The sequence below is a fragment of the Meriones unguiculatus genome, chromosome 6 (genome assembly GCF_030254825.1).
Source record: "Meriones unguiculatus strain TT.TT164.6M chromosome 6, Bangor_MerUng_6.1, whole genome shotgun sequence".
In the NCBI taxonomy this organism is placed as follows: Eukaryota; Metazoa; Chordata; class Mammalia; order Rodentia; family Muridae; genus Meriones; species Meriones unguiculatus.
In genome coordinates, this window is record NC_083354.1 from 73,781,068 (window position 1) to 73,925,246 (window position 144,179).

Genomic DNA, 144,179 nt, shown 5'->3' on the forward strand with positions numbered 1-144,179 from the left:
GGGAGAGCTTCCCATTTTCTGATATCCTCTTCAATTTCTTTCTTCAGAGACTTGAAGTTTTTTTTCAGACAGGTCTTTCACTTGCTTGGTTAGAGTCACACCGAGGCACTTTATGTCCTTTGTAGCTATTGTGAAGGGTGTTGTTTCCCTAATTTCTTTCTCAGTCCTTTTATCTTTGGTATACAGGCGACCTTCTTCGTTTTTTGAGTTAATTTTGTATCCAGCCCTTTGCTGAAGGTGTTTATCAGCTGTAGGAGTTCTCTGGTTGAATTTTTGGGGTCACTCATGTATACTATCATATCATCTGTGAATAGTGATATTTTGACTTCTTCCTTTCTAATTTATTCCCTTGATATCCTTTAGTTGTCTTATTGCTCTAGCTAGGACTTCAAGTACAATAGTGAACAGATGTGGAAAGACTGGGCAGCCTTGCCTTGTCCCTGATTTCAATGGATTGATTTAAGTTTCTCTTCATTTATTTTGATGTTGGCTATAGGCTTGCTGTATATTGCCTTTACTATGTTTAAGTATGTGCCTTTTTTTTAACTTATTGTTTGAGGGTGTCAAGTATATATACATTTGATTAAAGATATGTCATATATTTTTATATATGCTAAATACATATATATTTTAATTTTTCCAAAATTTATTGACTACATATTCTGTGAGTTTGTCAGTTAAAATTCTTTGGCTATTTTCATTAAAGCTTTTAAAATTTATTCTTTTAGATTTCATACATGCATGTAATGTGTCTGGATCATACACACCGTGAAGCTTGCTCACACATCCCACACAGGTCCCTTTCTCATCCTCATTTTCTTCCATTTCTCTATATTTTTCTCTTTCTCTCTTTCTTTCTTTCTTTCTTTCTTTCTTTCTTTCTTTCTTTCTTTCTTTCTTCCCTTCCTTCCTTCTTTTTTTTTAACATAATTAACTGAATTCAACCAGTGCTGTCTGTATGGGTGGGGGCCATCCTCTGTATCATGGAGAACCTACAACTGTCCACATCTCAGGGAGAATAAAAAAAAAAGACTCTGTCCCAAAGCACCCATAAACTGCCAATGTGCTATTCATTTGGGGTGGGACCTTCTGAGGTCCTACAACTTTGTGCTACAATGTTGACTGGCTTAATCCTATAAGGTCTTATGCAATTTACTACAGGTGCTGTTGAGTTCATGAGTTCAATGTCCACGTCATTAAAAACAACATTTTCAGCTTCTTTCTCATTCTCTAGCTCTTACGTTCTTTCTGCCCTCTCATTTATGATGTTCTCTAAGCCTCATGGGGTGAGGTTGATATGGACATCCCATTTAGGGCTAATCATTCAAGAGTTACATATTCTGAGCACTTTGACCAGATATGAATCTATACATTGATAGGTATATGTATATTATATGAATCTATAATTTTCTGTTCACTGCAAGAGGAACTTCTTTGACAAAGACTGAGAGCAGATTTAATCCATGGGAACAAATATTAATACTCAGACAGCAGTTTGGTGTTACCTAAAGTAAAACATCAGTGATGGGTCGCTGCCCTGGTTGGCGTTGGAGGTCACCTTGACACAGTCTAGAATTTTTCTAAGTGGCTTTTGGCTTTTGGTCATGGTATTTATCACACTGTCATAGAAGAAAAGCAATTAGAGCAGTTTCTCCCTAGGGTCTATGACCTCCCAGCTCCAGGCATTTTAAAAAGATTTATTTTTACAGAGGCTATCACTCTGCAGCCTTAGCTGGCTTGGAACTTGCTATGTAGACTAGGCTTACCTCCTGCCTCTGCCTTCTGTGTGCTGGGATTAAAGACAGGTGATGCTGCACACAGTTTAACCAAAGGCTTTTAGCTTGGTTCACAGTACCAGGTGTGAATTTCTCCCAGGTGGAGAAGGCCTCAAATCTAATGAGAAAGCCATTCACTACCCCTGTAACAGTCATGCCACTTTGTCACAACTGTGCCTCTCTCACTAGAGATTCTTTGGAGAAATATAAAGGCAGTGGAAACCGTCTTGCGTACTGCTACAAACTGTTGATGAAAAGTGTCCATGTGATTCAACTGGGAAACACAGCCTCATTGCAGGAAGGAATCAGGTTGAACTGAAAGTTCTAGTTCATCAGCTAACCAGTAGGAGGGCCTGGTTGGCTGAGATAAACAGGGCTTCACAAATGGGAAAAAATTTTATTTGGGTTACTCTAAAAAACCCAATTTTCAGAATTATTTTACTAGATACAAGATGGAGATAAGATAGACCAAAAATTGGCTTTGTTTCCTGATTGCTGGAGAAATCACATATCATGTTTGAAATTTTTTGCAAACCTCTATTTTCAAAGTTACTGGGGTTGGCTTGGGTGGGTGTTTGGAGTAAACTTTATATGTGGCTTTGAAGAACAGGAGGTTCTTTGGGAACTTGAAGTAGCCACTGACCAATAGATTATGATGGAACCACACAAGCTCAGTTTCACTTACTTATGGCCACACGTGGAGCCCATGCCTGTCCCCCAGGATGGCCACTGGGGTGCTGGACTTGGACGTCACTGAGACTCCTGACCAGGCTTTTCCCTTGGGAAATCAGTTTTTGGTTTGTAAGCAGACTTTAATTTCTGTTACAGAGAGACATGGAATTCTGATATGTGAAACCCCATTGCAGGAAACCACCTGAGAAGAAGCAGGACCGTGACCTTACTGAAGGTAAAAGGAGCCCAGATGACCATTAGCAAAGCCAGTGCCTGACAGACACCCAAACCCTTAAGAGGATGCATGTGTTTGACTCAGCAATTCTTATTTCAGGAATTTACTCTGAGAAAATGTTTAAACTTGAGGAAAGGTTTTGTTTTTAGCATCTTGAACCCATCTTTGTCTATGAAGAGAAAATGGCAGTGGCATAAATGCTCCATTGTAGGGGAGTGATTAGCCATTCAGAAGTCAATGAACTAAACAACACACAATCAAGAAAGCCCAAAGCAGTGCAGGTAAAAGACATTGCCTTGCAAGCCTGAGTTCAATCCCTGTGTTCCACTGTGGAGGGAAAAACCAGCCTCACAGACACACTGGGACCAGGGACTCCCACATTCACAAATCACAAACACTCACACACAACCTATTAGGGGGAAATCAAGGTTCCCTTCTTGGGTTCTTGTTCTTGTTAATTAAAAAAAAAAGTAGAGAATCAGAAGGAAGCTCAGGGATGATTTTATTAGAGTTTCAGAGAAAAATGATGAGGCAAGTAAGGTATAAATTACAGCAGCTTCCAGAAGAAGAGACATGGAGAAGAGGAGAGAAAGTTACACCTTTGAGTTAGGACCCAAGGACACAGGCAAATTCAGCAGTGGAGTTCAACAAGCAATGTGTGGGTTGGGAGTGGAGGTCTTCAGAGAAATGGAGTCTAGTGGTCTATTGTGTCAGGAGCCCACGCTTAGGCTTTTGGTCAGTATCCAAAAAAAAAAAAAAGAAAAGAAAAACTGAGAAAAGGAAAAGTTTCAGGCTTAAAGCATTTTATTTATTCATCATTTATTTTGGGTGTAGGTGTGTTTTGTTTGCATGCATGTCTGTGCAACAAGGTGCATGCCTTGAACCCATGGAGGCCAGAAGAGGGCGCTAGATCACCCTGAAACTGGAGTAGACACCATTGTGAGCTGGGACTTGGGTTTACTGGGAATGGAATCCAGGTTCTCTGGAAGAGCATCCAGTGTTTGTAACCCTCGACCCCCTAAGCTACAGTTTCCCTGTTAAAACTAAGAAAATGGGGCAGGTTTAGCAGTGCTGAGGGGTGAAAGCTCTGTAAATACAAACATTATCTTCTGAGGAAATAATTATGCCTCCCAACTTCTGGTGAGTCAGATTCCCTGTGGAATGGTCTCTTGGCTGGGTGACTGGCAAGGGACATTATCTGTAATGTTCTAATCCTTGGAGCAGATCAGAAAGTCTACAGGGGCAGGAAGTGCAAAAGGAAGAACTCAGATAAGGGGATGAAAATCCTGTTTGCTCAAGCCCTGACTGCAGGGCTCTCTATTAGCTAGCAAAGCAAAAAATACAAAGTGGGAAAATGAGAATCATTTACTCTTGCAGGAAACCCAAAGACTTGTGTCTCTGTCTACTATTACCCTGCCATGTCCCTGTACTACCCATGGCTGTGCTGGCTGAGGCAGCTCAGAGGTGGGGTACTTTCCTAGTATGCAAAAGGTCCTGGGCTCAGTGCTTTACACCTACCCTGGACTACTGAAGGGACTAAGGGCTTGGTTAGTCCAAGCCTGTTAGGCAAAATAGAGGACCCAGGCTCGATCCCTAACAGCCACGCCAGTACATTGCAGGTATATGTACATTTATGCGTATGTCTATGTCTGTCTATATCTATGTCTATGTCTCTGTCTATGTCTATATCTATGTCTCTGTCTCTATGTCTGTATCTATGTCTATGTCTTTGTATGTCCATGTCTATATCTATATAGGCTAATGGGACAATGCAACATTTTAACTTAGAGAAAAATAATTGATAAGATAAATTCTGTAGCAACTATAATGATAATTATGTTCTACTAATATAATAATAGAATAGGGAATAGTGTAGAGGAGGAGGTTCCAGAGATTAATACGAAAGACAGCAACAGTGGAAGACTGGAAGCTCTTCCTGACCTGGGCTTCATTTCAACCAAAGGAGCATGCTGCAGAAGAGCTAGCTTTGTGAGAACACTGGGAGAGGCAAATATTGTGTGAAGTGTCATGCAGAGCTGTCCCTTTCCTCTCTTGGGTCTGGGTCACAGTCCAGGCAGCATTCTTAGCTGATTAGAATGTCTCCTTAATAAACTATCTCCTTGCCTGTAAGCATCCCTGTGCTTCATACAACCCACTGTAAAGAGGTATAAGATCTTGGGAAGCTCAGTGGCTGCCTGCCAGACTCAAATCCTCCCCTGCATCTGGAGTTTGTAAGCAAGGGAGACTAAAACCACTGAACTGGACCGCCCATGGGTAAAAAAAAGTTTGTTTAGGAAATTAAAGTGCCAGGTGTTCACTTGGAGGCCAGGGAACAGTAGCACAGAAAAAGCCTTGTCAATCTTAAGGGAAAAGGGAGGAGAGTTGTGGCTCAAAACAGCCTGGAAGTTAGTGCAGGCTTTTGCTGTTCGGGTAACAGGAACTAGATGTCCATGCCCCAGGTAGTTGACTGTTAGGGACATCTGGATAAAGGAAGTGGTGATTTTCCTGGTAAACAGAAAGGTGCCTTTGAGGTTCCTGAGGGATGCTGAATTTACCCTCTGGTTTACTCAATAAACTTCTGTTTTCCTGGCCAGAGTCCTGCCTGAGATAGGACATGGTTATTGGCACCACCATTGTGGGGCCCCTGTGGACCTAACACAGCTTACACACAGAGCACTAATCCTGACAAGTGAACGGAAGAGAAGGGTTTAAAGAACAGGGTGATTTTACCACATTTTCTCTACGAGGCTATGGGATTTCGTGTACATTTTTCTCTAACATGCATGGCAAATATGTGCCCACATCACAACAATGGGGCCATTATTCACATTTGGAACATGTCTTGGTGATACAAACTGTGTAGCATCCTGTAGGCTGATGTGGTCTGTCTGTTTTCAAGCTCTTGGCCTTTAATTCACACAACTGAAAACAAAGGCTCTAAGATTTTCAAAAGAAGCTAAATTAGTTTATGTGGAGCAAAGTGAAGCTACAGATTAGAGCAGGATACACTGTCAAGATGCACAAATGGCTGTGTGAATGAGAGTTCTGACACACCCTGATTATTGCTTGGGCTTTCACTCATGGGGTTGAGGAAATGGAGGGATCAAGTTACAAGAAAGGAGACAGGTTCTTTGTTTTGTCTGACAGGCTGAATTTAAGCCTTTAGTCCCTGAGCATGTCCTTCACATAACACATCTGACTTTCTTCATATGCATAAGTAATTATGTGAAAGATAAGATGCTCAATAGGGAACTTTCCATAAATGTGAGAAAGTAGTTTTACTTTCCTGCATATGCACCACAAACTAGTGAGCAGGTGAGATCAGCCTGTCCATTCTCCCTTCCTAATGAATTGGTGCCACACTTTAATAGAGACTGCCTACCCTTGACTGTCACCAAAGAGAAAAGAAAAAAATCCAAAAGCCCAGAAAGTGGCCCAATGAAAGTGGCAGGGTGTCTGTGGTATATGTAGGTTATTACAAGAGGGAGATGTACACAACTCAAACCAAAGAGGGTCCCAGGGTAAACACCTTCCTGTGGTGCCTGCCTGGGCCACAAGTTCTAGACCAGCATGGAATACATAGCATAACTCTATCTCAGAATAACAAACAAAGAAACAAAAGGTGGGCAGAGCCTTTATGGATGGAAACAGGCCTATTTGTCTTGTTCATAGCTGGTCCTCATGGCCTAGTCCACTTGCTTGAGATACAAGTTAACACAGCAATTATTTCTTTTAGTCCCTTTGTTTTGACATATGGGGCAGGGGTATGAGTGTGTGTATTCCCATGTCCATGTGGAAGTCAGACGACAACTTGTGGGTGTCAGTTCTCTTCTTTCCATGTCCTGGGTTTAGCTGCAAGTGTTTTTACCCTCTGAGCCACCTCATGGGACCGAAATTCATGTTCTTTATAGCAAAGCATTGCTATCACCATTATCTGTTTTCCTTTCTCTTTTAGAAGATGGCCGAGCATGGGGAGGCCTCTGAGGAGCCAGTTACTGAGTTTGGTTATGATCATCTCCATGAGCTCTCTGCTCTTCTCGGTGTGGATGCAGTGCAGCTGGCCAAGAGCCATGAAGAAGAGCACAAAGAGCGAATGAAAATGAAGAAAGGTTTTAACTCACATTTGCGCAGTGAAGCCAGGAGATTAAAGACTTTTGTGACCTATGACCCATATAGCTCATGGACGCCTCAGGACATGGCAGCTGCTGGGTTTTACCTTACTGGGGTGAAACTTGGGGTGCAGTGCTTTTGCTGTAGCTTAATCCTCTTTCACACCAGCCTCAGGAAAGTTCCCATAGAAATCCACAAGAAATTTCATCCAGAATGTGAGTTCCTGTTGGGCAAAGATGTCGGTAACATTGGCAAGTATGACATAAGGGTAAAGAGTCCAGAGAAGACGCTGAGAGGTGGCAAAGCACAGTATCAAGAAGAGGAGGCCAGGCTGGAGTCCTTTGAGAAGTGGCCTTTTTATGCCCATGGGACCTCGTCATGTGTACTCTCCACAGCCGGCTTTCTCTTTACAGGTAACTAACTGGGCCCCATTTTGTGAGGTTTTCTGTGGTGGTTAAGGGTTAGGTTCCATTTTGTGGGCAGTATTTTGCTAATGAACTGTGTTACATTAGACATAATCTGTATTTCATTACATTTCAACTTTGCTTCTGCTTTAGTGCACATTTAATGAAACATTATTGGTTTGCTATAGATATGTATGTATAAGCATACACACATGCACACACATATGTGTGTAAAGTAAAATGTTGCTTTTCTTTACATATAGACCTTAAGAATACCGACTGTGGGCTGAGTGTGTAGCTGAGTGCTAGATCACCTACGTAGGACCTCCAAAGCCCTGGGCTGTGTCTATGGAGGATGGCCATGACTGGGATGGGAGGTCCAGAGCTCAGAAGGGGGTCATTTAGGGCAGTGGGACTGTGGCCAGGGATTCTGCCAGAGGGGACATGGAAGAGCAAGCATGCTGGGGTCTGTGTTGCTCTGGTTCAGTATGATCAGCTCCAAGACACACCTGGTGCCATCACTTCCCTGCATCTGTAGGTGAAAGGGACACTGTGCAGTGCTTCTACTGCGGTGGATGCCTGGGAAACTGGGAAGAGGGAGACGATCCCTGGAAGGAGCATGCCAAGTGGTTCCCCAAGTAAGTGGATCGTATTTCATGAGTAAACTTTTTAATGTTTTACAGAGCAAAATAAACCTAGAGATAAAAGCCACATTGTTGGGGTATTCCCTTGAGTTCTGATCTTCCTCCTATCCTATACGGGGTCACCCCAGAACTTTTTAAGTGGTCACATAGTGATAAATTTGAATCACACAAACTTAGCTTTTTTTTCTATTTTTAAAGTTTTTTTTTGTTTTGTTTTGTTTTTTGCTGTATTATTGAGTGATTTTATTGGCTTGATCCATAAAGGATATTTTTAATACATTCTTAGTTTTTTTTTAATCAATCTTGTAACCACTACTTTTCTTTTTTTTAGCCTTTCTTTGTCTAATTTTTATTTTTTATATTAATTAGTTTATTTACTTTGTATCCCCGCTGTAGCCCCCTTCCTTATACCCTCCCATGCCCACTCTCCCTCCCTCCTTTCCTCCCTGTCCCTCTCTAAGTCCATGATAGGGAGGTCCTCCTCCCCTTCCATCTGACCCTAGCTTATCAGGTCTCATCAGGACTGGCTGCAATGTCCTCCTCTGTGGCCTAACAAAGCTGCTCCTCCCTGGGTGGGTGGGTGGGGTTGTCAAAGAGCCAGCCATTGAGTTCATTTCAGAGACAATCCCTGTTCTCCTTACTAGGGAAATCCACTTGGATGCTAAGCTGCCATAGGCTACGTCTGAGCAGGAGTTCTAGGTTATATCCATGAATGGTCCTTGGTTGGAGAATCAGTCTCAGACAAGATTCCTGTGTCTATATATATTTGGTCCTTGTGGTGCTTCCATCCTCTCCAGGTCATACTAACTCCCTCTTCTTAAATATGATTCCCTGGACTCTGCCCAAGGTTCAGTTATGAGTCTCAGCATCTGCTTTGATATACTGCTAGGTAGAGTCTTTCAGAGCTCCTCTATAGTATGCTTCTGTCCGTGTTTCTTGTTTCTCCTACTTCCAATGTCCATCCCATTTGTCTTTCTAAGTGAGGTTTGATCATCTTACCCTGGAATGTCCTTCTTGTGTAGCTTCTTTAGGTGTACAGATTTTAGTATGTTTGTCCTGTCTTAGGCTTAGTATCCACTTATAAGTGAGTATATACCATTTGTGTCTTTCTGCTTCTGGGATACCTAACTCAGGATGATCTTTTCTAGATCACTATTTGCCTGCAAATTTCATGATTTCCTTGTTTTTAATTGCTGAGTAGTATTCCATTGTGTAAATGTACCACAATTTCTGTATCCGTTCCTCCGTTGAGGGACATCTGGGTTGTTTCTAGGTTCTGTCTATTATGAATAAAGCTGCTACAAACATGGTTGAGCAAATGTCCTTGTTGTGTACTTGAGCATCTTTGGATATATGCCTAGGAGTGGTATAGCTGAATCTTGAGGAAGCACTATTCCTAATTGTCTGAGAAAGCACCAGACTGATTTCTGAAGTGGTTGCACAAGTTACATTTCCACCAGCAATGGAGAAGGGTTCCTCTTTCTCCACATCCTCTCTACCATGTGTTGTCACTTGAGATTTTGATCTTAGCCATTCTGATTGGTGTTAGGTGAAATCTCAGGGTCATTTTGATTTGCATATCCCTGATGGCCAAGGAAGTTGAGTGTTACTTTAGGTGTTTCTCTGCCATTCTATAGTCCTCTACACGGAATTCTCTCTTTAGCTCCTTTTAGTTTACTTGATTTGTTGCTTTTTAACTTCTTTATTTCTTTATATATTCTGGATATTGGTCCTCTGTCAGATATAGGGATGGTGAAGATCCTTTACCAGTCTGTAGGCTATCCTTTTTTTTCTGATGACGGTGTCCTTTGCTCTACAGAAGCTTTTTAGTTTGATGAGATCCCATTTATTGATTGTTGCTCTTAGAGCCTGCGCTGTTGATGTTCTGTTCAGGATATCTGCATTCTGTGCCAATGAATTCTAGGCTCTTCCCCACTTTTTCTTCTAACCAATTTAGTGTGTCGGTTTTATGTTGAGGTCTTTGATCCACTTGGACTTTAGTGTTGTTCAGGGTGATAAACATGGATCTATTTTAATTTTTCTGCATGTAGACATCCAGTTGGACCAGCATCAATTGTTGAAGATGCTGTATTTTTTCCACTGAATGGTTTTGGCTTCTTTGTCAAAAATCAAGTATCCATAAATGTATGGATTTATTTCTGGGTCTTCTATTTGGTTCCATTGATCCACCATTCTGTTTCTATGGCAATACCATGCAGTTTTTATTACTATTGCTCTGTAGTACAGCTTGAGATCAGGGATGGAGATACCTCCATATGATCTGTTGTACAGGATCATTTTGGATATTCTGGGTTTTTTATTTTTCCATATGAAGTGGAGAATTTTTCTTTCAACGTCTGTAAAGAATTATGTTGGTATTTGGATAGGAATTGCATTGAATCTGTATATTGCTTTTGGCAGGATGGCCATTTTCACTATGTTAATCCTACCGATCCATGAGCATGCGAGATCTTTCCATCTTCTGATATCCTCTTCAATTTCTTTCTTCAGAGACTTGAAGTTTTTTTCAGACAGGTCTTTCACTTGCTTGGTTAGAATCACACTGAGGAACTTTTATGTTTTTAGTGGCTATTGTTAAGGATGTAGTTTCCCTAGTTTCTTTCTCGGCTGTTTTATCTTTTTATCCTGTTTTATACAGGAGGGCTTCTGAGTTTTTGAGTTAATTTTATATCCAGCCATTTTGCTGAAGGTGTTTGTCAGTTGAAGGAATTCTCTGGTTCAATTTTTAGGGTGATTCATGTATACTATCATATCATCTGTGAATAGTAATACTTTGATTTCTTCCTTTCTGATTTGTATTCCTTTGATCTCCTTTAGTTGTCTTATTGCTCTAGCTAGGACTTCAAGTATAATGTTGAAGCGATATGTAGAGAGTGGGCAGCCTTGCCTTGGCCCTGATTTCAGTGGGATTGATTTAAGTTTCTCTCTGTTTAGTTTGATGTTGGCTGTAGGCTTGCTCTATATTGCCTTTATTATGTTTAAGTATGTACCTTGTATCCCTGGTCTCTCCAAGACTTTAATCATGAATGGGTTTTGGATTTTGTCAAATGCTTTTTCAACATCTAAGGACATTATCATGTGGTTTTTCTCATTCAATTTGTTTATATTGTGGATTACACTGATGGATTTCTGTATATTGAACCACCCTTGCATGCCTGGGATGAAACCTACTTGGTCATGGTGGATGAATTTTTTTTTTTTTTTTGTGTTCTTGGATTCAGTTTGCAAGTATTTTATTGAGTAGTTTTACATCAATGTTCACAAGAGAGACAGGTCTAAAATTCTCTTTTTTTGTTGGTTCTTTGTGTGGTTTAGGTATCAAGGTGACTGTGGCTTCATAGAATGAGTTTGGTAATGTTCCTTCTGTTTCTATTTTGTCAAATAGTTTGAAGAGAATTGGAGTTAGCTCTTCCCTGAAGGTCTGGTAGAATTCTGCACTGAAACCATCTGGCCCTGGCTTTTTTTTTAGAAGGGAGACTGTTGATTACTGCTTCTGTTTCCTTGGGGCATAGAGGACTTTTCAATCTTTCTGCCTGATCTCTATTTTGATTTTGGTAAGTGCAATCTATGAAGAAAATTGTCCATTTCATTTAGATTTTCAAATTTTGTTGCATATAGGCTTTTGTCGTCAGACCTAATGATTGTTTGGATTTCTTCAGTGCCTGTTGTCATGTCCCTCTTTTAGGTTCTCTCTTCCTTTTAGTTAGCTTGGCTAACAGTTTGTCGATCTTGTTGATTTTCTTAAAGAATCAGCTCTTGGTTTCATTGATTCTTTGAAATGTTTTATTTGTTTCTAATATATTGATTTCTGACCTGAGGTTGAATATTTCCAGGTGTCTACTGGTGTGTTTGCTTCTCTTTTTTTTTCCCTAGGGCTTTCAGGTAAGCTATTAAGTTGCTTGTATAGGATGTTTCAAATTTCTTCTTGCAGGCACTTAGTGCTATGAACTTTCCTTTCGGCACTGCTTTCATTGTGTCCCATAAGTTTGGATATGTTGTACCTTCATTTTCATTGAATTCTAGGAAGTATTTAATTTCTTTCTTCATTTCTTCCCTGACCCAGCTGTCATTGAGTAGGGAGTTGTTCAGTTTTCATGAATGTGTAGGCTTTTTGCTATTTATGTTGTTGTTGAAGTCCAGCTTTATTCCATGGTGATCAGACGGGATACAAGGGATTATTTCAATCTTCTTGTATCTGTTGAGGCTTGCTTTGTGACCAACTATATGGTCTATTTTGGAGAAGTTTCCATGAGGTGCTCAAAGAAGGTATACTGTTTTGAATTTGGGTGAAAAGTTCTGTAGACATCTGTTAGGTCCATTTGATTTAGGAACTCTGTAAGTGCCCTTATTTCCCTGTTTAGCTTCTGTCTGGATGATCTGTCCCTTGGTGAGAGTGGAGTGTTGAAGTCTCCCACTATTAAGGTGTTGGGATGGATGAATTATTTTAGCTTTAATAATGTTTCTTTTACAAATGTAGGTGGTCTTGTATTTGGGGCATAGATGTTCAAAATCGTGATGTCCTCCTGGTGGATTTTTCCTTTGATGAGAATGAAGTGCCCCTCCTCATCTTTTTTGATTAATTTTGGTTGAAAGTCTATTTTATTAGATATTAGGATATTAGTTACCCCCAGCTTGTTTTCTGGGTCCATTTGCTTGAAAAACATTTTTCTAGCCCCTTACTCTGAGGTAGTGTTTATCTCTGTTGCAGAGGTGTGTTTCTTGGATACAGCAGAATGTTGTATCCTGTTTCTGCAACCATCCTGTTTGTCTGTGTCTTTTTAGTGAAGATTTGAGTCCATTGATGTTGATGGATAATAGTGCCCAATGACTGTTAGTTCCTTTTATTGTGGAATTGGTGGACTTACTGTGATTCATTGATTGTTTTCTTGTAATTTCTGTTGGGGAATTATCTGTATCCTATGTTTTCTTGAGTGTAGTGTTTTCATTGGATTGGAGTTTTCCTTCTATTATCTCCTATAGGGCTAGCTTCCTGTGTAGATATTGCTTAAATTTTGTTTTGTCATGGAATGGTTTGTTTTCTCCGTCTATGTTGATTGAAATCTTTGCTGGGTACAGTACTCTGGGTTGGCATCTGTGGTCCCATGAAGTCTGCATGACATCTGCCCAGGCCCTTCTGGCTTTCATAGTTTCTGATAAGAAGTCTTGTGTGTTTCTGATAGGTCTACCTTTATAGGTTACTTGGCTTTTTTCCCTTGCTGCTTTTAATATATTTTCTTTGTTCTGTAGATTCAGTGTTCTGACTATGATGTGACATGAGGAATTTCTTTTCTGGTCTAGTCTATTTGGTGTTCTATATGCCTCTTATATGTTTATGGACATCTCTTTTTTTAAGTTGGGAAATTTTTCTTCTTTGATTTTCTTGAAGATATTTTCTGGAACTTGGACCCTGGCATGGATTTTTTGGTCTATTCTTATTATTCTTTGAATTCGCCCCTCTTTACAAGCAAATCATAACAATCAAAAAACTAGTATGACCAAAAAAACAAAAACAAAAACAAAAACAAAAACAAAAAAAAAACGGAGTGTGTTTTGTGTTGGCAAGTATTCCTGGGCATAGGCCTGCCCTGAAGTGTGTGATTATACCCAGTGACACTCCACTGGAGACCGATTGTCCCCTCATCAGCAGGGATCAGTTGGAAATACCTTCTTGGTTAGGGTCCTTGTGTCCACTTCCCTGCTCAGTGCTGGGTCTCCATCTGGTTGGGACCTACTCAGGTCTTGTGTTTGCAAGTATTTTTCCTGACAGTGTTAGTAATGTATAAAGTCCAATAATTTGAGAGGTTTTATTAAACGGTCTTTGCAGTGTAGAACATCTCTGTTTATAGAGTTTTTTAATAAAGAAAATTTTCTTTTATTTAAATTCATTTGCATTACATCATAAGGGTGACCCTTCCCTCCTCTCCTCCCAATCTCCTCTCCCCCTTCTACCTTCCCCCCCCTCTCCCTTTCCTTCCAGAAAATAAGAGTCCTCTTCCCTTTTATCAGCCCTACCCAAGACATCAAGTCACATCAGGACTGAGCATATCCTCATCCACCGAGGCCAGGAAACGCAGTCCTGCCATGGGGAGCTGATCCAAACCAGGCAATAGAGTCCATGTTAGAAGTTTTCTGTGTGTGTGTGTGTGTGTGTGTGTGTGTGTGTGTTTTATTGATTCTTATTTTGTTTTTATGCCTTGCACCATTTCCTTCATCTTTTTGAAGGTAGATTCCTGTCTCTGTATGATGGCCTCAATTTTTTTGGTTCGTTTCCTCTCTCTATTCCAGTAATTGTGCCTCTACTTGTGCCTCTTTTTGTTTGGCTATATTTGACTGTGTTTCTTTGAGAGCTTTGTTCATTTCCTCTTTATTTGACTCCACTTGTGTGGCCAATTCTTTGAGACATGTGTTCATTTCCTCTTTAACTGTCTCTATTTGTATGGTATTTCTCTGAGAGATCTGTTTGTTTCCTCTTTATGTGCCTCTAATAACTGGATAAGCATAGCTTTACAGTCATTTTCCTGTTTCAGATGGATTGGATAGCCATTGATTTGGGGGGTTGCTGGTGAAGCCATAATGTCCTGATTTTTGTTGGATGAGTTCTTTCACCGACCTCTGGCCATTTGCTTATCTGTAACCTTCACTGTTTCTTCCTGGATTCTGCAGTTCAGACTGTATGGTCTTTCTCTGGAGTCTGGAGAATTCTTCAGGAAGATGAGAGAGGTCCAGTGGTTTCAGCATGTGCATTGGTGTTTCAGCTGTACCTGTGGGAGGAAAGTCCCAGGGCACAGCAGGACAAGTTCGGGCAAGGGTGTGTGTTTGCACATGGCCGGAATTGTACCTTAAGGAGACAGGGGGGTAGATAATGTAGAAGCCTTGAGTGTGTGGGAGGGGTGCTGCCTTGCAGGCACCAAAGGGGTTGCAGGCACTGAAAGTGTCACACAGGCTGGTGATAATTGCTTATGAAAATTCCCCGAGTACCTCAGTGTCCTACAGGCTACTGGTATCTGACTCTGTCTGAGCTCCAGATGTTATTTGCCTGAACTCCACTGGTGGACCCCGCAGAGCAGGGGCTTCAATGTCCCAAGAATCCCTCTGTTTCCCACAGTGGATGTGTGGATGGGAGGGATCTGATGACCAGCTGCTATCTTAGAAGGACCATGGATCTGGGGCTCTGCAGGGAATTGAGGGCACACTCTCTCTCTAGCAGGTCAAATCGGCAACTACCTTGGTACCCCTGCTCTCTACTCCCAGGTTTGGACCTGCTGAGTCAAACATGGGAGGATGAGCTCTGTCAGCTCAGTGGTGCTGCAACCACCAAAGTAGGGAGTCCAGCAGTAGCATCAGAATGGGAGGCTGGTTCAGGTGCCTGCTGGGAAGTCCTGGGGGACTACAACATTGGTCCACAGACCTAGGTGACCTGGCGCCTGGTGTACCTGGTTCTTTTGGTGGCTGTACAGCCAGCTGTCCACCACTGAGGGGACATATAGTCACTGGCTAGCAGGCCCTGCAGAGTCTGTACAGCTGCTTGCAGACCCAGGACCTGGGACCAGGAAGGCTGGTACCTTGGATCTGGGACTCAGAAGGTGGGTAAGGCTGGCAGCCACGCAGCTGAGGAGATAGGAGCTCCGCCTCTGCTGTCTCAATCCCTTGGCAGAGAGTTCTGTGCTGAGAATCTCTGGCACTGTGGGCCAACTCCGAGGGAGGCCCGAAAAAGGGAAGTGCAAAGGGTTCAAAAGTTCACTTCTCTCTGTCCCCAGAGAAGTCCTCCGGTGACCTGAATCTAAAGGTCTCAACTCATGTGATGCCCCCTCTTGTTCAGGAAGCCTCATCGATTTTCAGGCTTTAGCTGCCCCTCCACTCACGAATTTTGGAGTTTCAAGTCCTCAGCCTCTCAGATACTATGCCACTGGTCACTGTCATCTTGGATCCCCCTTGGGATGTTGGGTTTTGTCAAAGGCATTTTCACCATCTAATGATATGATCATGAGATTTTTTTTTTCTTCCTTCAGTTTGTTTATATGGTGGATTAGGTTGATGGATTTTTATATGTTGAACCATCCCTGCATTTCTGGGATGAAGTCTGCTTGATCATGGTGGATGATAATTTTGATGTGTTTTTGGATTCAGTTTAAGTATTTTATTGAGTATTTTTGAATCAATGTTCATAAAGGAGATTGATCTGAAATTCTCTGTTGGGTCTTTGTGTGGTTTCAGTATCAGGGTAACTGTGGTCTCATAGAATGAGTTTGGCAATGTTCCTTCTGTTTCTATTTTGTGAAGTAGTTTGAGGAGTGTTGGTACTAGTTCTTTGCAAGTCTGTTAAAATTTAGGCTAAAACCATCTGGTCCACGGCTCTTTTTGGTCGGGAGGCTTTTGATGATTGCTTCTATTTCCTTAGTGGTTATAGGTCTATTTAAATTGTTAACCTGATCTTGATTTTACTTTGGTAAGTATCATCCATTTCATTTAGATTTTCCAATTTTGTGGCATACAGGTTTGGAAGTATGATCTAATGATTCTTTGGATTTCCTTGGTATCTGTTGTTATAGCCCCTTTTTCATTTCTGATTTTATTAATTTGGATACTCTCCCTCTGTCTTTTAGTTAGTTTGGCTAAGGGTTTGTCTATCTTGTTGATTTTCTCAAAGAATCAGCTCTTGTTCTGTTGATTTTCTGTATTGTTCTCTTTGTTTCTAGGTTATTGATTTTATCCCTGAGTTGGATTATTTCCTGATGTCTACTCCTCTTGGGTGTGTTTGCTTCCATTTTTACAGAGCCTTCAAATGAGCTATTAAGTTGCTAGTATAAGCTCTCTACATTTGTTTATGAAGGCACATAGTGCTATAAACTTTCCTCTTAGTACTTCTTTCATTGTGCCCCATAAGTTTAGGTATGTTGTGCTTTCATTTTCATTGAATTCTGGAAAGCTTTTAATTTCTTTATTTCCTCCATGACCCAGTAGTCATTAGCTAGAGAGTTGTTCAAGTTCTGTGAGTTTGTAGGCATTCTACTGTTTCTGTTATTGTTGAAGTCTAGCTTTAATTCATGGTATTCTGATAGAATACAAGTTGTCATTTCAATTTTCTTATATTTGTTGAGGCTTGCTTTTTATCTGAGTATGTGGTCAGTTTTGAAGAAGATTCCAAGAGGTGCTGAGAAGAAGGTATATTCTTTGGTGTTTGAATGAAATGTTCTGTGGATCTCTGTTAGGTCCAATTGACTCATAACATCAATTAGTTTCATTATTTCTCTGTTTAGTTGCTGTCTCGATGATCTGTCTTTGGTGAGAGAGATGTGTTGAAGTCCTCCCACTGTTAACGTGTGGGGTTCAATGTGTGATTTAAGCTTTAGTAATGTTTCTTTTATGACTGTGGGTGCTCTTGCATTTTGGCCATATATGTTCAGAAATGAAATATAATCTTGGTTGATTTTTCCTTGGATGAGTATGAAGTGCCCTCTCTCATCTCTTTTAATTAATTTTGGATGAAAGTCTATTTTGTTAGATATTAGAATAGCCACTCCAGCTTGCTTCTGTGACCATTTACTTGGAAAACCTTTTTCCAGCCCTTTATTCTGAGGTAACGTCTATCACTGTTGCTGAGGTGTGTTTCTTGTTAGCAACTGAATGATGGGTCCTGTTTACACATCCATTCTGTTAGCGTGTGTGTGTGACTGTGTGTGTTTTTAACAGGGAGTTGAGGCCATTGATGTTGAGAGAGATTGATGACCACTGGTTGTTGATTCCCATTATTTTGATGGTGGTGGTGGTGTTTGTGGTGCTGTGTGTGTGTGTGTGTGTGTGTGTGTGTGTGTGTGTGTGTATGTGCCCCTTCCCTGTTTTGGTTTATTGTTGTGGGGTTATTTGTTTCCTGTTTTTTTCTGGGTGTGATTAGCCTGCTGGGGTTGCAGTTTTCCCTCTGTCATTTTCCTTCTGTAGGGTTGGGTTTGTGGTTAGGTATTGTTTAAATTTGTTTTTGTTATAGAATATCTTGCTTTCTCCCTCTATGGTGATTAACATTTTGCTGGACATATTAGTCACAGCTGACATATGTGGTGTCTTAGTGTCTGTAAGATAGCTGCTCAAGCCCTTCTTGCTTTTAGTGTTTCTGGTGAGAAGTCAGATTTAAAGCTGATAGGTCTGCCTTTTAATGTGACTTGGCCTTTTTCCCTTTCAGCTTTCAATATTCTATTTTGTTCTGTACATTTAGTGTTTTGATTATTATGTGATGGGAGGATTTTTTTTTCTGGTCCAGTCTATTTGGTGTTCTGTAGGCTTGTATATTTATAGGCACCTCTTTCTATAGGTAGGCGAAGTTTTCTTCTATGATTTTGTTGGAAATATTTTCTGGGCCTGGGAGCTTAGAGTCTTCTCCTTCAATTTCTATTATTCTTCGGGTTGGTCTTTTGCTATTGTCTCAGATTTCATAGATGTTTTATGTCAGAAATGTTTTATATTTAACATTTTCTTTGGCTGATGAATCGATTTCTTCAATAGTATCTTCTACAGCTGAGAATCTCTCTTCCATCTCTTGTATTTTGTTGGTGATGCTTTTGTCTGTAGTTTCTGTTCTCTTCCCTAGGTTTTCCATCTTCAGGATTGCCTCAGATTGTGTTTTCCTTATGGCTTCTGTTTCCCTTTTTAGGTCTTTGACAGTTTTATTCTTTTCCTTCTCCTATTTGGCTGTTTTTTTTTTTTTTGTTTTTTTTTGTTTTTTTCTGTGTTTCTCTAAGGGATTTATTCAGTTCCTTTACCTGTTTGATTGTATTTTCCTGAATTTCTTTTGAGGGATTTATTTACTTCTTTTAAGGCTTTAATCTTTTGTTTTCACAACATCAGATTTAAGACTGTTTTCTTGTGCTTATGGTGTGATAGTGTCCTCAGGGCTTGCTGTGGTAGGCTAGTTGGGTTTTGGTGATGTCACATGGCCCTGGGATTTGTTGCCTGTGTTCTTGCACTGATTCTGAGTAATTTGGTTGACTTTGGTATTAGCAGGCCTGGTGGTCTCTGATGGTAGCAGGTCTCTGGAGTTACAGGTGGAGTTATAGGAGTTCCTGCAGTTGCTTCCCTTGATGATGGATTCTAACCTGTAAGCCAAAATAAGCCCTCCCAACTCCACGCTTTATGTCATGGTGTATCCCACAAAAACAGAAAGTAAACTAGATGTTGTATAATACTTTCCTCTGACACTAAAGTTGACCTGGACCAGCAGGTCATTTTTTCAGTGCAGAGTCCTAAGGAGAAGGACAGGTGATGAGAAAATAAAGAAAGATTGCAATCAGGAGGTCTTGCACAAGCTAAGGCTCATGGAAACTTAAGTACAGCATCAGGGCATATGTGATGACATACAGTTTTAATCCCAGCACTTGGGAGGCAGAGGCAGAGGGATCTCAGAGTTTGAGGTTAGCCCAGTCTACTTAATGAGGTCCAGGACCCGTGGAACTACACAGACCCTGACTCAAAACAAACAAGCCAGCAAACAAACAAAAACAAGTATAGCATCTTCCAGTTTGTAGAGGAAATGGGACTAAACAGAAAGCAATCATATGGTGGGATGGTCAGCAGGAAGGTAATCAAGAAATGTTTCACAAAGGAAACATGGATTTCTTGTTATGGGGTTCTCTTAGATCCAATGTAACTCAAACACCAGGTCAATACAGGTGACACAAATGTATTGTAATCAAGCTGCTACTGATTGATCAGGGCCACAGAACAGGCTCATGAGCTAAATTGCAACCCTGAGCCAGAATATCAAAGAATACTTAAGCTTGCAAACTACAAGTATTTGTGCCAAATGATTGTTATACTTTCCCACCAATCAGGGTAGGAGGAGTTGGTTCCTGGGCCTGGGTACATGAACTTAGTTTGAACCTGCCAGCAAGATGGAGAAGCTGTCCTTGAGATGGATGTACTCAGACAACTGTCTCCTTATAACAGGAGCTGTTCAGCTATTGGGAGGTCCCCAGTTCCCCTAGGGCCTAGGACCTTGTATACTTTCCAGCCTGCTGAGCTGCCTGCGGGTAGAGGGTGTGCTCTGGGTCTCTAGCTCTGGGGAGCTGTAGCCTGTGCTGCAAAGGGCTTTTGGTGAGTCCTTTCCCCTCCCCCATCTTTCTGTAAGTACCTACATTGAAACTAACTGGCTCGTCAGTTAGACTTTTTAAGCTTAATTTTTAATTATGTGAATGTGTGTGGTCTGTTTGTGGGTTTGTACAAGTGAATTAAGGTGCCCATGGAGGCCAGAGGTATTGAATATTCTGGAGCTGGGGTTATAGGTAGTTGTGAGCTGCCTGATGTGGGAGGTGGGAATGGAACTCCTATCCTCTGCAGGAACAGTCCTCTGTAAGGGCAATAACCACTGTTAACCACTGAGCTATCTCTTCAGCCCTCAATTTTTTTTTTAACTGCATAGATCTGTCTTGCTTGGAACTTACCATGTAGACCTTGACCTCACAGAGATCTACTGCCTCCACCTCCCAAGTGTTGGGATTAAAGGTTTTACCAGCACTCCTGGCCCCAGGTTGGACTTGGGCATTCTGTGATGTGATACCATTCTCGATTGCATTCTGTGGTTGGGTCTCTATTTGGGGTTGGTAGGTGTTCATGTCTCCCTAAGAATAGTGTCACAAAAAAATTAGAACAACCCTAAATGGTTCAAAATGAAATATATAGGACTTACTCTTCTGGGGTCCTGACTAGCCATCTTAGTACAATATAGAGCCTTAACTGGTAGTTTCCATAATTGTGCAATTCGACTTTTACTTCCTCCAGCACTTTCTGGGTTTCTCATTAAAGGGCTTATGTGAGATCCTATACTAAAACAAAAGAACTGCTTGGAAAGATAACCATCCCCCAGATTTGCCTAGCTGAAGGAGAGATCTGATGTTCACCACACTCCTCCACTATGTGGCATGTGTACACCTGACCACAAGCTCATGCAAAATAAATAAAATGCAATAAAACTTTTTTTTTATAAAAGGAAGAGGAGCATAAGGATGGGGTGGGAAAGGAAAGTTAGTAGAGGGTACTGGTTCTTGATTATTATGACATGATTGTAAAATAGTCCTTATAGGCAGCTCATGGGTTTGGCTATTTCTTGTCCAGCTAGAGCCCTTTCAGAAGTTTGTGGAACCTTTAAAAGGTGGAGCCTCCCTGGAGGAAATGAGTACTTGGTTACAGCCTGAAGGGTTTATATCCTGGCCCAACTTCCTAGTTTCTTTCTCTCCTTCTTCTCTGAGAATGAAATGTGACCAGTAACCTCTGCTCATTCTCCCACCCTTTCCCTGCCACGATGGAAGTTAGGACATCAACTGTCTTCATTAAGTTGCTTTTGTCAGGGTAGCTTGTCCCAGCAAAAGGAATGCTGCAGCTTGTGTGGGCAAACATGAAGTAACTAAGCAGAGCTGCCAAGTCATGGCCAGTTCCTTCTGCAGAGGCGTGGAACAGGAAACCAGAATTGGGCAAGTGTGTTTTTTGTCTCATCTTCATTAAGGGGACTTTACGGAGAGGGCATCGGGGGACAACTAAAAAGAACCAAAGAGGTGAGTAGCTGTTTGGTCCTCAGAGGCGTGATTCCTCTGTGATAAGGAGTGATAGGAGTCTTTAAAAAATCTTATTAGGTATTCTTAAATGTGATAATTTCTACATGATGTAACTTTTCATTACCTTCAAGGTCTGCAATTTAGCATGGTGGCTAATGCAGAGAATCCCAACACTCAGGAGACTGAGTCCCCAAAACAAAATAAAAACAGATGGAAGAAATTAAAGCCTTCAGTTTGCTGCAGTTTTTTTTGTAGAAATATGGGTAGTAGAAAAATTTCGAACTGGATGAGATAGATCAAGGTAGAGTGTGTAAAACATGTGATAAGGAAGGTCTGTCCAACTGTAGTTCAAGTGTTAAGCTGGATACTCCTGTGGGATACTGAAATACTGAGAATGCAGACAAGGCTTGAGGATTGGTCTATGTGTATAAAGGGTGGAAGAGGAAGCTGCAGTTGCACAATTGTGTCTTTTGGCTTATGCCTTTGGTTTAAGTAACGATTCATTTTTCAGAAGTTCTCTAAGCAGATGAACTCTACATATGGGTCCAATGTTGGTGGAAGATGAGATAGGCTGTTGTAGGCTAAATTGGTCATTTGGTACAAATTGTGTTGTATGATGATCAGTGAGAATGAAAAGATCTCAGGTCTAGTAAGCCAGATGGTAATGTGCAGGTGAATCCTTAGACATGACATCCAGAAAGGAGGAAAAAAGTGGGGTTACTTCTGAAATTTCAAATGATGTGATAATTTATGCCAATGACTGGCTACAGGGTCTGTTCCACCAACTCCTCCAACTGTCAAAGCACCAGAGTGAATTTCTAATTTATTATAGTCTTACCTTCTGATGACACAAAAGCAGAATTTGCCGTCTCCTTAAAGCAATATGATGGTTGCAAATGGTGGAAAATCCCCATTTTCCCCAGCATTCAGGAAATGGAGGCAGGAGAACTTGTGGATTATATGCTCAGTTCCTGTCTCAAATGTATATATGAAAGAAACAATCAAAGATCTGTTGTGGTTATTTAATATTTATTGTTGATATATCTTTTAGTTAAGTATCAGTTAGTCCTAAACCAAGTGTATACCCAAATCAGCACACAGAGACTGGGATTTATTTAATTAATCTAGAGCACAATGCTGGGCAATAGTTATTCCATTCTAAACCTCCAAGCTGACATAGTTTCCTACTGTTCAGATTTCACCCATTATACTTGCTTTTAGTCATATCTTAGGTGCAGTTCATCTCTCCATGTAGTTTTGAGACCTATCCTGCAGACCTCTCTGCTCCTAGTCCCTGGCTTCCTTTCTTTCCCCTCCGGACCAGGATGTCTCACCCTCTCCTCTCCATTTCACAGCATTGGGGCTGGTTGTTTAATTGACAATATAGAGAACAAATGGTGGCATGTTTACACAAACCTGAGATAGGTAATGCTTAGAATAAACATCACAATGCAATGTCCTAATTGAACCCAGATAGTGGGGTAGAGAAATCAACTTTTGAATGAATGAGGGTAAATTGTATACATTCCAAAAGAACATTATACCAACAAAGATCCCAGTAGGCAGTTCTTCTGTTAATGCCACGCCTGCTGCTGTCTTTGCAGTGTACAAGAAATTTCTTTTCTTTCTAAAATGAAATAAAACAACAAAGAATATAAAATGAAAATGCACTTATAGATTTTAGAGTGAAAATGCCCACACTTGAACATAAGATCTAAAACAATATAATCAAATCAAATTACTTGATAAATATGATTGGAAAAATAAAATATGACGTATATACACAGCAATATAATATTCTTTAACAAGGGAGTAGATGTACAGATGCATGTTGTATAGCATGGATGAATCATGGAAATATTATGCTAAGTGAATATAACCAAATAGGAGGACCACATATTATAGTTTAGTTTTGTGAACTCTCCAGAGTATGCCAATTTAAATAGACAGAGCAAATTAGGTACCTATCACTCTTTGCTTCCTGACTGAAGACACAATTTGACCAGCTACCTCAAGAGTCTGGCACCATGATTTCCATGCTGTAATGACTGTACCCGGGAACGGTATTGTAGTTTCCTGCCTGAATAGTTTATATTCTGGGATGAGGAAGAGTTAAAAATCAGGCTGGTCAGGACAGTTCAGGCTTCTCTGAGACATAACCTGGAAAGTATCTGTTTCTCTAGATGATTCTCCTTAATATATATATATATATATATATATATATATATATATATATAATTATTTTTATTTTTTATATTAATTACAGTTTATTTATTTTGTATCTCAGCTGTAGCCCCTCCCTCATTCCCTCCCAATCTCACCTTCCCTCCCTCCCTCATCTCCTCCCTACCCCTCTCTAAGTCCATGATAGGGGAGGTTCACCTTCCCTTCCATCTGACCCTAGCTTATCTGGTCTCTTCAGGACTGGCTGCAATGTCCTCCTCTGTGGCCTAGCAAGGCTGCTCCCCCCTCGAGGGGGGAAGGTTAAAGAGTGAACCACTGAGTTCATGTCAGAGACAGTCCCTCTTCCCATCACTAGGGAAACCCACTTGGATGCTAAGCTGCTATGGGCTACGTCTGGGCAGGGGTTCTTGGTTATATGCATGCATGGTTCTTGATTGAAGAATCAGTCTCAGACAAGACTCTTGTGTACAGATATATTTGGTCCTTGTGATGCTACCATCATCTCCAGGTCTTCCTAACTCCCCCTTCTTTCATATGATTTCCTGCATTCTGCCCAAGGTTTGGTTATGAGTTTCAGCATCTGCTTTGATACACTGCTAGGTAGAGTCTTTCAGAGGCCCTGTATGGTATGCTCCTGTCCTGTTTCTTGTTTTCTCCTACTTCCAATGCCAATCCCATTTGTCTCTCTAAGTGAGGATTGATCATTTTATCCTGTGTCCTCTTTCTTGTTTAGCTTCTTTTTTTTTTTTTTTTCAATGCAGTTTATTCAGGAACATTGAACAATCCTCGGACCCCGGGGAAAGCCAGCCCACAGCTTAAATAGCCTCTGGGTAGCCAACCCAGGCGTGCCACGGGGGCAATGCAGATAGGTCCACATACATGGAAGCAAGCCAGATCCTAGGCCTTAGCCAAATGTGGAGTTGTTCGTGACAGAGAGCACTCACCATCGGGAAGGTGGAAGGCGGAAACCAGCTCCATCTTTAAGGCATAGCATTCCGCAGCTCTCTACAGTTCCCCCTTTTTGTTTTAGACGCATCAGGCAAGAGTAGAGGTCTGATCTCTGATATTAGAAATAAATTGGGACTTTGTACAGATGTTTATTTAGGTGTCATCCACCCAAAGAGCATCAGACCCGTCTGATACCTTTTTCTCAGAGGCGGGACCTGGGGCATCAACCCGTATGCAATCAGACATGCTCTTCTCTGGGTCCAAAGCGGCTGACCCTGAGTGCAGTGCTTAGCCTCGCATCCTGAGCGTATCATTTTAGCTTTTTATGGTATCCAACCATGCTTGGGGAGAATGTCCTGCTTCAATGGCTGTAAAGGCCTGAATGATCATGGCTGCATCACACTGTTGTGAGACTCTAATCTTGCATATATACCACAGGCAAACCAAGGAGACCAACACCAGAAGGCCTGCTAACACTCCCATGCCCGCCCATTCCTTCAGATGATTCATGGCTGCAGCAATCCATGTTGATAATCCTGTGGCTAGTCCTGCGTCCACTCTGGTAGAATTTACTGTGACAATGGCCACTCTCAGCTGCTCCATCGTAGTATCGAATTCTCCAGTCCAGTTACCTAAAATATAGCTCAACAATTGTTTAGACAGATTTGCAGCACAGGAAAAATTCTCATGTTGTATGCTAGTGACACAAAGTCCAGCATACTTTCATTGACAGCCAGGTTGAGCGATTTGCCATAGGGTATCAATTTGCTCCTGCAAGAGGTCAATCCTCTGATTGAACACCATCAAGCTTCCTTTTAGTTGAGCATTAATTCCTTTATGTACAACTAAGGCATGAGCTACATTGGCTAAATGATTATTCAGGGTCTGAGCAGTCTGCCCAGTATGACTCATGGCTAATGCCCTGGTGGTAGCTCCAACAGCCGTCAATGAGATGGCAGTAACAATGGTGGCTGTAGTTCCAAGATCCCTTTTCTGTCTGAAGAGAGTCATAGCGTGAGGGGCATCAATGGGCACAGGCACCCAGTGAGGCATGCGAGTAACCAGGGCATACCTAAATTTACTAGCATTCCAGCATTGGGCAAAAAAGCAAGTATCATTACCACAATTACTTGGCTCCATCTGGCTAATAATGAATAAAAATGGGGGATATAGACAAATAGGTGTGGGCTTATAGGAAATATTATGAGAAGCCTTAACCCCTCGTTGGAACATCCTGCGTCAGTTCTAGAACTAGCAGTGGTGGTGTCCAAGGTCTGAGTAGGTTCAGGAGACCATTGCCCCCAGGGGCGAGACGTGCTCCATGCCAATTGACTAACTCCATGTTTTCCTCCAATTTTGAAAGTTATTTAAGGTTCTTAAATTATTTTTTTCCCTTTTTTCTTAAATTTTTCATCAATTACACTTTATTCATTCTGCATCCCCCCATAAGCCCCTCCCTCCTCCCCTCCCAATCTCACCCTCCCTCCTCCCTCTGCTTGCATGCCACTCCCCAAGTCCATTAATAGGGGAGGTTCTCCTCTCCTTTCTGATCTTAGTCTGTCAGTTCACATCAAAAGTGGCTGTATTGTCCTCTACTGTGGCCTGGTAAGGCTGCTCCCCCCCCCAGAGGGAGGTGATCAAAGAGCAGGCCAATCAGATTATGTCAGAGGCAGTCCCTCTTCACATTACTATGTAACCCAATTGGACTCTGAACTGCCCTGGGATACATCTGTGCAGGGGTTCTAGGTTTTCTCCATGAATAGTCCTTGGTTGGAGTATGAGTCTCTGAGAAGTTCCCTATGTTCAAATTTTCTTGTTCTGTTGCTCTCCTTGTGGAGACCCTGTCCTCTCCAGCTCTTACTATTTCCCAGTTCTTACCTAAAATTCCGTTCACCTGCCCAACAGTTGCCCATCAGGCTCAGCATCTGCTTTGATAGTCTGAAGGGCAGAGACTTTCAGAGGCCCTCTGTGGTAGGTTCCTAGGTTGTTTCCTGTTTTCTTCTTCTTCTGATGTCCATCCTCTTTGCCTTTCTGGATGGGGATTGGACGTTTTAGTTAGGGTCCTCTCTCTTGCTTAGTTTCTTTAGATGCACAGGTTTTAGTGGGTTTGTGCTATGTTGTATGTCCATATGAGTGAGTAGATACCATGTGTGTCTTTTTGCTTCTGGGACAACTCACTCAGGATGATCCTTTCCAGATCCCACCATTTACCTGCAAATTTCATGATTTCCTTATTTTTCATTGCTGAGTAATATTCCATTGTGTAGATGTACCATAATTTCTGCATCCATTCTTCAGTTGAGGGGCATCTGGGTTGTTTCCAGCTTCTGGCTATTACAAATAAAGCTGCTACAAACATGGTTGAGCAAATGTCCTTTTTGTGTACTTGAGCCTCTTTTGGATATATGCCCAGTAGTGGTATGGCTGAATCTTGAGGAAGCGCTATTCCTAGTTGTCTGAGAAAGCGCCAGATTGATTTCCAGAGTGGTTGTACAAGTTTACATTCCCACCAGCAGTGGAGAAGGGTTCCCCTTTCTCCACAACCTCTCCAGCATGTGTTTTCACTTGAGTTTTTGATCTTGGCCATTCTGATGGGTGTAAGGTGAAATCTCAGGGTTGTTTTGATTTGCATTTCCCTAATGGCTAGTGAGGTTGAGCATTTCTTTAAGTGCTTCTCTGCCATTCGGTATTCCTCTACAGAGAATTCTCTGTTTAGCTCTGTTCCCCATTTTTTAAGTGGATTACTTGGTTTGCTGCTTTTCAGCTTCTTTAGTTCTTTATATATACTGGATATGAGTCCTCTGTCAGATAAAGGGTTGGTGAAGATTCTTTACCAATCTGTAGGTGGTCGCTTTGTTTTGATGACGGTGTCCTTTGCTTTACAGAAACTTTTCAGTTTCATGAGGTCCCATTTATTGGTTGTTGCTCTTAGAGCCTGTGCTGTTGGTGTTCTGTTCAGGAAGTTTTCCCCTGTACCAATGAGTTCTAGGGTATTTCCCACTTTTTTTTCAAGCCGATTTAATGTGTCTGGTTTTATGTTGAGGTCTTTGATCCACTTGGACTTCAGTTTTGTGCAGGGTGACAAGTATGGATCTATTTTCATTTTTCTACATGTCGACATCCAGTTAGACCAGCACCATTTGTTGAAGATGCTATCTTTTTTCCATTGTATGGTTTTGGCATCTTTGTCAAAGATCAGGTGTCCATAAGTGTGTGGGTTTATTTCTGGGTCCTCTGTTCGGTTCCATTGATCCACCATTCTGTTTCTATGCCAGTACCATGCAGTTTTTAAAACTGTTGCTCTATAGTACACTTAAGATCAGGGATGGACATTATCATGTGGTTTTTCTCATTCAATTTGTTTATATTGTGGATTACACTGATGGATTTCTGTATATTGAACCACCCTTGCATGCCTGGGATGAAACCTACTTGGTCATGGTGGATGATTTTTTTTTGTGTTCTTGGATTCAGTTTGCATGTATTTTATTGAGTAGTTTTACATCAATGTTCACAAGAGAGACAGGTCTAAAATTCTCTTTTTTTGTTGGTTCTTTGTGTGGTTTAGGTATCAAGGTGACTGTGGCTTCATAGAATGAGTTTGGTAATGTTCCTTCTGTTTCTATTTTGTCAAATAGTTTGAAGAGAATTGGAGTTAGCTCTTCCCTGAAGGTCTGGTAGAATTCTGCACTGAAACCATCTGGCCCTGGCTTTTTTTTTTAGAAGGGAGACTGTTGATTACTGCTTCTGTTTCCTTGGGGCATAGAGGACTTTTCAATCTTTCTTCCTGATCTCTATTTTGATTTTGGTAAGTGCAATCTATGAAGAAAATTGTCCATTTCATTTAGATTTTCAAATTTTGTTGCATATAGGCTTTTGTAGTCAGACCTAATGATTGTTTGGATTTCTTCAGTGCCTGTTGTCATGTCCCTCTTTTAGGTTCTCTCTTCCTTTTAGTTAGCTTGGCTAACAGTTTGTCGATCTTGTTGATTTTCTTAAAGAATCAGCTCTTGGTTTCATTGATTCTTTGAATTGTTTTATTTGTTTCTAATTTATTGATTTCTGACCTGAGGTTGAATATTTCCAGGTGTCTACTGGTGTGTTTGCTTCTCTTTTTTTTCCCTAGGGCTTTCAGGTAAGCTATTAAGTTGCTTGTATAGGATGTTTCAAATTTCTTCTTGCAGGCACTTAGTGCTATGAACTTTCCTTTCGGCACTGCTTTCATTGTGTCCCATAAGTTTGGATATGTTGTACCTTCATTTTCATTGAATTCTAGGAAGTATTTAATTTAATTTGTTCTGTAAAACAAAGGACACTGTCTTCAGTACAAAATGACAGCCTACAGACTAGGAAACGATCTTCACCAACCCTATATCTGACAGAGGACCAATATCCAGAATATATAAAGAAATAAAGAAGTTAAAGAGCGGGGGAGGGGCAAGATGGTGGCGCCAAGAGGACTCTCATTCTGAACAGCAGCAGCAAGATCAGCACAGTGACCAGTAATCAGAACTCGCAGCCATAAAACACAGTCATTGTGTTTCCCAGGTGAGAGGATACCCCACAGTGATGGATTCAATCAGCTTTTAACTCACCAGGCTACACCGAGGAAGAGATCCCGATTCCGCCAGACGCTTGGCTGCCGGCTGCCAGCCCCAGCCCCAGCCCAGAGCCACAAGCCAGTGTCTCTGGTCACGGTTCCAGACTGAACCGTGCGCACCACACTATCAGAGACTGGAATTTTCAGTCAAGAGATAACCCCAGGGTACAGGAAACAATTGAGACCGGCCTTAAGTCACCCAGACATCCCCTGGAAAAGACTCAGGTTCCACGGTCACCCCAGGACCCAGCCCGGAGCCAGAGCCCGAAACCCAGGCTCCGTCACAGAGCCCTGTCTGCCTGCGAGCCTGATTCGCCGCCTGAGATAGAACTGTGGGCACCAGGGCACCAGCGAATGAGTTTCACTGTCCAGTGCAAACACACAGGGAGGGAAATGGCTGGTCTGATCTCAGAGCACTCAGCCGACACCCCCAGCCTGAAAAGGTCCCCGGAAAATTACCCAGCTTAGGGAGGCACCCAGGATCCCAAAGGCTGCAAAGGCAGACACAGGCAGTTTCTGCGCACCAGACAGCTGGCAGAGACTGAGCCGCCAGCACTCAGCTGTGCTCCAGGCACAGGCAGTTTCTGCGGCCAGCCAGCTGGTGGACACTGAGCAGAGTACACCAGGGCAAAAAAAGACACTGGGAGTCCATGTCTCCAGAGAATCCACAGGGAAGGAAGGAAACTGTACTGACATAAATCACCCAATCCTTCCCTAGAAAAAGTCTAGCAGACTAGTGGGGCCGAGGCGCCATCACTCAGCTGTGCTCCAGACACAGGCACAAACAGTTGCTGCACCTGATGTCCAACTGGGTCACAGCAGCTGATCATTAAATTTACAACAAGAAACCCAGAAACAGGGCAGCTGCCCTCAGGACTTCCCTGTGTGAGAGGAGAACCCCCTCAACTAACAAAGACCACGGTTACCACTCAAGTCTATATCCCTGAGGTGAGCAACTCCTGAAAAAACACCAGCCATCCAGGCACTATACCCAAAAAGCTGAGAAGACATCCTTCAGGAAAAACCAACTTTCTGCAAAGGGGATTCTCTCCACCACAGGATCCCCAGGAACCACCAGAAAATAACCCCAAACACCTAAGATAGCACAATGGGTTGAGGCCAGCGTAAAAGCTCAAGCAACAAAAGACAGAGCAATACGGCATCTCCAGAACCCAGTTACCCAGGGGCAAGTAGCCCTGGACACCCCAGCATAACTGAAACCCAAGAAGATGACCTAACAACTTTGCTCATGAAGATGATAACAGAGGAAACAAATAAGATACATAAAGACATAAAGGAAGATAAACTCAAACAGAATATGGCCATCCGTAAAGAAATAGAGGAAGCTGCAGCCAAACAGTTTATGGCCTTTAGAAAGGAAATGCTTAAAGCACTGAATGAAATGAAAGAAACAGAGCTGAAGGAACTAAAAGAAAAACAGGAAAGTACAATCAGACAGGTGAAGGAAGTAACAAAACAACTCAAGACCTGAAGATAGAATTGGAAAAATTAAAGAAAACACAAATGGAAGAAATAATGGAAAGGAAGAATCTAGGGAAGAAAACAGTAACTACAGAGGTAAGCCTAACCAACAGACTACAAGAGATGGAAGAAAGAATCTCAGGTGTAGAAGATACAATGGAAGAAATCAATGTATCTGTCAAAGAAAATGTTAAATCTGAAAAATTCCTGACACAGACCATCCAAGAAATGCAAGACAATATGAAAAGACAAAACCTAAGAATAATAGGTATAGAAGAAAAAGAAGACTCCCTTCTCCAAGGCCCAGAAAATATTTTCAACAAAATCATTGAAGAAAATGTCCCCAAGTTAAGGAGAGGCCAATAAGAATACATGAAGCCTACAGAACACCCAACAAATTTGACCAGAAAAGAAAATCCTCCCGCCACATAATAATCAAAACAGTAAGTATACAGAACAAAGAAAAAATACTAAAAGCTGCAAGGGAAAAAGGCCAAGTAACATATAATGGCAAACCCATTATAATCACATCTGACTTTTCAACAGAGACTATGAAAGCCAGAAGGGCCTGGACGGATATCATGCAGACCCTAAGAGAACACAGATGTCAGCCCAGGCTACTATACCCCGCAAAACTCTCAGTCCTCATAGATGGAGAAAACAAGATATTCAATGACAAAAACAAATTTCAACAATACCTACAAACAAATCCAGCATTACAGAAGACACTGGAAGGGAAAATACAACCCAAGAAAGCTAGCTACATTCAAGAAAACACAGGAAATAAATAACCTCACTTCAGTAAAACAAAAAGCAACCAAGCACACAACCTGATGACCACAGCCAACATCAAAATCAAGAGATCTAACAGCCACTGGTCATTAATCTCTCTCAACATCAATGGACTCAACTCTCCAATAAAAAGACACAGATTAACAGAATGGATACGTAAACAAAACCCAGCAATCTGTTGCATACAAGAAACACACCTAAGACACAAAGATAGACATTACCTGAGGGTAAAGGGTTGGAAGATGACTTTCCAAGCAAACGGACCCAAGAAGCAAGCAGGAGTAGCCATTCTAATATCTGATAAAATAGACTTTCAACCAAAATTAATCAAAAGAGATGGGGAAGGACACTTCATACTCATCAAGGGAAAATTCCACCAGGAAGACATCACAATCCTGAACATCTATGCCCCAAATACAAGGGCACCCACATTTGTGAAAGAAACATTGATAAAATTTAAAGCACATATAGATCCACACACATTAATAGTGGGAGACTTCAACACCCCACTCTCAACAAAGGACAGGTCAACCAAACAGAAATTAAACAAAGAAACAATGTCTCTGACAGAGGTCATGAATCAAATGGACCTAACAGACATTTACAGAACTTTACACCCAAACACAAAAGAATTTACCTTCTTCTCAGCACCTCATGGAACCTTCTCCAAAATAGACCACATAGTGGGTCACAAAGCGAGCCTCAACAGATACAAGAAGATTGAAATAATCCCATGTATCTTGTCTGATCACCATGGAATAAAGCTGGACCTCAGCAATAACAGAAATAACAAAAAGCCTACACACACATTGAAACTGAACAACTGGTTACTAAATGACAGCTGGGTCAGGGAAGAAATAAAGAAAGAAATTAAAGTCTTTCTTGTTTAGCTTCTTTAGGTGTACAGATTTTAGTATGTTTATCCTATCTTATAGGCTTAGTACCCACTTATAAGTGAGTATATACCATCTATGTCTTTCTGCTTCTGGGATACCTCACTCAGGATGATCTTTTCTAGATCCCACTTTTTTCCTGCAAATTTCATGATTTCCTTGTTTTTACTTGCTGAGTAGTATTCCATTGTGTAAATGTACCACAATTTCTGTATCCATTCCTCCGTTGAGGGATATCTGGGTTGTTTCTAGGTTCTGGCTGTTATGAATAAAACTGCTACAAACATGGTTGAGCAAATGTCCTTTTTGTGTACTTGAGCCTCTTTTGGATATATGCCCAGTAGTGGTATGGCTGGATTTTGAGGAAGCACTATTCCTAGTTTTCTGAGAAAGCGCCAGATTGATTTCTGAAGTGGTTGTCCATTCCCACCAGCAATTGGAGGAGGGTTCCTCTTTCTCCACAACCTCTCCAGCATGTGTTGTCACTTGAGTTTTTGATCTTGGCCATTCTAATCTTGATGTAAGGTGAAATCTCAGGGTCGTTTTGATTGGCATCTCCCTGATGGCTAAAGACATTGAGCAGTTCTTTGGGTGTTTCTCTGCCATTCTATATTCCTCTACAGAGAATTCTTTGTTTACGTCAGTACACCATTTTTTAATTGGATTGCTTGATTTGTTGCTTTTTAACTTCTTTATTTCTTTATATATTCTGGATATTGGTCCTCTGTCAGATATAGGTTTGGTGAAGATACTTTCCCAGTATGTAGGCTGTCGTTTTGTTCTGATGACAGTGTCCTTTGCTCTACAGAAGCTTTTTAGTTTCATGAGGTCCCATTTATTGATTTTTGCTCTTAGAGACTGTGCTGTTGATGTTTTGTTCAGGAAGTTGTCTCCTGTACCAACCAGTTTTAGGCTCTTCCCCACTTTTTCTTCTAACCAATTTAGTGTGTCTGGTTTTATGCTGAGGTCTTTGATCCACTTGGACTTTAGTTTTGTGCAGGGTGATAAATGTGGATCTATTTTCATTTTTCTTCATGTAGATATCCAGTTGGACCAGCACTATTTGTTGAAGATGCTGTCTTTTTTTCCAGTGAATGGTTTTGGCTTCTTTGTCAAAAATCAAGTATCCATAGGTGTGTGGGTTTATTTCTGGGTCTTCTATTCAGTTCCATTGATCCACCATTCTGTTTCTATGCCAATATATGCAGTGTTTATTACTACTGCCCTGTAGTACAGGTTGAGATCAGGGATGGAGATACCTCCAGATGATCTGTTGTTGTACAGGACCGTTTTGGAGATTCTGGGCTTTTTGTTTTTCCTTATGAAATTGAGAATTTTTCTTTTAAGGTCTGTAAAGAATTGTGTTGGTATTTTGATGGGAATTGCATTGAATCTGTATATTGCTTTTGGTAGGATGGTCATTTTCACCATGTTAATCCTACTGATCCATGAGCATGGGAGATCTTTCCATCTTCTGATATCCTCTTCAATGTCTTTCTTTAGAGACTTGAATTTTTTTTTCAAACAGGTCTTTCACTTGCTTGGTTAGAATCACACCGAGTTACTTATGTTTTTTAGTGGCTGTCATGAAGGGTGTTGTTTCCCTAATTTCTTTCTTGGCCCTTTTATCTTTGGTATACAGTAGGGATTGTAATTCTTTTGAGTTAATTTTGTATCCAGCCACTTTGGTGAAGGTGTTTATCAGCTGAAGGAGTTCTCTGGTTGAATTTTTGGGGTCACTTATGTGTACTATCATATCATCTCTGAATAGTGATATTTGACTTCTTCCCTTCTGATTTGTATTCCCTTGATCTCCTTTAGTTGTCTTATTGCTGTAACAAGGACTTCAAGTACAATGTTGAAGCAATATGGAGAGAGTGGGCAGTCTTGCAGTTTAGTTTGTTGTCGGCTATAGGCTTGCTCTATATTGCCTTTACTATGTTTAAGTATGTGCCTTTTTTAACTTAATGTTTGAGAGTCTCAAGTACATATATTTGATTAAAGATATGTCATATCTTTTTATGTATGTTATATACATATATATTTTAATTTTTTCAAAATTTATTGACTATACATTCTGTGAGTTTGCGTGTTAAAAATCTTTGGGTATTTTCTTTAAAGCTTTTAAATTTTATTCTTTGAGATTTCATACATGCATGTAATGTGTCTGAATCATACACACCGTGAGGCTTGCTCACACATCCCACACAGGTCCCTTTCTCATCCTCATTTTCCTCCATCTCTCTTTCTTTCTTTCTCTCTCTCTCTCTCTCTCTTTCTTTCTTTCTTTCTTTCTTTCTTTCTTTCTTTCTTTCTTTCTTTCCTTCTTTCCCTCCTTCCTTCTTTTTTTTTAACATAATCAACTGAGTTCAACTAGTGCCATCTGTATGGGTTTGGGGCCATCCTCTGTACCATAGAGAACCTACAACTGTCCACATCTCAGGGAGAAGAAAAAAGAAAAGACTCTGTCCCAAAGCACCCATAAACTGCCAATATGCTATTCAGTTGGGGCAGGACCTTCTGAGGCCCTCCCTTCTCTGTGCTAGAATGTTGACTGGCTTCATCCTATAACGTCTTATGCAATTAAATACAGGTGCTGTTGAGTTCATGAGTTCAATGTCCATGTCATTAAAAACATTTTCAGCTTCTTCCTCATTCTCTAGCTCTTAGTTTCTTTTTGCCCTCTCATTTATGATGTTCTGTAAGCCTCATGGGGTGAGGTCGATATGGATATCTCATTTAGGGCTAATCATTCAAGAGATACATATTCTGAGCACTTTGACCAGATATGAATCTGTACATTGATATGTATTAGAATATTACATGAATCTATAATCTTCTGTCAGCTGCAAGAGGAACTCTTTTGACCAAGACTGAGAGCAGACCTAATCCATGGGAATAAATATTAATACTCATACAGCAGTTTGATTTACCTAAAGTAAAATATCAGTAACAGTTTGCTGCCCTGGTTGGCTTTGGAGGTCACCTTGACACAGTCTAGAATTTTTCTAAGTGGCTTTTGGCTTTTGGTCATGGTATTTATCACACTGTCATAGAAGAAAAGCAATTAGAGCAGTTTCTCCCTAGGGTCTATGACCTCTCAGCTCCACGTATTTTGAAAAGATTTATTTTTACAAAGGCTGTCACTCTGCAGCCTTTGCTGGCTTGGAACTTGCTATGTAGACTAGGCTTACCTCTAATTCATAGAAATCATCCTGCCTCTGCCTTCTGTGTGCTGGGATGAAAGCCATGTGCTACTTACTACACACAGTTTAACCAAAGGCTTTTAGCTTGGTTCACAATACCAGGTATGAATTTCTCCCAGGTGGAGCAGGCCTCAAATCTAATGAGAAAGCCATTCACTACCCCTGTAACACTCATGCCACTATGCCACCACTGTGCCTCTCTCACCAGAGATTCTATTGGTGGCTACATGGGAACCCAGAGTAAAGTTACTACCACTTACTAAAGATAAATAACCCCTAAAAGCAACATATAGAGAGAGCAATGGAATGGGTTGACATGTAATAAAGGAGAGTTAAGATGCTCCACTGCACAGGTGGACAGAAGGGAGAATGTACAGATTCACAAATGGCCTGAGACAGGGGTTCATGAGAACAGTTTGTTCTGTGACTTGTTTTGACCCAGAGACACTGAGGAAGTAGATGACAAACTGGCCTTTCCCCGCCTCCGTGAGCCGATGGGGTTCACTGTCTCTTTATCTGTCTCATACACATCTGAGATGAAACACCATTCTTGTTTTGTTTTGTTTTTATTTTTATGTTTTTTTTAATATTTTTATTTTTTTACTATTAATTACACTTTATTTATTTTGTATTCCCCCATAAGCCCCTCCCTCCTTCCCTCCCGATTCCACTCTCCCTCCCCCTTCCTCATGCATGCCCCTCCCCAAGTCAACTGATAGGGGAGGTCCTCTTCTCCTTCCTTCTGATCTTAGTCTATCAGATCACCTCAGGAGTGGCTGCATTGTCATCTTCTGTGGCCTGGTAAGGCTGTTCCCCCTTCAGGGAAAGGAAAACACCATTCTTACATAATATCTTTAGATTTTTTTTTCTCACAATTACAGACACTCAATAGATATTCTGCAGACATCAATCACTTTGTTTTCTTTTAGTTTTTTCCTTCTCTGTGTGGTGTGTGGTGCATGTGTGTAAACTATGAGCATACAGAGGCTAGAGGTGAGCCTTGGTGCTATTTCTCAGGGATATCCACCTTGTTCATTCAGGCAGGCCTAAGGGTACTGGTTCATTGCCTTGCCTGTCTGTCCAGACAGACCTAGAAATCTACCTGTTTGTCTTTCTGTACTGCTGGGATCAGAAGCATGCATCACCATGGCTGCTTCCTTTTAGGTGGATTTCAGGGGTTGAACTTGGGTCATCATGTTCTGGAGGCAAGCATTTTTCACCTCCTGAGCCATTTACAAAGCCTAACTTTGTTCTTGCTTTTGTGCTCATGAAAATGTTTCTTTTGTTCAGTGCTCAGTGACATAACCTAGGAGTCCTGAAACTGTAGAAATAATGGTAGGACTCTTAGGTGGCAAAAATGGATTGAAGGGAGCTGTGGATGAGGTGGTTTGGGTGAGAATGACTCATAGGTTTGTGTGTTTGAATACTTGGTCCCCAGTTGGTGGAACTGTTTGTGAAGGGCTAGAAGGTGACTTTGTGTGTCACAAGGATGGCCTTTGAGACTTCAAATCCTAACCATTCTCAGTGCACTCTCTGTTTCTAGCTCTCCTGCCTGTGGTTTCAGATGTGAACTCTAGGCTGTTCCTGCCATTCTGCTTTCACTCCACCATCAAGAACTCTAACCCTCTGGAGCCATGAACCCACTTAAATACTTTCTTCTATAAGTTGTATGCCACTAACTTGTATACCACCAACTACTGGAAGGATTGACTTAGCTGAACACTTTTCTAAGCCATTTAGCAGGGAGAGAGTTAAGGAGCTGCCTGTTACAGACCACAAGAAAGTGGCAGTTATGGCAGCTTCTCTGTGTGGGATAAGAAAAGGAAATGACTCAGCATCTTTCTGATGCTATTGCCAGCCCAAACCATCCCAAGCAGGTGGTGCTAAAGCATGGGTACTCCTTACTCCAGACAGCTGCCGAGTATTTCTCAGAATTAGTCACACCCAGCATTTCAGTCTGTGAGTTCATCAACATAACTGTGTGGATACAAAATTAGTTGTGCACATAGGAAATGCCATGTGGAGGCTCAGTGTGCAGCTACATGAGCACTGATATCCACTGAGGTGAACGTCGGGATCTTTGTTTCTGCCCAAGGACTGTGTCTTGTGCAAGGAGAAACATGGTGTTTTTCTCATGTTGCTGTTTTCAAATAATTGAATGACTGCATTACCTTTTCCTGTAAAACTGAAAATAGAGTGAATTAGAAGTTTTGTAGGGCTAAGGAGATTGAGGAGAAATGGAAAGCCATCGAGTACTAATAGATACTGTTCTTTCTTTTGGGAGTGGTAAGTTGTTTGAAAATCACTGATTGTACTAGTCTGTGAATGTCCTAAAATCTATTAACTGCATTGCAAAGAAGAGAACATATAATGTGTGCATTGTGTCCCAATAACATTGTAATATTAATAGTGAAAATGCTTGAAAGTAGGAATTTATGTGATCAACTGCATGATTGTGTCTTACCTGAACTACTAGAAAGGATGATAAGGTGTCTGAATGGAGAACCTACCCCTGACCCCAGCTCTGAGGAAAGAAAGTTCATGAATATCTACTTTTTGGCTGTTTGCAGGTGCTGGATAGAAACATTTGAATAACTGAGGCCTACTTACATATCTACTTTGAAACACTCTATTGTAGTGGTTCTCAACTTTCTTAATGCTGAGACCCTTTAATACAGCTCCTCCTGTGGTGACCCAGACATAAAGTTATCTTCGTTGCTACTTCACACGTCCAACATTGCTACTGTATGAATCATAATGTAAATATCTGTGTTTTCTGATGGTCTTAGGCAACCCCTGTGAAAGGGACCTTTGACCACAAGGGTTCGAGGCCCACAGGTTGAAACCTATAGGCTCTCTGGGGAATGTCAAGAGATTCAGCCTTCATTGAAGACACAGTATATTTGATAACCATTATGAATCATTTAAAATTCTCTTATGGGGTGTGATAAAGTTGATGATACAGCAAATGAATTGTAGACGATAGTGGATGTACTAAAGTGTAACCTTCTACTTGCTTCATTCTGAACTGATAGGGTTTTTAAGAACGTATTGTCTAGATAGCTCAGCAAGTAAAGGTACCACTGTGGAAGCCTGATAACATGAGTTTACTCCCTGGGATTCACCTGGCAGAAAGAAAGACCTGATATGCACTCTCACACACATACTTTCCAAATGTAATAAAAAGAATTCATTAAGTTACCTTGGATTTGGGAGAGCAAGAACAAGTTCAAGGCTAGCCAAGACTATATAGCAAGAGTGTCATAAGCTTGGGGACACTGGTGCTCTAAGCAGCTGGAAAATGCTTTCATTATTATTAACCCTATTTTAGCAAAAAAGTAAAAATTAAGCCTTGCAAGAGGAGAGGATTTAAGATGCTCTCAGAGGATATTCATTTATTTGTTTATTATTCTCTTTTGGGAGAAGGGAGTTTTTTAGCTCTGGCTGTCCTGGAACTCGCTCTATAGACCAGAATAGCCTGAATCCAGGCTTTTGCTCCTGAGTGATGGCACTTGGGGTGTGTACCACCACACTGGTATTCCAGAGGCAGTGGAAACCCTCTTGCTTACTGCTACAAACTGTTGATGAAAAGTGTCCATTTGATTCAACTGGGATGCATAGCCTCATTGCAGGAAGGAATCAGGTTGAACTGAAAATTCCAGTTCATCAGCTAACCAGTGAGGGAAGGGAGGGCTGGTTAGCTGAGATAAACAGGACTTAACAAATGGGAAATATTTTTATTTGGGTTACTCTAAAAAAAAAAACCCAATTTTCAGAATTATTTTACTAGATACAAGATGGAGATAAGATAGACCAAAAAATGGGCTTTGTTTCTTGATTGCTGGAGAAATCACACATCATGTTTGAAATTTTTTGTAAACCTCTATTTTCAAAGATTTGAAAGGGTTGGCTTGGGTGGGTGTTTGGTGTTAACTTTATATGTGGCTTTGAAGAACAGGAGGTTCTTTGGGAACTTGAAGTAGCCACTGACCAACAGATTATGATGGAACCACACAAGCTCAGTTTCACTTACTTATGGCCATGCGTGGAGCCCATGCCTGTCCCCCAGGATGGCCACTGGGGTGCTGGACATGGACGTCACTGAGACTCCTGACCAGGCTTTTCCCTTGGGAAATCAGTTTTTGGTTTGTAAGCAGACTTTAATTTCTGTTACAGAGAGACATGGAATTCTGATATGTGAATCCCCATTTCAGGAAACCACCTGAGAAGAAGCAGGACCGTGACCTTACTGAAGGTAAAAGGAGCCCAGATGACCATTAGCAAAGCCAGTGCCTGACAGACACCCAAACCCTTAAGAGAATGCATGTGTTTGACTCAGCAATTCTTATTTCAGGAATTTACTCTGAGAAAATGTTTAAACTTGAGGAAAGCTTTTGTTTTTAGCATCTTGAACCCATCTTTGTTTATGAAGAGAAAATGGCAGTGGCATAAATGCTCCATTGTAGGAGAGTGATTAGCCATTCAGAAGTCAATGAACTAAACTACATACAAGCAACGAAAGCCCAAAGCAGTGCAGGTAAAAGAGATTGCCTTGCAAGCCTGAATTCAATCCCTGGGTTCCACTGTGGAGGGAAAAACCAGCCTCACAGACACACTGTGGCCTGGGGCGCCCACACTCACAAATCACAAACACTCACACACAACCTATTAGGGGTTCCCTTCTTGGGTTCTTGGTCTTATTAATTTAAAAAAAAAGTTGAGATCAGAAGGAAGCTCAGGGATGATTTTATTAGAGTTTCAGAGAAAAACGATGAGGCAAGTAAGGTATAAATCACAGCAGCTTCCAGAAGGAGACACATGGGGAAGAGGAGAGAAAGTCACGCTTTTGAGTTAGGACCCAAAGACACAGGCAAATTCAGCAGTGGAGTTCAACAAACAATGTGTGGGTTGGGAGTAAAGGTCTTCAGAAAAATGGAGTCTAGTGTGTCAGGAGCCCATGCTTAGGCTTTTGGTCAGTATTTAAAAAAAAAAAAAAGAAAGAAAGACAGAAAGAAATAGGAAAAAGGGAAAAGTTACAGGCTTAAGGAATTTTATTTGTTCATCATTTATTTTGGGTGTAGGTATGTTTTGTTTGCATGCATGTCTGTGCAACCAAGGTAGATGCCTGGTGCCAGAAGAGGGTGCTAGATCTGGTGCCAGGCCAGAAGAGGGTGGTAGGGTTTACTGGGAATGGAACCCAGGTCCTCTGGAAGAGCATCCAATGTTTGTAACCCTGGACCTCCTAAGCTACAGTTTCCCTGTTAGAACTAAGAAAATTGGGCAGGTTTAGCAGTGCTGAGGGTTGAAAGCTCTGTAATACAAACATTATCCTCTGAGGAAATAATTATGCCTCCCAACTTAGCATGGCTTCTGGTGAGTCAAATTCCCTGTGGAATGGTCTCTTGGCTGGATGAATGGCAAATGACATTATCTGTAACATTCTAATCTTATCTAAGTTCTCAGAACTCAGATAGAAATCCTGTTTGTTCAAGCCTTGACTGCAGGGCTGTCTCTAGTAGCTAGGAAACCAATAAATACACAGTGGGAAAATAAAAATGATTTACTCTTGCAGGAAACCCAGGGTCTTGTGTCTCTGTCTACTATTTCCCTGCTATGTCCATGTACTGCCCATGGCTGTGCTGGCTGAGGCAGCTCAGAGGTGGGGTACTTTCCTAGTATACAAAAGGTCCTGGGCTCAGTGCTTAACACCCACCCTGGACTACTGAAGGGACTAAGGGCTTGGTTAGTCCAAGCCTGTTAGGCAAAATAGAGGACCCAGGCTCGATCCCTAACAGCCACCCCAGCACATTGCAAGTATGTATTTATGTGTATGTGTATGTCTGTCTATATCTATGTCTATGTCTCTGTCTATGTCTATATCTATGTCTCTGTCTCTATGTCTGTATCTATGTCTATGTCTTTGTATGTCCATGTCTATATCTATATAGGCTAATGGGACAATGCAACATTTTAACTTAGAGAAAAATAATTGATAAGATAAATTCTGTAGCAACTATAATAATAATTATGATCTACTAATATAATAATAGAATAGGGAATAGTGTAGAGGAGGAGGTTCCAGAGATTAATACGAAAGACAGCAACAGTGGAAGACTGGAAGCTCTTCCTGACCTGGGCTTCATTTCAACCAAAGGAGCATGCTGCAGAAGAGCTAGCTTTGTAAGAACACTGGGAGAGGCAAATATTGTGTGAAGTGTCATGCAGAGCTGTCCCTTTCCTCTCTTGGGTCTGGGTCACAGTCCAGGCAGCATTCTTAGCTGATTAGAATGTCTCCTTAATAAACTATCTCCTTGCCTGTAAGCATCTCTGTGCTTCATACAACCCACTGTAAAGAGATATAAGATCTTGGGAAGCTCAGTGGCTGCCTGCCAGACTCAAATCCTCCCCTGCATCTGGAGTTTGTAAACAAGGGTGAGTAAAACCACTGAACTGGACCGCCCATGGGTAAAAAAAAGTTTGTTTAGGAAATTAAAGTGCCAGGTGTTCACTTGGAGGCCAGGGAACAGTGGTCATGTCAATCTTAAGGGAATAGGGAGGAGAGGTATGGCTCAAAACAGCCTGGGAGTTAGTGCAGGCTTTTGCTGTTTGGTTAACAGAAACTAGATGTCTGTGCCCCAGGTGACTGTTAGGGACAGCTGGATAAAGGAAGTGGTGATTTTCCTGGTAAACAGAAAGGTGCCTTTGAGGTTCCTGAGGGATGCTGAATTTACCCTCTGGTTTACTCAATAAACTTCTGTTTCCCTGGCCAGAGTCCTGCCTGAGATAGGACATGGTTATTGGCACTACCACTGTGGGGGCCACTGTGGACCTAACACAGCTTACACGCAGAGCACTACCTCTGAAAAGTGAACAGAAGAGAAGGGTTTTAAAGAACAGGGTGATTTTAACATATTTTCTCTACGAGGCTATGAGATTTCTTGTATATTTTTCTCTAACATGCTTGGCAAATATGTGCCCACATCACAACAATGGGGCCATTATTCACATTTGGAAAAGGTCTTGGTGATACAAACTGTGTAGCATCCTGTAGGCTGATGTGGTCTGTCTGTTTTTAAGCTCTTGGCCTTTAATTCAAACAACTGAAAACAAAGGCTCTAAGATTTTCAAAAGAAGCAAATAAGTTCATCTGGAGCAAAGTGAAGCTACAGATTAGAGGAGGATACACTGTCAAGGTGGACAAATGGCTGTGTGAATGAGAGTTCTGACACACCCTGATTATTGCTTGGGCTTTCACTCATGGGGTTGAGGAAATGAGGGTTCGAGTTACAAGAAAGGAGACAGGTTCTTTGTTTTGTCTGACAGGCTGAATTTAACCAAGCCTTTAATACCTGAGCATGTCCTTCACATAACACAACTGACTTTCTTCATATGCATATGTAGTTATGCAAAAGATAAGATGCTCAATAGGGAACTTTCCATAAATGTGAGAAAGTAGTTTTACTTTCCTGCATATGCACCTCAAACCAGTGAGCAGGTGAGATCAGCCTGTCCATTCTCCCTTCCTAATGAATTGGTGCCACACCTGACTAGAGACTGCCTACACTTGACTGTCCAAAAGAGGAAAGAAAAAAATCCAAAAGCCCAGAAAGTGGCCCAATGCAAGTGGCAGGGTATCCTTGGTATATGTAGGTTACTACAAGAGGGAGATGTGCACAACCCAAACCAAAGAGGGTCCCAAGATTAACACCTTCCTGTGGCACCTGCCTCAGCCACAAGTTCTAGACCAGCATGGAATACATAGCATAATTCTATCTCAGAATAACAAACAAAGAAACAAAAGGTGGGCAGAGCCTTTATGGATGGAAACAGGCCTATTTGTCTTGTTCATAGCTGGTCCTCATGGCCTAGTCCACTTGCTTGAGACACAAGTCGACACAGCAATTATTTCTTCTTAGTCCCTTTGTTTTGACATATGGGGCAGGGGCATGAGTGTGTGTATCCCCATGTCCATGTGGATGTGAGAGGACAACTTGTGGGTGTCAGTTCTCTTCTTTCACCATCGTGGGATTAGCTGAAAGTGTTTTTACCCTCTGAGCCACCTCATGGGACCTAAATTCATGTTCTTTATAGCAAAGCATTGCTATCGCCATTGTCTGTTTTCCTTTCTCTTTTAGAAGATGGCCGAGCACGGGGAGGCCTCTGTGGAGCCAGTTACTGAGTTTGATTATGATCATCTCCATGAGCTCTCTGCTCTTCTCGGTGTGGATGCAGTGCAGCTGGCCAAGAGCCAAGATGAAGAAGAGCATAAAGCACGAATGAAAATGAAGAAAGGTTTTAACTCACAGATGCGCAGTGAAGCCAGGAGATTAAAGACTTTTGTGACCTATGACCCATATAGCTCATGGACGCCTCAGGACATGGCAGCTGCTGGGTTTTACCTTACTGAGGTGAAACCTGGGGTGCAATGCTTTTGCTGTAGCTTAATCCTCTTTCACACCAGCCTCAGGAAAGTTCCCATAGAAATCCACAAGAAATTTCGTCCAGAATGTGAGTTCCTGTTGGGCAAAGATGTTGGTAACATTGGCAAGTATGACATAAGGGTGAAGAGTCCAGAGAAGACACTGAGAGGAGGCAAAGCACAGTACCAAGAAGAAGAGGCCAGGCTGGAGTCCTTTGAGAAGTGGCCTTTTTATGCCCATGGGACCTCACCACGTGGACTCTCCGCAGCTGGCTTTGTCTTTACAGGTAACTAACTGGGTCCCATTTTGTGAGGTTTTCTGTGGTGGTTAAGGGTTAGGTTCCATTTTGTGGGCAGTATTTTGCTAATCAACAATTATTGGTGAACTGTATTACATTAGACATAATGTGTATTTCATTACATTTCAACTTTAATAACTTTGCTTCTGCTTTAGTGCACATTTAATGAAGCATTGGTTTGCTATACATATGTATATATATGTACACACACATGCACACACATGTGTGTTTGTATAAAGTAAAATGTTACTTTTCTTTACATATAGACCTTAAGAGTACCGGCAGTGGGCTCAGTGTGTAGCTGAGTGCTAGATCACCTAGTAGGACCCCCAAAGCCCTGGGCTGTGTTTATGGAGGATGGCCATGGCTGGGATGGGAGGTCCAGACTCAGGAGTGGGTCATTTAGGGCAGTGGGGTGTGGCCAGGAATGCTGGGGTCTGTGTTGCTCTGGTTCAGTATGATCAGCTCCAAGACACACCTGGTACCATGGCTTCCCTGCATCTGTAGGTGAAAGGGACACTGTGCAGTGCTTCTCCTGCGGTGGATGCCTGGGAAACTGGGAAGAAGGAGACGATCCCTGGAAGGAGCATGCCAAGTGGTTCCCCAAGTAAGTGGATCACATTTCATGATTAAAATTTTTAATGTTTTACAGAGCAAAATAAAACTAGAGATAAAAGAGCCACATTGTTGGGGTATTCCCTTGAGTTCTGATCTTCCTCCTATCCTATACGGGGTCACCCCAGAACTTTTTAAGTGGTCACATAGTGATAAATTTGAATCACACAAACTTAGCTTTTTCTTCTATTTTTGAAGTTTTTCTTTTTCTTTTTTTCTTTTTGCTGGATTATTGAGTGATTTTATTGGCTTGATCCATAAAGGATATTTTTAATACATTTTTAATCAACCTTGTAACCACTACTTTTCTTTTTTTTAGCCTTTCTTTGTCTAATTTTTAGTTTTTATATTAATTACAGTTTATTTACTTTGTATCCCCACTGTAGCCCCCTTCATCATTCCCTCCAAATATCACCCTCCCTCCTTCCTTTCCTCCCTGCCCCTCTCTAAGTCCATGATAGGGGAGGTCCTCCTCTCCTTCCATCTGACCCTAACTTATCAGGTCTCATCAGGACTGGCTGCAATGTCCTCCTCTGTGGCTTAGAAAGGCTGCTCCTCCCTCGAGGGGTGGGAAGGGTGAAAGAGCCAGCCACCGAGTTCATGTCAGAGACAGTCCCTGTTCTCCTTGCTAGGGAAACACACTTGGATGCTATGGGCTAGAGGTCCTCTTTGGTAGGCTCCCATCCTGTTTCTTATTTTCTCCTACTTCCAGTGTCCATCCCATTTGTCTTTCTAAGTGAGGAGTGATCATTTTATCCTGTGTCCTCTTTCTTGTTTAGCTTCTTTAGGTGTACAGATTTTAATATGTTTATACTATAGGCTTAGTATCCACTTATAAGTGAGTATATACCGTCTGTGTCTTTCTGCTTCTGGGATACCTCACTCAGGATGATCTTTTTTAGATCTCACTGTTTTCCTGCAAATTTCATGATTTTCTTGTTTTTAATTACTAAGTAGTATTCCATTGTGTAAATATACCACAATTTCTGTATCCATTCCTCCATTGAGGGACATTTAGGTTGTTTCTAGGTTCTGGCTATTATGAATAAAACTGCTACAAACATGGTTGAACAAATGTCCTTGATGTGTACTTGAGCATGTTTTAGATATATGCCTAGGAGTGGTATAGCTGTATCTTGAGGAAACACTATTCCTAATTGTCTGAGAAAGCACCAGACTGATTTCCTAAGTGGTTTTACAAGTTACATTTCCACCAGCAATGAAGGAGAGTTCCCCTTTCCCCCAACCTCTCTAGCATGTGTTGTCACTTTAGATTTTGATCGTAGCTATTCTGATGGATGTAAGGTAAAATCTCAGGGTCATTTTGATTTGCATCTCCCTGATGGCTAAGGATGTTGAGTGTTAATTTGGTGTTTCTCTGCCATTCTATAGTCCTCTACAGAGAATTCTCTCTTTAGCTCCTTTTTGTTTACTTGATTTGTTGCTTTTTAACTTCTTTATTTCTTTATATATTCTGGATATTAGTCCAGATATAGGGTTGGTGGAGATCCGTTCCCAGTCTGTAGGCTATCGTTCTGTTCTGACGACAGTGTCCTTTGCTCTACAGAAGCTTTTTAGTTTCATGAGGTCCCATTTATTGATTTTTTTGCTCTTACAGCCTGTGCTGTTGATGTTTTGTTTATGAAGTTGTCTCCTGTGCAAACGAGTTCTAGGCTCTTCCCCACTTTTTCTTCTAACCCATTTAGTGTGTCTGGTTTTATGTTGAGATCTTTGATCCACTTGCCCTTTAGTTTTGTGCAGGGTGATAAATGTGGATCTATTTTCATTTTTCTGCATGTACACATCCAGTTGGACCAGCACTATTTGTTGAAGATGCTGTCTTTTTTCTATTGAATGGTTTTGGCTTCTTTGTCAAAAACCAAGTATCCATAGGTGTGTGGGTTTATTTCTGGGTCTTCTATTCAGTTCCATTGATCTACCATTCTGTTTCTATGCCAATGCATGCAGTTTTTATTACTATTGCTCTGTAGTACAGCTTGAGATCAGCCAAGGAGATACTTCTAGATGATCTGTTCTTGTACAGGATCGTTTTGGAGATTCTGGGTTTTTTGTTTTTCCTTATGAAATTGAGAATTTTTCTTTCACAGTCTGTTAAGAATTGTGTTGGTATTTTCATGGGAATTGCATTGAATCTGTATATTGCTTTTGGTAGGATGGTCATTTTCACCATGTTAATCCTACTGTTCCATGAGCAGGGAGATCTTTCCATCTTCTGATATCCTCTTCAATTTCTTTCTTTAGAGACTTGAAGTTTTTTTTCAAACAGGTCTTTCACTTGCTTGGTTAGAATCACACCGAGGTACTTTATGTTTTTAGTGGCTGTCATAAAGGATGTTGTTTCCCTAGTTTCTTTCTCGGCCCTTTTATCTTTGGTATACAGGAGGGCTTAAGAGTTTTTAAGTTAATTTCGTATTTAGCCACTTTGCTGAATGTGTTTATCAGCTGAAGGAGTTCTCTGGTTGAATTTTTGGGGACACTCATGTGTAGTATCATATCATCTGTGAATAGTGACATTTGACTTCTTCCTTTCTGATTTGTATTCCCTTGATCTCCTTTAGTTGTCATATTGCTGTAGCTAGGACTTCAAGTACAATGTTGAAGCAATATGGGGAGAATGGGCAGCCTTACCTTGTCCCTGATTTCAGTGGAATTGATTTAAGTTTCTCTCTCTTTAGTTTGATGTTGGCTATAGGCTTGCTCTAAATTGCCTTTACTATGTTTAAGTATGTATCTTGTATCCCTGGTCTCTCCAAGACTTTAATCATGAATGGGTTTTGGATTTTGTTAAATCCTTTTTTGGCATCTAATGAGAAGATCATGTGGCTTTTCTGCATAAGTTTGTTTTTGTGATGGATTACATTGATGGATTTCTTTATGTTGAACTACCCTTGCATGCCTGTCATGAAGCCTATTTGGTGATGGTGGTTGGTATATTTTATGTGTTCTTGGATTCTGCTTGCAAATTTTATTGAGTAGTTTTACATCAATGTTCACAAGAGAGATAGGTCTGAAGTTCTCTTTTTTTGTTGGGTCTTTGTGTAGTTTAGGTACCAAGGTGACTGTGGCTTCATAGAATGAGTTTGGTAATGTTCCTTCTGTTTCTATTTTGTCAAATAGTTTAAAGAGAACTGGAGTTAGCTCTTCCCTGAAGGTCTGGTAGAATTCTGCACTGAAAACATCTGGCCCTGGCTTTTTTTTTTTGGAAGGGAGACTATTGATGACTGCTTCTATTTCCCTGGGGCATATAGGACTTTTCAACGTTTCTGCCTGATCTCTATTTAACTTTGGTAAGTGCAATCTATCAAGAAAATTGTCCATTTCATTTAGATTTTCAAATTTTGTTGTGTATAGCTTTTATAGTCAGACCTAATGATTGCTTGGATTTCTTCAGTGCCTGTTGTTATGTCCCTCTTTTAGGTTCTCTTTGCCTTTTTGTTAGTTTGGCTAGGGGCTTGTCTATCTTGTTGATTTTCTTAAAGAATCAACTCTTGGTTTCATTGATTCTTTGAATTGTTTTATTTGTTTCTAATTTATTGATTTCTGACCTGAGCTTGTATATTTCCAGCTGTCTACTCCTCTGGTGTGTTTGCTTCTTTTTTCCCTAGGGCTTTCAAGTGAGCTCTTAGGTTGCTTGTATAGGATGTTTCAAATTTCTTCTTGCAGGCACTTAGTGCTATGAGCTTTCCTCTCAGCGCTGCTTTTGTTGTGTCCTATAAGTTTGGGTATGTTGTACCTTCATTTTCATTGAATTCTAGGAAGTCTTTAATTTCTTTCTTTATTTCTTCCCTGCTCCAGCTGTCTTTGAGTAGCAAGTTGTTCAGTTTTCATTTATGTGTAGACTTTTTGCTATTTGTGTTGTTGTTGAGGTCCAGATTTAGACCATGATGATCAGATAGGATACAAGGGATTATTTCAATCTTCTTGTATCTGCTGAGGCTTGCTTTGTGACCAACTATATGGTCTATTTTGGAGAAGGTTCCATGAGGTGTTCAAAGAAGGTATACTCTTTTGAATTTGGGTGAAAAGTTCTGTAGACATCTATTAGGTCCATTTGATTTAGGAGCTCTGTAAGTGCCCTTATTTCCCTGTTAAGCTTCTGTCTGGATGATCTGTCCCTTGATAAGAGTGGAGTGTTGAAGTCTCACACTATTAAGGCGTTGGGATGGATGAGTGATTTCAGCTTTAGTAATGTTTCCTTTACAAATGTAGGTGGTCTTGTATTTGAGGCATAGATGTTCAAAATTGTGATGTCCACCTGGTGGAATTTTCCTTTGATGAGAATGAAGTACCCCTCTTCATCTTTTTTGATTAATTTTGGTTGAAAGTCTATTTTATTAGATATTAGGATAGCTACTCCAGCTTGTTTTTTGGGTCCATTTGCTTGAAAAACATTTTTCTAGTCCTTTACTCTGAGGTAGTGTTTATCTCTGTTGCAGAGGTGTGTTTCTTGGATGCAGCAGAATGTTGTATCCTGTTTCTGCAACCATCCTGTTAGTCTGTGTCTTTTTATTGAAGATTTGAGCTCATTGATGTTGATGGATAATAGTGACCAATGACTGTTAGTTCCATTTATTATGGAGTTGGTGGTCTTACTATGATTCATTGCTTGTTTTTTTTTTTAATTTTGTTGGAAAATTATCTTTATCCCATGTTTTCTTGGGTGTAGTGTTTTCATTGGATTGGAGTTTTCCTTCTAGTATCTTCTGTAGGGCTGGTTTCCTATATAGATATTGCTTAAATTTTGTTTTGTTATGGAATAGTTTGTTTTCTCCATCTATGTTGATTGAAAGCTTTGCTGGGTATAGTAGTTTGGGTTGGCAACTGTGGTCCCATAAGGTCTGCATGACATCTGCCCAGGTCCTTCTGGCTTTCATAGTTTCTGATAAGAAGTCTTGTGTGTTTCTGATAGGTCTATCTTTATATGTTACTTGGTCTTTTTCTCTTGCTGCTTTTAATATATTTTCTTTGTTCTGTAGATTTAGTGTTCTGACTATGATGTGACATGAGGAGTTTCTTTTCTGGTCTAGTCTATTTGGTGTTCTGTAGGCCTCTTGTATATTTACGGACATCTCTTTAATTTGGGAAATTTTTCTTCTATGATTTTCTTGAAGATATTTTCTGGACCTTGGAGCCTGGTATGTTCTTTTTTGTCTATTTCTATAATTCTTTGAATTCGCCTTTTTGTGGTGTCCTTTATTTCTTTGATGTTTGTGTTTGGGAATTTTCCGATTTTACTTTTTCTTTGAGAAAAGTTTCAATTTCTGCAAGTGTATCTTCAGCACCAGAGAGTCTCTCTTCCATCTCTTGTTTTCTATTTTTGATAGTTACCTTTGTGTTTCCTGATCTTTTCTTTAAGTTCTCCAGCTCCAGGGTTTTCTCTGTTTGTGTTTTCTTTATTGCTTCTAATTCTGTTTTCATGCATCATTTCCTTCATCTGCTTGAATGTGGATTCCTATATCTCTATGATAGTCTCTGTTTTTTTGTTGTTTTCCTCTCTATATGCCACTAATTGTGCCTCTACTTGTTTGGCTATATTTGCCTATGTTTCTTTGAGAGCTTTGTTCATTTCCTCTTTATTTGCTTCCACCCATGTTTCAGTTTATTTGAGAGATTTGTTTGTTTCCTCTTTATGTGCCTCTAATAACTGGATAAGCATAGCTTTAAAATCATTTTCCTGTGTTTCCAATGAAATGGAGTATCCATAGATTTTTGGGGTTGCTGGTGACACCATGATGTTCTGGATTTTGTTGGATGTGTTCTTTTGCCAACCTCTGGCCATCTGCTTATCTGTAACTATTACTGTTTGTTCCTGGATTCTTCATTTCAGAGTGGTGCCATCTTTCTCTGGTGTCTGGAGAATTCCTCAGGAAAATGAGAGAGGTCCAGTGGTTTGAGAGTGTGCATTGGTGCTTCAGCTGTACCTAAGGGAGAAAGATTTGTGGGCACAGAAGGACAAATGTAGGTGGGTGTGTAAGTGTGTGTGTGTGCATGGGCATGTGTGTGGAAGTGTGCCTTGACTGACAGGGTGTTAGAGAATATAAATGCCTGAAGTGTGGGGCAGGATATTGTGCAGGCACCAAAGAGATTATAGGTGCTGGAGGTCTTCACAGGTGCAATTCGCTTGTGCACATTCCCTGAATACCTCAATGGTGTTGCAGGCCACAAGTATTCGGCTCTGAGCTCCAGGAGTTATTTGCCTGAACTCCACTGGTAGACCTCCAGTATTCTGGGGCCTCAATGTTGAGAACACTGTCCCTCTGTTTCCCACAGTTTGCACATGGGTGGGAGGATTGAATGTCTGGCTGCTAGCTTAGAAGGACCCTGCATCTGGGGCTCTGCAAGCTCTGGAAGGCACCCTCACTCTCTAGCAGGTCAAATTGGAAAGTACAGGGGTTCTCCTTGTTTTCTACTCTCAGTTGGGACCTGCTCAGTCAATGTGGGGGTAGGAGCTCCTTCAGCTCACTGGTGCTGTAGCCGCTGAACTTGGAAGTCCAGCTGCAGCAGCTAGACTGGGAGGCTGGTCTAGGTGCCTGCTGGGAATTCCTGGGGGGGGGGGGCACAACAGTAGTCCACAGACCTATGTGGCCCAGTGCCTGGTGTAACTGGGTGGTTTGGCTGGTCTGGCAACTTTGATGGGTGTACAGCCAGCTATCACCACTGAGGGATTGTGTGGCCTTACTGTCACTGGCGAGGAGGACCTGTGGAGTTGGTATGGTCACCTGCATACCTGGGACTCAGAAGGATGGTACTGTGGATCTGGGAATCAGAAGGCTGGTAGAGCTGGCAGCTGTGGCTAAGGAGCTAGGAGCCCTGCCTCTGCTGTCTCAGTCCCTAGGCAGTAAGTTCTCTGCTGAGAGTCTCTGGAGTCTCTAAGAGTCTCTGTGGGCCAGCTCCACTGAGGAGGAGGGAGCCCCTAAATGGAGAAGTGAATGTTCGCAACTCTCCATCCCCAGAGAAGTCCACCTGTGACCTGAATCTAAATGGTCTCAGCTCATGTGATGTCCCCGCTCATTCTGGAAGCCTCAATGTTGATTTTGTGGCTTCAGTTGCCCCTCTACTCACCAATTTCAGAGTTTCAGATCCTCTGCCTCTCTGATATGGTGTGCTGCCATCTTGGATCCACCTTAAAGTAATTTTGCTTTCATTTGAAAACATATTTTTGGTTTGGTTTGGTGTGTGTGTGTGTTCATTTTGTGGGCACATGTTGACCTAGCATGCTTTCCCTATCACTCTCTCCCTATCTTTAGACAGGGATCACTGAACCAGAACTCACAGATTGGCTGACTAGCTGGCCAGGGAGTGTCTAGGACCTGCCTGTCTCTGTTGACCCAGGGCGAGGGTTGAAGAAGTGTGTGACCATACCCCACCTTTACATACACACTGGGCTTCAAACTGCAGACCCTCAAGCCTGTACTGTGCCATTATCCCTACTAACCTACCTACTCAGTAACCCAAATACTAAGACAATGTCTGTTAGGCAAAAGCCCCGAGACTTATCCCAACTAATAAATGTGTTAGTCTGTACAGGGGTAGAATTGGTGTATAAAACAAAGAAAGTCAGAATGTTTAAGGCATTACAAGTGTTTTCACATGTGTGGAATATGCACCAAATAAAAATGCTTGCTGGATGCAGTGGCACATACCTGTAATCCCAGCACTAGGAAGATGAAGAGTGGAAAATCAGGAGTTCAAAGCCACCCTCTGCTGAAAGGCAAGAGGGCCAGATGTCTAGGTCATCCACATCCTCGTGCCACAAGAGAAAAGAAGTTTTGCTTCAGAGATTCAAGGATTTTGGTATTGCAGTGGTCTTTAGCTCCCCGCTTAGAAAAAAAAACATATTTTAATTAAATTTAGTGATCTGTTTAGTACTGGTTTTGTAATTTCTTTGCTTTTATTTATTTGTTTCTGCCAACAAAGATTTACTTCTTTCACTGGTTTTCAAGCTTTGATTATGGAACATCTCATGGAAATTAAAATATCACTATAATAAGCACTTGTCAGCACTTGGTCAGTAACAATCTCCTCCTCCACTGCCTGCCAATGTTTTCTATGGAATAACAAGAACCAGGATACTTCAAAGTGAGTTCCAGGGACCACATAAAGCATCTGTTAGTATTATAGCGTGTGAGATGGGACCATAGTATCCTTAAGTCTTCTAGGAAAAGATGGCATAAGTGCCTAATGGCAAATACGTGAATCAGCATTCAAATGCTCATCTCCCTCCCTCTGTTACAGTTTTGTTTGTTTGTGTGTTTGTTTTTAAAATAAAAAAGTGCACTTCTGGGGCTGTGAGAATGGGGGTGTTGTTCTTCTGCTAGGATGTGTGTGGAGGTCAGAAGATGGCCTAAGGGAGGGGCCCCGGGTATCACACTCAAATCATCAGACTTAATAGCAAGCACAGCTGCCCTCTTAGCTGTTTTTCCAGCCCAGAATTATGAATCCATTTTCTTCACCTTTCACCTTTTCAATTATTTCTTAAAAGAAATCACTTAAGCTGCTCTGTATAATTTCCTGAACTTTATACTTGGCTGAATGTTCCTATTTATTTAGTTATTTATTTATTGATGGCTGTGTTTTTCTGTAATGTCAGTGAATGGTGCTTGACTCGAAAAGACTTTTATTTTATTTTATTGATGGGCCTCATTATATATCCCAGGGTGGCCTCAACTTGCTCATCTTTCTGCTTCAACCTCTGATGTGTTAGGACTGTGGGTACACACTACCATGGCTGGGATATTTTTTTTCCAAATAGTTGTAGCTCATATTGTGTATAGGAAAGTTGCTGGGTAGATGCTAGATCACACACAAACCAACTAGGCAAGTATTTACCAGACACCTTGCACACAGTCAGCCATGCTCACAGAAATGAAAGGCTATCTAGGATTATTTGTAAATGGAAACATAAATAGGCACAATTCATTTAGGGTGAACAGTCTTTAAAAATTCTAAAACTAGCACCTGGGAGGCCAAAGGGCATGTGGATCTCTATGAGCTCAAGGGCAGCCTGGTTTCTGGTATATAAAGTGAGTCTAGGACAGCCAAGGTTACACAGATAAACTCTGTCACAAAAAAACAAAACAAAACAAAAACAAAAACAAAAAACCCCAAAACTAACCAAACCAAAAAGAAATTCTTAAATTATATCACAACATGTTCACAAATGTATAGAAAAAGCTATGAAATGATGATGTAAATTAAATAGATGATCTTGGGCTTGGGTTTGTTGAGCTGTGAGGTGGCAAGAAAACTTCACATTTTACTTGCTTCACTTAAATTATTGAAAAGGAAGCCTAAAAGAAAGGAAGAGGAGGTTTAAAGGGAAGAGGGGACACAGAGGAAAGGAAAAAGGGGTGAAAACAGTAGCTGAGGAAGAAATGGTTCCTGGAAATCAATGATATAGTCATAGGAATGATGGGCCCTGATTAGCAAATCATAGAATGTCACCATCTCCTTAGGAGTTGGGCTTGTACCCTGCAGATGCACCTGCTGCAGTTCAGCCTCAGACAGGGGCCCCACTGCTGCTCCTGGGCTCCTAAAGCAGCTCTGGCCCAGCTCAGGGCCCTGGGTTTAGTGTTGCTGGCTACACTCTGGACACCTTCCAGCCACACCATTCCCATGTGATCAGCCCCAACTAGAGCCGCACATCTGCCTCCAGTGGTCTTTGGTTGCTTCTCTGACACAGCAGAGTGAACATGACCTACACAGGAAGAGGAGACGGTCCAGCCACTGGCCCACAGCTGGAAGGAGTAAGGCCTTGTTAGGCCCAGCATGAGCCTAAATATAAGAAGGTATGAAGAGAATTCAGGAAACTAATCATCCATCGATGCAAAATGGCAAGAGGTTCATCTTGACCACTGCGCAATGTGGTCACCCCTGCTGGTCAGCTAGGAGTGGCACCTGGAGACAATGATCTTAGGTTTTTAAAAGACAAAAGGCGTGAATCTCCTGGGGTTGCTATCTTGGAGATTCGGGATTGGATGAGGTGTTTAACTTTTAAAATAATTGGTTAGTTCTGGTCACCCTTAGGTCGGGGCAACCCTGTTGTAAAAATCTGATCTTCAAGTCAATTTGGAATTTCCTGCCATATGAGACATAGCTACAGTTAAAGGTGGGAGAATGATTAAATCATCTCAGTTTCCAAACAAAGCTCATTTTACAGGCACCAGCCGGTGATTTACTCTCCATTTAGGAGGGATCTCTGCTTGTTTTCTTCCTTATCTCTGCCCTCACAGATGGCTGATGTCAGGAACTTTTACATTTCTCAGCTCTCTGGAGAGCACTAAGAGGCTTTAATTAATATGGGCCTAAAACTTGAAAATATAAGTTATAAGGCAAATAAAAAAAACATAGGTTACAAAGTTAGTCTGATTTTTTCAGTCTGCTCACACAAGAAGGACCAGACAGAGATGGAGCGAGGCAAACTTGCATGTGCAGGCCGCCTGACGTCCAATCCTGAACTGAGGCACTGACCTTCGTAGAGCCTTGAGTGTAAAGTGCAGATAATAACATATAGCCTGTAGGTCTTGTAAAACCTACCACGCATCACATGCAATGACTGATGTACCTTCCTTATGTCTGTCAGCATGAGCACAGGGCTGACATCAGAACTCAGTCTCCAAATTTCCTGTTGTGTTCTTTATCCTTAGCATCTGAGACTTCAGTTTTAAACACTGGCCTGATCACTTCTTTTATGAAATTTTTGTAAAATATCTGAATACTTTCTTACATTTTTTTTAAAACTGAATAATAAATGTGAGCTGGTTTTAGTATAGTTTTAAGTTTTAAAACATGGACTCACTCTGTATCCCAAACTGACATCAAACTCACCGTGCTCCTTTCTTTGATTTCCAAGTGTTGAGATTGCAATTTGCATCATCATGCCCAGCTATCACAATAGTTTTTAAAGATTAATTTATTATTTTACGGTATTCTGCCTGCATGTACACCTCCACACCAGAAGGGGGCACCAGATCTCACTATAGATGGTTATGAGCCACCATGTGTTTGCTGGGAATTGAACTCAGGACCTTTGAAAGAAAAGCCAATATTCTTAACTTCTGAGCCATCTCTCTAGTCCCTGCAATTGTTTTAAAAATAACATTTAAGAAAGTAATGTTGAGGTGGGAAGGACAGCACATGTCAGTGATCTCAGGTCTTGTGAGTGGCAGACAAGAGGAGCAGGAATTCAAGGTTTTTGTTCCAGAGAGCCTAAAATGAGTTTGTGCCATATAAAATCCTATCTCAAAAGAGAAAGAGTTATTGAAATATTTTAAAAGCAAGTTCATTTATTACTATTTTAAAAAGAATTGATAACATCAAGTCACTGCTCTGTGCCACATGGGGTACATTTAGGCATAGGGCAATGCATGGAAAGTTGAAAAATGGAGCCAGGATCCATGGATGTCACAAAAACCGAATAGAAGTTCTGGAGCTATGTAGAGTTCATCTCCTCATGCTGTTAAAAGCAGCAAGGCAAGGCTGGTCTCATCCCCATTGACAAAAGAGCTCTCAGTCTCCTCCTTACCACACTGCTAGGAACGCTAGTGTCAGTTAGAGAAACATTGTTCAGTCTTAAAAGCAGCGTGGTTTGTATGGGAAAAGGAATGCATTTCAAGATGATATTCAACATACGTTACAAAAATCAAAACCAATAGATTAATATCTGCCATTTTAAAAATTATCATGACAGTTTTCTTTAGTAGGTGAAATATGCTACCTCTAATTTTCATATTGTTCCCTTTACTGTCACTGTGATCTGACTGTGGGAACGAGGCTCAACTGCCTGTTCTTCATGTTTAGTTTAAGAAAAAAAAATGTGCTCTATTGTGTGCTTATAATGCTCCTGAGACAGAGGCAGGAGATTGCTTTAAGCAAGGAATTTATCACCAGTCTGGGCAACATAGAACCCCTCAATATAAAATAAAAATAAAGTAATCTTAAGACTGAATTTTAAGTAAATATATGTATTTTCCTTAATATAAATAAAAATAATTCTATCAGAACACTTGTAATTCTCATGAAAAAGGTTTGAGGTGAGTTAAAATCTTTTTTAATACAATATGTTTTGATCATGATTTTCCTCCTCCTCCAACTCCTCCCACATCCTCCCCACTTCCCTACTCAGCCAACTTGTGTTCTTTCTCTCTGTGTTTCAAAACGCCCCTCTTCACAAGAAAATCATAACAATCAAAAAACTAGTATGACTAAAAAAAAAAAAAAAAAGTGTGTTTTGTGTTGGCAAGTATTCCTGGGCATAGGCCTGCCCTGAAGTGTGTGGTTATACTCAGTGAAACTACACTGGAGACTGATTGTCCCCTCATCATCAGGTTCCAGTGGAAATAGCTTCTTGGTTAGGGTGGGAACCTGTGTCCACTTCCCTGCTCAGTGCTGGCTCTCCATCTGGTTGGGACCTACTCAGGTCTTGTGTTTGCAAGTATTTTTCCTGACAGTGTTAGTGATGTATAAGTCCAATAGTTTGAGAGGTTTTATCAAGTGGTCTTTGCAGTGTAGAACATCTCTGTTTATAGAGTTTTTTTTCATTTTGTGGCATACAGTTTTAGAAGTATGATCTAATGATTCTTTGGGTTTCCTCGGTATGTATTGTTATATCCCCTTTTTCATTTCTGATTTTATTAATTTGGATATTCTCCCTCTGCCTTTTAGTTAGTTTGGCTAAGGGTTTCTCTAATTTGTTGATTTTCTCAAAGAATCAGCTCTTGGTTTTGTTGATTTTCTCAAAGAATCAGCTCTTGGTTTTGTTAATTTTCTCAAAGAATCAGCTCTTGGTTTTGTTGATTTTCTATATTGTTCTCTTTGTTTCTAGGATATTGATTTCATCCCTGAGTTGGATTATTTCCTGATGCCTACTCCTCTTGGGTGTGTTTGCTTCCATTTTTATAGAGCCTTCAAGTGAGCTATTAAGTTGCTAGTATAAGCTCTCTACATTTGTTTATGAAGGCACATAGTACTATGAACTTTCCTCTTAGTACTTCTTTCATTGTGTCCCATAAGTTTAGGTATGTTGTGCTTTCGTTTTCATTGAATTCTGGAAAGCTTTTAATTTCTTTATTTCCTCCATGACCCAGTAGTCATTAGCTAGAAAGTTGTTCATTTTCCATGAGTTTTTAGGCATTCTATTGTTTCTGTTATTGTTGAAGTCTAGCTTTAATCCATGGTAGTCTGATAGAATACAAGTTGTCATTTCAATTTTCTTATATTTGTTGAGGCTTGCTTTTTATCTGAGTATGTGGTCAGTTTTGAAGAAGATTCCAAGAGGTCCTGAGAACAAGGCATATTCTTTTGTGTTTGAGTTAAATGTTCTGTGGATATCTGTTAAGTCCAATTGACTCATAACGTCAATTAGCTTCATTATTTCTCTGTTTAGTTGCTGTCTCAATGATCTGTCTTTGGTGAGAGAGATGTGTTGAAGTCCTCCCACTGTTAACGTGTGGGGTTCAACGTGTGATTTAAGCTTTAGTAATGTTTCTTTTATGACTGTGGGTGCTCTTGCATTTTAGCCATATATGTTCAGAAATGAAATATAATCTTGGTTGATTTTTCCTTGGATGAGTATGAAGTGCCCTCTATCATCTCTTTTAATTAATTTTGGATGAAAGTCTATTTTGTTAGATATTAGAATAGCCACTCCAGCTTGCTTCTGTGACCATTTACTTGGAAAACCTTTTTCCAGCCCTTTATTCTGAGGTAACGTCTATCATTGTTGCTGAGGTGTATTTCTTGTTAGCAACTGAATGATGGGTCCTGTTTACACATCCATTCTGTTAGCGTGTGTGTGTGAGTGTGTGTGTGTGTTTAACAGGGAGTTGAGGCCATTGATATTGAGAGAGATTGATGACCACTGGTTGTTGATTCCCATTATTTTGATGGTGGTGGTGGTTTTGGTGGTGGTGGTGTTGGTGGTGCTGTGTGTGTGTGTGTGTGTGTGTGTGTGTGTGTGCCCCTTCCCTGTTTTGGTTTATTGTTGTGGGGTTATTTGTTTCCTGTGTTTATCTGGGAGTGATTAGCCTGCTGGGGTTGCAGTTTTCCCTCTGTAGTTTTCCTTCTGTAGGGCTGGGTTTGTGGTTAGGTATTGTTTAAATTTTTTTTTTTTCATAGAATATCTTGCTTTCTCCCTCTATGGTGATTACCGTTTTCCTGGACATATTAGTCACGGCTGACATATGTGGTGTCTTAGTGTCTGTAAGATAGCTGCTCAAGCCCTTCTTTCTGAATTTAGAGTTTCTGGTGAGAAGTCAGATTTAATTCTGGTAGGAATTAAATCTGCCTTTTAATGTGATTGGGCCTTTTTCCCTTTCAGCTTTCAATATTTTATTTTGTTCTGTACATTTAGTGTTTTGATTATTATGTGATGGGAGAAATTTTTTCTGGTCCAGTCTATTTGGTGTTCTGTAGGCTTGTATATTTATAGGCACCTCTTTCTTTAGGTTGGGGAAGTTTTCTTCTATGATTTTGTTGAAAATATTTTCTGGGCCAGGGAGCTTGGAGTCTTCTCCTTCAATTTCTATTATTCTTCGGGTTGGTCTTTTGCTATTGTCTCAGATTTCACAGATGTTTTGTTTCAAGAATGTTTTATATTTAACATTTTCTTTGGCTGATGAATCGATTTCTTCAATAGTATCTTTTACAGCTGAGAATCTCTCTTCCATCTCTTGTATTTTGTTGGTGATGCTTTTGTCTGTAGTTTCTGTTCTCTTCCCTAGGTTTTCCGTCTTCAGGATTGCCTCAGATTGTGTTTTCCTTATGGCTTCTGTTTCCCTTTTTAGGTCTTGGACAGTTTTATTCTTTTCCTTCTCCCATTTGGCTTTTTTTTTCTGTGTTTCTCTGAGGGATTTATTCAATTCCTTTACCTGTTTGATTGTATTTTCCTGAATTTCTTTGAGGGATGTATTTAGTTCTTTTAAGGCCTTAATCATTTGTTTTCACAACCTCAGATTTAAGATTGTTTTCTTGTACTTCTAGTGTGATAGTATCCCCAGGACTTGCTGTGGTAGGATAGTTGGGTTTGGGTGATGTCACGTAGCCCTGAAATTTGTTGCTTGTGTTCTTGCACTGATTCTTAGTCATTTGGTTGACTTTGGTATTAGCAGGCCTGGTGGTCTCTGATGGTAGCAGGTCTCTGGAGTTATATGTGGAAATCTTGGTCCCAGATGGCCTCAGTCTTCTGGTTGTCCTACTCCTCCCTGATCCATTCGGTTCTGCTACTCCCTGATCCTCGATGTTGCTCTCTGATCAATGCTGATCTCCAAGGCCACAGATTGGAGTGGTTCCTGGGAAATGGCACAGGCCCAGGAAACTGAGGTTTAGGGCTCACAGGGAAGTGGAGCCCAAGCACTCTGGGCTGCCCTCAAAACTATTGCTGGCAGGCTTTGGCAGGCCAGTAGATGGGGAAGGGTGGAGGAGGTTTCACCTGCTACTCTCTGATCTGTGCTGGTCTCTAGGGCTGCAGATTGGTGCGCGTCCTGGGAAATGGTACAGCTCCAGGAACTCAGAGTATATTTTAATTATATTTTTAATTATAGATGTGAATTTCTTCAAAGTAAGAAGTCGTCAGAGGAAATTGCCCAGTATATTCAAAGCTACGAGGGATTTGTTCATGTAACGGTAATTTACAAGGGCCATTTCTAATAGCATATGTTTGTTACCTAATAATATGTGATTCATCAGGGTGATGTTCATTTTTGTTTGTTTGTTTGTTTTCCCAAATACTCTATATGTTTTTCTTCCTTTCTCTTGTCTTGTCCTGCCTCTTCTCTGCACAGAGGAAACAAAACTCTTGTCTTGTGAAGCTGGAACCACTTAGACAGTTTCCAGGCTGGATTTGGGTTGCTTCTGCTGCCTCCTTCATCTTCCCTCTGAGTAAGGCCACTCACTACTCTAGCTACCTCCTGCCGCCTCCATCTGGATGTTTGACTCAATCTTCTGACCTAGTACATGGCAGAGGGAGGGCACTCAAATGTGGCTCCTGAACCTGGTTATTTACACCCTTAAATTAGTAAGGACTTCCTAATGGCAAGCAGTGGGAGCCCACCTCAAACTGAAGCCAAAGGAGACTGTATTGTCTGACTGACTGAGAGGCAGCCTCTGCAGAGGGCATGGGCTGACAGTTGGGGTGCAGTTTTCTCAGAGGGAGAGCTGCTTGGTTGGAGATCGTGGCTCCCTTCCCATGTCTCAGTTCCTCATGAGTCCAAATACACCTCTGTGTGTAAGTGCAGTTCTGTGGTTGAGCAGGGTGTATGGTAAGAGTGACCCTGAGAAGCTTCCATTTCACTGATGTTTGGCACTGCGTAAAAGTTTACAAGATCAATAGAAATCAAACCAAAATTAAAGGGCTGCTTTGCTCAAATTCTGCTGCTCGAATGAAAATTCACTTCAGTTTGGGAAGACCTTAAGTTGCAGGCCACAGATAGATGTATATCTTGTAAGTCAGCCAATCAGGCAGTAACCTGAATTTCTTTTCCTCAGGGAGAACATTTTGTGAATTCCTGGGTCAGAAGAGAATTACCTATGGTATCAGGTAAAACCTCAGGCACATTCCAAAGTCTTTCTTTGGTTCTTTCTTTTGGTGTTTCTCTCTCTCTCTCTCTCTCTCTCTCTCTCTCTCTCTCTCTCTCTCTGTATCTCGGTCTCTGTCTCTCTGTCTCTCTGTCTCTCTGTCTCCCTCTTTCTGTGTGCACACGCTGTACATATACAGGTGCTTTTGGAAGCCAGAAAAGGGCATCAGATCCCTTCCAGGTGGAGTAACAGGCATTTGTGAGCTGTCTGATGTGGGTGCTGGGAACCGAACTCAGGTCCCCTAAAAGAGTAGAAAATGCTTTTAACCACTGAGCCATCTCTTCAGCCCTTATCAACTTTCTTCAAAAAATATTTTTATAATTGATTTCTCCATCATGGAATTACTTTGTTTTGTTTTGTGTTTTTTTTAACCTTATGGCTGGGATAGATGGCTGAGCAGTTAATGTACTTGTGCTCCTGGGAAGGACTTGGGTTATGTTCCCAGCACCCTGTAGTAGCTGACAACTCTGCAAGTCTTGTTCCAGTGGATCCAATACCGTCCTCTGACCTCCTTGGCTACTGCACACATGTGGTACAGCCAAACACGCAGACAGAACACCTACATCAAAAATAAAAATAAGTGAATCCTTAAAAGTAAAGTTTTTAAAAATTGGCACCCAGCCAAGTACTGTGGCACATGCCTGTAATCCCAGCACTCAGGGAGGCAGAGGCAGGTGGATCTTTGAGTTTGAAACCTGGCTGGTCTACAAAGCAAGTCCAGGACAGACAAGTCTACACAAAGAAAATCTGTCTCTAAAACAAAGGAAAATAAAACCCAATTTTCACTCAGTTATTTCCATAATGTATATGTGTTTGTGTGGGTCCATGTGTGAAGGTCGGAAGCCAGAGGACAACATAGGAGTTGCTTCTCTTCTTCTGCCATGAGGGTTCCAGGGATTAATTAAAAGTTTTTTGGGGCTCAGCAGCAAGCATCTGTACCGTGGAGCCATGAACTGGCTCACTGCTTAGCATAGGTAAACACAGCTAAGTGTGGTAGGGTGGGCGCTGTCATGGATGCTTCTTTAAAACAGCTAACATTTTGGATAACATGTTTTGGAAGCATTTTTGAGCATCTCTCCTGTTCCAGGCTGGCCTCAAATGCAAATGAATTTTGAACTTTTGTTTCTCCCGCTGAGTGCTGAGACAGAGCTTCTTGGGTGCTGGTGATGGAACTGAGGACTTCCTGAAAGCTAGGAGAACATGCTACCAACTGAGCTACATTCCCAGTCCCCAAAACATTCTTAAGTGACATAGTGTGCTGTTAAGCAATTAAGGAATATTCACATTAAAATGATGTGACAGGCTTAAGGATATTACTCACTTGCCTAGAATGAACAAGGTCCTTGTGTTTCATGCCAACATCCAAAGGAAAACAAAATCTTAATGTTAGGAATCTAGCTCAGTTGTAGGGCATCCATACAGCAAGTAGGACAGGCTCTGAGTTCAGTCCCAGCAGAGGTCAGAGACATGGGAACATGGGGTAGTGGACAGGTGAAAACAGTCATAATAGAATAAGAATTCTATGGTCATATGAGTGTGCTTCTCCCTGTATTTCCTGCTCTTGGAAGGTGGAATGAGGTATCCATGGCCAGGTAGGACTATGATAACAGGTTAGAGGCCAGTATAAGCTGAATGAGGTTACGGCCAAGTATAGAGGTCCATGCCTGTAATCCCAGCACTAAAAAAGCTAAGGCAGAAATATGATGAGTTTAAGGATAGCTTAGCTTAGCCTACATGGCAAAGCATTGTGCCTCCTTCCCCAAATGAGCATGAGGGTGAAGGGATGCCTCAGATGTTATGAGTGTTTGTTGTTCTTGCCAAGGACTCAGTTTCAGTTCAAAGTGTCTCCAAGGTAGTTGCTTACAACAATTTCTAACTTCATCTCAAGGGGATGTAACATCCTCTCTGTCCACCTGGGGCCCCAGCCAACCTGTGGTATACATATATGCTTCCTGTAGGCAAAACACTCAACACACATTCATAATCAAGTGAGTACACACACACACACACACACACACACACACACACACATTTACCAAGAGAGCAAGAGAGGAGAGAGAGAGAGAGAGAGAGAGAGAGAGAGAGAGAGAGAGAGAGAGAGATGGCGTCCTTCTCACTGGAAACACTGTATTCCAGTAACTTGCTAAATAACAAACACAAACGGAAAAAGAAGATGCAGACAATGTTTATTCTCTTGGTCTTTGAATGCAGAGCTGTTTCTTTGGCCACATATGCAAGAGCCTACAAAAAAAGTGATATTGTCACCATGAGGAATGGGCTGTTAAAAAGGTGTGATCATGAATTCTACCACAGTAAAACTGGAAGAGTCTACAGTGTTACACAGCATGCTCTTTTTTTATTAAAGAAGCAAGTCATGAGCAGGAAGAAAATGACTGAAAGTATTTATCTGATTAGGAACTCTAAGGGTCAGGGATGGGCAGTACATGCAGGGTGCTTTCCTTGCAAACACGAAGCTTTGCATTCTGTCTCCAGAAACCATGTGACAAAGCCAGGTGTTACTGTTGTGCATTTGTAATCTCAGGGCTGGGGAAGCAGGGAAAGATGGAATCCTGGGGATCTTCAACCACACCAGAGAAGTGAAAGCCCCTCACAACAAGGGAGACACAGTGAAGGTTGTCCTCTGACTTCCACAGATATCTGAACAATATACCTGCACGTATACCTGCACACACATGAACACACACAGAACTCTAAGTCCTGAGACAGCTTCCTAATATAGGTGAAGGAAATGATCAGATAAAGAAGGAAGCCAAAGAAACACAAGTGCCAGCCAGCTCCAACCAGAGAAAAATACCTGTGATAACTAAGAAAAACAGTAGAGCAGGCCAATCAGTTCATGTCAGAGGCAGTCCCTGTTCCCATTACTATGGAACCCATTTGGACAGTGAACTGCCATGGGCTACATCTGTGCAGGGGTTCTAGGTTATCTCCATGCATGGTACTTGGTTGGAGTATGAGTCATAGGAAAGACCCCTGTGCTCAGATTTTTTGGTTCTGTTGCTCTCCTCGTGGAGTTCCTGTCCTCTCCAGATCTTACTATTTCCCACTTCTTTCATAAGATTGCATGCACTCTGCCCAACAGTTAGCCATAAGTCTCAGCATCTGCTTTGATAGTCTGCAGGGCAGAGCCTTTCAGAGGCCCTCTGTGGCAGGCTCCTAACTTGTTTTCTGTTTTCTTCTTTTTCTGATATCCATCCTCTTTGCCTTTCGGGATGGAGATTGAGCATTATAGCCAGAGTCCTACCTCTTGATTAGTTTCTTTAGGTGTGCAGATTTTAGTAGGTGCTCTTTGATCACCTTCCCCTGAGTGGTGAGCATCCTTACCAGGCCACAGAGGAAGACAATGCAGCCACTCCTGATGAGATCTGATAGACTAGGATCAGAAGGAAGGAGAGGAAGACCTCCCCTATCAGTGGACTTGGGGAAGGGCATGAGTGGGGCATGAGAAGGGGGAGGGAAGGTGGGATTGGGAGGGGAGGAGGGTGGGGTTCAAGGGAGGAATACAAAGTGAATAAAATGTAATTAATAAAATTTAAAAAATATATACATAGGATACATTGTTGAAAAAAAAGAAAAACAGAATTTATTTGCTATGACATTGTGGCTTAATAGAAGTCAAAAGTCAATGAAATAAAAAGTTTTAGACTCTAAAAATATTTTTCTGTTTAAATTAAAGTGTAGTATTCCAAATGCCAAAGAAATACTTAAAGCAAAAGGAAAAAAAAGGGGGAATCTAGGATTATGTGTGAACACAGCAGGCTTTCATCTTGAGAAACTTGTCAGACCAAGGTTGGGACAGTTTAATTTTCAAGTCTTCACAGTGTGGAGAAGACCAGTGGCCCAGAGCCAGGATGAGTGATCTTCCCAGTGTGGTGATCTCAAAGAGCAAGCCATCAAAATGACTGTTTTTAAGAAAGCCACAGAAGAAATGACCTTTCTCAAATCTTCACACTGACCTGAAAACTGGAATCCTGTCTTGATTTTGTTGTATCCTGATTCTAGATGACCAAAGAATAGTCTTAAGTTACACTTTAACACAGTGACCATGCACAGAAATTAATAGAATGAATGGAATACCCCAGTGTTTGCCATTCTGCTCCAGCAGTTCTAACATGGTCTTTCTTGTACCTCTTATTTCTTCCCGCTCTTCTAACCACCCTCAATTATTCTGACACAAGTACAGATCATGACATCATTCCCACCTATACACACACCTAACTTGAACTTTGTTATCAAAGCCTGCTCTTCTCACCCACATCTTTTCCCCAAGCTTACTGCAATGACAGCGTCTTTGCTAATGAAGACTTGAGGAAGGAGACTTTTAAGAACTGGCCCCACAAGTCACCTGTGGCTGTTGAAGCTCTTGTCAAAGCAGGCCTTTTTTACACAGGTCAGTCAGGTTTTTCCCCTTTATTTGTATGTTTCTGTGTGTGAGTGTTGCCTGAATGGAAGTATGGGTGCCACATGCCTGCCTGGTGCCCTCAGAGGCTAGACAGGGTGTTGGATCCTGGAACTGGAGGTATAGTTGCTGTGTGCCAGCATGTGGTGCTGGAAACAAACCTTACTCCTTTGCAAGAGCAGCCAGTGCTCTTTATGCTGAGCATCTCTTTAGCATCTGACTCAGAATTTTGTGTCTGCCACATATCTAATCCTGGAATTGCACTTTTCTTTATTTTCGTTTGTCATAGATCTCTTTGGGGCCTCATAAGACCTTCAGTTTTCCATAGTTCCCTTGGTGCTCAGCCTCTGAGCTTGGGGATCCTGAGGTCACTTCATCTGACAGGCCTATTCTACTGGCACTAAACTCACCACCTGGTCTTAACGCATTGTCTTCTCTTGCCAGCCTTGCCTGAGTGTCACAAATGATGTGCTCCTATTTCTAGAGGAGTAGAGCTGGCAATAATGTGAGGAGAGACAGGGATTCTTCATAACCTGCCTTGCATAGAGGCTTCTAAGTTTGCTCTTCCATCCTGCCCCAGATACAAGTATATTCTTCTGATTTACTCAGTAAGCAATTGCTTGTTGGTTGCCTATGTCTGTGAATGTCCCATATGTCATCATTGTCCAGAACAGACAGAAATCTCTGCTCTCACGGAGCTCCTACTCTAGATCCTGATGGCAAATCTTTCAGGATGATGGTTTGGGAGAGGTTTCATCAAAGCACACGGTGCACAGGAACCTTCAGCGACTGTTGCTGACTGTTGCTGACCAGACCACGGAAGGACCAAGAGTCCTGTGTGAACTTTTGCCTCCTGTGCGTGGTATTGCCACATAATCCAACTGGAGGAGCAAGCAGGATTTCACTAGTGAAATCTGGAGTCGAATTCACGAGTTGACAGGTGTATGTGCTGTTGAGCTGACCCCATCTCCTTTTCCTAGGCAAAAAGGACCTTGTCCGGTGTTTTTCCTGTGGAGGATGTATGGAGAAGTGGGAGGAAGGTGACGACCCTTTAGCAGACCACACCAAGTTTTTCCCAAAGTGAGCAAAGTGAATTCTCTTGACTTTAAACTCACTTTATCTGTTATTCCCTCACTGCCCAGGTTTGTTATCTGTGGGTAGGTAGTATCTGCTCACTCTTTGGTTCCTACTGTGAAGGGCTCATTCTTCTATCTTCATTCCTTTCCCCCCTTGATACTCTCCCTGTCTAGCTTTTTTTCTCATTATAGTAAGATCTTAGTTTTTGTTGGATCTATGTACACACTTTTAAAAACAGGATCTGTGTAGCACAGACTGTCATAACAATTCTATCTAGTAGGACTTGATTTCGTGATCCTCCCGCCTCAGCCACCTAAGCCCACTGCAGAGGCCACATCATGTCTGCCAGTTCTAGGCCCTTCTGATTCTTTTGAGTACAAACTAGTTTTTCTTTTCACCTCCTTTTAGAATGCTTTATGGTTTTATATTTCTAATGTCTAAGATTTCCCCAGTGGTTTTCTTTTTCCAGTGTTGGTGGTAGAAGCACTGGTTTGAGTACACCAGGCAATCACTTTACAATAGAGCTACTCTCACCCCTTTTCTGTCAATCTTTGTGACCCGCGTAATTGTCTCGCCAGCAAGAACACACACAGACACAAGGATCCTTCTGCAGCAAGTGTTTATTACAATGAATAGAGGAAGACGATAACCGCCAGAATGGTGCTGCTTAAATACACCCTATGGCGGCGTGTACTCCGCTCGTTGGCTGCTTGCCCATTGCCCCGTGTGACGCCCCGGACTGGGCAGTAACGCCCCCGGGCTGGACAGTGGCTTGGCACGCTTTTGCAACTTGCACACGCACTCTATTATTGTTCATTAGGGCCAGAGCCGGATGTCGGCGCCATCTCGTAATGGCGATTGCATTCTCTCTGCTCTCCACATTTCCCCTTTTTGTTTTAATAAATGAAAACTGCCTTAAAGCCTTATAAGCACAGCACAAGAGAGCCCTAAGCTTGATCAAGCGAACTCCTTCTTTGGGGAGTAAGCAATCAAGAGCTTTAGATTACTCCCTTACCCCACCAGGTGCAATGGAGACAAGTCCTCTGGGTGCAGGGGCTAAGGGAGAAGATTAAAAATGGAGGTGACACCCATTCCCGTGCAATGGAATAAAATTTCAGGGAGTGCAAGGGCTGTCATCCTCCTATCTAGGTACCATAGCTGCTTAGGCAAAGGCAACATTGTGACTTGGATCACTCATCGACTCAGTGCAATGGGTAAAACCCCTGAGGTGCATCGACTGAGTGTCACAGTCTGTTTTAATTTTTTAACGTGGATAACCAAATTTTGGGAGATGATCCTTGTTCCAAGGCCACAAGTGCTTGCGCGATCGCGACCTTGTCATGTTGTTGTTGGGCTTTGAGCTTGCAGACCAACCAAAGTAAGAACACTAAGCCACAACATAGGGCTGCACCAAACATTCCAACACCCACCCATTCCTTAAAATAAGAAAAGGCGGAAGAAGCCCAGGATAATAAGCCATCTGTGAGCGATAAATCCACTCGAGTAGAATTAATGGTCACCACCGCTGCCCTTAGCTCTTCAAGCGTTTCTTCAAATCCTTCTGACCAGTTTCCTGCAAGATATAAGGACAATTTCCTGGACAAATTAGTGGCTTGTGTAAGATTTTCATATTGTACACTGGTAATACAGAGTGCTCCTATTTTTCTCTCACATCCTAATTGAGCCAATTGAAATAAAATATCTATTCTTTCTTACATAAGATCCAGACGCTGGTTAAGAATCATCAATCCACCTTTTAATTGTGCGCTAGCAGATACATGAAGGTTCATGGCTTCAGCCACACCTGCTGACAATTGATTTACTGTTGTGCTTGTTTGGACTGAATTTGCCATTGCCAAGCCGGCTGCAGTGGCAGCAGCTGCACTGACAGCGATGGCAGTAACAATGGCTGCGGTGATGCCAAAATCTCTCTTCTGTCTAAACAGGGAGAGGGTGGATGGAGTCTCCACAGGGATTGGGATCCACTGCGGGACTCTAACAACCAGGGCATGAGTGTAACGCCTGGCATTCCAACATTGCGACATCCAGCATGTCTCATTGGTACAATTTCTAAAAGAATTATTGGACAAAACAAGTAAAAAAGGGGGATAAACACAGACAGGACTAGGTGGAAAAGCCGTCTGATTTGTAATGGTTCTATTCCAATGGGTAATTTGCCTTGTCACATTCACCATTTCCATAAACTTTTTTTTTTTATCTCAGTACCATTTAGGGCGCCCATGACGATCGATTTCCCTACAGTACCACCACTAATGAATCCCAGAGGATTGAGGTCCGTACAACTACCATTTATCCCACAAAGTACCCATTTATAAAAAGGGGCCATATCTCGATGTTGTATAAAGAGCCCCTTTTTCATTACCGAACTTTTTGTAGGATCCATCAACATATTTGGGGAAAAGGAAAAGGTTTTATTTTTGTCAGCCCATTGAGTAAAGCACGACTGGCAGTCGGACCATGGAGGGATAGACTCATCATCTTCCCATGCACATGAAGGGGCCACCCTAGGTTGAAGAGGTCTATCTTTATCTAAAAAATTTGGTCCTAAAAAGGAACCGTTTATCCAGGTGACCTTATGCGAAAAGGTATAATAGATATCGATGGCGTCCTTACTACCCCTTTCCTTTTGGGACATAACTTCCCAATCCCAATCCTTATAGCCAAATGACCCAAGAATCCTTTTGGTAAGCCGAACACAATCTCCTATGGAATCCTCGATTTGAAAGCAAAGGGAGCCAGCTTCTGGAAAGTCATGGCTTTCCCCTAATGATGCCTCAGTCTCATCATAAGGCAAATAAGGCAGGCCTAAATCTTTATTGGATGAGAAGAATTTTGGGAAAGTCAATGAATTATGTCTGACCGGCATAGGCTTCGGGACTGCAGACAAAATGGCCCAACGTTGTACCCCCACAATACTAGGAACCTGATTTAGAAGGATCCAAGCAAGAACTGAAATTAGTTGCAGGTATATTCATTGGAGGATCATCTTCAGCTGCCGCGAGCTTTCGCGTGAGGTGCTCCGGTACCCAGAATGGATTGTTTTCTTCCTGTGGGAAAACACAGACAGCTTCCCTGGATCTTATTAAAATAGGATCCGGGCCTTTCCTCTGACCAGTCAAGACATCCTTCCTTTTGACCATTTCCTTAGGCCTATCAGGCTCTAAGCAGTGACGATCAGCCACCGAGTGGCCCTGACTGTCCAACTTTAAAAAATTGAGAGTAAAGAGTGCCAAGGAAACAGTCACTCGTGGCACTGAGGGCAGAGCCTCCTCAACTCCCCCTTTTTGTTTTATTAAGTAGGATTTTAGAGTTCGATGAGCACGTTCAATAATACCCTGTCCTTGAGGGTTATATGGGAGACCCATTAGGTGGGTCACTCCCATTTGATGACAAAACTGTCCAAATTTTTGAGAAGTATAGGCTGGCCCATTATCAGTTTTTAGAATTTTGGGCTTTCCCCAAGCACTCCATGCCTCCAAGCAATGTTGAATAACATGGGCTGCCTTTTCTCCAGTCAGGGTAGAAGCAAACATAACTCCAGAGCAAGTATCAATGGAAACATGTAAATATTGTAGTTTGCCAAAAGATGAAATCTGAGTAACATCCATTTGCCACATCTGTAGCGGACGGATTCCTCTGGGATTAATCCCAACATGAGGCACAGGTAAAAACTGACAGCAATTTTGACATTGGGTAACAATATCTCTAGCTTCTTTTCTAGTTATGTCAAATCGATGATGCAATGTCTCAGCTGTAACATGAAATTTTTTATGAAACTCCTTAGCCAATTCTAAATTTGAAAGGAGGGCAAATGCAATCATCTTTGTGGCTCCATCTGGCAGGTCATTTCCATGGGACATGGGCCCCGGTAGACCGGAATGAGCCCTAATATGTGTAATAAAAACAGGGGATCTTCTGGTAATTAAGGCAAACTGAATCCTTTGAAAAAATTTTGCAAGCTTGCTAGATGCTTTATTCAATCCAGCAGCCTCTAAGATTTTGGTTGCATTTACCACACAACTAGAATCAGAAACAATATTTAAGGGACCTGGAAATTTTTCCAAAACTTTTAGCACTACTAAACATTCTAAAATTTGAGGCGAGGTCTCATGATATTGCTTAGAAACAACTTTATTATTAACGACATAAGCTCCTACTCCTGTTTTTGACCCATCTGTATAAACTACCAGTCTATCCCGAAGTGGTTCCTGGGACGTTACATGCGGGAAGACTACCTCTTGAGTTAAAGCAAATTGCAAAACAGGGTGTCGAGGATAATGATTATCAATCAAACCACTAAAGGAGGTAACTAGCACCGCCCAAGTATCAGAGGTAGCAGTCAATACCTGAACTTGATGAGCTGTATAAGGCACTATTAAGAACTTTGGCTCCTTCCCAAAGTATGTAATGGCTGCTTTTAACCCACGAAGTGCAAGTTGAGCAACTGCATCTGGATACCATTCAATAATTTTTGCAGGAGAAGCATTGGGATGAACCCACAATAAGGGTCCATCTTGCCATAATACAGCAGTTGGTAAATGTTTAGTTTTAATGACACACAGGTCAAAGGTCTTAGTTTCATCTACACGTTTTAATTGGGCATCTTGTAAAGCGTCTTCTACCACTTGCAGGGCGCGGCTTGCAGCCGGTGTTAAGGCTCTGGGTGAAGAAATATGAGCATCCCCTTCCAAAATATCAAATAGGGGTTTTAATTCAGCAGAAGGAATCTTTAAAAATGGCCTAAGCCAATTTATATCACCTAATAACTTTTGAAAATCATTTAAGGTATGCAAATGATCCCTGCGAATTTCTATTTTCTGAGGAACTATTCGTTCCGGATAAATAACAGTCCCTAGAAAGGAACCTACTTCTGAAATTTGGACCTTTTCAGTGGCAATATGCAATCCCCATTGTTGCAGGGTTTTTTGCAACAAAGGATACGCATCTTGCAAGATGGCTAACTCCTCATGGCACAAGAGAATATCATCCATATAGTGAATCAGTAACAAGGAAGGAAATTGCTGTCTAACTGGTTCAAGAGCCATCTGCACATACAATTGACACATGGTGGGGCTATTAGCCATGCCTTGAGGTAGAACTCTCCATTAATATCTTTTGTCTGGCTCACGATGATTAACAGCAGGTAGGGTAAAGGCAAATCTCTGTCTGTCTCGTGGGCACAATGGAATGGAGAAAAAAACAATCCTTGATGTCTATTATTATAATTCTCCATTGCTTAGGCAGGGCTGAAAGCAGAGGCAAGCCTCATTGCACTGTTCCAAATAATCGCATCTGTGTATTAATAGCCCTCAAATCATGGAGAAGCCTCCATTTTCCTGATTTCTTTTTTATAACAAAAAATGGGTGTATTCCAGGGGGAAGTAGATGGTTCTAAATGACCAAGCTGTACCTGTTCTTTAACCAGCCTTGTAGCGGCTTCCAGCTTTTCAGAGGAAAGGGGCCATTGAGGAACCCATACGGCTTCCTCTGTGAGCCAAGATATGGGCATGGAACCCTCAATGGCAGCTAATGAAAACCCAGGCCTTGTTTCCCTGTATTACTTTCCTGTGAAATCGGGTGTAATCTCCCTTGTTCCTGTTTACCAAGGCCTTTTCCTTCCTTATAACCCATCCTTTTCATTATATCAACCGCTAGTTGAGAGTACTCATTGGTCAATGCCAATCCTAAATCCTGCAAAATATCTCTTCCCCAGAGATTGACAGGGAGAGGAAGAACATATGGTATGAAACTTCCTGTTTGACCTTCCGGTGCTTGCCACATCAAGGAACGTGAACTAACCGCAGGGCTGGCCTCATATCCCAACCCTTGTAAGGAGTGGGATGATTGTGTAACAGGCCACGCCTTAGGCCACCAGGTGGAAGAGAGAATGCTTTTATCAGCCCCTGTGTCCAAAATACCAGTAAAACTTTTCCTTTCTAGTTGTAGTTGTAGGGTAGGTATAGTTTTAAGATCAACTCCCAAATGAGCAAAATCTGTTCCTGTGGAACCGAGTCCTTTTGTGCCCCTTGGTGTTCCGGTAGATGGAAAACAGTCATGAAGGCTTGGGAGGAGGACTAATTGAGCAATCCTATCTCCAGGAGAAATAGAAAATACGCCTTGGGGGCAGGAACAAAGCACCTGGAGCTGTCCCGTAAAATCCTGATCTAATATTCCAGGATGGACCATAAGTCCTTTTAAAGTGAGAGAGGAGCGACCCAAAATAAGACCGACACTTCCTTCAGGCAGGGGGCCTTCAAACTCCACTAGGACAGGTCGCACCCCCATGTGTGGCATTAATAAGAATTGGGAGGTGGAACGGAGGTCCAGCCCTGCTGATCCTCTTGTTGCTCTACAGCTGGATAAACCCTCCTGTTGTCTGCCTGTGTCCCATATTTGTTGGGGCCCTGAGACTTGGGGCCCTGAGACCCGTTTTTTGGAATATTCTCATTCCTCTCATTAGGGGGGGTTTCATGCTGGATAAGTTTTCCCTGAATATCTCTAACTGAACGACATTCATTAGCCCAGTGATTGCCTTTTCTACACTTAGGGCAAAGTCCAGGAACTTTCTTTTGCACAGACACACGACAGTCTCTTTTTAAATGACCCATTTTGCCACAATTAAAACAAACTTTATTGTTTCCAGAACTTGGGCGGTTCTTGCTTTGTATTATGGCTGCCGCCAGGCCGGTGTTGGTAAGTGGGCCTCCGAGTCCTCGGCAAACTTTTATCCAATCTGTTAGCCCTTTGTTCCTTCTAGGAGTAATGACTGTCTTACATTCTGGGGAAGCATTTTCATATACCAGCTGTTCTATCATTGGCCTAACTCGCTCCGGATCTCCAAATATTCTACCTGCTGCTTCTGTCATTCTGGCAACAAAATCTGTGAATGACTCCTGAGGGCCTTGTATAATCTTTGTCAGGTGTCCTCCGGCCTTGCCCTTCTTTGAAAGGGCTTTCCATGCTTTAATAGCGGCAGCAGAGATCTGACCATATGCCCCCCAATCATAATTTGTCTGATCATGAACCAACTGACCTTGCCCCGTTAGCAAATCAAAGGTCCATTGCCGCTGATTGTCTTCTGCATGGGCATTGGCCCTTGCCTGAGTTTTGGAAGCATCATACCACAAGGCTTTCCATTCTAAGTACTGTCCCATACTAGGGAGAGCAGCTTTTATGGTATTTTGCCAATCATTTGGGGTCATGGCCACGCTAGCAAGTCTTTCAAGCAGCATGATCGTAAAATTAGCATCTACCCCATATTTGTTAACCAATTCAGCAAGTTCTTTAACAAGGGGATATTCTACCGGTGCATAAACACGGTTTCCTTCCGCGGCCTCAAATACAGGGAAGGCCTGCAAAAGCTTCCTTTTATCCCTTTTTGAAAAGAAGGAATCTAAACCGTGTCTCTCAACATAAGGTGGAGGAGCATTAGGGGTTAATGAGAAAGCCCCGCGAATTTCAGCTCCTCCCCTCTTTTGTTCTCGATCTGGTGTTAACAGTGGCTCCTCAGGGTGGTGCCTCTGCTCCTCATAGCGAGCCGCTTCTACCTCTAAATCTGACCCTTCGGAGGAATTTAGCTGCTCAGATTCAGAGCTATCAAGTCCCAAAGCCTCCAATTCTTTTATCAGATAAAGAGGCCTTTTTTTTTGGATTTTTACTCCCCTTTTCACCTTTCTCTCCCAGGGCATCCTTTCCTTTACTTCTCGCTTCTGCGGTTTTAACATCCGCAGAAGGGTCTTTTTTCTTAAAGACGTCTTTTTCTTTTTTCTTAAGGGCCCCCAACCTTTTATTCCGTTCTGTTTCTGACATGCTGTCTTGTAATTCCTCTAACACCCCTTGGCCAGCTGCTACAGATGGGTGGCATTTTTCATCTTCTAAGCAAGATTTTACTAAAATCCACAATGACCTAGCTCCAGCTTTTAGCTTTCCATTTTCTTCTGCCCTCCATAAATCAGCTTCTAGCTTATCCCAGGAAGCAAGCGTCAGCGACCCTGAACATGCAAACCAGGGAGCGATGCGATCAATTTCCATAATAAACCCTTTCAACGTTCTTTTTGAAAGCTTTAATTTATGCTGTTTTAAAAGCAACTGAAGCGCCGTGATCACCGAATGTGAAGCTCCCATGTTGCTCCCTTATCTACGAGAGAAACTGACACAGGGAGGGGACACTGCGGCTTATGTACGTCAGTCTAACGATGTCCCACAGAGACAAAACACTTTAGCACCAGTCTTTATGGAAACAAAATGAATACCAAAAGAAAAATCGCTAAAGCCATCAAAACAAACGCAAGAGCAACTGGGACAATTAAATGGGGCGATATCTCTCTAAGATGAGCTGCCTCTCAGAACTTACCCTTTGGTGCTGCAGTTCTGAATCCTCCCCGCGAGGGGTCTCCTCAGGGCTGGCAATCAAAGGCTGCCCGGCGTCCCGGGGCTTCGGCACCAGTTGTGACCCGCATAATTGTCTCGCCAGCAAGAATGCACGCGGACACAAGGATCCTTCTGCAGCAAGCATTTATTACAATGAATAGAGGAAGACGATAACCACCAGAATGGTGCTGCTTAAATACACCCTATGGCGGCGTGTACTCCGCTGGTTGGCTGCTTGCCCATTGCCCCGTGTGGCTCCCCGGACTGGGAAGTAACGTCCCCGGGCTAGACAGTGACTTGGCGCGCTTTTGCAACTTGCACACGCACTCTATTATTGTTCATTAGGGCCAGAGCTGGATGTCGGCGCCATCTCGTAATGGCGATTGCATTCTCTCAGCTCTCCACAAATCTTCAAATGTATTTTTATTCCTCTTCTACATAAGAAAACCATAGAAAGGTCCACTTGCAAAATGAAATTTGTTATTATGTAGTAATTAGAATTTTCAAAGATAAATATCAATATGTGCAGATTGAAAAGTGGGTATTTCTGGGCAAGGTGGTTGACACATGACTTCCTAGCTCTCAGGAAGCTGAATGAAGAAAAACCTCGTTTTGTTTTATATTAAATGCTTTAATATGAATTACCCTAACATTGATCTGTTTTAAAATCCAGCACTTGTTATTAAGAAATAAGAGTCTTTTGATCCGGTTTCCCTTGGAAGGCAGGAAAATCTGCAACTGTTGGTGCAGCTGCAGTCTGTGTTCAGGTCCACCAGTGTGTTTTCTTTCCATCCAACACATACCTAAAAGTGTTCTAAATTGATTTAAGTTTAATTATTAACATTTAAATGTAAAGGTTTCAATAACCATCTGGACTTGAGATAGGATGCTAATAGTATCTGAATCACTTAAAATATTCCTTAAAAATGTTTTCTTAGTGTGCATTAATACATACAATAACATTGCATATATATATATTTACATTATGTTTTACGTATATTATATATATTACAGTTTACTACAATCATGCTCACCACTATCCTCCCATTACATTCTCTTATCTCTCTATAGCTCTTCTTAGTTCTCTTCCTTCTAAAATCATATGTTTTGTGCCAGCCCAGGGATATATAGCAAGACTTATCCTTGCCATAAATAAATAAATAAATACAAAGATAGATAATCCATTTCATTTTGAAGTTAGAAGATGAGTGACAGCAGTGGTCACTTTTTTCTTTTTCTCTTAGTTACTTTTTAAAGTATTTGATTTTTGGGTGTTTTGTCTGCATGTATATATGTGCACTGCTTGCATGCCTGGTACCCACAGAGATCAGAACAAGGGCATCAAATATCCTAGAACTGAGTTACAGGAGGCTGTGAACTGCCTGATATGGGTTTTGGGAAGCAAGCCTAAGTCCTCCACGGGAGTAGTGACTGTTCTCCCACTGAGACATTTTCAGGCCTCACTTTTTTTCTTTTTTCTTTAGGAGTATGTAGAAAATAGTTGAGAATGTCAGGGTCTTCTTCTTAAACCCTGTGTGGCAAGTTGGGAGACATTTTGGTTGTACTTAAGACTTATTCTAGAATCTATCAACAAACTTTGTTTTATTATAATTAAAACTAGCATACGTAATGCGTATCTACTGTACTTACGTATCTGGTTGAAAGGACAATAACAATAAAGCCTAGGAGCTGAGTGCTAAAGTCAAGAAGTCAAGGTCTCTCAATGCCTCAGAGGCCACCTTGCCACTCCCTTGTCCTGAGGATGCTGCCCTCCTCATCCAGGGGCAAACACAGTCCTGATTTTCAGTTCACAGTCCTTTTACCAAACAAAAGCACACACACATCTACATGAACCTTCAACTTTGCCTGTTCTTCTTCAGTTGTTTGTTGCTTCTTTTTGTTTTAGTTCTATGTCTGGTGTATGTGTGTGGAAGGGGACAGAAGGTTAAATCCAGAATGTCATGAGTGAGAAGCAGCACTTTGCCACTGAACTACTGCTCCAGCCCTCACATTGTTTAAGACAGAATCCTAGTATGTCTACAGAGTGAGTCCCAGGAATCCAGGGCTACACAGAGAAAACCTGTTTCAGAAAAAAAAAAAATTAAAAATTTAATGTGTAGCTGATCTTGATTTGCAGTATAGCTCAGATTTTCCTTGAACTCACATCTTCTTGCCTTACTCTCATGATGCACAGCCATGTGCTACCATAATTGATTGGCTTGCCTGCTATGTTTGTTGGGGGGCCGGTCAGCTGGTAGAGGGGTGTTTGAGACAGAGTGCCAGATAACTCGGGATGGCCTCAAACTCAGTGTTTAGGGAGGATGGCCTTAAACTCTTATCTTGCCGCCTCCCCCTTCCCAAGTGCTGGATGACAGGCATGTTCCACCACACCCAAGTTTTGTTTTGTTTTACCTTATTCATTTTTATTTTATACATTGGTGTTTTGTCTGCATGTGTGAGGAAGTCAGATCCCATGGAGCAGGAGTTATAGACAGTTATGAGCTGCCATGTGGGTGCTGAGAATTGAGCTCTGGCTTTCTGGAAGGGCAGCCAGAGCTCTTGAACACTGAGCCATCTCTTTAGCCCCAGCTTTTTTTTAGATAGACAACAGCAAGATGTAAACTTACAATTGGCAACAATGACCATATCCTTTCTTCCAAGTGTCTCTCTGGGACACCCCAGGGCTCTCAGTTGCTAATGGGAGTCTGGAATGAACATAAATTCAGACCTTAACAAGAACAGAATTCCAGAGACTTACAACAAGGTCAAAGTGGAGACAGTGAGTGACAGGGTGTGCTCATTTCTGAGGGTACACTTCCTCCTCCCAAACTCAGGGGCCATTGCAGAACAGGGATCCAAGAGGTCAGAAGAGCCAGAGGCTGTAGAGGACAGCTTGGGTTTGTCTTGTTTTGTGCACAGCAGGGTCCTTCCCTCAGTAACTCACAGTTGCTGTGGTTGCCTATCCATACAAGCCTGTGCCAAATCCAGCCAAGCCAAGCCCCACCTGTAGGAGGGGAGCTGTTGACACTTGTTCAGCCTTGGGCCTTGAGGTTTCCTGAGCTCTGCTGGATGGCCCTGTGTCCACTCACCCATGAGCAGCACTAATTGAATTCAGTTAAAAGAGGATATGAAGCTGGGAGGCGACCTGACTTTAGGAGGAGTCTGGGGAAACTGAAGAAAGGCAGTGGGGGTTGATATAATCCACATACATTGTACGCACATCTGTGATTTCCAAAGAATAAAATACTTTTTAAAAAAGAACAGGCTTCCAAACCGTGGCTCAGAAAGCTCTGCCACTTTGATCAGGGCTTATGGATGAACGAGAGCAACAGAGAGTAGTGTGCAGAGGAAATAATTGGCGAGGGAGAGAGGAGTGAGTCAGGAGAGGTGCTCAGGGGAATTTTGCAGTTCTGATTGACTAGCAATGAGATTGCTTCTTTATTACCCAGGTTTCAGAAAACAAAGACAGACTAATGACAGACTAACATGTCCAAGAAGTACAGAAGATTTGTTTGATTTTTCATTATGAAGTGTTACAACTTCAGTCATGATTAGAAAATATAAACAGAGCAAATTTATCTTTATTATAAGCCTTATAACTCCAAGTCACAGAATCTAAAGATTGTCTTATCCAAAGCAAACACATTTCTTATATAACATCCTGCTTTTAGGCTGGTGGTTCTTGTAGATTTAAGGCACTCCAGAGAAACAGAAAACACCTGAACTTTCTTTTTAATGAAGAACAAATATTAATACACAACTCCTTTTACTACTTGTGTCATCATCTACACTATAAACTAGGAACAAGTTATTTTAGTCAATCTGTCTTATTTACTGAGTTCTCTTCCTCCAGGGGTGTACTCTGTATGACCCCCTATCTTTAAACTACATTTTCAGAGAGTTCTAAGTGTATTGTAAAGGGAGGCCTTGATCTGTTACCTGGTATTCTGGCCAGTCAGAGCTTGTCAGCTATCTTTGTTTCCCCTATACCAATCATACTGTTTGAGTTTGCTTAAAGGCAGATATCCACAAAAGATTCCTGTAGTAATGGCCTCATAAAAGAATTGCTAGTTTATGTGCTAATCTGTGCTCAGTGATCTCCAAAGCATAAGGAAATCTTCAAAACAGTGGCCAAATAATGTTATTTTTCCTAAATGGAAATAACTCTGACATAATTTTCTCAGGAAAAGACAGAAAAAATCATAATGCAGAAAGGATTCTCCCCCCCAATAAAACACATTTATCCTAAAAACCTACAAAAGAGGGAAAGAATGAAAATGATTGCAGCATTTGGCTCTTCTTTGCTAGAGCTGTGTCAAACAGCTGTGCAGGCTTCATGACTTTTGCTATTTCCAATGGATATGGCTGTGCCATCAGATGCTCCCAGAGCCTTGGTGTGAGGTTGACATAGACATCTCATGTATGGCACTCAATAACCAATTATTCTCTTTACTACAGTGAGAAGCTTATGTAGCCAAGGATCAAAGCAGCAGCATTCCTTGCATAGGAACATAAATATTTAGAAGGAATTTTGACAGGATGTCCATTAAGCCAGATAGTATTCCTAGACCCTTCCCTGCTAAGACCTTTAGAGAGTTTTTGGGCCATGTGCTTTTGACCAGATTTAATTTAGGTTTTTGTTTTCTTTCTTTTTTTTTTTTTTTTTGCCTTTTTGAAATAGGGTCTCACTGTGTTGCCCTTTCTGTTCTGACTTTGCTATGTAGATCAGTCTGGCCTTTGACCCAGAGGTCTACCTGTCTTTGAGACCCAAGTGCTGAGATTTACAGGCCTGCACCACCACACCAAGATTGACCAGGTTCAGAGCATCTGTGAAACAGCCTCAAGTCCAATTCAAAAGCAGTTGGTTATCCCCAAAGATTCAGGCCACTCTTCACCGTTGGCCTCATCTTGTCTGGCATGATGGTGATGTTGTAGAATGCAGGTGGCCTTCCTCCATCAGCAGACTGAAAAACCTCTTCCAGTACTGTGACAGGGAGACAGCAGGGAGGAAATTCTGAGTCAGCTCCTCTCTATCCTGAAAGCAACATGCTCTGTGTATTCAGAAATAGGTCTGTAGTTCTGTCCAACTTATTTTGTGAGACAGGTCTCTCAGTAAGCCTGGAGCTGGCCAATGAGACTTACTGGCTGGTTAGTGAGCCCCTTCGGTCTTTCTGTCTCTCCTTCTCAGGCACTAAGTTTACACTGTCCCTATTGCCTCGCTATTACACAGGTGCTGGAGCTCTGAGCCCAGTCTCCATGTTTGCCCAGCAAGCATTTGCCAACTGTGCCATCTCTAAACTCTGGATATCTACTCAAAAATTTTATTTGTGTGATATCTATGTTTTTATCTTAAAGTGAATTTCATGTAGTTGGCACACTTGGATCTTGTGGGTTTGTTTCTGACAGTTTGACAAAAGTTGAAATGGTTAAAAATTACTGTTAACTAAATTCTTAATTGTACACTTTGTTTAGTATCTTTTAATGTCCCTTGTTGTTCTTTTTCCATGACTCTATAGAGTTTTGTCATATTTTAATCTGTGAATTTTTATTTATTTTTACCTTTTTCACTTAGGTAATGTTTGTTTGTGTGTGCAATGTGTGTTCTACATGGGGCCAAAGGGAGACAGGGATTCTCCTCTCCTTTATGTCAACCTCTTGTTCCCTTGAAGCAGGGTCTCTCTCTGAACCTGTTAGCATCCAGCGAGCCCTAGTTATCCTCTTGCCTCTGCACCCACAGTGCTGTGTCACTATTTTCTATTCTTTCTGATTGTTTTAGGTGGTTTCACGGACAGGCACTAACTCTGTTCTCACCCCAACACACTCCCCCAATATCCTCACCATTACTTTACAAACCACATGCATCGTTATTGGGACCCAGAAACTGAAGGTTATACAGGATGCAAGACTGACAGAGTCACTGAAAATGTTCACTTTCTGTTTCACTCCTGGTCCTGAATCTTCATGTTCTCCATAAACCTAATACAGACACTTAACTGCATGGAACCATTTCATGACTTTTATCTTCTTTGCATAGTTGTGTATTTCTTCAAAACTTGAAGTCCTCTGCAGAAGTGATTCCAGCCCTTGAGAGCCACCATGCACTTCTTGAAGCCATGGTAATGAGCCCTGCCCCTTCTCTGACTCAGCAACACATCATTGTGGGGTTGATCTGTGATTGTCAACTGTAAATATATCATAATTAAATACAGTCCATGAGAATCTAAGAAGCAACTGTCACATGATAGCTATAAATGGGGCTTCACACTGAACAATGAGCCCTTCTCCCAGAAGATTCAGACGCTTGAGACCCTTTTAGATTTCGACTTGATTAAAACGTAGACTAAACAGTCCATCTGCCCTTTTCCTGCAGGGCAGTAGGCTCGACTTTCTGCTAGAACTTTAGAACCTTAAACAAATGTGTCATTTTTTTTAGTTGGACTTTTGCTTGAGACAGATTTTCAGATTTTCAGCTTAGGCTGATCTTGAATTTTCTGTGTAGCCAAACCTGACCTGGAACTTTTGATCTCTGCCTTGGCCTTAAAAATGCTATGGTTCCAACTGTCTGCACCCATGTCCAGCTGATTTGACTTTTGATGTTGTTTCTTGTATTTAAACCAAGACCCTTTTTTGCTAGGCAAGCACTCTAGGACTGAGACATATTTCTGGCCCATGAATATGCTTTGTGAGCCAAACCAAATGCCAAGTAGTAAATCAGGAAATCTATTTTTGCAACAGAAGACACAACTACGAATTCAATGGGCATACCAACTGCTGCATGCTGCAGTTGTTTGGTAGGTGTGCTATGATTGCCTTCCCACAAAGCAAAAGCAAATCTGGGAATCATGGCTCATGTCTACAATATAGCATTCTGGAAGCTGAGGCAAGGAGATGGCTGTGAGTTCAGGATCAGCCTGGATTATACTATAAAACCCCATCTCTAAAAACAAAACAAAACAAAAAACCCGACAGCAAACAAACCAGAAAAAAATGAAGAAAAGAGGTTGAAAACTGAAAATATAATCAACTCTGGGATGAAGTGATATGTGTACAGTATTTGCGAATTTCAAAATGACATTGCAAGGGCTAGAAATGTTGTTCAGTTGGTAAGATACATGCCACAAACATAGTGAAGTCTAGAAGACATTGGGTTCTCAATGATAACATAATGTCTCACTATCATGCAAATTTTAATTTAATAAAGGATTTCTCTTTCGAGGAAATCACAAGTGAAAGTAATCAGGAGGACCCAGTTCATCCCACCAAGGCCGGTGAGAACTTGAAAGCACATGGGATTCTGTGTATTTGTACATGGGCTTTGGACAGGAAAGTGTGTTTATAATTGTCCAAGGAGCTCCTAGAGGAGAGCACTGAGGTGAAGGGAGCTGTGGGTGAGAGAGCGCTCCTATGGCATCTTGAGGCTGAATGCAGGACTACAGACACCAGTCCTCATGCCAGATCCAAAGCAGCCAGTGTTAAAGGCATCATGCAGCAGGCTGGTCTCCTGAGATCCTAAAGGGAAATTATGGTGCCAGGATATCCAAGTCCCTGTCAAATGAGAGGAATAGACATAGTACCCCACACTGATGCTATGGAAAGATGAGAGGGTCTTAGGGTATGGAGGGGGGTCATGGGAAGGAGAGGAGAGTCCTAATCCACTCTTAGCAGACAAGCAAAGCAATCAAAGAGGTGTGAAGGTACATCTTCCTCTGCCTCCCTTCTCTCCACAGGCTTGGCTCTGAGGGAAGCCCAGTGGTTTCAAGAGGCAAAGAGTCTGAGTGAGCAGCTGCGAGGCGCCTACACCAAAGCCACTTTCCGCCACATGAATTTGCCAGAGGTGTGCTCTAGCCAAGGCACTGACCACTTGCTTGGCTGTGATGTGTCCATCATTGCAAAGCACATCAGCAGGCCAGTGCAAGGGGCCCTGACAATCCCAGAGGTCTTTGCTAATCTCAGCTCAGTCATGTGTGTGGAGGGGGAAGCTGGCAGTGGGAAGACAACCTTCCTGAAGAAAATAGCTTTTCTCTGGGCATCAGGGTGCTGTCCCCTGTTGAACAGGTTCCAGCTGGTCTTCTACCTCTCCCTTAGTTCCACCAGACCAGACCAGGGTCTGGCCAGCATCATCTGTGCCCAACTTCTAGAGGCAGGAGGCTGTGTTAATGAAGCATGCCTAAGCAGCAGCATCCAGCAGTTAAAACACCAGGTGCTGTTCCTGTTGGATGACTATAATGGGATGGACTCACTCCCCCAAGCCCTAGAGACACTGATTACAAAAAACTACTTGTCACGAACCTGCTTATTGATCGCTGTCCATACAAACAGGGCCAAGTCCATCCGTCCACACCTGGATACAGTTCTAGAGATCAAAGAATTTCCTTTCTATAATACAGTCTCTGTGTTAAGGAAGGTCTTGTCACAGAGTATAACACTTCTGCAAGAGTTTATGGTTTATTTCGGAAAGAATGAGGATTTAAGGGGAATTCACAAAACTCCTCTCTTCGTAGCAGCAGTCTGTACTGACTTGTTTCAAAATCCTTCTGACCAGCCCTTTCATGATGTGGCAGTTTTCAAGTCCTATATGAAGTACCTGTCCTTAAAGTACAAAGCTGCAGCTGAGGCCCTCAAGGCCACTGTGTCCTCATGTGGGCAGCTGGCATTGAGAGGGCGTTTTTCTTCATGCTTTGAGTTCAACAATGATGACCTCACAGAGGCTGGTGTGGATGAAGATGAAGACCTGACTGCCTGCTTGATGAGCAAATTCACTGCCCAGAGACTGAGACCAGTCTACCGGTTTTTAAGTCCTCTTTTCCAAGAATTTCTTGCTGCCATGAGGCTGACTCAACTCCTGGGTTCAGACAGGCAGGAAGAGCAAGACCTGGGAATTCATTATTTGAGACAAATTAACTCACCCTTGAAGGCTCTGACCACCTACAACAACTTTTTGAAGTATGTCTCCAGCCACCCTTCATCAAAGGCAGGGCCAGAAGTTGTGTCTCATTTGCTTCAGTTGGTGGATGAGAAAGAGTCGCTGGAGAACATGTCTGAAGAAGAGGATCATGTAAAGCATGGAGCAGAACCTTCTTTTATAACACAGTCAATTAAAGAATTGTGGCACTTTTCTCCTGAAGCTTTGTCTTCAAATTTTTCAGAAAATTTATTGAGACTTGCTCTAAACTTTGCTTATGAAAGCAACACAGTTTCTGCATGTTCTCCATTGATTTTGCAATTCCTTCGAGGGAGAAAACTGGCTTTAAAAGTATTGAATTTCCAGTACTTTAGGGACCACCCAGAAAGCCTATTACTGTTGGCAAGTATAAAAGTCTCCATGAATGGAAATAAAATGTCACCTAATGTAGGTTATTCAGTCATGAAAAAGTGTTATGAAACATTACAGCCACCAACTATAGATGAGGACTATGCATCTGCCTTTGTACATATGAAGGAATGGGCAGAAAATTTAGCTAAAAATCAAGAGAATGTATACAGTTTTTTCAATAAAATGAATAACCAACGTAGCCATCTACCCAAAATAAATTCTGGCTATTGGAAACTGTCACCCAAGCCACACAAGATCCCTAGGTTGGAAGTTGCAGTGGCTGAGATGGGCCCAGCAGACCAAGCACTGCTCCAGGTCCTAATGGAAGTCTTCTCAGCTTCACAGAATATTGAGCTCTGCTTGTCCAACAGCAATGGCTTTCTTGAAAGCATCCACCCAGCTCTGGAGCTGAATAAGACCTCTGTCACCAAGTGTTCCCTGTGCAGGCTGGAGCTCAGCACAGCAGAACAGGAGCTGCTTCTCACCCTGCCTGCCCTGCAGTCTCTTGAGGTCTCAGGGACGAACCAGTTACCAGGTATCCCTGTGCTTTCACAAGCGGTCTGGCTGACTCTGTGGTTTCTCATTTTGAGTGTTAGATGAGTGAAACTTCTCAGACACAAGCCATGGATGTGCCTCGATAGGAGAGATCTGAATACTCTTACTGTTTGAGGCAGTGTATAAGGTCCTGAATCCTAGAATGGGTTTCAAGTAACTCAGAGAACACTAGGAAAATATTGCCACCATAGTTTCATCTCTCAAGGTACTCAGAAGGGTGCTTGAGTTGCTTGTTGTTGGTTAATGGGGCGTTGTATGTAAGATGATGCTGGAGAACCTTCTGCACTCTCGCTGCCCAGAGGAGGAAATGGCTTCTCCACAGAAGACATTTAATCTGCATAAATAATAATTATGTCTTCTTCTAAGCGTGTTTGATAGTTTTCAGGATAGACTTTAAAATGATGTTTTTTAAAATATATTTATTTAATTGTCTGTTTTCCTGTGCTTGTATGTTTAGTTGCCCTCAGAGGTAAGAAGAGAGTGTCAGATTCTTTGGAGCTGTGGTTACAGGTTGTTTCAGCTGCCTAATGTGGGTGTTGGGAACCTAATTGTGGTCCTCTGCAGAACAGCAGGAGCTCTTAGTTGCCGAGCCATCTTTTCAGCTCCTAGACTTTACTATCTTTCATTCAGTTAATTTCTCAGTCTTTATACCTTGGCAAATATTTAATTTTTAAATTTTGTTATTGTTAGTAGCAGAACTTTTATTTTTCTTAGCAGCATGCTATATGCTCAAGTATTCTTTGCTCTGTCTGTATAGTCCTTTTTCTTTTTTTAACTTTTTTAAAGACTTTTTTATTCTTTTTAATAATTTATTTAATTTTTATTTTATGTGCATTTGATGTGATGATGTCAGATCCCTTGAAATTGGTATCACAAACAGTTGTGAACTGCCATGTGGGTGTTGGAAATTGAACCCTGGTCCTTTGGAAGAGCAGAAAGCACTCTTAACCACTGCGCCATCTCTCCAGCCCTGTCCTTTTTCTTTTTAAGAATTACTTTTGAAACTATAAAATATATCATGTCCTTTTTTCTTATCTTCCATCGAAGCCTTTCCATATGCCCGTCCTTGCTCTCTTTCAGATTCATGGCATGTTTTTAAAATTAGTTGTTGATATTGATATTGACATATATACATACATGTGTGTATATATATTTCTAATATACTTGTATACTAATTATGTGTATACATTTCTCAATACTTAAATACTGGCTCAGTCTGAATACTACTACTTGTATATATGACTTAAGGACTGACCATTTGTTAGGACATAACCAACTGGCATGCTCTTCCCTGGGAAGACTGGTTTTCCCATCATTAGCATCCCTTAGGTTTTTATAGTTCTTTGTGTAGGGTTGAGGCCTCATGAGCTTTCAATCTTTCTTTTTCCTTTTTATTTCTTTTTTCCTTCCTTCTTTTTCTCTCTCTGTTTATTTTGTTTGCCTGTTTTATTGTTTTTACTTACATTTATTTCATTATATTTTTGACAATGTTATACATGAGTGCTGTATTTACATACTTTCTATGCCATGCTCTCTTCCCTCCAACACCTACTATTGTTCCCCAGTTCCCTGTCAACCTAGTCTACATATCTGTATATATAAACACATATATAAATACAAACTGCTGAGTCTATTAGTGTTGCTTGTATATGTATGTGCTCAGGCCTGACCGCTTGGGATTGGATAACCTGCTGGGCATTGTCTGTGGAGAAGCTGAATTCCCCCTCAGCGTCCACTAAGCATACATAGCTCTTCATCTAGGGGTGGGACTACCCATATTGTTTTTAACTGGTGTTGTCATTGTATAGGCCTTGCTTAGGCAACCACATTGTTGAGATTTTATGGTGTAGCTTTCTAGTCATATGTATGGAACTCACTATCTCATAGCAGATATTCTGATCCTCTGGCTCTTACAAGCTTCCTTTCCCCTCTCCTACCATGTTCCATGAGCCTTGGGTATAAGAGCAGTTTTATATATATATATCAATTGGGGTGGGCTCCACATGGTAGCTTGTTCTCTAGATTTTGTCCAGTTGTGGACTTACGGTATAATCTTTTGTGAAAAAGAAGCTTCTTTGACAGGTGGTGGTGGCATACACCTTTAATCCCAACACTTGGGAGGCAGAGGCAGACAGAGTTCTGTGAATTTGAGACATTCTGGTCCACAGAGTGATTTCCAGGACAGCTAGGGCTATGCATTGAAACCCTGTCTCCAAAAACCACACACACACACAAAAGGAAAAGAAAAAGAAAAAGAAAGAAGAAGCTTCTTTGATTTCTTTGATGCAGATCAACAGCTACACTTATCTGTGGATATAAGGACAAGTATTCAGAATGCAGGTAGAAATTACACTTGTTTAGCAAATGGCAAGAGTAGGCTGTCTTTCAGGGTCCATGACTTTACCAGCCACAGGAAGTTAGCTAGGTTTATGGTAGCAGACATGAATTTACTATTCCTGAGCAGCCTTTTTATTTTATTGGGTAGGTGTTGGTTACCTCCAAGATACAAAAAGCCATTAATATACCATAGGATATACCATCCATGCTGGTCATTGTTATGGTTCATAGGCTTTGTGGCTGGGTAGGACAGTGAATTGCTTTTCTCCCTTGACAGCTTTCATAGCACCTTTGGATACTGTGAGAGTTAATCTTGTTTGTTTGTTTGTTTTCTTTGTCTTAATCAGTGGTGAAAGAATGGTCTCAGAACTGTTTGTCTCAATTGGCCATTTAAGTTTAATTGTAAAATACTGGTTAATGATAACAATGCATCGTAAAACCTTCAGAAGAAAAGAAGAATGTTTCCTGGACCTTTGTGTGTGTGTGTGGCAGTTTTAAGTTATTAGTTTTCAAAATCAGTACTTTTTAATGGACACAACTTGACCAAAAATCTGTCACAGAATTTTGAGACCCATTAAAACAAGTTTAATGAGGAGAGAGAGAGAGAGAGAGAGAGAGAGAGAGAGAGAGAGAGAGAGAGTTAGTCTTTAGGGAAGAGGCTTCCAAGGTCAGTTCTAGATTCTTTCATGTCTTGAGCTTGAAATATGTGGTGTCTTGAGTAAAAGGATCCTGTCATCAAATTCTGGGAGGCAACCAAAGGAAACAGCAAAAGCCTATGTTATATTGGAGGGAAGGATCTCCTGACCACAATGCGAAGAGAAATTTTTATACCTTGCACTTGGACTTTATTTTTTTCATGGCATTTCACCTCTGGTGGCATAACTTCACTTCAGTTATGTTTATATGTACACCTATACTTACATAAATTATATGTGCATTTTTAGGTAAACATTAAATATGACTTTTTCCTGGGTTTTAAAAATGTGCCTCCTGTTTTTGGTTTTGGTTTTTAAATAGTGTCTTTGCTTGCACAGGTTAGATTTAAACTCACTGTGTGCTGGATAGTTATGCTTCTACATATCTCATTCTTGAAAAAAAAAATTTAATGTGATGAAAAATATCCACTCACAGATTCCAAAAGAGCTGATTGACTCTCATGCAACAGGTAGACAAAGCAGGGTAGGAATGTAGCTTAGCTGCTAGAATGTTGATATGCCATAAACATGCATTGTATAACATAAACATTCGTAAGATCTTGGGCTGTATTCCCAGCACTGTGCAAACAGAGCAAGGTTGTTCATGTTTGTATTCTCAATACATGGTAGGTGGTGGCAGAAGAAATTCACGGGCAGCCTTGGCTACATACTAAATTTAAGGTCAGACTGGGAACTTGAGATCCTGTCTCAAAATAAGAGAAATGAGAAAAATGTAGATGGAGGGATAGATGGAAGGGAGTGTAAAAAGAAAATGAAAGGTGAGAAATAATGTAATTTTATTTTAATCTCAAAAAAGTTTTAAAAATTAAAGATAAGAGAGATAGGATAAAAAAATATAGCTCAAAGTAGATCAATGACAGTTCAAGAATGAAACCATAACAGGTAATCTTTAAGACCTTAGATTTGAAAATGGATCCTTAACTATGACATAGAACACAAAAGAAAAAATATGCCTTTGAACTAAGAAAACAACCAACAGGTCACTATTACCCTAAGTTTACAGTAGTGGAATAAATACCTTGGCATTAATTAAGAGCTTTTTTTATTGAACAGAAGGTAGAAACACACACACACACAAGTAACATTGGACAAACCGTTCAGGTGTATTTATATATTTTGGAATATATGTATACACACATATGTGTGTGTAAAACAATTATATTTTTCTCCCTTCCTTGTCTTTGTTTCAACTTCTACCATGAACTCCCCTTGCTCTCAATCGAATTTATGACCTTTTTCTTTACATGTTTTATACACACATACATACACACACACACACTCTCACACACATATGCATATGCAACGTGCTCAGTCCATACAATGTTGCACACACAGAGTGCTGACCATTTGTCATTGTATAACAGTTGGTGTGCTCTTCCCTGGGAAGAGTATTAATCCCTGTCTTAGCATCCTTAGTTGCCTGACCTTCTTCCTCGTGGTTGAAGCTTCCTGAGCTTCAGCTTGTCCACATTAGCATGTCCATTGGTGTGAATCTTGTTGAGGTCATGTTTAGGAAACTTTCTTAGTGAGACTTCATGGGTGTAGATTCTCTGACATTTCCAGAAGACAGAACATCAGTAAAACTTGGCTCTGGCTCTTAGAATCTTTCCCATCCTTTTCCTTACAGTGATCTCTGAGCCTTAGGCCAACCAGTCATGTTGTAGATGTGTCAGTTGGGACTAGGCATCACAATTCTTAATTTTGATCAGTTTCAGTTTTCTGTAATAGTTTTCCTCTGTTGCAAAGAGAAGTTTCTTTGATGAGGGTAGAAATAGTCTGTGGGCACAAGGACAGATATGTAGAATGTAGTTAGGGATTATGCTGGTTTAGTACAGTAGTTTAGTACAGTGGAGGTTGTTCTTCAACATCCAAGCTTTGCAAGCCCTGAGAACTTGGCTAGGTTTCCAGTACCAGTCATGTCTTCCCTCTTGTTGAGTGGAACTTATGTCCAATTAGAGATGGTTGGTTACCATTAAGGTATAAACGTCACCATTACACAGTTAGAGGTATTGTGTCACGCTGGTCATTGCTGTGGTTCATAGATATCATAGCTGTGAAGAATTGGTTGCTTCCCTCCCTTGGAAGCTTGCATACTGCCTTCTGGTACAACAAAAGCTAGTCCTCAGGGAGGAGGCTCTCAGGTCAGTTCCAGCTCACATCTTAAGGTCCTGTGTCTGAAGCACATGGTCTCTTCAGCAATAGAGATATATCTTCCACCTCTTGAAGGCAAACAATGCCATCAGAAATAGTCTTTAATGTTTGGGGAGCTTCTTAGACAATCCTGACTGACAACACAAAAAGAGGGCTTCTCATGCCTGGTGTCAGGATTTTTGTTAGATAACCTAGGGCTTTTGGGAGGAGCATTGTCAGCACAGATGGGAAATTTTCATTTAAATTATGTATATTTGTATGGTATTTATATATGTATGTATGTATGTATATAAGCACATATTTATTACTTAAATGTATCATAGGTATTTTTAAGTGGATAATTAATAGTCCCTCCATCCTCCTTCTCTATTTGTCTCCTTCCTCTCCTCTGTGTTTAAAGTCCTCTGTTTTTCCTATTTACTCTTTTACATTGCTTGAACCCTGCGATTTCCCCTCTGTTGCTATTTCTCTCTCTAGTGCTCTCCTCACAATGGTCTTTTCCCCCATTTTTTATGCTGTTACTCCAGATTATATACTCATATCTGAGATTTTGAGCCAGGAACCTCAGGTGACAGTTGTCTTTTCAGGTTTGGGTTACCTCACTTGTTTAGTTGGGCCAAGGGCCTGTCAATCTTGTTTATCTTCTCAAAAAAGCCACAATTCTTATTTGTTGATTCCTGGTGTTGTTTTATTTTAGTTCATTAATTTCCACTTTGAGTTTTACTATTTCTTGCCATTAGCTGGATCTGGGTTTGGTTTCTCTTTATTTTTCCAAATGTTTGAGTTGTACTATTAAGTCATTGATCTGTACTTTAGCTGTTTTTTTTTGTAATGTAGTACTTAGAGCTATAAAATTGTCATGTAGGATTATTTTTAATGTGTCTCCAGGTTTTTGTGTTGTGTTGTATTAGTTATAGGAAATCTTTTTCATTTCTGTCTTGATTTGTTCTTTGACCCATTTATCATTCAGTAATGTGTTTAATCTCTGTAATTTGTGTATTTCCTAGAGATGTGTTTGAAGTTGATTTTAAGTTTTATTATATTATGGTCATACAGGATACACTGAGTTATTTAAATCTTTCAGAATTTGTCCAGATTTGTTTTGTGTCCCAGAATATGATCTATTTTAGAGAAGCTTGTGTGCGTAGCTTAATAGACTTTATATTCTTTGGTGTTTGGGTGAAATATTCTATAGGCATCTGTTAAGTTCATTTCATAGATGATGTCATTTAAATTTGATATTTCTATGAGAAATAGGGTATTGAAACTAGGGTATTGAAATGAGCTAATACCAATGTGTTGGTGTTAGTGTGTGTCTTTAATTCCAGTAGTACACTTTTTATACAATTGGATGCACCAGAATTTGGTGAATATATGTTTATAATAATAATGTGTTCTGGTTAGCTGTTTTCTGATTACAGTGAAGTATTTTTCCTCATTTCTTCTACATCATTTTTGTTTATTTTGTCAGATATTAGCATAACAATGCCTACTTGACTCCTAGTGTCATTTAATTGGAGTATTTTGTCTATTCTTTACTCTATATAAGTGCCTATCTTTATTTATTTTTTTAATATTCATAGAAGCTATATTCTTTTTTACAATAATTTTTATATATTTTTTTATTAATCACAGGTTATTTACTTTGTATCCCAGCCATGGCCCCATTCCTCATTCCCTCCCAATCCTGCCATCCCTTCCTCATCTCCTTCCTGCCCCTTTCCAAGTCCACTGATAGGGGAGGATCTCCTCCCCTTCCATCTGCCCCTAGCTTATCAGGTCTCTTTAGGCCTGGCTGCAATGTCCTCTTCTGTGGCCTAGCAAGTTGCTCCTCCCTCGGGGACAGGGGTGTCGAAGAGCCAGCCATTGAGTTCCTGTCAAAAATAGTTCCTGTTCCCCTTACTAGGGAACCCAATTGGACACTGAGCTACCATGGCTACGTCTGAGCAGGGGTTCTAGGTTATATCCATACATGGTCCTTACCTGGAGAAACAGTCTCATGAAAGACCCCTGTGCCCAGAGATATTTGGTCCTTATGGAGCTCCTGTCCTCTCAGACAATTAGGAATAGTGATTCCTCAAGATCCAGCTATACCACTCCTAGGCATATATCCAAAAAATGCTGAAGTACAAAACACGGATATTTGCTCAACCATGTTCATAGCAGCTTTATTTGTAATAACCAGGACCTGGAAACAACCTAGATGTCCCTCATTTGAGGAATGGATACAGAAATTGTGGTACTTTTGCACAATGGAATACTACTCAGCAATTAAAAATGAGGAAATCATGAAATTTGCAGGCAAATGGTGGGACCAGAAATGACCATCCTAAGTGAGGTATCCCAAAAGCAGAAGGACACACATGGTATATACTCACTTATATAGACCTATAAGATAGGATAAACATACTGAAATCTATACACCTAAAGAAGATAAACAAGAAAGAGGACCCAGGGTAAGTTGGTGAATCCTTACTTAGAAAGACAAATGGGATGGACATTGGATGTAGGAGAAAACAAGAAACAGGACAGGAGCCTACCACAGAAGGCCTCTGAAAGACTCTACCTAGCAGTGTTTCAAAGCAGATGCTGAGACTCATAACCAAAACTTGGGCACAGTGCAGGGAATCATAAGAGAGAAGGGGGAGTTAGTAAGTGCCTATCTTTAAATCTAAGATAGTTGCTCATAGACAACAGATAGATGAATATATTATTATTATTATTATTATTATTATTATTAATATGTTTCTAGAGACAGGGTTTCTTTGTTTGGCCTTGGTTATCTTGGAACCTGCTCTGTAGAACAGGCTAGCCTCATTCACAGAGATCCATCTGCCTCTGCTTCCTCAGTGCTGGAATTAAAGGTTGTGCTACTACTGCCTGACATGATTTTATTTCTTGATTCATTCAGTCAGCCTGAATCATTTGATTGGAGAATTGGGACCATTAATATTTGAAGGTATTATTGAAGTGCATATGTTGGTTGTAGTGATGTGTTGTTGATTTCTGGTGTTGTTTGTGCTTTCAGTGCTACTTTGTACTTTAGTAATCATACCTTCAAATTCCTTCATCTCTTAGCTCAGTTCACCCCTCTCTTCAGTCTGAAATAATGTCTCCCTTAATTTCTTTAGGTTGGTTTTTTGGATATAGTTTTTGTAGGCTATTTATATCATAGAATTTTCCCTCCAATCAAGTATGGTAGATAGTTTTACTATCAGTATTAATCTAGATTGTCTGTTGTGGTTTTTTAGGATTTGATATGCAGTGACACAGAATTTTCTGGCATTCAGTGTTTCCATTGAGAAATCAGCTGTTATTCTGATGGGTGTTCCTGTATGTGTGACTTGTGTTTCTTCTCCTGATGTTTTCAAATTTTTTGTATACTTAATGTTTTCATTAAAATATGCCATGAAGCAGAGTGAAGGGAATCTTATTAAAGAAGGGCGAGAAAGACCTGGAGGGGTCAGGTGCTCCACAAAGAGAGAAACAGAACCATAAATTCTGGACACAGGGGTCTTTTCTGAGACTGATACTCCAACCAAGGACCACTTATGGAGATAACCTAGAACCTCTGCACAGATGTAGCCTATGGCAGCTCAGTCTCCAAGTGGGGTCTCTAGTAAAGAGAACAGAGACTGTCTCTGACATGAATTCAGTGGCTGGATCTCTGATCATCTTACCCTGAGAGGGTGCAGCCTTGCCAGGCCACAGAGGAAGACAATGCAGCCAGTCCTGATGAGACCTGTTATGCTAGGGTCAGATGGAACTAGAGTAAGACCTCTCCTATCTGTATGCTGGGTGATGGGCATGGGAGGAGAAGAGGGAGGGATGGTCAGATGGGGAGGGGATAAAGGAGGGGCTATAGCTAGGATGCAAAGTGAATAAATTGTAATAAATAAAAAAAGAAACAACAATAGTTGAAAGGTTAAAAAAAGACATCAGTAATTAAAATTTAATTACTAACTACATCAGTAGTTAGTAATTAAATTATTGAAAGTAAAAAAATATGCCATGAAGAGTTTCTTTTCAGGATTTTTCTATTTGGTGTTCTCTGTGCTTCCTGTATCTTCTGTATGGGTATGTCTTTTCTTAATCTGGGCAAGTTTTCTTCTATGATGTTGTTGGAGAGCTGGTCTATGTCATTGACCTGGGCTTTTTCTCCCTCGTCTATTTCTCAAATTTGAAAGTTTGGTCTTTTCTTGGTGTCCTACATCTCCTATATGTTTCTTTGCTGTGTCCCCCCCCCCCCCATATTCTTTGCTTATTTCATGTACTTTATCTTCAAGTCCTCATACTGAATCATCTGCTTGATTCATTCTACTTGTAAGTCTGTCCTTTGAGTTTTTTAGTTCAGTTATTGGGTTATTAAATTATATATATATATATATATTTAGATTGACTCCTTAGTGTTTCTATCTTTATTGAATTTTATTTTCAAATCCTAGATTTTCTTTGTCATTCCATCAGTTTTATGATTGTGAGCTTTGGATTGGGCCTACAAGTTGGATATGGCTCAGGTGGACACCGGAGCCTGAGCTGATATGCAAGATATGCATTTTAGTCCAAGCTTGTGGGGGTTGGGGAGGGTAGGAGGTGGGGAGCATCAGAAAAACTCACCCACTTAGACCCTGGAGAAGATTGTGTAGGATGTGGCTGAAGGTTGGGGCTGGAAAGGAAGGCAGGGTGGATTGTGAAAGAATTCTAGAGTTTGGCAGTGACACAGGCAGAGGTAGCTGGACTAGACCCAGGTAATGGATGTGGGATCCAAACTAGATCTAGGCAGTTTGGGGATGGATGAGAGAGGAGGGTTGGAGAATTACCTGGACAGACTTTGGAAGAGGATGCACAGGATCAGGTTGGTGGAGAGGATCTGAGTTACATTTTTATGTAAGTTGGAGGTAAGAATTCAAATATAATTGTTTGCATGTGCAAAACCAGTTGTTTCCCATGCTGTTTGTTGGTTGGGGAAAATTTTATATATGTTGTGAGTCTAGAGACCAGCACAGGGCTTCCCCTGTAGTATCTAATCAGCAGATGTAGCAGATGGCAGTATCTTCATGGCTGTGCTTCCTACACAGATGTTAGGAAGTCTCAGAAATTTCATCCTGAAAGCATTAAAATGGCTAAAGATGACAGCACAGCTTAGAACCTCCACTGGGGACCTTGAGTGATGGGAACTATGTACTGCTTTCCAGATCAGCTCTTTGCAAATTTGGACAAGTTCCTGGGCCTGAAAGAACTGTCTGTGAGACTAGATGGCAAAGCAGATGTGCTTTCAGTCCTTCCTGGAGAGTTCCCAAACCTACACCACATGGAAAAGTTATCTATCCAAACTTCCACAGAGTCTGACCTCTCCAGACTAGGTAAGGATGGTGCTTGGATCTCCAGCTCATGTCTCAGCTGGAAAAGCTACTTGGCTAGTAATTGTTACTATCATTAGTTAAACCTTCCCTGGGCTTCAAAGCGTGAACTGTGTCCATGGGAAGGTGTGGGAACAGTACTCTACCTCCTTAAGAGGGCAGAGATTTATTTGTTACCCAAGTCTTTAACATGTGGGGAACTGTTCTCAGCCCTTCACAACCGCTGACTCAGTCTTCACAGCCCCTGTGTGAGAGAAGGTTTGATGATTATTGCTGATTGTCAGCTGGGGAAATGAGGTCAGCAATGGCTCAGGGCTAAGGAAATGTCTCTCCAAACAGAAGGTTTGACTGCACAGCCTGAGCTTTACACTCCTAAAGCTTCCCCTGCAAAGCAGTGTGTGGAGTCCTCTTCTTTTGCTGTCTGAGTGGCAAGTGCAGATCTGTCTACTGAGGGCAAAGGAATCTGACTGGGAGCAGTGTAGGTGTTGCAGCTCTGAAAGAAAAGGCTTCCCCTACAGGAATTCTGCTCCAACTGCCTGGAGAGTTTCCCCAGTGCAAGTGTAATAGCTCTGCTTCTGTGGGGGAGGTTTCCCCAGCAAACGTTCTGCTCAGCCAAAAGGGTTTTGGTGTGCTCCAGAAGATATCCTGGCAGTCCAGAGCCAAGGAATACCACCAAGCCACACCACATAACAAACCTCGCACAAGAGATTTATTGGGAGGGAAGACTTGGGGGGGGGTTGCTTCTTCTCAAGCAAGAAGCAGCAGAGAATTGGGTGGAACACAGGGTTTATGTAGGGTTTCATGGTGTGCGGTTGGAGGGGCACAGCTTTCCAGGGAGGTCTAGGAGTGGAGGGATTCTGTGGCCTGATTTTTGGGATGAGATCATGGATTGAGACAATTTTATTGCTTGTAGGCCTGGGACCTTGTGGGTTTACAATGTACACAAAGTTTACAAAGGGAGTACATGGCTTTTGAGTTGGCTTGAATAGCCAAGAAGCAGTTAGAACCTTTTCTCCATTTCTCTTCATCCCAGCCTCTTGTTGACAGACAGCTGTGCAGCCATTTTTCTACAACATGCCATTTAGCAAAATGACAAAAGCACCATCAGATCCTTAATTTTTAAAGCACTGAACACTAAGGAGATGTAAGCTAGGAACTGACATGGCAGATTTGCATGTCAAAAAGTCACTAGAGTATGGAGGCTCCTGCCTATAGTCCCAGCATTTGGAAGGCTTAGACAGGAAGACTATCACATCAAAGCCAGCCTCTCCCTGTAAACGTAGTTATGTCCAGGCTAGTCGGAGATACAATATGAGACCCCGTCTGAAAAGAAACCAAAGCAAGCAAACAAAACATTTTCCAAGTTGAAGGTAAATGTGCTTAAGTCAGTCCTGTTGGCTTCAGTCCCCTAGATCTGTATGGTGAAAGGAAACATCGAGTTCTCCCAGTTTTCCCCTGACCTCCCAAAATGTGCTTGGCACATGGATGATCTCCACACACCACATACACATAGACAAAATGAATAGGTTTACATGTTTTTAAAGTTGTGTTTCAGAGTTGTTCTCTTTTTTTATGTTACTTTGCACAGAATTCCTATTGTGTCAGTAAAGGGTGCAAACATGGAGACATCAAGATGCTGACACTGGGGGTGAAATATAGTGAACAGAAATAGTTTTCTTTTTCAGTTCTCTGTTTCCAGAGGGGGTCCAGAACTTGCCCCAGGTCATTTGCCCAGTAGTCAGCTGCAGAAACTGAGCATAACCCCAATGAATGTAGTCTGACTTCTAGATACTGTACCATTGTGTCATAGAGGCACTGGGCCACCAAGTCACTGCCTGTTTAATCACTGTAGCTTGAACTGATGTATTGAGGGTCAAATTCTAGTAGAAATTCATGGCCTTCTCTCATTTCTGAAAATCCTTCATCTTTTGCAGTTAAATTGATTCAGAACTCTCCAAATCTTCATGTCTTTCACCTGAAATGTAATTTCCTGTTGAATTGTGAGTCTCTCATGGCTGCGCTTTCTTCCTGCAAGAAACTCAGAGAGATTGAGTTTTCTGGACAATGCTTTGAAACCACGTCATTTGGTAAGAACGGTAAAACTTTCACTTCAGATGCTTCTTTGCACAGTCATTCAGTACTCTAGGATTAAATTGCAAATGTTGTTGTGGGAACTGTGATCACACTTGATCTTCAGTGAGGCTTTCACCAAAGTGAAATACATCTGTCTACTATTTAAATCTTTCATTTTCAGAGCAATGTCTTCTACTTAGTCATAGTAATTCAACCTGAATATTATATCACCTTTCATCACATTTGAAATACTCTTTATTTCAATGATATTCTTCTTTGTCATAGGAAATGTGTCTGGCCTAACTAAAATTTATTTTCTCTTTCCTAGTCACCGTCTTGCCAAATTTTGTTTCTCTGAAGATACTGAATCTTAACGACCAACACTTTCCAGATAAGGAAACATCAAGAAAGTTTGGTAAGTTTGTAAAACATTGTTTCTTAATTTATTTTTCATCTTCTCCTCTCCTGCGTTCTAGAATGAGCCCACAACCAAGCAAGTTGTGTATAGTTGTTCCTTGACACCCATGGCAGTTGGGTCTAGGGCCTGCTGCTGCTGTAAACACTAGAAGATCCTCTATGATACAAAATGGTGCCATGTTTGCCCATGACTCCACACATCCTCCATGTACTTTAACCCATCTCTCCATTGCCTACAACACCTATCGCCCTGCAAACAAATGTTATGCTGTGTTCTTCTGGGAATATTGAAGAGGAGAAGAGTCTGTATGCGTTTGGTACAGACACAATGTTTAAAAATTCAGCCTGTGGCTTATGGAATGTGCCCATACTTTAGCACACTAACTCATCTATCCAGTCTCCCCACAAAGCACACATACACACATTCACACACACACAACCACACACATGTGCACGCACATTCACACACAGAGCGTTGTTATCTCTACCTAAAAGAAACAAAAGGGATCAAGGAGAAACTCAAGCTCTCCTTATGCACAATAAATCTGAGAAGAACTGTGAAGAGAAAGCTCTCTACCCTATATTGACATTGTCTTGCTTTTTTTAAGTGTTTCCCAGAAATGCTCATTGTTTGATGAGACTAGATCTCAGACTCAGCACAGAAATCTGAACACTTGCCTCCTCCTGACTGGGTCTTATGAGGCCTGAGGAGTGGCCTTTCCCTGGGCCTTTATTGTTTACATTCATTGACTTATTTCAAGTCTGTGTTGGGTGGCTGTGCATGATCCACCAAAGTATGGGTCATGCATCAACCATGCTGGTCCTTTGGAGGACACCATAGTGATATTCAGTCTCACCTCTCCCATTCCCCTTCCTCACTTGTTGATCTTCATTCATTAGTCCGGTGCCGTCTTTTGCCACACCTTTTGCATACTCCACAAAGGTGAGAGGCCTTCTGTTTCAATGATTTCTAGGGGAAAAACACCCCCATAGTTTCTAAGAATGCTTTGTCTACGATCCCTTTAAAAATGACCTGGCTTACCACAATTGAAACATCTCACATTTTGATTGTTCTTAAGACTGTTAGAAATTACTTCTGTTATCAGAGCAGCATTATAAACATGAGATCCAATATCAGCCATATTTCTAGTCCATTCATCTATTGGTGCCAATCCTGCTTAAAAGGACTGCTCACACTTTTGCATTCTGAATAAGCATTTTTTCTGTTTTGGTTTTTTTGAGAAAGGATTTCTCTGTGTAGCCATGGCTATCTGGAACTCACTCTGCAGATCAGGCTGGCTTCAAACTCACAGATCCACCTGCCTCAGCCTCCTGACTGCTAGGATTAGAGACATGTACCAACACCACCTGTCTCTGAATTAGCATTTCAAAAGCCAAAAATCCAATCAAAATGTCTGACTCGTGAATCTGATACTATTTTATTCACAGCTGAAGTCAATATTTGCAAAAGGGTCAGTATAGACATATTTTGGTCTTTGTAGATTTTAGTAAATGACTCCAACCTCTTTCCTGATTCTTCAACTTTGTACCAAACATTTAAAGCTGCTAAGCAACAAAGTGTCATGGTGTGATTATCATATTCAAGCTACCTTTGTAACTCCTCATATTGACCTTTACCTAGCAATGGATCCTGGGAAATATTAATACTTCCAGTCTTATATCATTGTTCTATTGTCCTAGCTTCCTCTTTCTACCATGTTTGCCATTGTAACTGAGAACTGGCTTCCAATATTGCTGTTGCCAAATCTTTCCAGACAAAGGATAATTCTGTTCTAAGTTGCCAATACATAGGGTGAATGCATACCAAATAAAATTATTACTTCTTTCAATCTCAAATTCAATATGCCTATAAGATTCCATTTAACTTCCTCAGAACATTGGGGGTGTCTATCATCTTTTGTATAGTTATGTATAATCTAAGGTTGGATTTCTAATAACCTTAAGCTGCCCCTCTTCAGTTTCATCATGCAGTGGCACAGTAAGTTCTTATCTAAATGTCTCTGTCTTTGTCTGAGTGTTGTTCTCATTTTTATTTATAAGTATCTCTAATTTTTCTTCTCAGGCTTGTATCCTATCAGTCCACTTTTGATATTTTTATTTTCCCTATGTCTCTAAGTTTTCTTTTTTTTCTTTGAGAGGGTACAAAAATCTACTATGGCTATTAAGGATAAAATATTAATTGCTAGGCTGGTGTAACTATAATCTGAATTATGTCAATCTCAGTCAAGTCGTTTATCCTTTCATTTACTGCTGCTGTTTTAAAGCTATTTAAAGCAGGATTATGCAGGGTCTGAGCACCTTGTATTATGGTATTTCTCATCTTAACTTCTTGGAGAATTTCCAGGTGACTTACCAAATCTTACAGCTTCTCAGTTTGTCTGCACTGGCATAATTTCTCTGTTCATGTGTTTGTGCCATGTGTTGAAGCAATATATATATATATATATGTATATATATATATGTATATATGTATACATATAAATTTTTAAACAAATTTCAATCACTTAGTTGCAGCAATAAAGATTCAGGAGCAAGATGCTTGGGTAAAAAAATTTAAAAAGCCTGCTATGACAGAAGCAGAGAAAGCATTCAGCTGACCTTCCTGCTTAACCTATGTAACAAAGGGAAACTCTTTTTCCCAACACCATCTCAAAAACCCCTCAAAACTCAATGTCTTACCCTTCTACCTCCCATGTGTTTCTTTATCCATCCTTCTGACTTTCTCTTACTCTCTATTTTTTTTTCTACATTCACTCCCTATCAACTGATTTCTTGCTCCACCTCTTGAACTTTTGTTGACTTTATTTAATCCTGTTCAAGCAAATTCTTGGATTAAAGGTGTGTGCTAAGGCTAAGCCCCACCACAACTAGAAACAGGATATTTTGATAAACAACACAAGCCTGGGATTCACAGTGTGATCAAATATCCTGGAGCACTGACCCCTTTTGTCTTCTTCTTTGAGAGGGCAGTGATGAGGAGGGCCTCTGTTAGGTGGGGCCTCCTAGAGGGCAGAATGTCTAGGTCACAGCTGCTCATGGTGGAACAGCAACAGAGGATGGCTTTGTTGTGTCTCCCACAGCAAAGGCTCTGGGTTCTCTCAGGAACCTGGAGGAACTGCTTCTTCCCACTGGGGACGGGATTCACCAAGTGGCCAGACTGATTGTCCAGCAGTGTCTGCAGCTTCAGTGTCTCCGAGTTCTTGCTTTTCACCAGACCTTGGATGATGACAGTTTGCTGGAAATTGGTAAGCTTACCTCAGAGAAAAGGTTTCACCCTGTGTGCAAGCAGTGGTGCCCTTGGAGCTACCTGCTGCAAATGTCTAGACCTGAGAAAGACTTCCAAAGCATTCCTCATTTGCACTATCATGCTGCTGCTTCTCATGCCCTTTTGAAAATTTAGATTTATCTTGGTCTAAGTGGGAAGGTCAGTGCTCTCCTTTTTTTTTTTTTTCTTTAAATGTGGTCAAGGTAAAGGGGTAAGGGAGGGAAGGTAGAGAAGTGTTCAGGCTGTGGTTTGTTTTCCCAGTGCTGGGGATTGAACTCAGTACTTCACATACACCAGAGCAGTGTTCCGCTACTGCACCACACCCCGGTAAAATCTTTGTCTCCATACTTGTTACTTTAGATACCTGGCCGTATCCCCTTTTGGTCAACTGGATACTGGCAATATGTAAACAAGTTGTAGCAAATTGAAATATAGAGCTGCATCCGTTTTCCTGTACATGTTACTGAAACATTTGCCATCTAATCAGTGTGGCAATGAACCAGGTTAGGGCACAGAGCTTCCCCAGTGCCCGAAAGCCCAAGTTGTATCCATTCTCCAACAGTGTCCTCCACTTCCATACACAAATGACCACTGCACTGCTCTCTCTCACCGTAGCTTTATTTACAGCTAGACTTTTCTATAAGGGAATTCTATAAGATAGGCAATGTTTTGTCTTTTTTCACCAAAAATTGTGTTTGTACCTTATTTCAGAATAATACATATGACCATAGTGTATTGATTTCACTGCTGTGCGTCTAATCGTTATTTGACTACCTGTGACCTCTGTGTGTCTATTCAATGGGCACTTGAGTTGTTTCTAGTAGCTGGTTACTGAGAAGTGCTTCTAAGAGCATTCATGTAAAATATACATGTTTGGGTATTTCTGGGGATGGAATTTCTGAGATACCTCACATATATTGATTAAACCATGTTTTTTGCTTAGATGTGGTACATGCTTGTAAGTCTACACTTGAGGAGGTTCAAGGGTTCCTTGTCTAAATAGCAAGTTCAAGGCCAGGTTGGGTCACATGAGACTGAGCACAAAGAAACAGGAGCAAAAGTCTCCATGGTGTTGTGGTAGCTTTTACCCTCACCAGAGGCTGGTTCACATTCTGTCCCTAGTAGATATTGTCAATCCCTTGTAGTTTGGGTACTCTGATGATTCTCATGGGTAATGAAATCCAAGGCTTTACTGTTGTTATAAAAAACAATTTTACCAATAAATTTTACCAATAAAGACTCAGGAGTCAGATGCCAGGATGAAAACCTACTAGCTCAGAGAGGCAGAGAAAGGACCCAGCTGACATTCCTTCTCAGCTCAGGTCTGGATGGAAAAAGCCCAAAAGGCTTACTAGCTCAAGTGACAGTTCAGGAAGGAAAGGCCAAAAAACCCGAGGCTGAGGGCTTCCTAGTTCAAAGCCCCAAAGCCATGGAGCTGAAGAGCTGAAGCCTAAGCTAAAGCAGAGCTTGAGGTAATGGTTCTTTTCTATGTCTCCACACTGTCTTAAATACCCCTCAATGCAAAGTCCCTCCTATTCTTTAATCACTATGAGCTTGTTTATTGCTCTGCCTCTTGATCTAAGGTTAACTTTATTAAATTTGGTGTACAGAAAGCTCTTAAGGGTGTGTGCTAGGGCTGGGTAAACTATACCATAATCACCTGTTCACAATAAAACATTCTTGGACTAAAGGTGTGTGATAGGGCTTGTTATGCCCAATGGTAACTTTTCAGGGGTGTGGGTCAGGCCTGCTACTCTCAGCTCAACCAAACGTGATAAGAACAGGGTTTTACAGTTCACAATTATGGGGTTCATAATGGAATCAAATATCCTGCACCACTTTAGTTGAGGAGTTGAGGAACATCTTTCAGATTGACCAGCAGCTGAAAGAAAGACATGAGACAAAAAAGAAATGGTTTACCTTTCTCAGATGCACCTCAGAAGCCAGACAGATCCCACTTGGCTAATGGATACTGCACTAGGGCTCAGAAATTCTGAGAAAAAAACACATTATCTTAAGGTGAACCCATCTTCCTAAGGGTGGTCTCCTAGCCAGGTCCCTGACCTGCCCCACATGATTAACCCTTAAAAGAGGAGCTAAGGGCATGATTCCATGTGAGATAGATTCCATTATTTGCACCATAATTACTTCCAGAGGGTGTGTTTAAATCTCTAGGTGTGAAACTGGAGATGTACTCAGCAGTGCTCATTTAGATTGTGTGAAGCCCTGAGGTCATGCCCAAGCACCACAAAAGTCAATCAGTCATTCCATCAATCAGTCAGTCATTCAGTCTATTGATCTCTCCGCCACTTTGTCTACCTTCCTTATGGCTCTCATTTTCTTTTATACCTTCAAGCTAAGTGCAAAGCACATGTAGAGTTGTAAGATCTTTCAGGTAGATCAGTGTTTTTGTTTGTTTGTTTTTTACCTGTCTAGGCACTTTCTCCTGATTTCTGTTCCCCTTTGCAGTTTGGCGAGGTCGTTCCCTATCTGCAAAGCAGCTGTTTGGTGCTTTCAAAGAATGACCTCTAAAACATCATGTTGACCATTTCCTACTTTCATTGTCAGGGTTGGGAGTAGTACCAATAACTCGTCACGATTACTGACAGCCTTGTAATTCTCTTTTTTAAATGTTTTGTTTTCTAGCCAAGGTAGCAACCAGTGGAGGCTTCCAGAAACTTGAGAACTTAGATCTTTCAGTGAATCACAAGATTACACAGGAAGGATACAGACATTTCTTTCAAGCTCTCAACAACCTGCCAAACTTGCAAGAGCTGAACGTCTGCAGGCTTCTCTCAGAATGCATCCAAGTTCAGGCCACCACTGTCAAGGCTCTGAGTCAGTGTGTGATGAGACTGCCCAGCCTCATCTGGCTCGGGATGCTCAGCTGGCTCCTGGATGAAGAGGACATGAAAGTGATGAATGCTATGAAGGAAAGACACCCTCAGTGCAAACGCTTGACTATCTTCTGGAAATGGGTACTGCCATTCTCTCCTGTCATTCAGAAGTGAAGGATGCAGCTGAAGGCTACTGACAGTTTTAAATATCTGATTTCCTAAAACATTTTACTGTAGCTAAGCAAGGTGGTACTCCTCTGTCCTTTCAGCATTTATGAGACTGAAGTGGGAGAATTAAGAAGTTCAGAGCAGCTTGTGTTGTATAGCAAGATCTTGTCTTAACTAATTGGCCTGCTCTTTGATCACCTCCCCCTGAGCAAGAAGCAGTCTTACCAGGCCACACAAGATGACAATTCAGCCATTCCTGATGAGACCTAATAGACTAGGATCAGAAGGTAGGAGAGGGGGAACTCCCCTATTAGTGGACTTGGGGAGGGGCATGTTTGAAGAAGGGTGAGGGAAGGTGGAATTAGGAGGGGAGGAGGTAGAGATTTATGGGGGGATACAAAGTGAATAAAGTGTAATTAATAAAAGTTAAAAAAATTAAAAGCATAACTAACCATCATATGAAATAATATTTATTAAAGGTGCAGGCTGCTGATACTTTTCTAGAAGCCTGCCTGTTCCTCACTAAACTTAGCAGCTATGATGAACAGTGCCTTGGCAGTCCTTGTATGGTCTTCCTGCCTAAAGATTACAGCTTTTGTCAAGTTCACGCAGAGACCACTCCATTGCCAAGGTCAACAGGAATGGGCTGGGGAAAAGAACATCAGTGTATAAAAGGAAGGAGTATTTGATGGAGGTAAGAAACAGACAGTTTAGTATTGCATCATTCTCACACATGATGAAGCATGAGGCAACTTTACCACAGGATGCAGCTGACTTTCCAGGAGATGCTTAGTATTTGCAGGGCTTTTGTATGTTCGCCAGCATTGGTGTGGCCATGCTTACTGTCATGTCTCATTCATTGCCAATGTGAGGGGGGAAATGGGCTTAGAGAAAACTGCTATTCTTCCAGAGGATTTTGAAAAGTTTGCATGTGCTGTAATGGCCTTAAGGTTTCCTTTGTTTTTCCATTTTGTTGTTTAGAGACAGGTTTTCACTAGGTAGCCTTTGATAGCCTGGAACTGAATGTGTGGATCAGGCCTACCTGGAACTCACAGAGATCTGTCTGCCTCTGTCTCTTGGGGACTAAGATTGTTAAAATCATATTTGTAGAAACATTAAGGACTCAGGGATATATTAACTTGGCTTTGACATTCATTTAGTATTCCACATGTATATAAAAATCTTATCTTGATACTTATGTTGGCTTAACATAAATATATACTTTTAATTGGTCAATTTATACCTCAATAAATCTGGAGGAAATAGATTTCCAAACAGATTTTATTAAATCTTTGATTATATCTGTAAAGTTGAGTCAGAAAGTATTCTTACTTTCCATTCTACTCCTTTCTGTATTATTCTTTATCTTACAGTTCCCTGTGTTATTTTTATGTTTAAAATAAAAGATTCAGGACCTTGAGAGATGTTAAGAACACTTGTTAATAGATTGTTAAGAACACTTGTTACTTTTACAGAGGACCCTTGTTTGGTTCCAAGACAGTCTCTCTCTCTATTTCTCTTTCTGTTTTCCCTCTCTGTTTCTTTTGAGACAGGGTTTCTCTGTGTAGTCATGGCTGTTTTTAGACTCATTCTGTAGAGCAAGCTTACCTGAAACTCAGAGACACCCTGTCTCTATAGGATCAGACATTAAATATTTTATTATCTGATTTGACATGTAATACTTTATTGTCAGAAATGTTTAAATGTTATAACAGAATCCAGTGAGTAGACAGAAATGACAGGTCACTCTGTTCCAGGTAGCAAGGTGTAGTTATGCTAACAATGAGGTGGACTGGCAGTGTTTTCACTAAAGAAATCAATAAATCTGTAATTACTAATTGGCCTTTTGTACCTTATTCCACTTCATTACTGGTAACTCCAGTGGGGCCCATCACTGGCCTCAGGAAGCACCTGCTCCACCTTCTCTGAGGCATCACTCCTGCTTTCCTCCTCAGAGAGCTGCAGCTCAAGCCCCTGCTGTTTCTCCTCTCTGACCACATGTGTGGTGGGGGAAGTAGGGGTCTGAGTTCTCCTGACTTTGTCTCTGTTAAGTGCACTTCCTGGACCACCTCATCCAGCTCAATGGCTTTGAGTTCCAGGTCTACACCACCTCCTCCATCTCCAGCTCTAGCCTGAGACTATAGATATACCTCCAAAAGGCATTGAAATATCACATCTCCAAAGCTAACTCCCCTTCAGCAAAGTACTCTTTTTTAATTAAATTTCATATTTTATATTAATTAGGGTTTATTCACATTTTACTCCAGCTATAGTCCCCTCCCTCCTCTCCTCTCAATACTGCCCTTCCTCCCTCATCTCCTCCTATGCCCCTCTCCAAGTCCATGGATAAGGGAGATCCTCCTCCCCTTCCATTTGACCCTAGCTTATCTGATCTCATCAGAGCTGGGTGCATTGTCCTCCTCTGTGGCCTGGCAAGGCTCCTCCCCGATCTGGGGGAGGTGGTCAAAGAGCCAGCTACTGAGTTCATGTCAGAGACTGTCCCCTTATTAGCTGCCATGGGCTACATCTGTGCAGGAGTTCTAGGTTATCTTCATGAATGGTCCTTGGTTGGAGTATCAGTCTCAGAAAAGACCCCTAAGCCCAGATATTTTGGTTCTATTGCTCTCCTTGTGGAGATCCTGTCCTCTCCAGGTCTTACTATCTCCCCCTTCTTTCCCAAGATTCCTTGCACTCTGCCCAAATTTTGTTTATGGGTCTCAGCACCTGCACTAAAGTACTCTTTCTGCAGGCTTCATCTCCCCAAACTCCCACTTGACTGTCTGAAACCTCTGCTGCTAAGGTTGCAGTTCACCACAACCTGAAAGCCCATAATAGAAAATGCTCTTTGTTAGCTGGCTTCCTCTTGTCTGCTTGGGAACCTGGGTTTTCCACATCCTCTACTCCGAGTCCTACACTCAGCGATTTATAACCACTCTGGGTACCTCTATCCCTTCTCCAAAGTTTTATATAGCCCTTATTCACCCCGAATAAGATTGATCTGTCTTCCAGAAGCTGGTCCTGGCAGCTGGTCCCAGAAGTCATCATTTGCATCCATACTTGAGGGGCTTTGAACTCACAGTCCATCACCTCTGACCAATAACTGCCAACGATCCCCAGGGCCAGGGAGGGTGACACTACACTCCTACAGTTGCTTAGTGAAACCCATGGAGTTATCCTTATCTTCATTTTCATAGTCAATGTGTAACCCACTGATAGATGTTGGAAATTCCATTTGATCTAATCACCCATGGTGCCTCACACCTTAATCCAGGCCCAAGAAGGCAAAGCAGGCATCTCTCTGTGAAGTTAAAAAGCCAGCCTAAAGAGTGAGCTCCAAGCTAGCCAAGGCTACATGGTGAGATCCTGTGTCAACAACCAACTAACCAAACAAAACACCCCACAGATTCTACCTGGTTAGCCTGCTTCCTGTTTTGAAACTGGTGGCATGCTCTCAGAGGCTCCTCCTGGAAGTCAAATCATGTTCTCCCTCCGCCTCGCCATTCTTTACTGGACTCCCGCTTAAAGTAAATGCAGCTAACTCTCCAGTGGCCTGGACCTTGACCTGCCCATATCTGCCTCCTTAATTTCTTCTCTTACTCTGACTACACTGGTTTCCTTGTTGCTCCCTGACTATTCCATAAACATTCTTATCCAAAGGTCTTTGTAGCTGTCTTCTCCTTTTCCTAGAAAGAGCTCTCTTGCTATATTCAGATATAGTTTGTATTCCCCACAGCTTCATGTGTTGACATGTGATGCCATTCTGAGAGTCTAGGAGTGGGAACTTAATGTATTGTGTTTAGAGGTGGGCCTTCGGTACCAGCCTCAGCCAGTGGAAGGTCTCAAGATAGGGAGGACTGGATTGGTACGAGAGAAAAAGCACACACACAGGGGCAGGACAAGCTGATGAATGACTCATTTCAAGAGTCTGTTCTTGGGGGGCAGTCTCTCTGGTGTCTACTCATCCTCTCTTTTTTCTTCTCTCCTTGGAACAGAGAGTCAATCCCAGTCTGTTATTGTTAAATCATTTCCTTATATATTTTTATACATGATCAGAGTCCTTTTTTTCTTTCCCCAGAATACTGGCCTTTCCCCCAAGACCTACAGATGAGAATAAGCAGAGTTTAGCAGGCTGTACTCAACATGCACAGTACAGTGATTGCAGCCAAGAACTCAGAATGCAGCAAGCTGTATTCTTCATACATGCTACAGTGCTTACATTGCAAGCAAGCATATTTAATCACTAGCTCAATGCTTCTCCCATCCAGACCTCAATGTTGTAGGTCATCTGGGCAGAACCTGTGGTTATACTAAGCAGCATAAGAACAAAGAGGTGCCAGACACACTAGGCTATTCTTAATTCCCAGCTGTTGTTTGTAGTTGAGCAAGTTCCTTCTGAGCTCTTTATAAATGTCTTTTGTAATAGGAGTGATCATTCAGAGGGTTTCTAGCCCTTTCCTCATAAACTAATCATCAGTATAAATCTAGACACTAGTTTTAGTTTCTCTAGGGTCTAATGCCTTTTTGACTGCAGCAATCTAGGGTTTGAGCGGGAACTCAACCAATTCCTGATATCATTTTCCATCCATGAGCTGACTAACATTTTTCTGGGAACAATTAGCGTAAAAGGCCTCTATGGATTCAATTTCTTGTTCAGTTAATTCAGGGTCCACTGCCTTTACAGCCAAGATAAATGTTTTCTCCATAGTGGTTTTTCTGAGCCATTTCCTTTTCCCCAAGCCCCCCGTCCCCGGTAATCTTCCTGGTTGCATTGACTAGGGTTGAATTAATGGAAAAAGATGGAGTCACAGTAAGAAACAAGGCAGGAAGACATATAGGAAGAAGCAATGCCAATTGTAGACTGGTAATTTAGAGATGTTTTGTCAAGCAGCTGCTTCCACAACCAGGTTATACCTGATATTTTGGAAGGTGATTAGGAAAAGGCCATTAAGGTTAAGCCCCCATTGTAATTAGTGGCTTGCTAACACAGAGAAAACACAGCATACAAATACACACATGCACACACATCATACTCCTTGTCAGGCCACACCCTGTTGCAGTGGTCTATGGGACAGATTTAAGAAGCAATCCATGTTATGATTTGGCAGTTTTCAATTTATGAAAAGATGAAAAGTAGCTCTTCATGCTCCTTGTCACATACCCTGTGCTGAACTAAATCATATGGTGTGAAGCTTCCTGACACCCTGAAAGGTTATAAAACTCAGATCGTTTCTTTGTGCTGGGATTTGGCCAGAGACTCCTCAGGAAGACTGCTCATGGATTTGGTCTGCAAATGAAGACTCTCTGCAGAGGCTCCTTCTTCTTCCAGTCTTAGTCACTTTTCAATTTCTGATACAAACACCATGACCAAGGCAACTTGTAAGAGAAAGGCTTTAACTTGGAATGTATGTCTCCAAAGGGTTAGAGTCCACGGCTGTCATGGCAGGAATCATGGCAACAGGCAGGAAGGCATGCTGCTGGATTACTAGCTGAGAGCTCAGGTTTCTAGATATCTTCAGCCCCAAGCACCAGGCAGAAAGAACTAAATGTGAATAGTGTGGGTTTTTGAGGCCTCAAAGCATTCCCTCACGTGATGAATCTCCTCCAGAAAGACCACACCTTCTAATCCTTCCCAAACAGTTCTGACAAATGGGGATCAAGTATTCAAAAATATAAGCCTATGAAGGCCATTCTTACTCAAACCACTACATCATTTTCATGGTGATTATCTCTTTTACAGACTCTCATTCTCACTGTTAACAAAGCCCTTCTCAAGACTTTAAGGGAAACCCACAGTTTCCTATCAGAATTACACCTGACTTCTCAACAGAAACTCTAAAAGCAAGAAGGGCTTGGGCAGATTTCTTTCAGACACTAAAAGACCACAAATGTCAGCCCTACTACTATATCCAGCAAAATCATCATAGATGGCCCACAACAAAAACAAATGTAAACAATATCTATTCACAAATCAAGCCTTACAGAAGGTAGTAGAAATAAATTTTTAACCCAAGGATGGTAACTACAACCAGGAAAACACAGGAAATAAATAACCTCACATCAGCAAAAACAAACAACCCCCCCACAAAACCCCACCACAGACATAAAATATAAGAGGGATTAACAATCATTGATCAGTAATATCTCTCAACATCAGTGGACTCAATTCCCCAATAAAAAGATGAAGGCTAACAGAATAGATGCAAAAACAAGATCCATTATTCTGCTGCATAGAAGAAATACAACTCAGCAACAAAGACAAGTATTATCTTAGAGTAAAGGGCTGCAAAAAAGGTTGTTCAAGCAAATGAGCCCAAGAAGCAATCTGGAGTAGCCATTCTAGTATCTAATAAAATACACTTTCAACCAAAATTAATCAAAAGAGACAGAGACAAAAACTTCATACTTGTCAAAGGAAAAATTTACCAAGATATTCTCTCTGTTCTGAACATCTATACCCCAAACTAAAGAGCATCCACATTTGTAAAACAAACATTACTAAAGCTTAAACCACACATTACTAGTGGGAGACTTCAACACCCTATTCTCACCAATGGACAGACCTTTGAGCCAGAAACTAAACAGAGAAATAATGAAATGAAGAGACATCATGAACCAAATGGACCTAACAGGTATCTACAAACACAAAAGAATATACATTCTTCTCAGCACCCCATAGAACAATCTCTAAAACTGACCATATACTCTGTCACAAAGCAAGCCTCAACAGACAAGAAAAATAAAATAACACCTTTTATCTTATCAAACACCATGAATTAAAGCTGGATTTCAACAACAACAAAAACACAAGGAAACCTACAAACTCATGGGAATTGAAGAACTCTCTACTCAATGACCACTGGGTCAGGAGAGAAAAAAAAAGAAATTAAAAACTTTTTAGACTTCAAAGAAAATGAAGGTACACTATATGCAAACATATAGGACACAATGAAATCAGTGCTAAGGGGATAATTTATAACACTAAGCACCTTCATAAAAGAAATTGGAGAGTTCTCATACCAACAATTTAAAAGCATTCCTAAATGCTCTAGAATATAAACAAACAAATAAATAAAGCAAACACACCCAAGAGGAGTAGATGCCAGGAAATAATCAAACTCAGATCTCTGATGGGGTTGAAGACTAAATAGCTTAGTCTCATAATTAAGTTGTGTTGGTATAATATTCTTGTGGAATGTATACAATTTATTCATTGTTCATTCAAATGCTGATTTCTCTACCCCACTATCTGGTTCCAATCCTGACAGTGTTTGTGATGTTTATTCTAAGTATCACCTGTCTCAAGTTTTTGTAAACATGTCACCATTTGTTCTCTGTATTGTCAATAATTCAACCAGCCAATGCTGTGCAGTGGAGAGAATAGGGTGGGACATCCAGGTCCAGAAGGAAAAGAAGGAAGGGAGTGGGAGGAGAGGAGAGAGATTGGCAGGACAGGACTTTGAACCATGAGGGGAGATAAACCGGACCTAAGATATGACTAAAAGCAAGTAAAATGGGTGAAATCTGAGTGGTAGGAAAGTATGCAGGTTTAGTATGGAGTAACTATTACCCAGCATTTTGCTCTAGGTTAATTAAATAAATCCTAGTCTCTGTGTGGTGATTAGGGTATACAGCAGGTTTAGAAATAACTGCTGCTTTACTAAAAGGCAAATCTATAATAAATATTAATATTCAACAATAAAGTTGTTTAGAATTTAGAAATGTTTTCAAAAAGATATAAGTTCTAAGTAGAATTCAAATGCTAAATACTCGCCCCCAAGATTGTCTGGTTTCTAACCAGACAAACACATACATACACTATTTGATGTAGTGTAAACCTTGCTCCCCAATTTAAAGTTGGTTGGTTAATAAAAATAGCTAGAAGACTGTAACTGAGCAGAAGAGAAGTAGTCATAGCTCAGGTTCCAGGGCTTAGGGTCAGATGGGACCTTGAGGCAGGAGAGAGAAGCAGGAGAGGAATCTGGAAAGAAGGAAGTTGCCATGGGGCAGTATGGACCATAAGCATGTGTCCATGAGGGCTGGCATGATGGAACAAAAGCATCCCAGGCAGGAACAATTATGGCAAGTAACTTGGGGTATGCAACTGGGAAATAGAAAAATACCTTACAGAGTTGATATCTACTCCATTACTGTGCTTTAAAGCTTTTATAAATCCAACAGTTCTCTGTCTCACTTCCTTGGGAACTAGCTGAGGTAGAGAAGCTGTCTGGGGTCTAATATGTTGTGAAAGACAAGCTTTGACAGGTCAGGGAGACTGGGAAGGTTTGTGTTGAGTCAGTGCTTAGTCACTCAACAGACTTTTCTCTGAGGATACAAAACTTAATTATCTGGGACTGGTGAGAAAGAAAAAAGGGGAAGGAAGGAATCACGCATTCACACATGCACTTGGTAGATGAAGCAAAGCAGGCTCCAACAACTTTACTTTTTTGGTCGATGGCGGATGGAGCAAAGCTTCAACTTTCACAACTTTACATACATACACATCTACATGCACCTGCTGGGTGGGTGGAGCACACTCGAAAGAGAGAGCTCCACCAAGCAGGTTCCAACCACTGTTTATTATTTCTTGGTTCCTCTTATACCCTCTAAAGCAAAATTCTCTATGTCAGAATAAAAATTACTTCATGCCCATGAAAGCAGTTGTCAGAAAAACAGAAAGTCATTACTCAAGAAAGAGTTACAGCAAGATTACTGATTACATGTTGTTCCATTAAGACTCATGTCTAACTAAACATTTTTTAGCTCTCCTTCACACTACAAGTTCGTTGTTAGCTCAGAGCAAAAGCTTTTTATGCCATAGGTTAAGAGGATTTAAGGAGTTACAGCAGAATTACTGTTTACAGGTTCTTTTATTAAGACTAATGTCTGACAAAACAGTTTTCATCTTTCTCTTAGCTCCACAAGTTCATTATAAATTCAAAGCAATAGTTCCTTTATGTTGTAGGTTAACAAGGTTTTTACCAAGAAACAGGTGATTTGTCATGTCTCATTCTTAAAGTCTTGTATAGAAAAATTATCTGTTCTTAATTTTATACTCATAATAAAACCATACATACTTTGTTCATGGCTATTTTTATCATGGTGCATACCAAGACCTGATCTCATCTCTGGACCTGACCTAGAGTGACTGTTTTTTCTATCCCAAGCATGTTCTTCCTAATGCAGTTTATGTGCTTGTGACACATGAAGCCTAACTGAACTTCTTCTGCAGCTTTTGCTATTCTGCAGGGGGTGTTTAAAATTATTTGAACCGAATTAGGAATTTTACAACATCTCATGGGTTATCTCCACCGACAAAATAAGCAAATCCAAGCCTGATTAAAAGTATAGAAAGAGCAGGTTTATTTGGGAACTGAAGCTTTTGGGTGAGTGCAGCAGCCTCAGGTGACAAAGCCAAATGAAGCTGCACCCTGACTATGGCGGGTGGGGTTTTTAAGGAATGTAGGCCCAAAGGAAGATGATGTTTCTGCACCTGCTGGACTTGGGGGACTGGTGGCTCCAGGTGAGGTAATTGGGGCAGTCCTCAGGAATGCCAGGAATGTGGAGGCTTTTCTCAAAAGGGGCAGGGTTGGAGAGAGAAATTGGGGTTTAGCAGATTATGTGGGGGAGGGGAGGGCAACTGGAGATGCCAACCAAACATACTGACCTCTTTGGGTATGTAGGCACTGAGTTCATATTTCTTGCTGGAAAAGGATGGTACTGAAACCCCAGAGTAGTTGAGTCCCCATGCCTGGTGGTAGGGAATGGGTCAGAAGGTTTCAGGGTTTAGGGCAGGACTGGAGATTAGGGTAATGTGGGGCTTTTCTAGAAACAGCAGGCAGAAGGCTTGAATCTGTGAGGGCCTAAGAAGGAAGAGAGAGGAATGACTCAAAGGGTCTGAGAGGCAATGGGAGGAGTATACCGTGATAGGCTGAAACAGGGTGATGGAGAGTTTCCTGGGTGAGTTCCATTGCCGATATCAGGGCTCTCAGACACAGCTGCCATCCACATACCATGGGATTGAGAGACCAAAGAATTTTGGGTATTGGTTTAAAGTTTAAAGCACAAGCCTGAACAAAGATCAGCCAGGTAGAGACATGTCCTGTCACCTGCTGGGAGGAACTAACTTGACCACATTCTTTTCCTGACCACTAGAGATACAGTTGCTAGGAAACCAGCCCAGATGGCCAGGCCAGAACCATTTCTGATCTTGGCTCCTAAAGTAAACTAATCATTTGGAAGGTCAATTTTCCTTACCCAATGATGTAACACCATGGCATGTAACTCTCTGCTTGTAGTTTTACCCTTTAAAAACGTTGTTCCCCTAGACAGCCCCACACACTGCTCCTATTCACCAGGGAGGTTGCTGAGACCAGGGCCCAGAGCTTGTATTAAATAAACCCTCATGTATTTGCAGCGGAGTTGATTCCTGGTGGTCTTTGGGGATCTTGTCAACTGGGCATAACAAGAGCTAGCTGTTTTGACAAGAAGGTACTGCTGGATGGAGGGCCCATCCAGTTGAACTAAAACACCTGTGTTCACTCGCACTCTCTCATCAGTTAAGAGGCGGTAGGGTTGGTTGGAGTCTGGGAATGCCAGGGCAAGGTCCAATAAGAGAACATGCCACAGTAAAAAGAAGTGAGGGAAGACAAGGGATGGGTAGGTGAGGGGCCCTGGGAGGTCTTTCTGGCTGCCTGGTACAGTGGCTTAGCTATAATAGCAAAATTGGCCATGCAGTGTCTGAAGAACCCCACCAGGCTTCAAAATGAAAGAATCTGGTCTGCTGTAGTTGGTAGCTGTAGATTTTTCAGAAGCCGCACCCAGTTAGACATGAGAGTCTTCCACTCTGAACTGAGTTGGATGCCTAAGTAAGAAAGAGAGAGAGAGAGAGAGAAAGAGAGAGAGAGAGAGAGAGAGAGAGAGAGAGAGAGCACAACTGAGCTTTAGAAGGAGAGACACATTAACCTAGGGAACCAAGATAATTTAATAGTGCAGCAGTGTTTCTCTGAGACAAAGACAAGGAAGGACTGCAGAGTACATAACAAAGGAGTGCTTGCTGGGATGAAGATCTAAGGAGGAGAGGCCAGGCCCTGTACAAAAAAAATGTGGGCTATCCTCAAAGCCCTGAGGAAGAAATGTCTATGTGAGCTATCTTGTAGTCCATGTATCAGGGTCCTCCCAGGTGAAGGCAAAGAGAAACTATGAGTCAAGGTGTAGGGTTACAGGAAAGAAGGCATTCTTTATATCCAGGGCAGTAAAGTGAGAGGATGTAGGAGGAATGTTAAAGAACAGAGTGTAAGGGTTAGTGACTACGGGTTGAGTTGGGATAACTGCCTGGTGAATAAGTTGGAGGGCCTGTACTAAGTGGCACACTCCAAAAGGCTTAAGCACTGAGAGAACAGGAGTGTTATAAGGTGACTCAGGAGGGATTGGAAGTCCCTGAGAAGGCAAGCAGGTAATGATAGGCTTAAGGCCATGGCAGTGAGTTTCCCCATGGGAAACTGGGGTTTGGAGGGGAAGGAAGAGAGGTTCTAAAGGCGGATGAGGACTGGTGGGTAGCAACTACTGGTGTAGAAATGTCCCATACTTTATGGTCACCTGTCTCTGGTAGAGTTGGAATAGGGCAGTCTGGGATGGGAATCTGTGAGACGACTAGGATTAGGAGAAGGTGGGAATCAGGAGAGATCATAGGAGTGAGAAAGAGGGTAGCCCCAAAGTGGCTGAGGGCATTTTGGCCTAGCAGATAAACAAGGCAGTTGGGCATGGCCAGAAAAGAATGTGAAAATAATCATCATGCAAGAATGCATGGGAGTGGTGGGTTCCTGGGTGGAAAGGAGAGAGTTTGGTGATGAGCATGCAGATTTTAAAAAATTACCATCCCTGGGCTAGAGAGATGGCTCAGGTGTCAAGAACATTTGTTTTCGTAGAGGACCAAGGTAGCACCCAAATAAAAATTCTCAACCATCTATTGTTTTGCCCTGTTCTTGAGACCCCAAAAGACCAGGAATAGACTCCACTGTAAATACATGAGGTTTTTTTTAATATTATTATTATTGTAAATGTGTTCGAACACCGGATATGAACTTCCTCCATAAACAAGAGAGGAATGCAACCCCATGGTCTAGAGGAACAATGTTTTTAAAGGGCAAAACTGCAAGCAGGGACTTATATGCTTTGGCATTACATGATTGGGTAAGGGAAATTGACTTTTGAAATGATTGGTCCATTTTAGGCGCCAAGACCACAACAGTTCTGGCCTGGTCCTATGGCCCAGTTTCCTAGCAACTGTCTAACTAGTGGGTGGGGAAAGAATGCAGTAAGGCTAGTTCTTCCCCTCAGGGCACTGAGGCTACTTCTTCCCCACAGGTGGCTGGACATGTCTCAACCTAGCTGGCCTTAGCTCAGGCTTGTGCTTTAAACTTTAAAATAATCGCCACTGACTTTTAATCTTTGATTTCTCATTTCCCTCTTCCCATGATCATTGAAGACCCAATCTTGGGTCTTCCAGTGGCCTGTCCCATGGGCAAGTCAAGCAGTGTCTACCTGAAAGAGGGGGTGGGAATGAAAGGGGCAGAGACTTGAAGAAGGGAGTCAACACAGGTTTCTGATCTAGACTCATTTATTAGGCACTGAAGCAGCTCTTTTAAAGCAAAAACAAAAACAAACAACAACAACAACAACAAAACCTACAAACAACTTTCTCATGATAACAGCTCATTTGCTTCACCTGGCAAAGTGTCCGAGGATTCACTCAAAGTTACACAAAGTTTGCTGTCTGGTTCCAAGTTTGCACGGAGTTTGTTATCTTGTTCTCAGGAGCAGAGCATCCTGCTGGAGAAGCTGCTAATATCAGCTTCTGAGAAGCTGCCAAGTTCAGTTTCTGAGAAAGTGAACTTGAGATTAGACTCCTATCTGCAAAGGCCAGAAGATAAAACTCCATTACCAGACTCCTTCATTCCAGATATGATCCCTGGAGTCAGTTCTCCAAATTTACCTCTCCATAATGGGATCTGAGTACCATTGCTGTATTGAGTAATTTAAAATACAAGGCCTAAAGGTAAAAATCAAAATGAGTAGGGGTCTCTTCAGGGTGGATATAAGGGTACTAAGCCAAAGAGAACTATTATACCAGGATTTAAACCATCCTCTGGAATCTTTTCTCTCTAGGGTCTCTCCAGGATTTTTGTTCAGTTGCTGCAATACCAGTTCCTATTCTAGCTAAGCAGATACCCAAGATAATAGCTAATGTCAGGGAGCCCCCTTCAACCTAGTATTTCAGCCTATTATATGGGATTTGGGGCCATAGGGCTCTTCTTCAGAAGTTGCTTCAGTGGTGACAATAGGACCATTGGCATCAGGGGCTGAAATGCCAGCTAAAGGCTGGGAAATAGGGCAGTCCTCAGAAGCATCTGGTTAGTTGATCCACCTGAAGAGGCAGGGAGCAATCATGTCAGCTTCTAGCAAATCCAGATTTTCAGCTTGCACACTGTAGCTGATCCTGGAATACAGTCAACCAGGTGAAAATCTGCTAAGACGAAATTCAGACTAGAGACAGAAGTTAAACTTTGTCTAATAATTCCAGAAAGTGAGGAATCCCAGGACCAAGGGAAAAACTCATCAACTGAATATAGGAGAGCAAAGAATTTACTGTCTCATACAGATTATACACATGAAAAAAACTCAGAAAAGTAACATATCAGCAAATCCAATATAACAACATTCTGAGAGTAACAGGTGAAACTGCATCCAACTGAATGAGTATCAGTTCTTCTTAGCTGTTTGTTTTGTAACCTTTATAAGCAATTTAAGTGTGTCCACAGTCTAAAACTCTAACACTTTTCCTGTGGGCACAGCTGTCGGTAATCAGCCACCAATGGAGCTCAGCCACTTTTTGTACACTGAGCATGCACTTTTAGCCCCTACCTCCATGTCACATTGGAAATTTAGGTGGGAATGCATTAGTGGTTTTAGTGGTAAACCCTGGATGCATGAACTTTCCTTAACAAAGCAACTAGAACAAATAGGTTTAAGATATTCCTAAATCCTGTGTAAAAGTCTAACTCAGAAATGGCAAATATTAAAAACACCATAGTAAAAGCTATTGCTTTTGGGTCAGATATACACATTAAACAGATGTTTTTATCATGATGAGATGCACCTTTAAGTCTATCTGAAGAAGACAACCAAGAGGAAATTAAAATCTCAAACTTGTGATTGGTTAATAAGCAGTCAGTGATCCTTCAACTTATCAGAACTCTAATGATCAATGTCAAAACTCTGAATTTCTGAAATATTTTAACAACATAAACACAATAGCAAAGAGGGGAGAAATCTAAAATATCTCCCATTTTCAATATTCCTTAAATCACTTTTCTAAACCATAATACAACTCACATTCACATACCTTAAAATACCTACTTAGACCCTCCAATCTTTCTTGCATTTTCAACCTTGAAACATTTTCCTAGATCCTTAAACAATATTCTGTAGATTCTCACAACCTAAACTCCCATATCCTCAGACCCTACATAAACACCACATCTTTCCATCCAGCTATTTACCATAAGACACAGGCAACTAACATGAAGCCTGCAAGACAAACCTGTTTGCCTTTCTAAATAAAAGATCTAGTACCTAGCAGTTCTAACTACCTAATGGACTGACCAATGAACTACAGTGGACCTAATTGTCTGCTCTTTAGCTGCAAAGCTACCATAAGCTTAGCCTAGCCATCAATGTGGTCAGAGACCTGAGAGGGATAAATTGTAAGCTAATTATATGTACCAATCAATGTTCCAGTCAAAATGGCAGAGATGACTAGTTAGTCCATCACCTGGGCAGTGTCCCTGGCTTATGGCATTATGAGCAGAGGCAGTCCAGTGACCAGGCACAGAAGATGAGAGACTGTTTCTGTGGAGAAAGAAACATGAGAGATAGACATCACCTCGCCCTCAGCAATGTGAAATAATGACTCTCCAAGTGTCCACAGCTTTGTCTACAGTTTCAGCTGGGCCCTAGCAGTAGGCCTGTTGGGGCAGCCTTGCTCAGTGGTTAGCATACCACAATCCAGAGTCACTGTCATCTGTTGTTGTGCCCAAATCTTTTTGGAGACTGCCAGGATTTGGGGACTCTGTCATAATAAGCTCACACATGTTAAAATGCCATATTCATCAGACCTCTGACAAGCTTGAGGGCCAGCATATCTGAGTTACTCTTTGTCTATCTTTAGTTATCTATCTACTTTGCATCCTATAAAACAATGCTATAATTTCTAATTCTGGCATATTCCTTAGATGTGTGTTTTCAGACCAGATTTCAAGTACATTTACATAGACAAAACTTCATAGTTACCCATCCTAGGCTTAACCTTAAAAATATAAACAAAAGAGTAGCTGCAGCTCAACTGCAGTCATTAGCATAACTTTAACTCTGCTTTTTCTGAACTAAAATTAAAGCAAAACTTTTAATCAGATATAGTTCATAGAGGGGCTAGCAAATCGTGCTGATCCAACCACTTGAATTAAAACTCAACAGCAAAATGCTAAAGGGACAAAAATTGCACTTAGCACTATACAGGGAACTGAACACAGCTGGCAGCCCTAAACAAAGATGGTGGTAAAACCATGGCTCCACCCTCTTTATCTCTGAAACAACGTTGTTAAGACCTGCTTTCACCTTTAACATAACTATAGCCATCTTGTCTTCTGTCTCCATTTTGATTATGAGATGAAATTAAGTCCAAGTTCTCAGGATCTGCCTCCCAAGTGACTAATTTGCTGACAATGAAAAATCTGTCTACAAGGTCAGATTAACCCATTACTCTTACTTAGTTATCTTAGCATTCTGGAAAACCCCTAGCCACAGCTTACTTACCTCACTTAGGACCAATCAACTTAAAAGTTAGCTGATAACACTTTGTCTCGTTAGCCAAAATAAACTTAAAACGTAATACTGCTCTCCCCTTGCCTTCTAAATGTGGTCTTTCTATAAAAGGCCTACCCTGAGAATGTAACAGGGTCGAAGGTCAGTCTGGGCTGTCTGTGATTGTGATCAGTCTTGGGGTGCGCATTCAATAAACCCTCAGTATCTGACTGAGATTGATCTCTGAGTGGATGGTGAGGCCATTCTTGGACAGCTGCAACACATTTTCTCTCTCTCCCTCTCTCTCTCATCAATGAATGCCTTAGTGAGGTAGGTATGTTTTTAAATTTTATTTCTAAATTCTTTTGTTTTACTTTGAGAAAAGGCCCCACTATGCTGCCTTGGGTAGCCTGGAACTTGCTGAGTAGAGCAGGCTGCCCTAGAACTCAGAGATCTGATGTTGGGGTTTGGTCTGGTGCTATGTATTCAAATGCTGATTTCAGTGCTTTGAGATTTAAATAACGCCCTGCCACGGACATTGTTAATAATGTTGAAGTCTCTCCTGTAACCATGTGATGAAAAGGAATGCTCCCCATTTTCCATGATTGGTTGATTCAAAGGTCTGTATCTAGGCAGGACAGAAGGAGGTAGATATGGCTAAGGTTCCCAGTCTTTGGGGACAGAAGAATCATGGGAAGGAAATGAACAGTCAGGAAGAGAGGAGGAAAGAGAAGGTCGCCATGGGTTAAGTAAAGAGAGAACCATATGGGCTGGAAGGTAGGACTCCGGGAATGGCTTGGAAGGGAGCACTCCAGATGAAGGATAAGAAAGTATTTATGGAATTATGGATGAGAGGTGGCCCAATTAGGAATGATTATAAGAGATGGAAGGGATGCAGGCTGAGATAGTGAAGGTGGAATTATCTGCCCAGCCCAAGGTGGTACAAGGCAATTATAAAACCTGACAGGTATCTGTGTTTTCATTTGATTGTAATAGCAGGTTAGATAATATCATTATAATAATGATGGAGTTAATAATAATGTATTTAGCCTATACCATGTTTTCTCAGCAACAGTCAGCCTCCCCTGCTTCCCTGGCACAGAGACTGAGCTTGTCCAGTGCCACTTACACCAACCTAACTGATCAAGAATGTGCCTTGAATGGTGGGTCATAGGAAGATCAAAAGCAAGATGAAGGAAAAGTCATGAAGATAGTGCTGGACGCTGATATTGATATACAGCAAGTGAGCATGAAGTGCCACCATAGATAAAGAGCACTGGTCTTCCAGAAAGATCTTACATCTCGACCTGTGCTGTGCACCTAGCTTGAAGATTTAAAAACAAACTAGAGCTATGAGTGTGAACAGGGTGGCAGAGATTGACTGATTGATTGATTGATTGATTGATTGATTGATTCACTTTTGTGGTGCTTAGGCATGAACTCAGGACCTCACACAATATAAAGAGTATAACTGAGTACGTCTCCAGTCCCACAGCTGAAGATTTAAACACATCCTCTGGGATTAATTTTGGTGCAAAGATGGAGACAGGCACTGAGCTTCTCCTTTCAGGGACCTGGCTAGGAGTCTGCCCTAAAGAAGGTGGGTTCACCTTAAGACAGTGTGAGAATTTTCTTCTGAGAATTCCTGACCCTGAGTGCAGTACCTATAAGCTAAGCCTCCATGAGGTTTGATGGGGTCTGCCTGGGTTCTGAGGAGCATCACAGAAAGGTATGACTATTTCTTTTTGCTCTGTTCTGTCTTTTTCTTTCCGATGCTGGTTAATCTGAAAGATATCCATCCCTCAGCTCCTCAACTAAAGCCACGGATTTTCCTATACATGAGAATCATTAGAGTACCTGCGCTGTAAGGGTCTGACAATATCTACTACAGACAGACTGTGAAGCAACCTGTGGTGAAGGGGAAAGCTGCAAAGATTTAGTCCTCTGTCTCTCATCTCATGTTTCTTCACTGTAAAGAGATGTGTTCCTTTGTTTCCTTGTTTGTGGTCAAAGTCTCCTGTAACCCAACCTGCCATTGAGCTTGATATCTAGACAAGGAACCCCGGAACCTCCCCAGTGTAGACTTATAAGCATGTGCCACATACAACAAAGCAAGCAGTTTTAATCAATCTATGTGAAATCTCAGAAATTCCAGCCCCAGGATACCTAAACGCATACATTGTATGAGCATGCTCTTAGAAGCACCCATAGTAACCAGCGTCTAGAAAGAGCACACATGTGGTCAAATAAGAATGGTGCACAGCAGTGAAATCAGTACATTCTGGTCACATGTGTTACTATGAAAATAAGGCAAAAACAAAGCTTTGGGGTATGTATATGTAAAGCAGTGCCTATTGCAGATGATTTTCCCACGGGAAAAGTCCGGAGGCAAATGAAGTGATGGTGAGAGAGAACAGTACAAGGGAAACACTTTCTCTGAGAAAAACTCACCAATTTCCAGCACACTGTTGTCAAACAAGGTGTCGTGAACGGAAAGAACTTGGAGACGCTGAAGCTGCAGACACTGCTGAACCACTTGGCCACTTGGTGAATCCCATCCCCGGTGGGAAGAAGCAGTTCTTCTAGGTCCCTGAGAGAACCCAGAGCCAGTGCTGTGGGAGACACAGCAAAGCCATCCTCTGTTGCTGGTCCACCATGAACAGCCTGTGCCCCAGGCATTCCCTACTCAGGCCCCACCACTAACAGGTTCTACGCATCATGTTGTATTAAATAAAAATGTCCTCTAAAGTGGGGGCCTCTCCTTCACGTCACCCTCCTAGCTGCACAGTGTCTTTGCCCATTCCCCTTGCCATTCCACCTCCAGCCATCACTCTGCAGATACCCACACTCCTCAGTAAAGCATGTTCTGCCACCATGACAGCCTTCCACCACACATCAGTCCTCCTTAGTGTGACACTCTGCACCTATGATCTCCAAGTCTCAACATCTGTGGCCTCACAGAAAATTTAAAAACCTTTCCAGCATAAACCATACTCCATATTTATCTTCAACTTTCCCCTTCCCAGTTCTGGAAAAAACCATTTGTTCACAGTCCTTAGTTACCACAGGAAAGATAATATTTAGAACTCAAGTCCAGGGATTTAGGCAGTTGGCTCAGTGATAAAAGTCTTGCCTAGCATGCTGGATACCATGGCACCACACATACATGTACACACACACACACACACACACACACACACATACACACAGAATAAGCTTTGTTTTGCCTTCTTGTTCATCTGAAAGCAAAGCAGGGTGCACTGTTGGCAGCTCTACTGTGCCAGTCATGAAAACTCAGCTATGGGTCTTGCTCTTGCCACATCCATTCAAACCAGCAAATCAGACCTAAAATTTAAATCTCAGTGTGTACCACAGGCAGTGGTTATGTGAGCGTGCCCAGGAAACAGGACCATTAAATTTTGTTAACTGGTTGGTTGGTCTTGGCAATCTTGGAACAGAGTCTCAGCCTGTAGTCCAGACCAGAATGGCTAGAACTCATAATCCTCCTGCCTCATCCTCCCAGTACTCCCAACACATCATAGGCATGTGTTACCACCACTCTCTGCTTCTAGGTGATCTGTCATGAACAGGTTACTTCAGATATCTAGCCACTGAAAGAAATCACACTAGTTCTCTGTACAGAAAATGGTTTCAAACCATTAAAAAGAATGGACATCTGAGCACCTGTGTGTTTGTTACTACAGCCAAGCTTCCAGACTCTCTGGTGGCTGTGTGAGGAGCGTGCCTGTGTACAGTTGGAGATATGGATGACTTGAAACGTACTCAGAGCGCTCTCTCTGTTCATGGCTCAGAGCTGGTGAGACAGCTCAGGGGGAGAGGCATCTGCAGCCAAGCCTGACACCCCAGTTAGACTCCAGGAATCCAGATGGTAGAATGAGAGAACCAAACGATTCCCACGTGCTATTCTCTGACTGCCACCCCCATGCCACAGCACAGCCACACACAAACACACACAATGAACCCCTGCAAAAAAAACCATGCACAAAAAACTATGAGTCCACACCAACATTTCCACTTTGCTTTTCTCTTTCTGACATATATTTTTGTTGCCCAATTTGCTGTATGGACAGAGATTCATAAGCAAAGCTTCTCAAATTTAGATCATCACAATGTGTATACAGTAATTTATTTTTAAGGGAACATATGTGGGGCTGCGGAGAAGGCCCAGCAGTTAGGAGCACTTCTTGCCTTTGTAGCAGTCCCTCACACAGTTGCTAGCCTGCACACTGTGGCTGATAATCGCCTGGATTCAGGGGACTCAAAACCCTCATCTGACTTCTGTGGCCACCAGGCACACATGTGGTGCACAGAGACACATGCGAGCAAACAGAATAACAAAAATGTCTTAAAATTTAATTAATTAAATTTAAGAAGGAGGAAACACACTTCATGAGATGGACTAGCTCTCAGTCTGGGCACAGGAATCTAACACTCACTTCCTCCTAACAGGGGTGGTGAAGCCTGAGGAGTGGCCTCTCTCTGGGGCTCTTTTTGGTTGACATTCATTGACTTACATCAGGTCAGTGTTGGTGTGTGGGCACCCACATGTCACAGAGCATGTGTGGGGGGCAGAAGGCAACATTGTAAGCGCTGCTTCACCCCTTCTTCCATGTGAGTCCAGGGATCTAAACTTGGTCCTTGGGCTTGGCATAACCCCTTTACCAGCTGAGTCATCTGGCTGCCCCTCCCTGCCCTGTCAATGCTTGTAAATTCTCTCTTCAGCAGCGAGGAGACTTGGCTCTCATTATACTCAATGTCTGTTTTGCATAATTGACATGTGATACATGCCAGCCATCTTGGTGCCTGATCCTGATCCTGTTCCTGCTGTTTTAGCACACTGAATTACCTATCCACTTCTACAAAGAAAACTCAGGCTCTCTTTATACACAATAAAGGCTGAAAAACATTATGAAGACATACCTCTGTACCACATAACTGCACTCTCTCCCCTCCCTTTATTTAACCTTTCACAATATTTACCATAAAATCTGATTACTTTCTCAATCATTTCTTAAGTCAAAACTATTTAAATTTGGGGTTAAGGAGATGGCTCAGCAGCTAAAAACACTGGCTTTTCTTCTAGAGAACCCAGGTTCAATTCCCAGCACCCACATGGCAGATTACACCTCTCTGTAACTCAAGTTCCACAGGATCCAACACCTCCATACTGACAAACGTGCAGACAAAACAACAACCCACATGAAACAAAAATAAATAAATCATTTAAAAAGTATTAAAACTCTAGAGCAATAAGACAGTTGAAGGAGATCAAGGGGATACAAATTGGAAAGGAAGAAGTCAAATTATCACTATTTGCAGATGATATGATAGTATACGTGAGTGACCCCAAAAACTCTACCAGGGAACTCCTACAGCTGATAAACACCTTCAGCAAAGTGGCTGGATACAAAATTAACTCAAAAAAATCAGTAGCACTCCTTTATACAAAAGACAAAATGGCTGAGAAAGAAATTAGGGAAACAACACCCTTCACAATAGCCACAAATGACATAAGGTACCTCGGAGTAACCCTAACCAAGGAAGTCAAAGACTTGTATGGAAAAAATTTCAAGTCTCTGAAGAAAGAATTAGAAGAAGATATGAGAAGATGGAAAGATCTCCCATGCTCATGTCTTGGCAGGATTAACATAGTAAAAATGGCCATGTTACCAAAAGCAATTTACAGATTCAATGCAATTCCCATCAAATTACCAACACAATTCTTTACAGACCTGGAAAGAAAAATTCTCAACTTCATATGGAATAACAAGAAACCCAGAATTGCTAAAACAAACCTCTACAATAAAAGATCTTCTGGAGGTATCTCCATCCCTGATCTTAAGTTGTACTATAGAGCAACAGTTTTAAAAACTGCATGGTACTGGCATAGAAACAGAATGGTGAATCAATGGAACCGAACAGAGGATCCAGAAATAAACCCACACACTTATGGACACCTGATCTTTGACAAAGACGCCAAAACCATACAATCGAAAATAGATAGCATCTTCAACAAACGGTGCTGGTCCAACTGGATGTCTACATGTAGAAAAATAAAAATAGATCCATACTTATCACCCTGCACAAAACTGAAGTCCAAGTGGATCAAAGAACTCAACATAAAACCAGACATAAAATCGGCTAGGAAAAAAAGTGGTGAATACCCTAGAACTCATTGGTACAGGAGAAAACTTCCTGAACAGAACACCAACAGCACAGGCTCTAAGAGCAACAGTCAATAAATAGGACCTCATGAAACTGAAAAGCTTCTGCAAAGCAAAGGACACCGTCATCAAAACAAAGTGACTGCCTACAGATTGGGAAAGAATCTTCACCAACCCTTTATCTGATAGAGGACTCATATCCAGTATATATAAAGAACTAAAGAAGCTGAAAAGCAGCAAACCAAGTAATCCACTTAAAAAAATGGGGAACAGAGCTAAACAGAGAATTCTCTGTAGAGGAATCCCGAATGGCAGAGAAGCACTTAAAGAAATGTTCAACCTCATTAGCCATTAGGGAAATGCAAATCAAAACAACCCTGAGATTTCACCTTACACCCATGAGAATGGCCAAGATCAAAAACTCAAGTGACAACACGTGCTGGAGAGGTTGTGGAGAAAGGGGAACCCTTCTCCACTGCTGGTGGGAATGTAAACTTGTACAACCACTCTGGAAATTAATCTCGCACTTCCTCAGACAACTAGGAATAGTGCTTCCCCAAGATCCAGCCATACCACTCCTAGGCATATATCCAAAAGAGGCTCAAGTACACAAAAAGGACATTTGCTCAACCATGTTTGTAGCAGATTTATCTGTAATAGCCAGAAGCTGGAAATAGCCCAGATGCCCCTCAACTGAAGAATGGATGCAGAAACTGTGGTAGGTCTATACAATGGAGTATTACTCAGCAATGAAAAATAAGGAAATCATGAAATTTGCAGGTAAATGGTAGGACCTGGAAAGGATCATCCTGAGTGAGTTGTCCCAGAAGCAAAAAGACACACACGGTATATACTCACTCATATAGACATACAACATAGGACAAGCCCACTAAAATCTGTGCATCTAAAGAAACTAAGCAAGAGAGAGGACCCTAAGTAAAACGGTCAATCCCCATCCTGAAAGGCAAAGAGAATGAACATCAGAAGAAGAAAAAAACAGGAAACATCCTAGGAACCTTCTACAGCGGGCTTCTGAACGCCAGAAAAAGAAAACAGGAAACAAACTAGGAACCTACCACAGAGGGCCTCTGAAAGCCTCTGCCCTTCACACTATCAAAGCAGAGGCTGAGCCTTATGCACAACTGTTGGGCAGAGTGAATGGAATTTTATGTAAGAAGTGGGAAATATTAAGAGCTGGAGAGGACAGGGTCTCCACAAGGAGAGCAACAGAACAAGAAAATTTGAACACAGGGAACTTCCCAGAGACTCATACTCCAACCAAGGACTATTCATGGAGATAACCTAGAACCCCTGCACAGATGTAGCCCATGGCAGTTCAGTGTCCAAGTGGGTTACATAGTAAAGGGAAGAGGGACTGCCTCTGACATAATCTGATTGGACTGTTCTTTGATTACCTCCCCCTGGAGGGGAGCAGCCTTACCAGGCCACAGTAGAGGACAATGCAGCCACTTTTGATGAGAACTGATAGACTAAGATCAGAAAGGAGAGGAGAACCTCCCCTATCAGTAGACTTTGGGAAGGGCATGCATGCAGAAAGGGGAGGGAGGGTGGGATCGAGAGGGGAGGAGGGAGGGGCTTATGGGGGCGATACAAAATAAATAAAGTGTAATTAATAAAATAAAATTAAAAAAATTGAAATAAAAAAAAATTCTGCCTATACTTATCATTGTGTTAATTATGAGTCATAATATAATGTTTTCTTAAGGTTAAATAGAGATACATATAAACTCCAGAAACATTTGAAACCAAAACAACCTAGTGTTTTGGCGTGGATGCTGTAAAATGAAGTCACACAGTGCCATCATGACCAAATTTTCTCTAAGGCATCAATGAGTCCAAGAACATCGCATTTAATGAACTCAAGCATGAGCATTCCTGAGCCCCACCTTTAGGGCATCTGGGGAGTGAGACTGAATCCTCTATGATGTATTCCTAAGGACCTGTGTAGCTCATGCAGCTGACCCTCTGTATCGGCATGTCCACCCACCACAGCTTGTATGTTTTTATTACATTTAATTAATTATGTGTGCGTGTGACAGAATGTGTGTGTGTGTAGGTCAGAGAACAACGTTTCTTTCCACTATGCATATCACAGGGATCAAATTCCAGGCTTCAAGCTTGACATCATACTTTTGTAGTGCTCTGAACCATTTTGCCAGACATGAAATATTTTTAAAGTTATGTCCATGTTGAGCATGTATAGACTTTTCCCCCCTTTCCTTGAAGAACACAATGCTGTTTACATAGCTCTTATATTGTACTAGGTATTGTAGGAACTAGAGAAGGCTTAAACTATTTGGGGTCATATGCAAATACTTAACCATTTTGTATCATAGACTTAAGCATCTTCCAGTGTTGGCATCAGAAGGGGTGTCCTGGAACCAATTGCCATGGATGTTGTACTGGCAGTGTTATGTCGACTTGACAGAAACTAGAGTCAGTTTGGAAGAGGAAACCTCAGTTGAGAAGATGCCTCTACCAGACTGTCTTATGGCCAGCCTCTGGTGCATTTTCTTGGCTGATGATTGATGTGGGAGGACCCAGATCACTGTGGGTGGTGCCACTCCTAGACAGGTGGTCATAGGTGATATAAGAAAACAGGTTGAGGGGGGAGCCAAGATAGTGGTGCCAGGAGAGCACTGTGTCTGAGAAGCGGGACAGCACTCTCCGTGCAGTGACCAGGAGACTGAACTCTGAGCCCTAAAACTACAGCGATCGTGTTTCCCAGGTGAGGGGAGGCTCCCAAGGCAAGGGATTTCGTCGGATCCACTCTCGACTGCCTAGCCAGAACCCGGAAGAAATCCAGGGTAACAAGGGCTTTTTTTGCGTGTCCTGATCACTTTCCCAGGCTGATTGGTGGGCACAAGGGTGCCTGAGACTGGGAGTCCCAGTAGCAAGAAAACCCCATGGGGAAGCAAAGTTGGAAGTCTGGGAGGGTGTGATCAGGAGGGGAAGAAGGGAGGGGCTTATGGGGGGATACAAAATGAATAAGGTGTAATAAATAAAAAATTTAAAAAAAAAGAAAGCAGGTTGAGCCATCCACAAGGACAAATCCTGCAAGAGGCACCCTTATGATTCAGTTTCTGCCTTCAGGTTCTCGCTCTGCCATCCCACAGTGATGCAGTTTGACCTGAGAGTTGTGAGATTTAGCCTTTCCTCCCCACACTGCTTTTGGTCATGGTGTTTCGTCACAGCAATAGAAACCCTAAACCAATAGTCAAGGGACAATTGTTCACAACTTGCTTTGCTGTGGGTTCACTGGAGGAGGAAGAGGAAGAGGAGGTAGAAGAGGCGAAGGACAACAACCACACAATGATGACTACGATGACAACAACAAGGAGAAAAAGAATTAAGAAACGCTGATTTACAAACTTACCAAACTTTTCCGACATTTCCTTATCTGGAAATTGTTGGTGTTTAAGTTTCAACATCTTCAGAGAAACAAAATTTGGCAACATGGTGACTAGGAAAGGGAAAATAAAATTGAGTTGAGTTAGATAAATTTCCTATGACACAGAGGACCACTGAAACAAAGAGTATTTCAAAAGTGAAGAAAGGTGACATACTACTCAGAATTACTATGACTAAGAAGAAGACACTGCTCTGAAAATGAAAGATTTAAATTGTAGACAGATGTACTTCACTTTTGTGAAAGCCTCACTGAAGATCAGGTGTTGTCACAGTTCCCACACCAACAGTTGCATTTTAATCCTAGAGTATTGAAAGACTGCGCACAGGAGCATCTGAAGTCAACATTGTACAATTCTTACCAAATGGTGTGGTTTCAAAGCATTGTCCAGAAAACTCAATCTCTCTGAGTTTCTTGCAGGAAGCAAGCGCAGCATGAGAGACTCACAATTCAACAGTAAATCACATTTCAGATGGAAGACATGAAGATTTGAAGAGTTCTGAATCAATTTAACTGCAAAAGATGAAGGATTTTTAGAAATTAGAGAAGGCCACAAATTTCTATCAGAATTGGGCCCTCAGTCCATCAGTCCCAGCCACACTGATTAAATGGACAGTGACACAGTGATGTGGTAACACATGGTGCTCAGTGCAGTTTCTCAGTGTGCAGAGTTCAGGCCATGTTGGGCTTGTGCTCAGCTTCTGGAACTGACCTGGGACAAGTTCCTGACCCTCTCTGGATCAATTTTCTATTCTCAGAATTCAACATCAAGGCTTGCCATCAACTAGCACTGGCTGATCTTCCAAAGTTCCTGAGTTCAATTCCCAGCAACCACATCATGGCTCACAATCATCTATAATGTGATCTGGTGCCCTCTTCTGCTGTGCAGGCACACATGCAGGCAGAATACTGTGTAAATAATAAATAAATAAATCTTAAAAAACTTTACAGATAATTTTGGAGAGAAAGATGAAGAAAAACTGAGAAAATATGTGCTGTTTCAGTTACGCTGGTATGTTCAACAGTGGAAGGCAGGACTATGGCAGACCAGCCACTGCACATTACTAGGTTAGGGTGAGGGGGTTGTTTCAGAGGGCAAGGAAGGAAGCCCAAGTATCAGGGAAATCGTGCTTGGTAAAGAGGTAGGAAGAAGAGAAGGAAAGGCTCTACTTCCCTGAGTGAGGGTTTAGAAAAGCATCAGGCTTATCATGGCGACATGGCTGTGGCTGCATAAGCAGCCTGTTGTAGCTGAGAAAACTTTCGGAAATTGCTTAACATCTTTCTTTCTGCCTTAATTTCTCCAGCTGCACAGTGGCAATAATCTCAGTACCTCAGCTCACACACTGAGTGCAAAGAGTGAGTTAATATTTGTCAAGTGCTCAGAACAGATCTTAGTATATAGTAAAAACCCAAGGTTCACAAATAAATCTCCAAGGAAGGTTGGTATTCCCACAGTTCATGCTGTGAATCCCAGGGAAGGTTTAACTAATGATGATTTAACAGTTCTAATAATTACTAGCTAAGTAGCTTTTTCAGCTGAGACATGAGCTGTAGATCCAAGCACCATCCTTACCTAGTCTGGAGAGGTCAGACTCTGTGGAAGTTTGGATGGATAATTTCTCCATGTGGTGGAGGTTTGGGAACTCTCCAGGAAGGAATGAAAGCACATCTGCTTTGCCATGTAGTCTCACAGACAGTTCTTTCAGGCCGGGGAACTTGTCCAAGTTTGCAAAGAGTTGATCTAGAAAGCAGCACATAGTTCCCATCACTCAAGTTCCCCAGTGGAAGTTCTCAAGTGTGCTGTGACCTTCAGCCATTTTCATGCTTTCAAGATGAAGTTTCTCAGACTTCTTAACATCTAGGAAGCACATCCAGGAAGATACTGCCAGCTGCAACATCTACTGATCACAGAATGCAGGGGAAGCCCTGTGCTGGTCTCTAGACTCACAAAATAAATGAGACATCTCCCCAACCAACAGACTGGGAACAACTGTTTTTGCATATGCAAAAGAACACAGTTGGATTCCAGCTTCCAACTCAAAAAAAGGTAAAAATTGAATTGACAACATATGTAAGAGCTAAAACTATAGAACTTTTAGAAAAAAACAGGTAATCTTCATGACCTTGGATTTCACAATGGATCCTTAGACATGCTATACAAAGCAGTAGCTAAAATAAATAAATAAATAAACAAACAAACAAACCTTGGGCCACACTTGGTTGTTAAATTCATTACATCTAAAATTAACTAAAACCTAAATGATTGGGCACACCTGTGAGATTTTTTTTTCTAATTAAATAATCTGAAGTAGGAAGATCAACTTCTAACTTGGACCTTTGAGTAGGGAAGAGCCATCTTTAATCAGGACCATACTTCCTCCAGGCAGCCTACATAAGGACATAAAAAAAAAGAAAGTTCTCTCTCTCTCCCCCCCTCTCTCTTTGCCTGCTTGCTATGCCTCTTGTTAGCAAATCTATTCTTTCACTATTATTAGAGCCTGTTTCTTCAGGATTCTAGCATATACTGAAGACCAGCTGAGACAATCAGCCTCATAAACTGAACAACTACTGGATTCTTGGACTAGCAATTGTAGACAGTAATTATTGGACTAGCTAGACCACAACATGTAAGTCATTCATATATGTATATGTATATGTATATGTATATGTATATGTATATGTATATGTATATGTATATGCTCTGTAAGTTCTGTTCTTCTTTGGGACCCTGGCTAGTACAGACCTTATCAAAATTAACAGTTGTTCATGCATCAAAGGACATTACAAGATAAAATGACAATCTACAGGATGGGAGAAAATGTCTTTCAAGCTACATCTCTGAATTTAGGTTTGGATAGATTTTTTTTTTCAGGCTGTGATGGAACTTGGGGTCTTACAACTGATAGACCAATGCTCTCCCAGTGAGATGCCTTCCCTGATCATAAGGGTTTAATATCCACAGTACAGAAAGAACTCCTACAATAGAGCAACAATGATTCTGTTCTGTTTTTTTTTTTCTTTTTTAGACAGTTTTACTCTACAGCCTTGGCTGCCCCAGACCCATTATATGGCTCAAGCTGGTCTCAAAGTCAGGACTGCCCTCTTCCCTCACTCTGGATTCCTGAGAGTGCAGGTATGAACCTCCATACCTTGACAACATGTTTATATGGACAAAGATTTAAGCGCATTTTTCTCTCAGAAAGGTATACAGTCACACAAAGAGGCCCATACAGTCACTAGAGGAACGTAAATCTGAACTATAGGTGAGAATGCTCACTTACTAGAATGTGTCTAAGATAAGCAAAACAAAGGGAAAATGGGGTGGAAGATGTAGAAAAAGTGGAGGCTTGCACATTGCAGTGGGAGATACATGGGGTAGCCACCATGGAACACAGTTGGGGAGTTCCTCAAAGGTTAAACACAAAAAAGATATGGTGGCTCATAGATCTAACCCCAATGAGTGGGAGGCTGAGGCTGGAGGATTCCTGTGAGTTACAAACCATTCTAGCCATAGAGAGAGACCCTGTCTCAAAAACATAAGTACTGTATAAAGCAACAATTCTACTGGTGGGAATGTATAAAAACCAATACAGCAGAGCTCAAACAGACACTAGTAACACAAACTATAACTGCAGCATTAAAACTCAGTGTCCATGAACAGATTAATAGATAAACAAAATGGCACGTGCACAATTATAAACCTACACACAAAGTAATATTATTATTATTCACTTATAAAAAGAAATGAAAGTCTAATATATGCTGTGCCATGGTAAACTTTGAAAACATTATATGAAGGCAAATGAGCTACACATGGGGTTAATTATTATATGATTATACTTATATAATATATCTAGGTAGATAAGTTTGTTGGGACAGACAGTAAAACAGATTTTACAAAAGACTGATCAAACTATCCCTGATTTTAAGCTGTACTACAGAGTGACAATGATAAAAACTGCACGGTACTGGCATTGAAACAGACTGGTGAATCAATGGAATTGAGCTGAAGACTGAGAAATAAACCCAGACACTTATGAACATTTGCTTTTTGAAAAAGGAACCGAAAACTTACAATGGAAAAATAATAGCATCTTCAACAAATGACACCGGTTTAACTGAATGTCTACATGTTTAAAATGTAAATAGATCCATATTTATCACCCTGCACAAAACTAAAGTCCAAGTGGATCAAGGATCTTAACATAAAGCCAGAGATACCAAATCTGTTAGAAGAAAAATTGGGGAAGAGCTTTGAACACATTGGCACAGGAGACAGCTTCCTGAACAGAACACCAACAGCTCAAGCTCTAAGATCAACAATCAATAAATAGGACCTCTTGAAATTGAAAAGTTTCTGTAAGGCAAAGGACACTGTCAACAGAACAAAATGGCAGCCTACAGATTGCGAAAAGATCTTCACCAATCCTATATCTGACAAAAGGCAAACATCCAAAATATATCAAGAAATTAAACACCAACAAACCAAATAATCTAAATTTTAAAAAGGGGCACAGAGCTAAGAAGAGAATTCTCAACAGAGGACTCTCTAATGTCTGAGAAGCACTTAAAAATATTCAACATCCTTAGTCATTCAGGAAATGCAAATCAAAACAACTCTGAGATTCCACCTTATACTGGGCAGAATGGCTGGGATCAAAAACTCAAGTGACAGAATATTCTGACAAGGATGTGGAGAAAGAGCACCACTCTTACATTGTTTGTGGAAGTGTAAACTTGTACAACCACTTTGAAATTCAATCTGGCAGTTTCTCAGAAAATTGGGAATAACTCTACCTCAAGACCCTGCTATACTACTCCTGGGCATATACCCAAAGGATTGCTCTATCACAAAACAAGGGCATTTGCTCAACTATGTGCATAACAGCTTTATTTGTAATAGCCAGAAACTGGAAACAACCCAGATGTCCCTCAACCAAAGAATGGATAAAGAAACTGTGGTACATTTACATAATGAAATACTACTCAGCTATCAAAAACAAGGAAATCATGAAATTTGCAGGCAAATGGTGGGAACTAGAAAAGATCATCCTGAGTGAGATAACCCAGACCCAAAAAGCCACACATAGTATGTTCTTACTTATAAGCGGCTATTAGGATACAGGACATACAGGATAACTATACTATAATTCACAGATCCAAAGAACCTAAGTGACAAGGACACAGGGGAGGATGCATGAATCTCACTGAGAAGGGGAAATAGAATAGATAGAGGAAGTGCTCAAAGAGAGGGGACAGGACAGGAGAGAGAGCGCTGAGGGAAATGAGATATGGGTCTGGTGTGGGGAGAGAAGGAGAGGTGGAAGGAGGACAGAGGGCATGCAGGAGAAGAGAAACCATGGCCTGGGGCATCTCTGAGACAGGCTGGAGACCTACAATAGGTAGGCTTCTGGGAGGGCATGGGGGTGACTCTAGCGGAAACCCCTCCTAGCAAGAAACATGGAGATTAAGAAGCCACCCACTAACAAGACTCCAAGTAGAGGGAGGGAAACACCAACCCACCTACAAAAACTTGGACCCAAAATTTACCCTGCCTACAAGATGTGCAGGGATAAAGATAGAGCAGAGACTGAGGAATGTCCAACCAATGTTTGGCCACACCATGGGAGAGAGGCAACCCCTAACACTATTAAGGGCATTCTGCCATGCTTGTAGACAGGAGCTAGCTAGGATATGCTCCAGCCAGCAGCATATCGAAACAGATGCTGAGGCTTACAGCCAAACATTGGGTGGAGGGCAGGGAGCCTTGTGGGAGAGGGGAGGAAGAGTAGAAGGACCAGGAGGGAACATGATCTCTACAAGAAGACCAACAGAGCCAAATAACCTGGGCACAGGGGGCTTGAGGAGACTGAAATAACAACTAAGAACCATGCATGGAGTGGCTCAAGGCCACTACTCGTGTGTACATGATGGACAGCTTGGGCTTCATGTGGGTCCCTTAGCAAAGGGAGCAGGGTCTGTCTCTGACAAGGACTCTCCTGTATGCTTTGCTGGGCTGCCTTGCCTTGCTTCTGTAGTAGAGAATGTGCTCAGTCCTGAAATGCCTTGATGTGCTGGGAAGTGTAGGTGGGAGGAGGCTCCACTTTTCTAAGGGGGAGGAGAGGAGGGGTATGGGGAAGAAGGAAGGAGGGTGGGAGAAGAGGAGGAAGGGGGCTGAGATTGGAATGTAAAGTGAAGGAAGGAAGGAAGGAAGGAAGGAAGGAAGAAAGAAAGAAAGAAAGAAAGAAAGAAAGAAAGAAAGAAAGAAAGAAGGAAAGAAAGAAAATGGGCTAATGATGGGAAGAGTTACTATTTAGGGTTGGAGAGATAGCTCAATGGTTAAGAGCCCTGTCTGCTCTTCCTGAGTTTAATTCCCAACATAAACATGGTGGCTCACAACCATCTATAATGGGATCTGATGCCACCTTACAACATGCTGTTGTACATGCAGGGTACACATATACACAAAATAAATAAATGAATAATTTTTTTAAAAAAATCTAATTTAAAAAAATAGTTTGTGTTTAATGGAATCAAGTTGCTGGATGGGAGAATTAAAAGGTCCTAAGAAAGGGTAGGGGTGATGGATGGACAAGAATGTGGATGTTATTTATGCCATTAAATCATATATTTTAAATGGCCAAAACATTATTTTGTTGTTTGTAATTTGGTGAAATAAAATTCGGGCAACAGGACAGGAGTTTAGCACAAAGGGCTGTTGAAAGACTTTACCCAGCAAGGTAAAGGAGATGCTGAGACTCATAGCCAAACTTTGGGCCGAGTGCAGGGAATATTATGAAAAAATAAGGACACAGAAAGACCTGGACGGGACAGGAGCTCCACAAAGAGAGCAACAGAATCAAAAAATCTTGGCACAGGGGTCTTTTCTGAGACTGATACTCCAAACAAAGACCATGCATGGATATAACCTAGAACCCCTGCACAGATGTGGACCATGGCATCTCAGTCTCCAAGTGGGTTCCATAGTAATGGGAACAGGGACTGTCTCTGACATGAGCTCAGTGGCTCGCTCTTTGATCCCCTCCCCTTGAGGGAGAGCAGCCTTACCAGGCCACAGAGGAAGACAATGCAGACAGTCCTGCTGAGACTTGATAGGCTAGGGTCAGAGGGAAGGGGAAAAGGATCTCCCCTATCAGTGGACTTGGGGAGGAGCATGAAAGGAGATGGTGGAGGAAGGGTGGGAGTGGGAGGGGATGAGGGAAGGGGCTACAGTGGGGATACAGTGAATAAACTGTAATTTATAAAAACATTTAAAAAAGTGCAAATAACAATTTAAAATAAAATATTTCTCTTTTTCGAGCAAGCCTGTGGTATTTCTCTCTCTGGCCCAAGCAGCCACTGAACATTTGATCCTCCTGCCTCTACCTTCTACATGCTGGCCTCACAGGCATGCACCACCTTGCCCAGTTTGTAAAATGCTATGGCCCAAACCCAGCTATTTGTGCTAGGCAAGTAATCAACACCTGAGCTTCATCTCCAGCTGGTTTACTTAAAAGTCAATCAATTTTTTTATAATGAGTGAGTTGGTACTTATTAAATTTTGATGCTGTTTCAGAGCCAGGATGTGGTGCCATATCCTGCAATCCTGTAATCTAGTGCTGGGGAAATGGAGGCAAAAGGATAAGGTAGATAACCAGGATAAGGCTAGTCTAGACTACAGAAGACATCATCTCAAAGCATGTCCAACCATGCAACAGGCTGATGAAAAGGAAGATTTACTATTAATTACAAAATTAAAAAGCTAAATGTTTACAGTGATATCAACACCTCAAAATATATTGAAGGAAATATGGTGATGCTCACCAATAATTCAGGAATAAATGGGAAGGATGGTGGCAATGTTTTCCTAGTGTTGTCTGAGTTACTTGAAACCCATTCTAGGATTCAGGGCTTATACACTGCCCCAAACAGTGAGAGTATTCAGATCTCTCCTATCAAGGCACATCCATGGCTTGTGCCTGAGAAGTTTACTCATCTAACACTAAGGATGAGAAACCACAGAGTCAGCCAGAATGCTTGTGAAAGCACACTCACCATTCCTATCTGAGCTACCTTCCACCCATAATCTTATAAATACTTGGCTTATATTTTTGATCTTGGTGTTTTCTCCATCCGACCATCCTTGAGGTCCTTCCTCCTGGCCGACGTGGTTCCTTCTCCACCCTAACCCATACTGGTATCCTCCTTCCTCCTCTCTTCCTGTCTTTCTGTGTTCTTCCCATGATTTTCCTCTTCCCAAAGCCTGGGAACCTTAGCCACACCTACCCCATTCTGCCCTGTCCAGGTTTTAGTCCTTTAATCAACCAATCAGGTGTAATGTCTTAGGCAGCTTTACACAACAAGGATAGGTTTATCCAGATCTTGAGGGCCAGTAATTAGCATCAAAACACAAGCATCGGACCAATCTCCAACACACCAGGTACCAGATGACCTCAGATTAATCCCTAGCACCTACATAGAAAAAGAGAAGACTTCACAAGTAGTTCTCTGACCTTATATTTGGGCCACAGAAAACACACACACACACACACACACACACACAACCAGAACACACCCTGGTTCCTGCCTGGTCAGGATAGCCCCTGCGACTTGAGTTAGCTTTTGTCCCCCTATCTTGGATTGCCAATTTGTTCTACTTTCTGCAATTACCTTTTACCCAAGTAATAAGTCTGGATAGTTTTCTTTCTCTAGCTTTAAATAGACTCAATTTTACTGTATATATCCCAAAGGAAAATATTTATAACGTCAAGACTTTTTAAAAAAGGACTATTATTTGTTTTTAAAGGCATTAATAAAAATCTTGACACACTAGGAAAGTTACAGTCTACAGCTGTGCTCAGACAGTTTCAGCAGACTGGCTTCCATGCATTACATCTCCCCGTTCGCTCCTCAATCCACTTATGCTCTAAACACGCTCCACTGGTGATTCAGGCGTGGAGGCCAGAATGAGAAAATGCTGATGACGTCACTCAAACAAGAGTCCACAAAGATGACAGTGACACTTCTGTTCTTATGGACCAGGGACACCAACATACCATCTCCTAGGGAGAGAGCTGAACCTGAATTTGAAAGAAAAGTCTAGTCAGTTATAAAATACAGAAAAAGAAACTGCATGGGCACTTCTGTATACAAGTGTGGAAGTCAGAGACAACCAGTAAGAGCTGGTTCTTTTCTTCCACCCTAGGGACTGAATTCAGACCATCAGGCCTTTGGCCTATAAAACAATCTTGTCGGTCCCAGATCATATTTTTAAAAAGAAGGCAAAGAATAAAATATGCTAATATAAACATAATATTGGTTTAAAAATTAAGAAGTGCTAAATTTATCTTTCCTACTAGAATTTAAACATACTACAAATTATCAAATCTTTTTTATTTTTCCTCATTAAATAGTAGTGACTGAGCCAGGCATGATGGCACAGGCCTTTAATCCCAGCACTTGGGAGACAGAGGCAGGCAGATCTCTGTGAGTTTGAGGTTAGCCTGGCCAACAAAGTGAGTTCCAGGACAGCCAAGACTACACAGAGAAACCCTGTGTCATAAAACCAGGAAAAAAACAAAAACAAAAAACAAGCAAAGAAACTAAAAACAGTGACTGCAACAGCATAATGAGTATTTTTTTTTCTTTTAATATCAAGCTTCAACTGACACATTTTGTGGTTAATCTTGGCAGGTTACTTGAAGTGTGAGATCAATGAATAACAATTCCCAGTGATGTTAAAAATAACAAAGAAGCTTTAGGTAATACTTGTAGAACTATCTTTTTTTTTTCCAAACCATGTTTCTGTCAGAGTAAACGAAAGTGCATGAAAATGATGAATTTTGTAATTTAAGTTACTTCTGATTTAATATATATGTATTGTTTAATTCTTTATTAATTATACTTTATTTACTTTGTATCCCCCCTGTGGTTTCCTCCCTCCTCCCATCCCAATCCCTCCTTTCTTCCCCCTCTGCACGCATGCCCTTTCCCAAATCCACTGATAGGGGAGGTCTTCCTCTCCTTCCTTCTGATCCTAGTCAATTAGGTCTCATGAGGAGTGGCTGCATTGTCTTCTTCTGTGGCCTGGTAAGGCTGCTCCCCACTCAGGGAGAGGTAATTAAAGAGCAGGCCAATCGGTTCATGTCAGAGACAGTCCCTGTTCCTATTACTATGGAACCCACTTGGATACTGAACTGTCAGGGGCTACATGTGTGCAGGAGTCTTAGGTTATCTCCATGCATGGTCCTTGGTTGGAGTATCAGTCTCAGGAAAGACTCCTGTGCTCAGATTTTTTGGTGAATATTTTTTATGAATATTTATTTAAATGTAGTAAAACTAGAAATTAGTTACTTGGATTACAATGTTAAGTGTCTCTAAAGTTAAAAATGAATTAAAATGTTTAGGGCCTCCAGAAAGTTACAAGAATTATATATATATAAACAGCTACCATTCCAGGGCCATGCCTGTTTGTTGCAGGAAAATTGCTTATACTGTGAACCCCGAAATTCTGTTATTTACTAGAAAAACCTTTTTTTAGTGGTGTGGTGTGGCTTAGCCTTGCCACATACCTTTAATCCAAGAGCTTTCTGCTTGAAAACTGTGAACAGAATTAAATAAGGTCAACCACAGTAAAGAGGTGGAGCAAGCAACCAGTTGATAGGAAGTGATTATAGGATTATTAAGAAAAAAACCCTGAGAGTAAGAGGTAGTCAGGTGGATGGATAGAGACACACAGGAAGTAGAAGGGAAGGACATTTAGTTTAAAGGAGGTTGTTTGAGACCCTTGAGAGATGTCTCCTTAGAAGGAAAATCAGCTGGCTGTTTTCTCTTTCTGATCTAGCAGGCTTTCACCACAACATCTGGCTCCCAAGCCTTCATTGGTAAAGCCAAACGATGGAGATTTTGTTAAAAACACCTGATGGGAGGTAGAGGCAGGCAAATCTCTGGGAGTTCAAGGTCTACAAATCGAGTTCCAGGACAACCACAGCTACACACAGAGAAACACTGGATCAAAGAACAAAAAAACAAAAACAAAGAAGGACAAACAAACAGAAAAAACAAACAAAAAACAAAACAAAACCTACCTGTCTTCTTTCTGCCATGATGATCATGGACTAATCCTCTAAAATGGTAAGCAAGCCCCCAATTAAATGGTTTCTTTTATGAGTTGCCTTGGTCATGGTGTGTCTTCCCAGCAATAGAACAGTAACTAAGGCAACAGATAATACAGTCTACTGCACACTGCATTACTTATCAAAAGAGCAGGTGGGTCTGGAGAGATGGCTCAGTGGTTAACAGCATTTACTCTTATTCTTGGAAGACCCAGGCAAGTTATAACCACCCATTTAGAACAAGTTTCATAGGATCCAACGCCATCTTCTAGCCTCAAGGGCACCAGCCATGCACATGGAACATAAACATTCATGTACACAAAACCTCCACACACACAAAAAGTTTAACCTAAAAAGTACATGTGGATCTGGTGGCAGAATATTTGCTTACTACTTTTGTGTGAGGACCTCGCTTTAATCCCTATCACACCCCTCACCCAACACGCACACACAAGCACCCAAGCCTGACTGGGCAATGATACTGCAATTATCTTCACACTCTACACCAGATGGTAAGCCAAGTACAGTGGTGCAAAGTATAATCCTTGCACTATGGATACTGAGGCAGGCAGCTTGGAGTTCAAGGCCAGCCTAAGACTCTTTGTTTTGTCAACATAACCAAACCATCCAGCAAGTATTTGGAAGATGACACTTTGACCCCATGAGAATTTGATCATGTGGGGATAATTCAATATTTAATCTAATTTTTGGCAGACTTTAGTGGGGCTGGAGAGGACACAGCAGTTAAGAGCACTCGCTGTTCCTCTAGACTATGAGTTCCATTCCAGCACCATGACAAGCAGCTGACAACCACATGTAACTCAAGTTCCAGAGGATTCAACACCCACTTCTGTCAGCATGAACCAACCTCACTCCCAACACACAGGGACACACGCACATGTGCAAATCCAAAAAACCCCAAAAAAAGAAACAAAAACAAAAACTAGTTTACATAAACATTAATTTGTAAATGTTCAAAACATTCATTTCCCACAAACTTTAAGAGTTATACAAGAAAATAACAGACTTACTGCTTAATTTGTGGGTGAGCTCTATCCTTCCTTTTTATTTTGTCTGAAACCCTGTAAAGAATGCAAATAAAAAGTTAAAAGAACAGGGAACACACTAGATAAAAGTGTGCATAAACATTTCAGGCCAAGTTTGATGCCCAGCCTGGTGGTGCAGCTTTGCGAGCCAGCATCAGGAGGCTGAGGAAGTAGGACTGGGAGTTCAAAGTCATCTTCAGCTACACAGCAAGTTTAAAGACAGCCTGGGCTACAGTAAACCCTGCCTCATGTAGGGAGTGGTAGCCCATGCCTTTAATTCCAGCACCAGGAGATAGAAGCAGGCAGATCTCTGTGAGTCCAAGGCTAGCCTGGTCTCTCTTTAAAAAAAAAAAAAAAAAAAAAAAAACAGAACAGAATGAAGCAAAAAAATAACCCTTAAGCTCAACTTAGTGATGTATGCCTAATGAGCAAGTGCTTAGTAGACAAAGCAAGAGGACTGTGATATGAAAGCCAGTCTGGGGTAGTACAAAGCTGCGCTATACAGAAAGACGCTATGCAAAGACAAACAAACAACAACAAAAACCCAGGAGACTGGGAACAGTTTGGTGCTAGAAAAATAGCATATTCATAGCAACATATTTTTTAAATTTAAAAAATTTTTATTTTATATGTATGGGTATTTTGCTTGCATACACAGAGTACCTGTACAGGCTAGAAGAGGACATGAGATCTAGCAAAACTTGAGTTATACACATTAGGAGCAGCCATGTGGGTACCAGGAATCGAAATTGGGTCTTCTAGAAAAGCAGCCAATGCTCTTGATTGCAATGACATTTCTCTATCCCAGAAACATTTTTACAGCCCCAAATTGACAAGATAGTCATTAATAGTAGACTAGAGTAGCCAGGTGTGGTGGCACATGCCTTTACTCAGGGAGGCAGAGGCTGGTGGATCACTGTGAGTTTGAGGTCTTCAAAGACCAGGACAGCCAAGGCTAGAAAGAGAAACTGTCTCAAAAACAAAACAAAAACCAAGACAAAACAACAACAACAAATGTTGTTGTAGAATGGATAACAGAACATTTATGTATTTATATACAATGGAAGGTAAGAGCTACACACAAGATTTAAACACTGAACTGCAAAAAATGGCCAGGCTGGGGTACAGCTCAGTGGTAGAGCTTGGGAAGCATGCGCAAGGCCAAGGATGTGATCCCAATACCCACAGATAAACCACATCTTGAAAAAACACAAACAAACAAACAAACAACAAAAACAGACCTTTGAAATTAACTACAATCATATTCAGGAGGGCTGATGAAACATGTCAATTTTTAAACTTTAAGGTAGTCTTAAAATCTGCCTTAAATTTTTAGGCTCCATAGAACAAGCCACATTTGTAGTCATTCAAGATCTGGCTTTAGGTGCAAAGCTCAGCAGTGTACACCTTCACAGAACATGTCAGGACATTCCCAGGGAATCCTTACCATATAGTAGCCAGTATGATAGCCGCTCATGTACCAAGAGATTAGCATACTGCCCAGAGCATCAGTGTCATCCAGACAATCTGGAGATATGGGAGGAGGGGGAGGAATTATCTGGAAATGGAAAAATCGAGTTCGAAAACAATGAAATCCAGGGATTCACTCTACACAGAAAATAGTGGATATTAATTGAATCATTCCCACACCCCAGGGGATGCCCTCTGCTTAATTTTTTGAAAATCTAGCACTGGAAGAAATCGAACCATAATAAAAGACCAACAAATTTAACGAAGATCAAAAAAAGTTACAAAGAGTGTCATTGTTCCATTATGAAGCTTTGCATGAGACAAAACAGAGATTCAGTTTTCCCACAACACACACACACACACACACACACACACACACCATTTTCAAGGCCACTGAAAGGAAAAATTTGAGGTAGGACATCTGCCTGACTTCCACCCAAATACAGTCTGCCCAAAAAATATTCTTTTAACTACTGTCAATATCTTAAAAACAACAACAACAACAACAAAAAACCTACTGTTAAAATCCCACTAGCGCCATGTGCTGG

At 41.5% G+C, this 144,179-nt stretch overlaps 1 protein-coding gene across 1 annotated transcript; it reads left to right on the top strand.

The window, feature by feature from the left end:
* Positions 1–21,094: 21,094 nt before the first annotated feature.
* LOC132646048 (baculoviral IAP repeat-containing protein 1a-like) lies at positions 21,095–106,366 on the top strand. The gene is made up of 16 exons (XM_060385629.1): positions 21,095–21,396; positions 39,678–39,756; positions 43,637–44,207; positions 44,727–44,826; positions 60,395–60,476; positions 61,338–61,389; positions 65,719–65,838; positions 66,828–66,927; positions 81,350–81,431; positions 82,532–82,583; positions 83,043–85,163; positions 95,583–95,750; positions 97,682–97,834; positions 98,149–98,235; positions 101,339–101,503; positions 104,170–106,366. The coding sequence occupies exons 3-16, from the start codon at positions 43,640–43,642 to the stop codon at positions 104,532–104,534; spliced, it is 4,215 nt and encodes a 1,404-aa protein (XP_060241612.1). The 5' UTR covers positions 21,095–21,396; positions 39,678–39,756; positions 43,637–43,639; the 3' UTR covers positions 104,535–106,366.
* Positions 106,367–144,179: the final 37,813 nt, after the last annotated feature.

Coding starts and splice junctions, on each gene's coding strand:
- LOC132646048 (XM_060385629.1), top strand. CDS start 43,640: ATGGCCGAGCACGGGGAGGCCTCTGTGGAGCCAGTTACTGAGTTTGAT. Junction 60,477..61,337: donor AGGGATTTGTTCATGTAACG/GTAATTTACAAG, acceptor TCTTTTCCTCAG/GGAGAACATTTTGTGAATTC. Junction 66,928..81,349: donor CACACCAAGTTTTTCCCAAA/GTGAGCAAAGTG, acceptor TTCTTTGCATAG/TTGTGTATTTCTTCAAAACT.